The following is a 101,143-nucleotide window of genomic DNA, read 5'->3' as shown; positions in this document are numbered from 1 at the left end:
TCTCATTATTAAAAAGATTACAAAAGATACAAAACCCAAGAAAAGCAGCTGTTCCCCAAACAGCTGTAATTAAAACTGTGATCCTGACAAGTTATTGTCACAGGTCCACGACCATTTACAGGACTGAATTAAGACTTTCTCAAAGAATGCATGTCAAGGTGTTGTTATGAACTCGGCACACCTGTGAACACAGCAAGCCAATCAAAAATTACGAGCCTGTGTTGTGGCATAGTTCGTTAAGCCGCCACCCGTGATCTTTGCACTCTTATGTGTGCACCAGTTCCAGTTCCAGGTGCTGCCTGCTGACATACCTGGGAAAGCAGCAGAAGATACCCCAAGTGCCTGGGCCCCTGTCACCTGCACAGGAGACTCAGATGAAGCTCCAGGCTCCTGGCTTCAGCCTAGCACAGCTCCAGCCATTGTATCCATGTAGGGAGTCTCATCAGTGAATGGAAGATCTGTGTGTGTCTTCCTCTTTCTCTGCTACTCTGTCTTTCATTGAAATAAAATAAACCTTCCTTCAAAAAAATAATAAGGGCATTTAGCAACTTTCTGGGGTCCCCTCTTGCACTCCTACTCACCCTGGCTTATTGCAGCTGTATTACCTTTGATATAGATAATTCACGCCCAGAGATCATGATGCAAAAGACACAGACAAGGATAATGCACTGATGATAAACCTCCTTCCTTCCGGCCATTCGGTCCCAGTTCTCAGAGGTGATTACTGCAACGCAGGGCTGTGTGAATGCCTGCAGAGACCACCTGCCCATCCCAGCAAGTGGCGGACATGCTTTCCCACCACAGGGTAATAGTTTACAGATCCTGCTTTGTAAACGCAGGCAGGACTGCACGGGACTCATTTTTCCTAACTACTCCTTGGCAACCTTGTGTGTCCCAAGGGTTGTTTGGTGCTTTTATACAACTGTGTAGTTCTCCATCATGCACGTAGTGCCACTTGCCAGCTTCCTGAATGGTGAGCAGTGTCCGTGAGGGCTTTGTGAGCGGCATGGCCTGCCCAACACACAAGGCTCCAAAGAAGCAGAGATAAGCAGCAACACCTCTGTGGCCACTGCCTTCCCCATCGCCCCAGCCCTGGACACACTTTCCACCCCAAGAGGGACAAGCCCAGCCGAGCCAGGCTCTTCCAAGGGGGTGGGAGCGGAAGACAGCAGGAGAGAAACAATGGTCCAAGATGTGCCATGGCCAAGCTCAGCCAAGTCACTGTGGTTCCAAAGGGCCAAGCTGCAGCCAAACCAGAAGTATAGACCCAAGGGTAACAGCTCATCTCTTCCCAGGGAGGAAGCTGAGACAACAGAGGCAGCCACCTGCTGGAGGTCCCGCAGCAAGTCTCTGTCCCTGCCAGACCACCAGGACCCCGCGTCTCCCCTCTCGTCATGCAGAACATACTTCTCTAACTGCACATTTGCAAGCATGAAGGCCTTGATGGTCACCCGGGGCAAGGGGGAACCTGAGCCCAGACAGGGACAGTGATGACCCACAATGGCACCAAGTTTTGGAACTGAGCAGGACTGGAAGCTAAAGACCCTTTCCTCTAGCCCAGGGCTCCCTCACCAGCCTGGGTCCCGCTTATGGGCCCAGTCTATTGCCATTCTTACCAGGTAGTGTTAAAAAGCAATACCACCCATGAGTTCTGAAAACTATGGCATACTTAGCAGGTGAACACTTACGCATCTATGCACAGTCTCAACATGGTGTGTTATGAGGAGAAAATTCTAGAACTGGAAGACTGACAGAAGCATCCACTCACAGGATGTTTGCATGAATCTGATTTTTCCTGTGTCCGCTTCTGCACCTCTTGCCACTGGATGCTTTCTTTACTCCACAGTTGCAGTATCAGAAGCGCAGTATCAGAAGGGCAGGCTTTTGACTTAAAAGTCACTGGAGTCCCAGCTCTGCTCCTAATTGCAGCTTCCTGCCCATGTACACTCTGGGAGACAACGGCTCGGGTGCTCCCATCTCTGCCACCCATCTGAGAGATCTGAGTGGAACTCTGGGCTTCACACGTCCAGTCCCAGCCATCACAGTCACAGGGGGACCAGACTAACTATGGAAGACATCCCTCACTGTCTCTCTTTCACTCTCTCCTTCTCTACTTCTTACATAAATTTGTTAAAGATTTATTTATTTTGATTGGAAAGGCAACTCTACAGAGAGCTGGCTCTTCCATCCACTGGCTCACTACCCAAATGGCCACAATGGCTTGAGCCAGAAGCCTCTTCCTGGTCTCCCACATGGAATAGGGTCCCAAGGCTTTGGGCCGTCTTTCTCTGCTTTCCCAGGCCACAAGCAGGGAGCTGGAATGTAATCAGAGTAGCTGGGAAACAAACCAGCACCCACATGGGATCCCAGCGCTTGGAGGGGGAGAATTAACCAATTAAGCCATTGCATGAGGTACAAAATTTCTTGAAACACCTGGACCTGGACATCTCAATGCAAACATATAGGATGTTGGACTGGATCCTTTTTTGCTGGGGGACAGAAGGAGGATGGGAGAAATGCCACAGAAGACCAAGTAGGGACAGCTGACAAAACTGGGACACAAACCATAGATTTAAACACTGTATCAAAGGTAAACTGTCTAAATTAGCTGTCAGTATGACAGTGATGCAAACGGATAGCTTTGTGCTTCAAAAATGTAGCCTGTGGGCTGGCCTTGTGGTGCGATGGGTTAAACCATTGCTTGTGATGCCAGCATCTCAGAAGGAGTGTTGGTTCAAGTCCCAGCTATTCCATTTCTGCTCTGATCTAGCCCCTTGTTAATCTACCTGGGAAGGCAGAAGTGATGGCCTGACTACTTGGGTCCCTGCCATACCCATGGGAGACCCACACGGATTTCCATGCTCCTGGCCCAGCCCTAGCTGTTGCAGCCCTTGAATGAGTGCACCAGCAGATGGAAGAGCTCTCTCTCCCTGTCACTCTCTATGCGTAACTCTTCCTTTCAAATCAATAAATAAAAATAGAGTTTAAAAATGTTTATTTAGGTATTTGAAAGAGTTTCAGAGGCACCTGTACGGGATGCCGGCATCACAAGTGGTGGCTTAACCCAATATGCCACTAGGCTGCTGCAAGGCGGAAAGCTAGGAAGCCGTTGGACTCCAGGCACACTCTGACATGAAGTTGGCCAGAGGCTCTCCAAGCTCCGTCCTTGCCCCACTCGCTTCAGCGGGCCCAGCCGAGGACAGAATCTACCCCTGCAAGCCCCAGCGTCCCTGCCCATGACTCCCAGGCCCCTGTGTCCCTTGAGAAGCTAAGGTGGTCCTGGCTCCCCCAGCCCCCCGCTGCTGTGATTTATGTCCCTGTGAGTCACAGCAGCTGTGAGCACACGTCCCACTGGGCAGCCAGCTGGGGGCAGGAGCGGCGGGGGTGGGGGGGTAGGTTGGCGGTGTTTTCTTCTCAGCGTGTCTAATCCAGACCAGACGTGCAGACCCCACAGGCCTGGTTTTGGGCTCCCAGGGGGCCAGGGTCACAGGCCAGGCCAGCAGGGCCTGGAAACTATGGAGGCAAGAGACCTAGCCTGACCTAGGCTGACCACAGCTCCTGTGTGACCCAGGGTAGGTGTCTGCTCCTCTCTGGGCCTTCTTTGCCTCATCTCTGCACCTGCCATTCAGAGTGGTCCCAGGTGGTTAACTGGGACACACTGATCTTGTGGGAGGAAAAGCTATTGATTTTTTTTTTTCCCTGAGCACCTTAAGGTTTTTGGGAAAGTGTCCAAGAGCTTTGAGATACCCCTGTGCTAGGCCTCTGTCTAAACTCTTTATGTAAAACAAGTACTGCACACTGCCTGGCAAGCTTGCTAGATCCATGTTATTATCCCATTTTACAGATAGGAAAATCGAGGCACAGGGATGTTAAAGAACTTGCCCAAGGTCACATGCTGGCTGCTGTGAGATCTGAGCAGGTGTTCTGGCTATGGAGCCCCACTGGATCTCCCCAGTCAGCTGTACTGGGCCTGTGCCAACAGAGCCAGTTCTTGAATCCGGGGGTCTGGATCCGTATCCCATGCCTCAGGTCATGGCAGGGAGACAAGACTGAGGGGAGGCACGGGACAGAGTTTAGCATCGTGGATTCACCATGGATGAGCTCAGGCAACCAACCAGTCAACAGACACACATTGGACATCTCCGTGGCCTGGGTTCTGTGGAGGGGGTGGGATCCGTCAGAGAACAGGAAGATGTATGTGCCTTGGCCCTCATGGTGTCACCACCTAGGGAACAAGCAAGCTTTCAGCCAAAAACAAACTGTGGAAACAGGTAAGATTCCACAGCTTAGGTCAGAGGATCTGGGTTTGATTCCCATCTCCAGCTTCCTGAAAGTGCAGACTCTGGGAGACGGTGGTGAAGGCTCGAGCCCCTGGCACTCTGCCACCCACGTGGGAGACTGCAATTGAGTTCCTAGCTCCTGTGGGTCTGTGGGGAGTGAACCCCACAGAGCCCTTGCTCTGTCACAGCATCCCAGGGCCTTCTACAAGCGTGAGAAACATTCGCATAGGGACCCAAGCCACAGCACTATCCCTCAGCCTGCACAGCCACCTGCAGGGCCGCTCTACTCTCCCCAGTTCCCTGGTGGGCAGTGCTCAGCGAGGAGCAGTGACTGGCTGGAAATCCCACAGCCAGCCAGGAGTGCAGCCTTGACCTCAATGCCAGCCCCAGGCCATCTGCAGAAGAGCCAGTTAGGAAGATTCTGTCCCCATGGAGAAGAGAGAGATGCACCCAGGACTCAGCGAGGAAGTAAAGTAGTGCAAGACGGGGTTGGAGGAGCCAGACCCACAGAGAGATCCATTCCCCCCCCCAACCCACAGCCCCTCTGTGGGGGTGGTTGAGGAGCCTGCAGCTGTGCCTGCCCTCACTTCCCATGTAACTCCGCCTCCCCCATTGCACCCTGACCCTACCCTTGCAGCCCGAGCCCCCTCTGCTCCCTGCCACAGCCCCTCGCCCCAGCTCTCAGAAAGCCCTGGAAAGGCTGCTTTCTTTGAGACAGGAAGGTGTCCTCAAGTCTCAGGAAGGAAAAACAGCCGCTGAACCCTGGAGCGTCTCCAGGGGGCTGGGTTGGCTCCAGGCCAGCACTGACATCACCTGGGAACTCCAGGGCCGCAGCTGCAGCACGCCTCCTGGGGGGACGCACTGGGGCTATTTAAAAAAATAATCATAATAAAAGCCGCTTCCAGTCTGGTGCTTTTTCGTGTGCTTTTTATAGTGAGTTCTGGAGGGGGGATGTGTTCCCACCTCCTCACCAGCCTCATGGCTCACCATGCCCCTTTGCACCAATGTCACCTCAGTTTTGAGAATTCTGGGGTCAGGGTCTTGAGGCTCTGACCCCACCAGATTGCTTTTTTTGTTTCTAGGTAGATATATGTAATTGCAACTTTGAGAAGATATGGAAGATACTCTTCACTTAGATACCCGAGGACAACAGGTGAGCAAAGTCTCCCTTTCTCTTTAGTCACCTGCTTGTGTCCCCAAGGGGAATCCCACTTCCCTTAATTGGCAGTCTTCTGTGGTGCTCCCTGGGCGCAGGGCGCTCTGCTAAGCGCGCCTCTGAGACAGACTTCTCAGCTCTTTCACAAACTCTAGCAGGGAGCCTCCAAGAGCATTGATTGCTCTGTTTCATTTTGGTTTGTTTTTTAAATAGATGCAAGAGAGCATTTGATACACACTGCTTCTGTTCCTGCTCCTTGTTAACGCACCTGGGAAGGTAATGGAAGATGGCCCAGTACTGGGGACACCATATGGGAGACCCAGATGGACTTGCTGGGTCCTGGCTTTAGCCTGACTCACACTGAGCTGCTGGGGAGTGAACAAGCAGATAGAAGATCTCTCTGTCTCTCTCTAACTCTAACTTTCAAACAAATGAACACGAAGACACACACATACACACACATGCACTCATTCTTTCCTGATGGGTGAGCCCCTGTCAGCCCTGCAGGCTCATCTCCACCTTCCTCCAGGGTGAGCTGCAGCCATGTGGGCCAGCTCACTATTCTCAGCATCCACCTGTCACACTCTGAACCCATCAGCTTCTCCCTGACAGTTCTCTCTACCCAGAACTTCCATTGCCCCAACAGTCTCAGGGCTTGATAAGCCCCTTCATTCAGATTCAAATACCACCACCAGGCCCGGCAGCGTGGCCTAGTGGCTGAAGTCCTCACCTTGAACGCCCCGGGATCTCATCTGGGCGCCGGTTCTAATCCCGGCAGCTCCACTTCCCATCCAGCTCCCTGCTTGTGGCCTGGGAAAGCAGTCGAGGACGGCCCAAAGCTTTGGGACCCTGCACCCGCGTGGGAGACCCAGAAGAGGTTCCAGGTTCCCAGCTTTGGATCAGCGAGCACCGGCCATTGTGGCTCACTTGGAGAGTGAATCATCGGATGGAAGATCTTCCTCTCTGTCTCTCCTCCTCTCTGTATATATACGGCTTTCCAATAATAATAAAATCTTTAAAAAAAAAAAAAAAAACCACCACCCCTGAGAGGCATTCCCTAATCCCTCTGGTTCAAACAGCACTCCTTTGGGGTGTCAGCACACAGCCACTAAGAGGTAGCAGTGGACACCTGTACCCCATATCCCAGGCCCAGCATTCGGTCCCAGCTCCACTGCTCCCACCAAGTTATCTGTTCATGTGCACCAGGCAGGCAGCAGCCCACAGCTGAGGGAGTTGGGTTCCTGCCGTCTGCATGGGAGACTCAGGTTGAGTCCCTGGTGGCTTCCCAGCTTCAGCCTAGCTGAGCCCTTGCTATTGGGGTGACTAGGAGTGAAGTAGTAGGTGGAAGATCTCTCTCCATCTGTCTTTCCACCTGTTTCTTTGTCCCTACCTTTCTTTCTTTTTTAAGATTTATTTATTTTTATCGAAAAGTCAGATATACAGAGAGGAGAAGAGTCATAGAGGAAGATCTTCCATCCGATGATTCACTCCCAAGCTTCTGGCAGACTCCGTGGCCCCTGCTGCCACTTGGGGCCTGGGAGACCCCTGGCCATCAACTCGACCCATCATGTATATGTCTTTATCATTTTTTTCATGTCTGGATACCACCTGTGCTACTGCCAGTGACTTAATTTTTTCTGTCTTTAAAAGGGACCCTGCTTTTTCCTTTTTTTAAAACAAAATATAAATCTATTATTTCAGAGGGAAACTTGAGCTCCCTGCATAAATGGAAAGGCAGTATTCCTGCCATAAATAGAAGATAACCATAAAAATAAGTACAATGAAAACAAAACAATGTCGTTAAATTCTAGCCAGTTCCGGTTGCCCTCCCCTCCGGAGACCCGTTCACTGTTACAAGGGGAAGTAAGTGTTAAGAGAGGTGTTCAAGACGGACGTTGTCTCCCTTTCCTGCTTTCTCCAGCGTTAGGAAGCTGGAGAGAAGGGTGGGCTGTCTCTTCGCTAGTTAATGTCGCTCCGCTGGGTGGCAGCTCAGGGAACCGTGTGGTACCCTGCCCCCATTCCCATGGAAGGGCTGCACCTCCCGCTCCAGCCAGGCCAGGCGATCCAGGCTTCAGCAGGATGGGCCAGATACATAATTGTGTGTCCACTCAGCTGTGAGTGTCGGGAAGGTAGGCCACATGAAACAGACCAGGTCCTTGCTGGCCCAGGCCCAACCAGGCCCCAAGGAGTAGCCTATGAGAATTATTTAATTCCCATAAATTTGCATGAAGAATCTCCTGAAGGCTCAAGAAATCATACAAGTAGTGGAACCACTAGAAGGGAAACGGCATGGGAATGAGATCCTTCCCTGTGCGCCTTTACATAGTTTTGAATCCTATGATTATACAGTGTTGAGCAATTTCTTAAAGAACCCAAGGTATTTCTTTTATTTTTGTTTATTTGCATTTTATTTGAGATGCAGACATAGACAGAGAGAAAGAGATCCAGTGGTTCACCCCTGCAATGCCTACAGCATCTGCAGCTGGGGGAGGCCAAAGCCAGGAGCCCAGAACTCAGTCTAGGTCTTCCACACAGAAGCAAGGGACCTAAGTACTTGAGCCAGCTGTTGCTGCCTTCCACGGTGCACGCCGGCAGGAGGGCAGGATGAGAAACAGAGCTGGGACTCAGACCCAGGCAGTGATATGGGATACAGACATCCCAAGGGATGCCTTGACCACGATGCCATGTGTCAATCAGATTTTCAATAGCAAAAGTTAGCCTCCACTGGAACCTGCTGTGTGAGCAGACTTGGTGCTGTGACTTCAATCATTTATGCTCTTACATTGTCATCAATTCCATGAGCGTTATTAGCACAAATCATGTCTCAATCCAGAACCCCAGATTAGCACAAACCATGGCTCAATCCAGTCAGTTAACACCTGCCGGAACCCTGTGACGTGGCACACATGTGTGGGGTGCCTCAGAGGTGACTCCTGCCCTCCAAGGGTTCACACTCTAGAAGGAGTGGCAGGTGCACTCAAAGGCAAGTGAGAGATGTCGTGCCTGCTATAGACCTCGCATGTTCTCTCTCTCTTTTTTTTTTTTAAGATTTTATTCATTTTCATTGGAAAGCCAGATATACAGAGAGGAGGAGAGACAGAGAGGAAGATCTTCCGTCCGATGATTCACTCCCCAAGTGAGCCGCAACGGCTGGTGCTGCGCTGATCCGAAGCCAGGAACCTGGAACCTCTTCTGGGTCTCCCACACTGGTGCAGGGTCCCAAGGTCGTCCTCGACTGCTTTCCCAGGCCACAAGCAGGGAGTTGGATGCTAAGTGGAGCTGCCGGGATTAGAACCGGCGCCCATATGGGATTCCGGGGCGTTCAAGGTGAGGACTTTAGCCACTAGGCCACGCCGCCGGGCCCGCATGTTCTCTTGATTGGTTATTACTTAAGAAACAGAAAACACAAGAGTTGCTGAGGATGTGGACAAATCGAAACCCTTAAAAGCTGTCAGTGGGAACGTAACATGGGTACAGCTGGGAGGAAGAGGTGTGGCTGCTTCTCAGTCTCTGTGCTTCGGCCACTGGCCCCTGAAATGTTCTCAGATAACGCCAAAATCTCTTCTCTACCCCAGGGCCTTTGTCCATCTGTCGTTTCTGCCTGGAATGCCATCTTTTCATTCTTCAGGTATCATCTTAAACATCTTCTCTGGAAAATCTGCATCCCATATGGACACGCTGCTTCTGGGCCTGGCTGCTTCACTTCTTATCCAGTTCCCTGTTTACGGCCTAGAAAAGTAGTGAAAGATGACCCAAAGCCTTGGACCCCTGCAGACAAAGCTTCTGGCTCTTGGTTTCAGTCTGGCCCAACTCCAGGCCATTGCAGTCACCTGTAGAGTAAGCAAGTAGATGGAAGATTGTTTTTCCTCCCTCTCTTCCTTCCTGTCTCTGTAGCTCTGCCTTTCAGATAATAAAAAATAAATCTTTTTTTCAAAAAGAAATTCTGATATGAACAATGAGTATGACCTCATAGCATCTCATAGTTCTTCATAGCACTTACGATTGGTCACATTTAATAATCACTTAATAATCACATAGTTCTCTGTGCATTTGTTTGGCTAATATCTGTTCCTTGACCACAAGCTTTAGGACAGAAAGGACGTTGTGTGGCTTGCTTACCACTGTGTTCCTCAGAGTTGTGGGGTGCATGTGTTTGTGTATGTGTACTGAGAGGGGAGGATGGCGAGCACTAATTATTCTTTCCCACTTTAGAATAACCCTGGATGCCTCTTTGAAGTTCCCAGTTCAAGATGGAGTCTTTGGGCCTACGTGGTGGCTCAATAGGCTAATCATCCACCTGCAGCTTCCAGGCATCCCACAGAGACATCAGTTCCTGTCCTGGCTGCTCTACTTTCTGTCCAGCTCCATGCTTGAGGCCTAGGAAAGCAGCAGAGAATGACTCAAAGCCTTGGAACCCTGCACCCATGTGGAGACTAGGAAGTAACTTGTGGCTCCTGGCTTCAGTTTAGCTCAGCTTTAACTGTTGCAGCCATCTAGGGAGTGAATCACCAGGTGGAAGATATTTCTGTGTGTGTATCTCTCCTTTCTGTAAATCTACCTTTTCAATAAAAATTAATATTTTAAAAAATTTAGTTATTTTATTGAGAAGTCATATATACAGAGAGGAGGAGAGACAGAGAGGAAGATCTTCTGTCTGCTGAATCACTCCGCAAACAGCCGCAACGGCTGGAGCCGAGCTGATACGAAGCCAGGAACCTGGAGCTCTTCCGGGTCACCCACATGGGTGCAGGGTCCCAAGGTATTGGGCCATCCTCGACTACTTTCCCAGGCCACCAGCAGGGAGCTGGATGGGAAGTGGGGCAGCCAGGATTAGAACCGGCACCCACGTGGGATCCTGGCGTGAGCAAGCTGAGAACTTAGCCACTAGGCTACTGTGCCTGGCCCATCAATAAAAATCAATGTTTTCTAATTAAAAAAATTTAAAAATGGAATCTTATGTGGTATAAAATGGAGCAAACCAAGTAAACACAAGAATGAAGAACTGAAGAGAAAGACAGGAGAGAGTGGAGGAAGGAAGGAGGAGGAAAAGAAGGAAGGAGTGAGGGAAGGAGGGAGGGAGGGAAAGAAAGTGGACCAGCCATGTGGCACGTGGGGCCTGGGTTCAATCCCCACTCTAGCCTCCTGCTCCTGCAGACTGGCAGACAGTAGCGATTTCACTAGGAACTGGGTTTCTACTACTCACATGTGAGAATTCCTGGCTCCTGGCTTTGGCCCTCACCTGGCTCTGTGCAGTCAAGGAGTGAACTTGCGAATGGGAGTGTCTCCCCACCCCAGCCCCACCTCTTCCCTTTTCTTTCTTTCAAATATATAAACATATGTATATTAAAATATCTTTATTTTTTTACATATATTTTTATTGCATTTCCTTTTTTTTTTAAAGTAATTACATTGCATTATGTGATACATTTTTTTATGCACTGGGATTCCCCCCACCCCTACCAAAACCCTCCCCCCATGGTGGATTGCTCCACCTTGTTGCATTTCCATAGTTCAAATTCAGTTGACATTCTTTCATTGGAGGTATTTACCAAGCATAAAGTCCAGCATCTTATTGTCCTGGTAAGTTCAATGGTTTCTTGGTGAGACCATCTCTGGTCTGAAGGTAGAGCCAGCAGAGTATCATTCCAATCAATTAAAAGTCTCAACATAATATTTCCAACCATTTACAACATTATGACACTAATTGACATGGAAAATACCTTTATTTTTAAAGACGTATTTATTTTTATTGGAAAGGCAGATTTTACAAAGAGGAGAGGCACAGATCTTCTAGCCACCTTCCTGCCCTGAGTCACCCCGTCCTCCATGTCCTCTGTACCCCTTCACCCACTGCAGCCCTCACTCCAGGCCCCTCCCCGTGCCTCTGCGTGTGCCTGGCTGCCTCCCAACCACTCAGCCTGACCTTTGGTTCTCTCTTTAGCTTTGGCCATCATCAGGCGAGATGCCTCTAACCCACTGACCCTGGCCCATTGAAGTGTTAAACCTCTATGCAGGGTTAGAGAAGTGTCTTTTCTCAGGTCGGAGCAGCAGGGTGACTGGGGTACCCACTCCCATTATGGGCTCCCCTGGAGTAGTTCCCACAGCTCATTTGGACCAAAAATCCCCCCACCCAGTGTCTCCTCACATCCTCTCTGCCCTTCTTCTGAAAGTCTGCCTGTGGCTTTTAGCCACACAGAATAAAGCCCCTCTTTGGCCCCTGTTTGCCAGCCTCCCCTGCAGCTACTTGGAGTCACATGATGACGTCCCACCCACTGTGAACCTCTAAGGAGGCCTGGGTAACCTCTGCTCCTCCCCCTGCCCACCCAGAAGCCATCCAAATCCATGGGACCAGGACCACACTTTACAGCTGGCCAAGCCCTGGGAGACAAGGAGCTCGAGACCCTCGCCCCTACAAGCCAGTCCTGAATTGCTTACACCAGTGAAACTAGATTCTATCTTCCTTAGGCTTCTCTGGCTATGGATTTGTTTCCAGACAGCCTTGGGTAATTCCTATTCTATCAATAGAAGTTTCTTTGTGATAGAATTCAAGCAAGAGCAGGTGTTTGTTTCCCAGTCTGGGCCAGGCATCCTTCCCATGTCTGGGGAGTACGACCTTAGCCTCCAGGATGGCAGGGCGTACATTTGGGTGAACACAGAGGGGGGCCTGCAGCACCCGTGTATCCCATGTAGCTGCTGCCCACCCCTTCCTCACTTGCATGCTGCACACAGCAACAAACCTAAGTGTGCACGCCCAAAGCACGAGACAGGCGGGGAAGGCAGAGCCAGATGATATGGAATCCATGGTCACAAGGACTACATGTGAACCCTGGCTGAGCCTCTCATCAGTAAAGTGATGACTGGAGTACCAGCTCCTTCTGAACCAAGCTGTGGATGCCAGGAGAGTGCAGAGGAGCCCAGCCCAGTGTGCCGTGTCACCCACAGTCTGTGCAGGATGCTAGGTAGCCACATTGGCTTATGTCTGACCCTGATTCCCTTCACCCCCCATCCCACCTCACCCCTACCACAAGTGAAAGCGACTAGGAGTAGTCCTTTGCTGACCCGACTTCCCTTAAGAGGTCAACACCTAGAAGCTTCTCAGCTCATTGTCCCCAGTCCCCTTGCTCCTTCCTGGGGCGTCTTCTCCGGCTTTGTTGTGTTTCTGTGGTTCTTAACGCAGCTGCTGTCCTCTCTCCCTGAATGGGCAAGATGAGGATTAAGAAAATCCATCCTGGCCACCCACCCCAGCGACAGCAGCCTCTCCCACCACTTTCAGATGATCTGTCCAGGCTCAGCTCCCTCAGTAACTTACTGTTTGCCATCAGCCTGAGGAAACAGAACTAAGGAAAGAAGCCAGAGACCAGGGGACAAGTTTCCGTTCACTGTGGGTACCACTCAGCGCGGCCAGGCACAGCCTGTTCCCCACTTGAGGACCCATTTCTTTCCCCCTTTTTTTCCTCCCTCTCTCTGTGTGCCACTCTACCTTTCAAATAAATAAACAAATAATTTAAAAATTAAATAGTCACTATTTACTACCTGCAATGTGACTGGCATTGACTTTGGTCATTGATATATTATCTCAATTTATTTCCAAGAGAGCCCTGAACACTGACTCAGCAATTCTCCCTTTAAACCTAAGGAAGTAACACCCAGAGAAATAAAGTGGCTCGTCCAAGAAGCTCAGCTAAGTTAATGATGAAGGGGTTGTTACTCCGGGCTGTTGGCTCAAAGCCCAAGTCCTAACCCTAACTGCTGTGTTTTCTTTCGACTCCTATGACGTTGGCCGAACCCATGTTAGTTTGCCCCATGTGCGTGAGTGTGTATGTTTATCGGAAAGTCAGAATTACAGACAGAAAGGGAGAGACAGAGAGAAAGATCTTCCATCTGCTAGTTCACTCTCTAAATGGCCACAACAGCCAGAGCTGAGCTGATCCAAAACAGGAGCCAGGAGCTTCTTCCAGGTCTCCGATGTGGATCTAGGGTCCCAAGGCTTTGGGCCGTCCTCTACTGTTTTCTCAGGCCACAAGCAGGGAGCTGGATGGGAGGGAGCTAGATGGGAGGGAGCTAGATGGGATGAAGCTGCACCAACATTGAATGCCAGCACTTGCTGGTAAAGGACTAGCTAATTGAGCCATCGCACCAGCTCCAGAGTTAGATTTCTTGTAGATAGGTATATTTTAATGCCAATGATGTCATTCTGGAACCACAGAGGGGTTAATTTCATGAGAATACAACAATTCCAGGGACTTCAACCCATCAGAAAATCACACAAGGATCCAATAACCAACTGTATTCAGAAAGAGCATTAGAGACTGTCTAGTCTTGAGGGACCCTGAAAGCAGACCCTGGGACAAAGGTTTGGGTGCCCGTTGCTGCCCGGGAAGCCAGAGGGCTCTATGAGGGTGAAAAAGCAGGACAGGTAGTATGCTGAACTGCTGAGCCCATTTCCAGCTAGCGCAGCCAGTGCTCAGCCCTCCTGCTGGCCCTCTGCGTGGCCAAGGAGGAGGTACAGCCAGGGGGAAGAGGCAGGGACCTCACTCACCAGACACCCACCCCTAGAGGTGAGGGGTTGCCCAAGGGTTGGGTAGGGGCAGGAAGGGGTGGGGTGGAGGGGGCTGAGCTCCTCCCAGGTCCGGGGTAAGGCTGATGAGTGTGGACAACAGATGCTGAAGTCGGGGTAGTCAGAGGGCAGGTGGCACTTGGGATCCCTTTGTAAAGGTCTACACTGGGGGTTATCCACAGGCCACACCCGGCCGGGAGGATTCCTTTTGTTTCATTAGCCTCCTCAGGAAGGCCCCTGTGTCTTCAGTTCGTGCTCAATCACTCCCCGCTGCTCCTAAGCCTTCAGGCTCTGCTCCCTGCCTTGACTTGACTCAGAGGCTCAGGCTCCGGCACAGCACCCATCCTGGGCCATCAGGTCCTGAGGGACAGGATGCTGGTTTTGCCTCTCCCTAACACACAGCCTGGCTCCTGGGCAGGGACATCTGCCAGGGCACAGCCGTAGCAGCCTGCGTGTGCACACACTCCCCTGCCTGGGATCTGCTGCCTGCTGCATTGTCTGTGCTGCCCCCACCCCTGCTGCCCTGCGCCCAGGCATTCCCAGTGGGGCCGGGGGTGAAACTCCCCACTCGGGGTGAGCAGCAGGTTAATTTCCTCCTGGAGCTTCCCTCAGCAAACAATGAGACAATGGCGAGCCGGAGGTGGCCTGCGTAAGACAGCCGTGCAGGGGAAGTTGTAATTTGTGCGTGAGGCCAGCCGGCAAGCATAGGGGGCGAGGAACAGGGGGTGGGCCAGACCAGGCCCTCCACCCAACTGGCCCCTGGGGCCCACCAGGCCATCGTGAAGGTCACCTGAGTTGCCCTTGAGGAAAATAGCCACAAACTCCTGTCTGCCGGGAGAAAACAAGGATGGGTGGGGTCTCCCCTGTGCCCCAGACGGTCCTAGCTCTCTATGCAGCCCCATATGCCCATTTTTGGGGCCTCCTGGTAGAAAGACACACCAGACAGACATAAGCTGATTTGGGCCATGTAATCTTGGAGTTTGTTGCTTAACCTCTCCGTGGTTCATCTGTAGCAATTTCTCATGCCGCCTCTTTTCGTATTGTCAAGAGGATGTCATTGCTGCATTCATCTAATAAGCGTTCACTGAATATCGGCTACGTGCTGGCAACATGGCTGTGATCTGTCCCCAGGGAACACAGAGCCTCACGTGGAGAGCCTCAGCACCCGCGTAACGGCAGCAAGGCATGCTACGATGGACTGGCATGATCAGGACACGGGTGGCACCATCAGATGGTGCAACCCGAGCCCCCCAACCTAGCCTGCAGGTCAGCGTGGGCTTCCTCTAGCACAAGGGAGAGAAACGGTGCCCAGCAAGTGGTGACAGTTTCCTAGACCAAAGAACAAGGGTAGAGCGAGTCATGCAGTGGCTCAAAGGTGGGAACACAGTAGGTGCTGAAGGGGCAGCCCCAGGACACTGTGCACCTGTCCGCAGAGAACAGGAAGGGCGTGGGAGTACTCAGAGCCAGACCCCACTCTCCCACCCTACAGAACCTCCCCATGAGTCTCTGTTTATCCGGAGAGTAAAGGGAGATCCCTCAGGGGTCCGGCACTGTTGCACGATTTCATTGCTCATAGTTAATGCAGGGACAGTTAGCATAGCACCTGGGCAGGTGGGCACTCTCTTCTTCCTCCTCCTCTCTTTCTGTTCCTCCAGGGTAGGGTCTTGGCCAAGCACATCACACACTGCAGGCCTCCCCATCACTGGCCAGGTTGGGACCTGCTGTGCCCACTCCACAGATGAAGGCATTAAGGCTTGGGGCTGGGCCAATGGGGAGAGAAGGCAATGCTGGGAGTCTAGCGAATGGGCCCACCCTGGGGAAAGAGGAAGGATGTTAGGGCACCTGAGCCCTCAGAGAAGCTCGAGAACCTCCAGCCCTGCTTCCTCCCAGCCCACACGACTCAAAGGGGCCCCTGCCTTTACCCCAGAAGCTGCCCTAGATGTAGCTGTGCACTTGAAGGAGAGACAAGCCACTCTGGCATCACCTCATCTCAAGTTGTGAATACCCAGGCTCCGAAAGAGAAACCACCGCCTCCACCAGGATTTGGACCAGCCTGGCGTCCACCCCAGAGCTGGTGGTCTCAGCTCCCACCTGCAGAGGGCTGGGCTGCCCATTCTGTGTGTCCTTCCAAGGGGTGCAGGGGGAGAAGCATCATGCCCGCAGCCACCAAAACAGGGAGAAGCTGCATCCAGGTCCCTGGCCACCACTCGAACAGTCTAGGTCCCTATAGGTTCCGAGCCCCTTGACAGGGCTTCCTATGGATCTAGCCCATCTCTACCTTCCCACAAGGCCCCCAGCTTTTCTGCTCCTCTTCCCACTGCACACATATCTGCCCTTCGACTCCTTACAGGTCCCATCCCAGCACTGCCTCTGTCCTGCTCACAGGTACCTCAGCACCTATGTTCCCACCTCACCTAAGTTTTCCTTACAGAACTCATCAGCCATGTTGGGGGCAGGCATTCATGAATCCCTGGAGGTGGCCATTCTTCAAGCATCTGCCACGAGAATGAATGAATGAAAAGTGAATGAATGAAGGCCTACCCTCTGGCCCCAGATGCAACCCCCCAAAACCTGCTGCCCCAGCTGCCCCGTTTGGAAGGGCCCTGGCATGGTCACTGCCACAGCCTTGGTTGATGCTGTTTGCCCAGCTCCACTAAAGCAAACCCCTAGGGGCAGTGCATGGTCTGGGTCACAGGCATGAGACTGTCCCCAGAAGTAGCCATCCCTCATGGAAGCAGCAGGCACCCCTCCATATGAGGAGGACCCCAGCTCACCCCACTTTGTCCAGGGAGGCCAGACCAAGTTGGGGGAGGTGCGCCCCTGGTATCCCCCTCCTCCCCACGCTGGAACTCCAGCTCCGAATGTTCCAGGAAATCCAGACCACATTTCCCTCCTGGAGCCGCCGCCCAGAGACTCCCCCGGGAAAGACGCAGCATTTTTTAGGAAAAGGGGGTGGGAAGGGTGTGGGAGAAAAAGTTACCAAAAAAAAAAAAAAAAGAAAAAGAAAGAAAGAAAAACACAACACAACAGTGGCCAGGCCAGGAATGTGCCGGGAGGGAGTCGGAGCCAAGCTTCTGTCCCATCCACAGCTGTGCTGGCCAGCGCAGGGCGCAGGCGGGGCTGGGTCACTCGTGGGACAGGACACCAGCTGCCAACCTGCTTCTGGTGGGCGGGCAGAGGACTCCCTGCCACCAGCCTGGCAGGACAGGAGATGGGGAATAACCAGGGCCAGGAGTTAGGACCCTGGACCCTGCCGCCTCCAGGGCAGGACAAGCTAAACCCATCTGCCTGCAGTCTGGGCCTCTGTGTACCCAACTGGGCAATGGCAAGATTTAGAGAAATGCTGAGCCAGTCTGGCTTTGTCATAAAAGATGGATTGGGGAAAAAAAAAAAGTGAGGGATAATCTCACTTTTTAGCAGAAGTTTATTTTGCTCTGTTTTTTTTTTTGTTTGTTTGTTGTTGTCATTGTTGTTTGAAAGGCAAAGAAACAGTAACAGAGAGGATGAGAAAAGAGATCTTCTCCCTGCTAATTCACTCCTTAAATACCTGCAACAGAGTTGGGCCAGGCCAAAGTCAAGAGCCTGGAACTCAACCTAGGCCTGCCATGTGGTTTGCAGGGACTCAAGCACTTGGACCATCATCTGCAGTCTGCTGGAGCACATCCCGGCAAGAAGCCAAATAGCTCTGAGACTTAAACCCCAGCAGGTGTTCTGGAGGTACCCTATCCACTGTGTCAAGTGTCCAGTCCTATAAACAGGAGTCCTTCAGCTGGATTCAGAACTCAGATACTCCCTTAACTCGGGTAAAATAAATAAATACAGAAAACGACTTCATCTTGATGAACCTCTAGCTGAAGTGCAGTAAGCATTGCCTTCAAGTACAAGTGGGGACTGTGAACCACGGCAGAGTTAGCAATGACCTTGGTGTGACAGAGGTTCAAGGCAGCCTTGCTTGATGCCACCACAGAGCAGGCACCTGCACACTCAGAGGAGCCGCTGCTCCTTGTTGGCGGTTGCATCACCAGCTCTCCTTCTCGGATGGCACTAACACTTTGGTGTAATGGGTTTCCTTTGCTGTCCCTCACACTTGACAGGCCCAGTGATGATGACTTGAGGGATGCTGCCTGTGCACAAAATACTATAACAAAAAAGGGAGCTATCCCTTTCCCACATGCCAAAGAAGTCCATAATATCAAAAAACAAAAGAATTCCACCTTGGAGGCAGCAGTTTTTGTTTGCAAATGGGAAAACAATGTGTTCACTGACTTACAACAGGTGGAAGAAGACCGGGGCAACACAGTGGCTCAACTGGCTAATCCTCCGCCTTGCAAGTGCAGGCATCCCATATGAGTGCCGGTTCATGTCCCAGCTGCTCCACTTTCCATCCAGTTCCCTATTTATGGCCTAGGAAAGCAATGGAAGATGGTCCAAAGCTTTGAAACACTGCACCCACATGGGAAACCCAGAAGATCCTGGCTCCTGGCTTCAGATAGGCTCAGCTCTGGCCTTTGAAGCCATTTGAAGAATGAACCAGCAGATGCAAGAGCTTTCTCTCTGTGTCTCTTTCTCTTTGTAAATCTGCATTTTTTTAAATCAAAATAAATAAATCTTTAAAAATAAATTAAAACATGGTACAAGAAGCAAGATGCAGAGCCATGCCCACAGCACTCAGTTCCTTGTGCAAGAGCTGGGTAGGGCATCTGTCTTGCTCAGTACACACAAAAGATGAGCAAGGAGCCCCAGGCTCGCACCAGCTTGGGGGTCCTCTCCTGGGCCTAAGGCAGACCTGCCACTGAATATCTCACGTAAGTCCCTCGCTTCCCTCCCTTATTATTTTTTTCACATACAAATATACTCCAAAAGGGTCAAGGTTTTATAAGAGAGAGTTAAGGGCCCGGTGCAGTGGCCTGGCGGCTAAAGTCCTCGCCTTGGATGCACCAGAATCCCATATGGGTGCCGGTTCTAATCCCAGTGGCCCCACTTCCCTTCCAGCTCCCTGCTTGTGGCCTGGGAAAGCAGTCAAGTTCAGCCCAAAGCCTTGGGACCCTGCAACCCATGTGAGAAACCCAGAAGAAGTTCCTACTCCTGGCTTCAGATTGCAGCTTCAGCCATTGCGGTCACTTGGGGAGTGAATCAGCAGACGAAAGATCTTTTTTCACTGTCTCTCCTCCCCTCTGTATATCTGACTTTTCAATAAAAATAAATAAATCTTTTAAAAAGAGAGAGTTTTAGCTGCAGGGAAACCCACAGGTCTTGAACTTCCCAGCACCCACCTAGAATTGGCAGAGTAGCAAAGTGGCAAACACCCCATGACTGAGATGAACAGCAAAACCAGATGCCCAGCTGTCCCAGCCAAGGGGCAATCCCACCTGCATGCTCCCAGGGCACAGGAAGTGAGTGCTGGTTTGCAGGAACACACAGACTGATCAAGGAGTCTCCGTCCCTGGCCCGGGGCCCATGGTGAGTGAGGAGACATCACTCCAACACCAGGAAGATGACAACTGTGACAACAGTCATTGTAAGAGTTTGAGATTCTGACAGTATAGGGGGGAAATCTACCTTCGAAATAGTTCATGCTTTTTTGATAAAGATTTTTTTAATTGAAAAGGCAGATTTACAGAGAGAGGGAAAGATCTTTTCATCTACTGGTACACTCCCCAAATAATTGCAATGGCCAGAGCTGAACTGATTCTGAAACCAGGAGCCCGGAGCTTCTTCTGGCTTGGGCCATTCTCCACTGCTTTCCCAGGCCATTAAGCAGGGAACTGGATGCGAATTGGAGCAACTGGGACATGAACCAGCACCCATATGAGATGCTGGTATTGCAAGGTGGAGGATTGAGTCATTGCACCAGTACCCGAAATATTTCATGCGGTACAGCTTGTAAAGTTACCACCTGCATCATCGGTATCCCATATGGGCGCCAGTTCAAGTTCCGGATGCTGCACTTTCAACCCAGCTCCCTGCTAATGTACATGGCAAAGTAGCAGAGGATGGCCCAAGTGCTTGGGCCCCTGGACACATGTGGGAGGAAGATACAGGGAGGTATGTTTCTCCTGGCTTTGGACTGGCTCAAGTCCAACTGTTGCAGCAGTTTGGGGAGTGAACCAGTAGATGGGAGGTCTCTTTATCTCTCTCTGTAACTCTGCCTTTTAAATAAATAAATAAATAAATAAATAAATAAATAAATAAATGTAAACCCCCTCCCACCCCCCAAAAAAATAAAGGAAGAAAGAGGAGGGGAGACAGAAAGATCTTCCGTCCAATGATTCATTCTCCAAGTAGCCACAATGGCCAGAGCCGACTTGTGTCTATATGGGATCCCAGCACATGCAAGGCAAGGACTTCAGCCACTAGGCTACTGTGCCGGGGCCCCATATACACCCTTTTTGTAACTCTCTTCAACTAGGACAGTGTCCAATCCACTTAGGTTCAAAGGAGCTGCCCTATGCCCCTCGGGCCTCCCACGCCCACGGCTTGATGCCTCCTTCTCCATGAATCATATGTTTGTGCAGCACAGGGCAGGATTGTCCCAGCCAGGAAGTCCTTGGAGTCATCCATGTGGGGACAGCCCCTTAAAGCGGAAAAAACACAACCTAGGCTGCGAACAGGGGTTCAAGCCCAAGCCTGATCACATAATTCATCATGAGGTTGTAGACCCTGGAGGCCAGCGAGTAAGCACCCACCTGGATCACAGGGCAGATGCTTCTGGAGTCCCTGGTGGACCCTCCCAGCCACTGTTTGGGGTAGCTTGGAGTCCTCAAGGAACCTAAAGACAGGAACAAGGTACCCTGTGCTCTGGCTACCCGAGAGACTTGGAGCACGAGGACACAGAGAGGTCAGAGCAGCCTACATCTTGCAGCCAGCGGCTGTCACAACCCCTGCAATCCCAGCATCCTTATACCCATTTCATGGAAGAGGAGACTGAGGCTCAGAGGGGAGCTCCACATGACCTAAGGTCACACAGCCCTAACATGCCTTGACCCTGGTCACGGGGTGGGTGTTGCGCCTCAGTTCCCAGGACTGCTGTGTCCTGGCAACCCCAATCCCAGACCAGCTCAGGGGTGGAGCTGGCTCCTTGTGAACGGACCTATTTTTAGTGTCAGCTGCAGGGGCTAAGGGTTGAAGCCAGCAGTGACAATGGGGGGAAGGGGGTGGGGCTGCTGGCTGCCACCCCCGCACCAGCAGCCGCCCCGTTTCCTCCAGGAACCAGACTGTGCACAATACAAGGAAAGCCGAATGGGGAGCGGCTGGGGGCTGCTGGCGGGTGGGGTGGGTGGAGCGGGGGGGACAGGCTGACCTGGCCTATCAGGGCAGCTGGGCCCCACAGGAGGCCTCTGGGCCAGGGGGAAGCGGACAGTTGGTCCAGCTGTCTGGTCTGTACACAAGAACTCTCCACACTCACCTTTGTCTCTCACTCTCTCATACACACGTACACACACATGTCCTTCATTTTTTTTACAAGATTATTTTTATTTATTTGAAAAGCCAAGTTGTGAGAAAAAGGCAGAGATCTGCCATGCATTGGTTCATTCCCCAAATGGCAGCAGGAGTCAGGAGCTTCTTCCAGGTTTCCCACGTGGGTCTGGGGCTCCAAGCATCTGGGTCATCCTCTGCTGCTTTCCTAAGCACGGTAATAGGGAGCTGGGTTGGAAGCAAAGCAACCAGGACTTGAACCAGTGCCCGCACGGGATGCCAGGGTTACAGGTTGCAGCTTTTTCTACTATGGCACAGGGTAAGTCCTTCACTAACCCCTAAGCCAAGCATGGCCTTGCCTCCAACCACACAGGCAGAGAGAACTGGAACCTGTGGGAGGGGAGATCCTGAGGCCATGGCAGGGATGGATTTCGGGGGCCCAGCACTGTGTTGTAAATGCCCCGCCCCACACTCAGCTCCTTGGAGAGCGCATCCTACTGTGGAAGGTCCTAGCCTGGGCTACCATCTGGAGAGTGAACCAGCAGATGAAAGATCTCTCTCTCTGTAATTCTGTCTTTCAAATAAATAAATAGATATTTTAAAAACTCATGGAAAACTACAGTTCAATGAATAAAGACATGCTCCAGTTTTAGGCTCGTTATAAACTCAACAGTTGAGTTGTGAAAGTGCACTCTGCCCTCCGGACCTTGAGAGGCGTGGCCCCATAGGGGTGTCTTGTCCCAGCCCTGCAGCTGCTCCCCTCCCTTCTTGCAGCGGGAAGGGAAGGCAGGCTGCAGGGTTGAGGGGTAGCCCTTAGCTCTGCTCCCCAGAAACGCCAGGAGACCAGGAGCAGTCAATGTTTCCCCTTCTCAAAACGGGGAAAAGATGCAGCAGGTGCATCCAGTTCCCCAGGGTGTGCCATCCCGGGAGAGGGTGCCAGCTCTCAGTCCAGCCCCTCACTGCTTTCTCTTTTCCCCCAGCCCCTGCACGAGGTCCAGCAGGGGTTCAGACATGCCCTCCCTAGCAGGCAGGAGTGCTGTCACCTGGAGCCCCTTTTGGGGTAGCTTGTCAGCAGGGCCTCCCAACACCTGTGGCCAGCCTGTTCCATTTCCTGGCTTGTGCCCTGGGGCACGAAACCATGTGTGTCTCGGCCTGTGCCTGTGCCATTCGTCTCTATCACGCAGATGACAATCCCATCAACCGTTAGCAGGTGGTGGTTCCTTAGGACAGGATGGAATGTTTGGGAGTTAGAAAGGGTTTGGTTGTACAGCATTATGAGCGTGTGAAATCCCACTGAAACGGGCACATAGAAATGGCTGATGTAGGGCTTGGCGGTGTGGCCTAGTGGCTAAGGTCCTCGCCTTGATCCCATGTGGCTGCTGGTTCTAATCCCGGCAGCTCCGCTTCCTCTCTATCTCTCCTCCTCTCAGTATATCTGACTTTGTAATAAAAATAAAATAAATCTTTAAAAAAAAAAAAGAAATGGCTGATGTACACTATTTAAATTTCACTTCAGTTAAAACAAAAAGAGGGATGAGTATTTGGACATAGCAGTTAAGCAGCCTTCATCATGCTCAGGTCCGATTTCTGGCTCTGATCCCCGATTGCAGCTGAAGGCTCAAGGGTGTGGGTCCCTGTCATCCTCTGGGGAGACCTTGGCTGAGTTCCCAACTCCTGGCTTTTGGTCCAGCACCAGGTATTGCAGGCATCTGAGACGTGGAACTAGTGGATGAAAGAGTCTCTCTCTCTCTCCCCCCTCCTTGGTTCTCAAATGAACAAATCCTCCCCCCAAAATATTGAAAAACAATCTATTTAGATGCAAATAGATTTTTAAAAAGTCTACCTGAAAGCTATATTAAGGATTAAAAAAGCACTAAATATCAGACACTTAAAATAGTGTCTGACCCATGGACAGCAGACAATAAATATTTTTGCTTCTGTTGGTATTTAATAGCCCAGATTGCTGGCCAAGCTGCCGTCCCTGCTGCCCAGCTGGCACTACCAGCCTTCTCCCAGGGCTCCCGCTCCAGCCCTGGCTGAGCCTGCCCCCAGGCACCTCCTTTGGCAGTACAGACTTCTGTGTCCCACGTCACACACGAAAGAGCAAAAGGCTCTACAGTGGCCGTCAGAGCCACCCCGCTCTCCTTCCCCTCCCCCCAATGCCACCAATTCCTCCATCCTTCCTCCCTCACTCTTCCCTCTGGCCTCCTCACAACCCCCCTTCCATGCCAGGCATTCTCAGGGCCTGGGCACCAGCCATTCCCTCTGCCCTTGTCCCCCAGGTTCACACAGCTGCCATTTCACCCCCATCACCTCCTCACAGAGGCCCTCCCTGATCACCCTCCCTAGGCATCTGGCTCATTCCAGCCCACAGGGACACTGGTCACTGCAATGTGTCCTGCCTTCTGCCTGCCCCATGCAGAATGAGCAAGCCCACCATGGATCCTCACTGCATGAATAAATATAGACCTGCCAGAGGCCTCCTGCCCTAGCTCACCCCTCTGCCCCAGCCTCATGTGTCACAGGAGTGACAGGCATCTGCTGGGCTACCCCTTGGTACCTGCCACTTGCAGAGGCTGGCCAGGAGTGCGGGCCTACAGCCACGCAGGGACAGGAGGGGCTACTCCTACCTGTCCCCTCCCTCCATGCCTTCCTGTGCTGAACCCCCTCCCCCACACTCCCCAGCACCCATCCCAGTCTCTCTGCCTCCAGTCACCTTTTTTTTTTTTTTTAATTGGAAAGTCTATAGCTATACAGAGGAGGAGAAACAGAAAGGAAGATCTCCTGTCCGTTAATTCATTCCTCAGGTGGCTGCAACAGCTGCAGCTGCGCTGATCTGAAGCCAGGAGCCCAGAGCCTGTTCCAGTGCAGGGTCCCAAAGCTTTGGGCTGTCCTCAACTGCTTTCCCAGGCCACAAGCAGGGAGCTGGACGGGAAGTGGGGCTGCCGGGATTAGAGCCAGCACCCATATGGGATCCCGGCGTGTGCAAGGCAAGAACTTTAGCCACTAGGCTACCATGCCGGGCTCCAGACACCTTTTGAGGGGTCAGGCAGGAGCAGCCAGAGGAGCCCCAGGTTCGTCTAGAAGCATCCCAGCCTTGGTGTTGCTCTGCAAGACCCATCACTCACCTGCTCAGAGGCCAGCTTGGGGCCAGCCTCTCTGTGCCCCAGTCCCAGCTCTGCTACTCACTAGCTGTGTGGTCCCAGACAAGTCACTTGCCTTCTCTGCACCTCCTTTCTCAATGCTATACTCCTTCAAAGACTTCTGCTCAGGTGTCCCCCATCACCGTGACCTGAAGGATGTGGTTCCGAGCCAACAGCATGGCCTGAACTTGTTAGAGATGTAGATTCTCAGAAAACAAAAAGAAATGCAGATTTTCGGATTTCACCCCGTCCTGGAGTCGACCTGCAGCCTTGGAGACACTCAAGGTAGAAATGCGACCCAGGCTCGCCATCTAGTGGTGCTTAATGGGTAGTACACCACGGCCAGGCCTCCACTATGGTCTTTGTGCTCCGCGCAACACAGGAGCCATGTTTGCCCCAACAGTCCCAGGCCACGGCGGCAGGAAGCCCCCAGGACGTGCCGACCCTCTCCTCTCACCTGCAAGGACACACAGCAGGAAGGTTTCCACAGGGAGAAGCTCTTCTCCAGGCCGTCTCCCATTGCACTCAGAGTAAAACCCAAGCTCTGGATCCCAGCCTCCTTCCTCCTGCCTTCCTTGGTATCTTTCAAACACCCAGTTGCATCCTTTTGGTATTTCCTGTCATCTGTGCCTGAAAGTGCTTCCCTCCAGTTCTTAGATGACTTACTTACCTCATCACGTCAGAAATCCCTGTTCAAATGCCACCCAGAAGCCTTTCATGACTACACCCACCCAGGAGCCTGACCCCTACCCCTTTCCTGTCCGTGACCGTGCCTTCCCATACTTCATGGCTGAGATGATCAGACGTGTGTTTGTTTGTTGTTTCTTACCTTCATCCTAAGACCGTAGGTCCAAGGACAGCAGAGATGGTTGTTCCTCTTGCTGTTGGGCTCCCCATGCAGACAGTAGGTGCTCATGAATATTTATGGTGAGCATGCAGGCTTTTGAAGCATGTACCAACACCCTTCTCCCCACCTGCAGGAAAGATGGGCCCAGACAGTGTCCTGGGGTCCAAACCGGAATGAAATTCTGGTGGCCGAGATGGGAGCTCTGCCCAGGGTGGTTGCTTGGGGGTACTGAGGCTGGGGGGTGGGGACCAGGAACCAGGCTGCCTGGCCTCCATTGCCCCAGAGCAGCATGTGGGATCTAAAAGATGCTTCCCTGGGCAAGGGGGGTGTCGAGGGAGCAAGGACCCAGGGAAGAGCGTCTCAGGGTGGCACAGCCCCTCAAGTAACCAAGACGTGAGACAGGGGACAACAGTGGGGAGACATCCTGCAGTGGGTCTTGGGGTCTGAATCCCTGGTGTTTGAGTCTCTGGGAGTTAGTCAAGGTGCAGACTCCACATCTGAGGAGCTCCTGTACCTGGGACCAAATTCCACTTTACATGTAAACATCATGAGTGAGACGTTGTGTTTCCTTTTAGATGTGTATAAACTTTATTTTTAAAAGGGGGGATTGTGATAGCCTAGTGGCTAAAGTCCTCTCCTTGTACATGCTGGGATCCCATATGGGTGCTGGTTTTTGTCCCAGCGGTCCTGCTTCCCATCCAGCTCCCTGCTTGTGGCCTGGGAAGGAGAATGGCCCAAGTGCTTGGGACCTTGCACCCACGTTGGATGGGACCTTGCACCCACGTTGGAAACCCGGAAGAGGCCCCTGGCTTCGGATTGGCTCAGCTCTGACCTTGCAACCACTTGAGGAGTGAATCAGCAAACAGAAGATCTTGCTTTCTGTCGCTCTTCCTCTCTGTATATCTGACTTTCCAGTAAAAATAAATAAATCTTAAAAAGAGAAAAAGAAGTTATAGGTTTACAGAAAACTTGTATGGAAAATTCAGAGTTCCACACACCCGATGGAGGTTCGTTCTTTGATGACCTCATGTGTCCATGGTGCACAGTTGTCACCACTGAGGGACCCGCTGCATTGCAAATCTCCGGATCACATTAGTGGTCCCAGTGCTGGAGGTCACCTGAGAGGGTTCCACGTGCGCTAGAGCGTAATCGCTCCTGACTTGCCCCAGCTCCACCTACTCGCCCTGCCCCTCCCTCAGCAACCTCGGAGCTGCGGGTTCTCCCCGGCCCACGCAGCGTTACCTTGACCAGCGCAGGTGCGTTTTCTTGATTTTAACGAATAGCAAAGCCACCTCGACGGAAGCTGCTGTTCTCATCTGTCCACGCTGCCGCAGCAACGCATAACCCACCCGGAGTTGTGAGCTGCAGAATGTTACTTCCACAGCCCTGGATGGCCCGGAAGGACGCGCCGGCTGGGATCGGTGTCGGTCTCAGACCGTCTCCCGGTTGCGGGACAGCGTCCTGGCGCGTCCTTGCCCGCTGCGAAGCACAGCGCAAGAGGGCTCTTTGGGGCCGCCCTCGGAAGCGCCCACTGTCCGTCCCGCTCTTTGTGACCTCCCCCTCCCAAACGCCCATGGACGCGCGGACTTCAGGGGGAAGGGACACAGGTACTCAGTGTCCCGCGCCGGGGAACAGCTGGACTCCACTTGGCTCCGGCTTCACCTGCTCCTGCAGGTGAGCGAGCCGGGAGCGGGAGCGAGCGGGAGCACTCAACCGCCTGTTCACTCCAAGGTACTTTGGCTGTATTTCCGGCTGAAAACTGCCTTGCTTTCCAGCAGTTAGACTGGCGTGCCAGCTTACGGTCGGTGTCACTGCCGGAAGTTTTCGCCACAGGAAGGGGCGCAGCCTTTAGCCTGCAGAGGCACTACACAGCTCCGACCCGCACGGCGGTCCCCACTTGGTAGCTCCTGCGCTGGGCGTTGTTAACCCCGTTGTGCAGAGGGACAAACTGAGCTCCAGACGGAGCAAGGCTCCTCCGTGGGACTGCAGAGAAACCCAGCAGTCCCATGCGCCTCACCACCCAGCCATCCAGTCCTGAATGTCCTGGGTTCAGAGAGACTGGATGGAGCATCCCCTGGGGCAGATGGGAGCTGCACCTGACGGACCAGGGACCTGCTCTGGGCTCCGGTCCTCACCCTGTCACTTATTCAGGTGTAACCCTGGGACTGTGGCTTCTCCTCTCTGAAGTTCAGTTATTCCATCTGTAAGACGGGGTGATTTCACCCAATGTCATGGAATACATGGGGAATGATGGCAGTAATCCCCTAACAACACTCTCCACCTACCCAGTTAGGAGCCCCAGCGTCCCTCAAAACTCAAGCTGAGACTCAGAGGTCACCAGGCAAAAGTCAGAGGTCGCCTGGCTCAGCCACACACTCCCTAATGCCATCCCCACTGCCTGGTTCTCTGAGAGCAGGTCACCCAGGGAGCTGGTCACCCACAAGCCTGCAGCATCCAGGGCCACCCTGAAGCCGGTAGCTCAAAAACTCCGTGTAAGTCTCCCATCACCTGCCGTCACCTGCTCCGCCCAGCGTGCACATCCACAGGAAAGTGGATTGGAACAGTAGCAGGACTCAAGCCCAGGCACTCCAGTTACAGAATGCAGGCATCCCAAGTGGAGGTCTAACCACAGTGCCTACACCTCAACACTTTTTTAAAAAAAGATTTATTTTTTTATTGGAAGGACAGATAAACAGAGAGAAGAAGATAGATAAAAAGAATCCTCTGGTTCACTATTCAAATGGCCACAACGGCCAGAACTGAGCCTATCCGAAGCCAGGAGCTTCCCCCAAGTCTCTCGCATGGGCTCCTGGCTCCAAGGCTCTAGTGCTTTCAAAGGCCACAGGCAGGGAGCTGGATGGGAAGTGGAGCAGCCAGGACATGAACCAACACCCATATGGGAACCCCGGGCATGCAAGATGAGGATGCGGCCACTAGGCTACCACGTGGGGCCCTCAGGTTGTTCTTAAGCCAAGCTCCCCTACAAGGTGTGTGAGCATCTGCTCCTCCCTCCTTGCTTCCCAGCAGTCCCTGTCCTCCCCCAGCCTCCCCCAGACGCTCGGGTTGGCCTCCTGGCTGCACCAGCAGGTGCTTCTGTCTTGGTACCTTTTCCCACGCTGCTCCTCCTGGGTCTCACCTTCCCCAGCAAACTCCCCCTCTCCGCCCTCCCTACCCCGCTGGGTCAGCCTTCCTTCTGCGCTCTCATGTCCGGCCATCTCTCCTAGCAGCCTCCCCAGGCTACAGAGACAGTTTTGTCTGATCATCTCCTCGCCAACTGACTGAGCTGCAGGGGGTCAGCCAGGCTGACTTATTTCCCCTGTGGCCTGAGAACCTGGAAGCGGGTATGTCCCAGGGCAGGAAAGACATGCTGCAGTCTGGAAGGAGCAAACAGCAGGCTGGTCCAGTTCCTTAGCGCGCAAGGTCTGGGACATCCGAGCGGCACTGGGGGCACTGGGGAAGCAGAAGGCAGAGGGGGAATTGCAGGCATAGTTCCACCCACTCGTCAGCAGGGGGCAGCCGCATGCTGGCGACAGCCGCTGCTGGAGCGAGAAGGCGCTCTGAGGCTCACACTGTGCGTGCTCACAGGCTGTGCAAGCCTGGGTAAGTCACTAGAGCTACCTGGGCCTCAGAATCCCCTGCTTGCAGGCTAAAGCCCACGCACGTCTTTATCCCCACTGTACCATACACGCCGGAGATCTCCCTGCCTCCCCCAGCTAAAACACCCACTGATGGATGCCAACCGTGAACCCTCTCTGCTTGTCGCCCTGAAGCAGAACACGGCTGGAGAGTAGCACAACACCGTACGGACTGGCTCGCTTTACTCACCTGATGACTGGCCTCCAGGAGGGCCTTCATCCTGCCTTGGTCCGTTCATTCTTCCCACCAGATTCCCCCCCTGGCTCCTTCCCCAAACTGCAGCGCCTGCTCCCTGATCCCTCTTGCTTTTTGATGGTAGCAATTCCGCCATGGGGCTACCTGTCGACCGCATGCAGGGACCGTGTGATGTGCCCTGCCTTCTGTGGCCACCGATGCACTGCCTATGCTTCAGGTCAAAGCCGCCACTTGAGCATTGGAGCTCATACTCCTCCCTCTCCTTAGGGACTTCCTTCGGGCCGTTGCCTTCTCTCTCTCTCTCTCTCTTTTTCTAATCTGCTCAGTCTTACCAGCACGAACGCACAGGCCAGTGTTTCTGCATTCAGCGATCACTGGTCGGCCCCCTGTGATCCCCATTTCCACCTCACACTCAATCCTGAAATAAAATATCTCCAAAACTTGTCTCCACGAGCTAGAGTTATGGTGTAGCAAGTAACACTGCTGCCTTGCACTGTCAGCATCCCATATGGACTGTGGTTTGAATCCTGGCTGCTCCTGACTTCCAATCCAGCTCCCTGCCTGGGAAAGCAGCAGAAGATGAGCTGGGGGCTTGGGACCCTGCACCCACGTGGGAGCCTGGAAGAAGCTCCTGGCTCCTGGCTCCTGGCTTCCATCTGGCCCAGCCTTGCCCCTGTGGCCATCTGGAAAATAAACCAGTGAATGGAAGATTCTCTGTCTTTCTCTGAAACTCAGCCTTTCCAATAAGCAAAAACAAACCTTGCAAGTTGTGTCTACCCACTGTCTTGCATTTTTTTTCTCTCTCCTTCCATTCTCTTTGAGCTTCATTTTTGATAAATGCCACAGAAAAGTTACAGCATAGTACAACAAACATGCAGATTTCCATTACCTGGATTTTAATGCTTTGTTTTATCGCTTCTTTCTCCTAATTTTGAACTCCCTTTATAAATGACTGAAGACATGATTCACTTTTACCCCTAAAAACAAACACACTTTTCCTAAAACAGCCCAAATCAGCCTGTATTACACAGGTTCAAGCATTACGATCCACCCTGAAGATCTGACTCAGACACTACCAAGTGTCCTGCTAGTATTCTTCCAGGTCGGTGAGGACAGCTCTTCTGTATTTCAGGATCTCCCGTTGCGTCTTCTCTCTGGCCACTGTGGATGGAGCCGTTGCTTGGTCATTGTCTGCATGAGCTCAGCTTGTCCCCCACGCTGCATTGGTCTAATGTGTGCTCATCATTCTGCCTCAGTTCTGCAATTTTGGCAAATGTGTCATCAGCAGAGTCATCACTGATTTCCAGAAGGTTTAGGATGGTCATTTGCCGCTTTACTAGTGATATTCACTTTAAAAACATTCTTTTTTAAAGATTTATTTATTTGAAAGGGAGAGTTACAAAGAGAAAGGGAGAAACAGAGAGAGAACTTCCATCCACCGATTCACTCCCCAAATGGCCACAACAGCCAGGGCTGGGGCTGGACCAAGCCAAAGTCTGGAACACTGCTCAGATGTCCAAAGTGGGTGGCAGGGGTCCAAGGACCTGGGCCGTCCTCTGCTGCTTTCCCAGGCACGTTAGTGGGGAGCTGGATGGCAAGTGGAGCAGCTGGCACTTCCATCCATCATGTGCTGGTAATGCAGCCAGTGGTTTAACTCGTTATGCCACAATGTCAGTCTCTTAATTTTTTTTTTTTTAATTTACTAACTTGATAGAGAGACAGGCATACACATCTGCTGATTCACTCCCAAAACCTCACAAACAGCCAGAACTGGGCCACACTGAGCCAGGATCCAAGAGTGAATCTGGTTTGTTTTTTTCCGTGTGGGTGGCAGGAACTCAATTCCTTGAGCCATGGCCTGCTGCTGAGGTGAGGCACTGGGCCCAACACCTGGGCTGACTGACCGAAGCCCCAGGCCCTGCTGCTCACTGTAAGCCCAGCCTGCTCCACGCGGAAGTGGCAACTTTACCCTTCCTGACTGATAAGGATCTCTTGGTTTAATTCACTTGCCACCGCCTCCAGGAATGATTCTCTCCCGAAACAATGATTCCTGTGGCAGCTGCCAAGGGGTCATTTTCCGGCTTCTTGTACATTTGTTAGTTGCCCTTATGCTTCTAGAAAGAACTGGCATTTCCCTTCTGCCCCTTCTGGTTTGCTCTTCCCCTACTCTCTCTTAATCCCACTCCAGTCAGACTTTGGCTCCCGCTTCGATTCCTCCCTGCCAAGGCATCAACGGCTTCTCCATCGCAAAGTCAGTTTCCAGCGGCATCGGCCTGGGTGACTTCTGCTCTCTGCCTGGCGTGTTTACTTCATATGGTGGCCACAGGACATCGGTTTCCCTGGCCACTCCTCATGCTGCTGGTCAGCCCGAAAGCTCAGGTGTGTGTCTCTGCTCTCTCCCTTGGCAGCCTCCTCCAAGTCCCGTGACTTCAAAGACATTGCCTGGATGCAGGAGTTCTTATGCATCTACCCAGGTTGCCACAACAAACAGCACGGGTCGGAAAGCATCTTCAGGATCGAGTGCTTGTTTTCTCCATTATGATGGCTGGCTGGACGGCATGCACTCAGGCCCGCGCTGGGCTTGTGAAGGGCTGCCTTCTCTCTGTGCCTTCACACGCCTTTCCTCTGTGCACCTGCCTGGAGAGACAGCCCCAAGGGTTCTTCTTTGTGTAGGAACCAGGACTCACATGAATGAACTCATTTAACCTTCAGTACCTCCTCAAAGGTCTTATCACCACACAACAGGCCCCTGGCAGCCAGGGCCTCTGTAGATAACCGTCAAGTTCAAAACAGCTCTGCCAGCCTGGACCACTCTGCTGGGCTGCTAGTCATCCTCATTCTTGTTTGCAGAAGATCCATCCCAAGACCCCCCATAGATGCCATGGGTAATATGGAACCAGGTGTAGATGGTGCTTTCCCTGTACTTACCCACCTGCCACCTAATTTGATTTGGAAAATAAAGCACATTGGGCCCAGCGTGATAGCCTAATGGCTAAAATTCTAGCCTTGCACATGCCGGGCGCTGTTTCTAATCCTGACGGCCCTGCTTCTCATCCAGTTCTCTGCTTTGGCCTGGGAAAGCAGTCAAGAATGGCCCAAAGCTTTGGGACCATGTACCCACATGGGAGACCAAGAAGCTCCTGACTCCTGACTTCAAATTAGCTCAGTTACGGCCATTGCAACCACTTGACGAGTGAATCAACGAAAAACAAACAAACAAAAAGAGTGAATCAACGGAAGGAAGATCTTCTTCTCCGTCTCTTCTTCTTTCTGACTTTCTAATAAAAATAAATAAATAAATAAACTTGGGCCCGGCTCAGTAGCCTAGTGGGTAAAATCCTCACCTTGCAAGCACCAGGATCTCATATGGGCACCAGTTCATGTCCCAATGGCTCCACTTCCCTTCCAGCTTGTGGCCTGGGAAAGCAGCAGAGGACGGCCCAAGGCCTTGGGATCCTGCACCCACGTGGGAGACCCAGAAGAAGCTCCTGGATCCTGGCTTCGGATTGGCCTAGCTATAGCCATAGCGGCTGCTTGGGGGGAGTGAATCAGCTGACAGAAGATCTTCTCTGTCTCTCTTCCTCTCTGTATATCTGACTTTCCAATAAAAATAAATCCTAAAAAAATAAGCAAAGTACATTAAAGATTAACAATGGTAACTATTGGCAAGTTAGAATCATTATAAACTACTAAAGCAAGTTATTTCATGGGGTGTCTCTAAACACGAGCCCTTCGTGTGCTGCTGTGACATGATGTATTGTATGTGCGCCGAGAAGCAGTGAGGTGAACAATGGGTTCTTGATTCCCAACACTGTGACACAGCCACACTGATCCTGAGAAGCAAGGCAGGAATGGAGTGATTAACCTCCACGGGTTCACTGAAGTGTCCCCATCCTGGACAAGGGTGTGATTCACTCAGGGAGAGGAACAGGGAGAAGCCGGATGGCAGAAGGTTTCAACACACTCCTCAGAATGGTGCGGCCATCTGCAGCCTACATATGCCTTTGCTCTGGAACTTTCATATTTTCAGACCTCAGCTGACCACGGGTAAACTGGAACTGCAGGCAGTGAAATCTGTGCTAGGGAGGCCTGCGGTGTGGCTAACTCTGACTGGGCCTCCGACCTGAATGTTGGAGTTTCCTGCAAGCTACCCCTCATGTGCAGCTGTTAACTCCTCCTCCCTCCGCCAACAGAAATCACTTCCTGCAGCCTTCTGCTTGTTTAGTGTCCAGTTCCTGCCCCCGGTTGGAGTCATTGTCCACTCTTTCCTCGAACACCCTGGGTGAGGCAGCTTCGTCACTTTAACTGAAGTATCTGAGGGGCCCAGAGGGATTGGCTCAGTCGCTAAATCCTCACTTTGCAAGTGCAGGGCTCCCATGTGGGCACTGGTTCATGTCTTGGCTGCTCCACTTCTCATCCAGCTCCCTGTTTATGGCCTGGGAAAGCAGCAGAGGATGGCTCAAAGCCTTGGGACCTTGCACCCATGTGGGGAGACCCTGGCTGCTGGCTCCTGGCTCCAAATTGACTCAGCTCTACTCATTGTGCCCATTTGGGGAGTGAATCAGTGGATGGAAGATCTCTCCTCCTCTGTGCAAATCTGCCTTTCCAGTAAAAATAATAAATAGTAAGTAAATCTGAAGTATTTGAAGTGTCACTTAGGAGACAAGCTGGTTTCTTTAGGCTTCCAGGTTTGGAAGTTCACCTCCAAGGCCAAGCAGCCCCGTCAGAGATCCCATAAAGAGACAAAACAATTGTTTTCCTCCCTCTCATCAATCCCCACTTCACTCAGAGCAGAAGCCAGACTTACCACGGCCCAGAAGGCTGTGCACACGCCAGGCCCTTGTGAATCTCTGTAACTTCGCCTCCCCTCACTTGCTCTGCCCTGCTCACCCACTCCCTGCACCTGCTGTTTCTTGAACTCCTAAGGCTGGGCCCACATTAAGGTTTTTGCCCATTCCTGTGCCTCTGGCTAGAACAATGGTCCGGGTACACTCCCGTGCTCCCTGCCTTGCCTCTTGCAGCATTAGCTCAGTCTTCCTTCCCACTTAGGCTGTGCTCACAGCCCGTTTGAAATCACACCACAGTAACCTTCTCCCTTCCCCGTCTTATTCTCCTCCCTAATATTCATCCTCTCCGTATTTCACAAACAAGAAAAGGGACTTTGTTTTGTTCAGGGCTGCACCCTAATTGTTACTATCTCACACTGCTCGTCTCACGCTCTGCACCAGTACAGGGCTTCGCTGTATTTGTTCAGGTAATCCTGACATAAGCCCTATCTATACCTCAGGGAGGTTACAGCTCCTGCTCTAACAGTGCTCACCCAGCCAAGTCACCCCAAAACTCTGTGGCTGACAGAAGCAAACGCTGATTCCTTCCCCTCCTCAGCTGGGCTATATTGAGAGGAGGGTTCTAGCTCAAGTTCACTGCTTGTCTGTTACTCTTCGGGGACCAGCCTATTGGATACAGGCTGGAGTTCAGAGAGATGGCATTGTTTTTCATAAACTGAGACAGAGTGTTTTGTTTTGGAAACATTTCATTTATTTGTTTGAAAGGCAGAGTGACAGAGAGAAGGAGACCAAAACAGAGAGGGCACAAAAACATGTGGAATCCAATCACAAAATGGAGTCACTTTGGTTCAGGCCTGCAAAAGTTTGCTAACCTGCTCTTCATGCTTCTGTACAAAAGGCTTTGCCAGGGCTCGGCAGGGTGGCCTAGTGGCTAAGGTCCTTGCCTTGATCCCATATGGCTGCTGGTTCTAATCCCGGCAGCTCCACCTCCTCTCTGTCTCTCCTCCTCTCAGTATATCTGACTTTGTAATAAAAATAAAATAAATCTTAAAAAAAAAAAAAAAAAAGGCTTTGCCAGTTTCTTGCCTTTCGGGCCAAATCACAAGGTGTAATATGACCTGCCAGTCAGTTTCATGAATTAATACTGTGTGGGTTACTTCACCCATTGTTCTTATGGCTGTCTCCCCAGGGCTGCCTCTATGGCTGCCCAAACCCTCCCATTGTTCTCATGGCTCCCTCTCGTGACAGGCCAACTCACCCTTTCTATTAAAAACCCATGTAACCCTCACCCTGGGTCACTCTTGTTTTTTTTTTTTTTTTCTTTGTTTTTGTTGTTGTTTGGTTTTTTTTTTTTTTTGGAGGTTTTTGTTGTTGTTTTGCTTTTATTGTTTAGTTTTTTATTTCTGGGGTCACTCTGTGAAGGAAAGGAGAACTGACCCCAGTGGGTTGGTCTGTTTACCTGCCTCCTCAATAAAATTTGCTGCTTTGCAGAGTTGTCTGGGCTGCACCTCTTGGAGAGAGGCTCAGGTTGAAAGCAACAAACACAAAGAGAGATCTCCTATCTGCTGGTTCACTCCCCAAATGGCTGAAATGCCTGGGCCTAGGCTTAGTCAAACTAGGAGCCAGGGACTCCATCCGGGTCTCCATGTGGGTGGCAGAAAGCCCAAGCACCTGGGCCATCATCCTCCACCTTCTCAGGTGCATTAGTAGGAAGCTGGATCCAAAGCAGAGCAACTGGGAGTTCAACCAGTGCTGGGGACAGAGCGGTCTCCTATTTGTTCAGCTTCTTGTGGGTCAAAAGAGATGGAGCTCAGAGAAAGCCTTTGGCTCAGTGGTTAAGATACTGTTTAGGAGTACTCCAGCCCCTTATCAGAGGGCCAGGGTTTGAATCCTGGCTCTTCTTCCCACCCAGCTACCTACTAATGCGCATTAGATGATGATTCAAGTACTTGGGTCTCTACCACCCAACAGGGAGAACCAGATTGAATTACCAACTTCCAGCTTTAGCCTGAAACAATGCCAGCTATTGCAGGTATTTTGGAGTGAATCGGTAGATGGGAGGTAATTTGTGTCTTTGCCTTTCAAATAAATAAACTAAATGCAAAGTGATACCATTCATATAAAACTACAGTTTATAATACAAACTAAACCTGAAAATATGAAAGAAAAAACTATCCCTATCTCAGTTGCCTATGGTGACTTTGGAACTGTTTCGAGGAGGTAATACAAAAGGAAAGGTGTTTGGCACTGCAGCTAACGGTCAGTTTGGGACACCCTCATCCCACATCACGGTGTTCAGGTTCAGGTCCTGGCTCTGCTTCTGATTCCAGCTTCCTGCTGCTGCACACTCTAGGAGGCAACAGGTGACAGCCCAGGTGTTTAGGTCCCTGTCACACCTGAGGGAGATTAGGATTGAGTTCCTGGCCCCCAGCTTCAGGCTGTCCCAGTTCTGGCTATTTTAGGCATTTGGAGAGTAAGCTGGAAGGTGGAAAATCTTCGCCTTTCAAATAAATAAATGCAACTTTAAAAACAAAGAGGCCAAGGTCCGGTGTGATAGCCTAGCAGCTGAAGTCCTCACCTTCTGTGTGCCCAGGATACCACCTGGGCACCAGTTCTAATCCCAGAGGCCCTGTTTCCCATTCGGCTCCCTGCTAATGGCCTGGGAAAGCAGTAGGCAATGGCCCAAAGCCTTGGGATCCTGCACCCACGTGGGAGACTTGGAAGAAGTTCCTGGCTCCTGGCTTCAGATTGGCTCAGCTCCGGCTATTGGGAGGTGAACCATCAAACAGAAGATTTTTTTCTCTTTCTTTCCTTTTCTCTGTATATCTGCCTTTCCAATAAAAATAAATAAATCTTATAAAAAAAATAGGCCTGGGTCTGTTGTGGTGGCCTAGTGGCTAAAAAACAAACAGGAAATGAGCCAGTGACAGCCCTCACTCTTTGTAGCAGAAGTGAACATCTCATGGTGGGGGGAAGTGCAACTTACACCTGGAGAGACTTCTGGAAACCTCAGCTGCATATTTGCTTCCATCTAAATTCTACTGGTCAAAGCCAAACACATGACCAGGCCCGACCTCAAAGGGGCAGGGAAGTATCCACCGCACAAGCGTGGGCGAGAGTGAACAGCCATTGTACAGTGACCACAAGATTCGCCACAAGATCTGTAGTTATTTTTTTCTTTTGTCTCTCTTTTTTTTTTGAACAGGTGAGGAAACGACGGCGCAGAGAGTTCACAGTGCTTGCTGTGTCACCACCGCACCAGTCCTATCTCTGTTTTGTGTGTGTGTGTCATGCAATAGTCAAGGCCAGCTTTCCATTTCAGGACACAATATTGCTCTCAATCTTTTTCATAACTGCCTCTTGTTAAATGTGTGATCTTGGGCAGTTTAACTTTTCTGAGACTGGTGTGCTTAATGTCTGAAATGAAAATAATAATGTAGTGCTGTGTATATTATTAAATGTGTTAGTATGTATAAAGCATCTTGTACAGTGTTTGCTCAAAAATGTGGCTTCTCATTGCTGTGAATGGCCCTGTGTTTAGTGGAATTATATTTTATGTAACCATCTCCACATATGTGGTTACTTAATGTGATCCAATGCTGGCAAGGATGGCCAAATCAACTTCATCCTTCCCTTTGAGTGACTCTTGGCAATACGAGCTTGGTGTACTTCTTACCAAGAGAAGGCGGTCTATTTTTACACTTCTGGAATCTGAGCTGGTCACGTGACAGGCTTTGATTAATGCAGCGAAAGTGATGCTGAAGCCCGCTTGAGACCAGACTTCCAGAGGCCTTGCTGTTTTGTTTGCTGCCTTTTGGAGGCCATCAGGCGAGGAAGCCCTCGCCAGCTCACCGGAGAAATCCCAGGGAGGAGAACCCAGTCTCTCAGGCCAACAGACAGGTGTGTGGATGGGGCCACACAGCACCCAGCAGATCCTATGACCTGCTGACCTGGGGCCTGCAAATTTAACTAAGTACTGGCAAAACCATACAGAGAAAAGAGTCCCAGCTGAGACGTGTCCACATGGCCAATTCACAGAAAGCTAAGGAATTGCTTCTCTAGCCACTAGGTTGTTGGGGTGATTTATTAGCAGCAACAGAAAGCTGATACACTGAAGTATTTAGTGTTGTGATTCGACTGCCTAATGGCCCAGTTGGAGACGCAGGTTCTGTCTCTTGGCCATGGTCTGTGACCTCTATGAACCTTGGTTTCCTTGTCTGTATAATGGTACACTTTCGGTTCCTGCCTCGTCAGGTTGAAGAGAGGACTGAAGGAACTGATGAACATTCAGTGCGGCCCAGGCAGGATCCTGCTGCTGCTGCTGCCTGAAGTAGACTGGAAACGAGGCAGGGAACAACCGGTGGTGACCATGGCTTGGTGAACCCTGGGGCTTTCGCGCCCTGTGGCGTCAGGTTGACTCAGGTGATGACCTACTGTGTCACGCATGTGTATAAAGAGTTGCACCCGCAGGCCTAGTAAGACCTCTGAATGTGACCATGGATGGAGGCCAGAATGGAGGCTGTGGGGGCGGCAAAGGCTGAGCCCATCAGTAAGGTGTCAGGGTTAAGCCCCCACCCCACTCAAATGAAAGCCCAGCTTCTATACCTTGGCCTGAATGCTGTGACTGCTCCTCCCTTTCCCCTGTGCCCCAGCTTTCTCCCCTTTATTCATGGTGCTTTAGCCACCAGGGCCTCCTTCTTTAAACTTGGGACTTTGGTACTACCTGGTCCCTTCCTAAGGCGACTTGGCAAGTCCCTGGAACTAAGGTTCCCTCTCCCACAGCTACCTAGCTTTTCCTGCCTAGCACTTAGGAATACTCTGAAGCCTTTACTGCATTTTACAGGCACTTATTGCTAGCCTGCAATTACCTTGCAAGTGGGCCCCTCCAGGGAGCCCTGTTCACACCACATCCTCAGCCCTGAGCTGAATGTGTGGCTCATGGCCAGCAATCAATAGCTGTGAGTTGATCAAACATAAATATAGAGGGGGGTGCAGGGGCGGAGCAGGGGTGTTGAGAAGCCACCAAAGGCATGATCTGATAGGCAAGTGGAAAGCCTGTCACTTCATGAAGGCGCTTTGGGGATTTTCTTACCTGACTGCACGGGTGGGGAAACTGAGGCTCAGAGAGGCAGATATGACCCCCTTGAGGGTATCCAGGGAACGATTTCAAGGACCTGTCTGGTGCACCTGAGTGCCAGACAAAGTCACTGGCACTTGCCTGAGGCCATCTTGGGTGTCTGCAGCCAGCACACACACCCTCCCCGGATCCCACGGAAGAGAGAGAGGGGCAGCTGTCTCCCAGAAAGCAGAGGCGCCAGTCAGCTGACTAACCATGAAGAGAGTGGTGGCCCATCCTTGGGATAGGCAGCTATTCTGAGGCACCTGGGGCTAACGGCTGGGACAGAAATAACCCGCCCTCCTCACACCTCAGCCTCACCTCAACACTTACATGCATCTGCTGTTAGCAGGGCCGGCGGGGCCTCCTGGCCACTGCAAGCTCACAGTCTAGGGGAGGACAATGACCGGGGCCCGCAGGCAGCTGGGCGACCATCCCTCGTGAGGCAGGGACCTCCCAGAAGTAAGGACCCCTGAGTTAGTTTCTCTATAGACAGAGAAGTTATCCTAGTCTGTGAGGCGACGGCAGCCGGAGCCACGTGCCAGTACAATGGAAGAAGGCAATAGTTTCAATGGGTGGCAACAGCAGGAACTGGAGAGGAGAGTGGCAGAAGACAGGTTGGAAAGGAGGAAGCCTTGAATGTCCAGCAAAGAGACTGAGGAATGAGAAACCCAAGGGAGCTCTGGTCCAAGAGGTGCCCAGAGTCGGTTCTTGCACCATTCAGCATGCCCTGCAGCAGGGAGAGTGGGGTAGCGGGTCAGAGGGAAGAGAGAACGCACCAATGCTCTCTGGGTAGACAGCTTTGGGCACTCTTGCAAAAGAAAGAACGGGGCCTTGGTCTCTGCAGGCGAGCACCGTCACTTTCCGGAGTCCTGCGCCACGCCCCACGCGAGCTCCAACTTTGGTTCACCTGATCTGAACTCCCAAGTTTGATCAGGACAAAAAAAAAAAAAAAAAGAAAGAAAGTGCTGGTGGAACCCTAATGGTAGACCAGAAGTCCAAGCAAGCGAGACTTCAGCTCCCAAAATGCTTCGCTCCACAGCTCTGCAGGTGACGCATGCTTCTTCTGGAGAGAGGCGGAGCCGGCTGCGCGTTGCTGGGATCGCCCGCCCGGGTAGGGGACGTGCGGGATACCTAGGCTCCGCCATCTTGGCTTGGGCCAAGCCAGTCGTTTTCTGAGGGGGCTGTGCGTGTTGTTTCCCGAGCCAGTCAGTCCAGGCACTGGGATCAAATACGTTTAATGTCCCCAAATCTCGTTACCGTATTTGAAGGCGAGAATTCCTCCCCCGTTATGCCCTAGCCGGAACTGAACCCCCCCGGGGATACAATAGTACGTCCCAGCATGGCCGCTCTCAGCCAGGTTCCACTGAAGGCGGAGCTTAAGCTGGCTCTCCCCGCCCCCCGAGGGGAGGGGGTTTCCGCTTCCGGCAGCGGAGGCTGCAGCCTCGCTCTGGTCCCTGCGGCTGGCGGCCGAGCCGTGTGTCTCCTCCTCCTCCGCCGCCATATTGTCTGTGTGAGGCGAGGGGAGAGCGGCTGCCGCCGCTGCCGCTTCCACCACAGGTACTGTGGGAACCTCCGGGAGAGGTCGTTGGGGGTTGGGTGGGTCCAGGAGCGGGCAGCGGAGCGCGGCCGCCTCTCCCGCTTCCCGCAGACTCCCGAGCGGCCCGTTCCCTGCCCCCTTCCACACACACACACACACACACACACACACTCGTCGAGGCCCCTGCAGCCCATCAGGGAGGCCGGGGGCCACCCTTCAGGGTGGAGAGCGAGGTTTTTGTGTGTGTAGGGGTAGGGGAGGGAGCAGGCAGAGCCCGACGTGGGAGTGGGGACCGGCTGTTGAGTGGACTGCTTGTTGCAGTGGACAGGGCTGGACTGGGCGGGGACTGGGGGGCAGCTTAGAGGTTGGGGTCGCCCGAGGGGGAAGGGAGCTTGAGGGGTGGGACTCCAGGGGATGCTGGGGGAGGGTGCCGAGGGAGTGGTGCCTGCTGGGTAGTGAACCCTCTGGCGGAGCCCGGCCGCGGGTGTAGGGGCCTGGCCAGGGTCCTCCTCCTGGGCGGGGGTGAGCTTGGCACCTGCAGATGGGTGCGAGAGGAGTGAACTCCGGGCGGGGTGCTGGAGGAGAGAGGGTGCGTGTGTGGGGGCAAGCTACGAAGTGGGGGCCGAGCGGGTGGGATGGGGGTTAAAGGCTAACGGGGAACCTGGGTGGAAGAGAAGAAGTATGAAAGGCTGACTAAGTGTACATCTGTTGGTGACAGATGATGAGTTTTTAAATTTTGTGTTCTTGTTTTCTTGGCGTGTTGGGGCACTTCTAGGCTGGGCAGGTGAGGATGGGTAGGGCTTCTGTAGTTTGTTTTAGGGAAGCGACATCATGGTTAAGAGAAGTTGCTGTTGTGTTCAGTGGGAAGCAAGGAGTTCTGAAAAGGAGGTGACAGCTTGTTGGGAAAGACTTGATTTGCTTTCAACTGTCAGGTTGTTCCAGAAGGAAGTGTGGGGAGAAAAAAAAAACAGAAAGCTAGGAAGAGACGATTTTTACCCCCTAGAGTTGGCAACCTCATTCCATCGAAGGAGTGGCAGTGTAGACCAGTGGTTAAGAACTAGATCATCAGGATTCTAAGTATCAAGGCCATTACTGCTTAACAGTGTTACCTAGTATACTCTGCAAGCTGCAGTCTGACCTTTCTGTTACGTGAGGGATGGTATTTTCTAGCTCAAAAAGAGTAAATAAAGTAATTTGTGTCAAGTGCTTACTACAGCAACTGGGAGATAGTAAGGGCCTTCTAGATTTTGTAACTAATTATTAGAGGAAGGCCTCCTAGCTGGTATTTAGGGAATTGGGGAGGGAGAGGAAATCCTTGACTGTGGGTGAGTGCTCACCTTCAGGGATCTAGCTTCGAAAGAAGTTCCAAGTGTGGCAGTGTCACTTGGCTTGACTGGCTTGGAAGACCTGGGCTGCAAGCCTGGGCCTTGTACCAGTTCTTCCCCATGTCAACTTGAAAAGTTCACCTGCAGTCTTCCATGGCCGGCTTGTCCTTCTGTGACTTTGAAATACTTGGCTTTCCTTTTTCTGTTGGGGGAGGGTGTATGACTAGAAGAATGAAGAGATTGAAAGTCTCTTAGGTGGATTTATCAGCTGATTGTAAAGTCAGCAGTGGCAACTTTTCTCTAAAAATGCCAAGTTATGTCCTCTCCTGTGTAACCCAGAGGGAAGGTGCACATTCAGGCCCAGGGAGTGGATGCTTGAGCTTTGGAGTCCTGGGTACATTGTGCTAGTTGAATGTGAAGCAAGTAGCACCTTCTTTTCCTCAGTGTGACTTTAGTCTTCCTGTTGTCTGCCCACTCTGTTCCGGGATGAATCCTTGCTTTCATTATTATCTTTATCTGTGGATATATATCTTAATGACACACTTCCAAGAAAGGGGGGGTATTTTCTTTGGGAAGTGAGTTTAAAGCCTTCAGTAGGGTTTTGATTCACAGAATGCAGAGTGATGTACCATTCCAGCCACCAAGGGGGCCATACCTCAATCGCCAGAGTTTGTGCCTGTGTTATGTGGCCAAGGGGACTCTAAAGATGCAAAATGAAGAATCTTGATATAGGGAAATCACCCTGGGTTTTCTGGGTAGACCTGCAGTCTTTCTCCAGCTGGAGTCAGAATTGAAGCAGAAGTACCCCATTTGTTGGGGTAGGGAGGGTCCCAAGGAAAGTCAGAGGAGGATTGAGGCAGTCTCTAGGATCTAAAGACCAGGCCCCAGCTGGCCGCCAGCAAGGAAATTCTGGACCTCGATCCTACAACCCTAGAGAGTTGGCTTCGGCAACATCGTCCAAGAGCCCAGAGGTAGATTATTCTTTGTAGATATCTTCATTTCGTGCCATTGGGACTGTAAACAGAAGGCCTAACCAAGTTCGCCCAATTTAGAATTTATAGAAGCGGAGATAATATATTTGTGGCTTTTGAAGCCACTGTGTATGTAATCATTGCAGTACAACATTCTTATAGATGGTAGATGTTGGTGCCAGGAGTTGGGGCACCTAAAAATGGAAGTCAGTCGGTGGAGGTCAGAATTTTGAGGCGTATGATAGAAAAGGCCTAGAATAGGTTGTTAGTCTGAATAGATTGTTGGGGACCTTGCTCGTGCGCCCAAACTTAGGTATGTGCTCTTAGAGACTAGTGGAATGGTGATGGTGACTAATGTGGTTCTGTGAAATGCTCTGTTACACGAGAAACGTGGCTGTGTACCCAAGATTTCCAGGCGTAATGTTGAAAGTGCAGCCTGTGTTATTTGTGGTTGTCAGTCTAAGGGAGAGCCTGCTGGGTTCTCAGTAGTTCTGTGCTGAAACAATGCCAGCTGGAATTGAAAGAAAATAAAAGTTAATAAGTCTGACTGCAGAACCCTCCCAACTCCTACTGACTGGAGGTGGGCAGATAAAACTACTCACATGTGGATGTACCACTTTTCATTAAAAAAAAAAGACGTGACTCAGAGATGGAGGGGTGGAGCAAAAAGCCACCGTGTTTTCTCTGGCGGAGGAAGGGAATGGAGTTTGCCCAGGCTTTGCGATGGCTTTGGACCTTGGACTCCGTTCTGCTGAAGCTGGAACGCAAGCATCTGTTACCCTGTGCCTGCCTTGCCAAGGTGTGCACTTAACAGGTTTCTTCAGAATCATCCTTCAGGAGTTGTATTTAATCAGTTACACCCAGAACTTCATCCATATCTGAGCTAAGGGGTGAAACTTGGGCTTTTTGAGCTAATGGAGTTTAGATGAGGTTTCTGGACTTTGAGTGGATGTTGTGTGAGGCCTTTGGGGCTTTGGATGAATGTGGTTTCTTGTTTAGAAGAGGCCTGAGTCCTGGAGGCCAGGGAGTGAACTGTGATAGAGAATGCCACCCTCCCCCGTCCCTGGAATCTACAAGTATTGTGGGGCAGATGGGGCTTCATAGATGCAATTAAGAATCTTCAACTAGGAACCACGTTGATTTTCTGGGTAGGTCTAGCATAATCACATGAAGTTCTGTGCTAGAGGGCACAGAAGGGATTGAAGGGGCAGCAGAGCTTTAACCGTAACAAGGACAAAGTGGCCATGACTAGAAGGGGCTACACAGACACTAGGAGAGCGAGCAAAGGCAGTGGGATCTGTGAGAAGGCAAGCTGAGCCACAGCCTCTTGGGCCTTGCGAGCAGATTTTCCATTGAGGCCCTCTGGGTACTTTTGTTTTTAATCTTGTGAGACCCTAAACAGAGGAACAAGCCTGCTTGTGGCCTGTAGAAATGTGAAATGATAAATTTGTGTTTATTGGTGATAATTTGTTATAGCAACTGCAACAGTAGGTTTGCTGGTTTTATTTCATGATCCTGGGGGATTATTTTCTAGAGAACAAAAGCTCAGAGATTATTTTGTAGTGGTTTGGTCCTGGACAGCTTCAGAGAGTAAGGGTGAGATGGACCCATTGTCCTCTCCTTGTTTATGTATCCTCTGACTGGTACATGATTGGTACAAGATTGGCTTAGTAAAGGGAATTGTCAAGCTCCAGGTCATTTTGTAGGATTTTTATAGATTAGTGAATCTTTGCATGTCTCTAATAAGATAAATGATATAATTTCTTTACTAATTAATTGACTAAACCAAGCAGTGGATTTATGTAACAGCCTTTTAAAGGCATTTACTGTTTTTAGAGGAGATAGGTGATTTTTTTCTTTTTTTTTTTAAAGGAATAACCAGTTGTATAATTGTCTATTCTCATACTTGTTGTGAAGTTGTAAGATCTTTCCTCCCTGTTGTAATTTAAGGTTAAAAGTCAGATTTGGGAATCATCAAATTGGATTTTGTTAAGATTTATTTGTTTTTATTACAAAATCAGATATACAGAGAAGAGGAGAGACAGAGAGAAAGATCTTCCGTCCGATGATTCACTCCCCAAGTGACCGCAATGGCCGGTGCTGTGCTAATCCAAAGCAGGGAACCAGGAACCTCTTCCGGGTCTCCCACACGGGTTCAGGGTCCCAAAGGTTTGGGCCGTCCTCGACTGCTTTCCCAGGCCACAAGCAGGGAGCTGGATGGGAAGTGGAGCTGCCGGGATTAGAACCGGTGGCCATATGGGATCCTGGGGCATGTTCAAGGCGAGGACTTTTTAGCCCCTAGGCCACTACGCCGGGCCCCAGATTGGATTTTTTAAAAAATATTTATTTGTTTTTATTTGAAAAGGAGAAAGCAGATTGATAGAGAAGAGAGAGAAAACTGTTCCAGCCAAATGATCATATGGCCAGAGCTGAGCCAATCTGAGGCTAGGAGCATCTTCTGGGTCACCCATGTGGGTGCAAGGTCCCAAGGCCTTGGGCCATGTTCTGCTACTTTCGCAGGCCAAAAGCAGGGAGCTGAATTGAAACCAGCACCCAATATGGGATGCCAATGCTTGAAGGTAGAGCGTTAGCTAGTTCTAGCTATTCAGAAAGGTCTTTTGTTTTTTGCTCAATAACACTGTCCTCTAGTATGGGTCTTAGAGCACTGTGAGTAAAGCCATCATTGGGGACACCTATGGCTCAGACACTGCATGATTCCACTTCACGCTGTTGCGCATCTGGAGGCCACAGGTTTCCTTCCACCAAACTGGGAGATTTTGAGTTTTGCGTCCCTGGCTTTGACCTGGCCCAGCTCAACTGCCATGGCATTTCATGAGTGAATCAGTAGATGTCACTGTGCCTTTCAAATAAATAATAAGAAGAATATATGGACAAAGATTTAAAGGCCTAATTTCCTATTGGAATCATAAAATATAAACTAACTGTAGTCAGGTGGAAATGAAACTTTCAATTACTACATGAAAGATTGTGGTGTTTCAGGCTGTCAAGGGCTTTTGAAATGATCTGCTTGACTTCTTTGTAATGGGGGAAATTGGGTCACCTGAAGCTTGGGTTGGTGGTTAGGGAACACATCTCTACCCACAAGCTGGCCGGAAGTCCCAGAGCAGCCCTGTGGAGTCAGCAGCCTTGGGCGCCCCTCCTTGCCCCTTTCCTCCCTTTACCGAATACTGCCTGGGGCAGGTGACATTGCTGGCTCTTTTGCTTCGTAGAATATTTGTGAGATTCATTGAGAGACTGCATACAACATATTTAACAGTTCCATAGTAAGGACCCACAATATGTTAACTGTTTAGCATGTGAAAACTGTTTTGACAACTTTGGTGCAGATGTTGCAGTATAGTTTGCACAAGTTCAGAAACTAAAAACTGATGTTCCATTATGTAAGAAAGAGCTTAGCATTGCAAGATAATAGAATCCTGTGCTACTTGATTTAAAATGAGAAACTGGATTTGCTTGGTCGTGTATGATGATTCCCTGGGTAGCTTGCACAAGAGTAGTTGAACACCTAACAGGGATCATTTCAAAATAGTAGATTATTTAATTGATTATTTTAGAGAGGAATCTAGGCCAACCAGCTTTTCAGATGGAGACATCCTCGTCATAGCAAAAGATGTATTTGCATTGGGTTATAGATAATTTTTCTTAAACTTTTGTGTGGTCATTAATATAATTCAGCAGACCTAGTTGTTTAGCAGACATACTTTTATAGCATTATAGAAATCAAGAATTCAGTCTTTTAAAGTTTAAGATATAAAAGCTCATTGTTACAAGACATAACTAGAAATGGCATTTCCGTAAGTTTCTACCAATTCTGTGTCTTTTAGCCTTCAAGAAAAGTTATGTAGCAACAGTTGCTATGGTGGACAAGCTTGCTTTTTTTTTGTTTTTGTTTTATACTAGTAATGATTTTTTTTCCCTTAGAAACTAGTGTTTTCTGTAGTCAGTTTTAGGACTAAACATCAAGGTACAATTAGATTAATCTTTTATGCTTTTGTATGTGTCATATCTGAAATGCCCTTATTGGTTGTTCATCATTTGCACTTTCTAGTGTTGTGAGGTTTTCTGATTGGTTTTTATAAGCTGAAACATTTTAATTTGCTTGAGAAAATGAACATTTGAAGTTTTGACTAATGCTATAATGGGCATTTCTTATTTTAGCTACTTCATTAGTGTTATATAAATTTTAAGAAACTACCCTGAGAGACAATGGATGAAGTATTTTATTTAAAAACTGTATCTTGTCATTTCAGAAAATAGGAAATAGCCATATGTGGCTGTTGAATATTTGTAGCCAGTAAGCATGTTCATTGCACCAATGCTGAGTATTTGCTCCGTTTTGATAGGTGCTGTGTTAGGGCTCTCCAGTTTGTCCTTGCTCTCAGGCTCACAGTGGAGCCATATGTTGGAATCATAGATCTTTTAGCCACAACTTAGTAGCTTTCAGAGGTATTTTTCTATGAAAGCTCTTTGTATCTTGTGGAGTTTCTGAGAAAGCTACGGGAATTGGAACTGAGGAGTGGGATTGAGCTAAGAATCAGCACTGTAGCCTAGTGGCTAGATCCTGGCCTTACATGCTCTGGGATCCCATTTGGGCGTGTCCCAGCTGCTCCTGTTCCCTTCAGCTCCCTGCTTGTGGCCTGGGAAAGCAGTAGAGGATGGCCCAAAGCCTTGGGACCCTGCACCCATGTAAGAGACCCAGAAGAAGCTCCTGGCTCCTGGCTTCGGATTGACTCAGCTCTGCTGCTGTCACTTGGGGAGTGAACCAGTGGATGGAAGATCTTTCTATATTCTGGCTTTCCAATAAAAATAAATCTAAAAAGGTATTAAAAAAAGGGCCCAGTGGCATGGCCTAGCGGCTAAAGTCCTCGCCTTGAATGCTCCGGGATCCCATATGGACGCCGGTTCTAATCCCAGCAGTTTCACTTCCCATCCAGCTCCCTGCTTGTGGCCTGGGAAGGCAGTCGAGGACGGCCCAAAGCTTTGGGACCCTGAACCCGTGTGGGAGACCCGGAAGAGGTTCCTGGTTCCCTGCTTTGGATCGGTGCGCACCGGCCCGTTGCGGCTCACTTGGGGAGTGAATCATTGGACGGAAGATCTTCCTCTCTGTCTCTCCTCCTCTCTGTATATCTGACTGTAATAAAATAAATAAATCTTTAAAAAAAAAGGTATTAAAAAAAATCAGTTGAGTTTGCTGGCGGGAGTGGAAAAGCAGCTGGATATGGGATGGAACTTCTCTAGCTGTGGAGGGAAACTTCACACTTAACGTCTCTCCAGCCTGGGCTTTCTCCTCTCAGCTGGAATCACAACTGCCTCGGACACCTTGCTAACCTTGAGTTTCTTCATCTGCGAAGTGGATTCATGAGTAAAGCACCAGCTGATTTATCACCTCAGGATCACTGTGAACAGTGAGATTATTTAAAACTGCTTGGCCAGACTAGTAGTATTAGTTGTTTCTCTTTCTTGTCAGTCAAGGTGATTTTGTGAATTACTAATCTACCCTCTTTATTTTCAATTTCTGCTGCTAAGTGTTCTTAAGTTCTTAAAGAGACTTTCTTTTCTTTTACAGAAAGATCTATTTAGGTTTATTGGAAAGTCAGACATACAGAGAGGAGAGACAGAAGAAAAGATCTTCCACCCGTTGATTTACTCCCCAAGTGGCCACAACCGCCGAAGCTGAGTTGATCAAAACCAGGAGCCAGGAGCTTCTTCTGGGTCTCTTTTGTGGGTCTCTTGTGTGGGTGCAGGGTCCCAAGGCTTTGGGCCATCCTCTACTGCTTTCCCAGGCCACAAGCAGGGAGCTGGATGGGAAGTGGAGCAGCTGGCACACAAACTGGTGCCCATATGGGATCCTGGCAGTTGCGGGTGTAGGGTTAGCCATTGAGTTGACCTGTAATGAGACTGGATCTGTCCTTCCTGCTGTTAGTCTAGTGAGTGGGTGAAGTACTAAATTGTTGGTTGGGGAAGATCGATAGAACTCGTAGTGTAGAGTGCCTCAGTTAGTCATGTATTTTGCCAGAATGGTTATCTAATCGTGGTGAATCTACGATTCCCTTTGTTCTTACAAATGGAAAAGTTAATCTTTTCTCCTCAGATTCATGAAAGGTTCTAGGTGTACTCACCGATACACTTGGGAATATGGAGCAGAGCACTTTTTTTTTTTAAGATTTATTTATTTTTATTACAAAGTCAGATATACAGAGAGGAGGAGGAGACAGAGGAAGATCTTCTGTCCGATGATTCACTCCCCAAGTGACCGCAATGTCCGGTACTGCGCCGATCTGAAGCCGGGAACCAGGAACCTCTTCCGGGTCTCCCACACGGGTTCAGGGTCCCAAAGGTTTGGGCTGTCTTCGACTGCTTTCCCAGGCCACAAGCAGGGAGCTGGATGGGAAGTGGAGCTTCCGGGATAAGAACCGGCGCCCATATGGGATCCCGGCGCGCTAAAGTCAAGGACTTTAGCCACTAGGCCACGCCACCGGTCCCGCAGAGCATTTATTCTTACTCTTCCTGAGGTATGGTGTTTGAGGGGAGGTGTGTGGAGGAGACTTCTTGCATGAAGTCTCCTGCTGTATGGCCTGCTCTCTCGGGTAACTTTTTAACTTGACTTTCTATTGACTTTGTGTTTTTAAATCAAACTTTTTTGGCAGAGCAGGAGCCTTTTTTAAAAGTGTCCCTTGTATTTATGAGTGTATAGAGTAGCCATCCGCCTTGGAGTTATTCTATAGTTTAAAAATATATATCAAATCAGACTATTGCCTAGCAATTGAAATAGTAAAAATTCAAACATGTATTTGATACACAATTTATTGTGAAATTATTAATGTAAAAAATGTCACATTTGCTTCTGTTTGTCTGTCTTGACCAGTTCATTTTTTGTTCCAAAATGTTACATGCCATGCCTAATGCAGTGGAGACTTAGGAAGCAGGACAGCCAAGTTCTTCAATATTCTTCTGTGGCTACCTGTGTCTCCTGCTTTGTGTGCCTGGGATCTTTTTATAACCATCCCTGTGACATCTTGAAAACCCACAGACATTGTTGAACCCCTGGGGAGCCCCATGTGCCTACAGGTCCTGAGGGAGGGAAAGGTCACGGCTCATGTGTGTTCCTCCTTGTAGCTGTGCAGAAAAGCTTTTCTGCTTCAAAACCTGGTTTTCATGTAACTGTGGTCCCCCAACTAGCCCATTCAGATAAGAGAATAATGATGAGGAACTCATCCCACATCTTGCTTCCAAATTCAAAGCAAATCATTTTATTGTAGTATTTTTGGTAGGCTATTTATGAATCATTTTGCAGAATGAAGGAATTAGTGCTGAGTTTAGGTGTTGAATGTAGCGAAAAGAATGTATTTGGGCTTTAACTCCTAAACAGAGTGAGTTGAAATGTGTAGGTGAGCAGTGAATACTCCTGTGATTTCTAAGTAGGTTGTTTAGCCCCTTGCCCTGTTTACTTTGTATTCCGTGCAGTGCCTGGTTTATAAGAGGCATTCAGATGGTAGCAGTGGTTGTGACACAATTGTTACATTCTACGTTAGATTACTCTAGGTCTCAAATGAAGTTTTTTTATCTTTTGGTTCCAGGGAATTGTGGCTAGAGCAATGAAGTCACACATTATAACATTTTGTATGTGTTGGCAGGTGAAAAGCTATAATATAAGTAATATGTATAAACAATGACCTCTGAGCATCATGCATTCAATATATTGTTATGAGAAATTAAATTGAACTTCAAATTTCTGTTCATTTTTTGGGACAGAATTGTGGTAATCTAGATTCGACAACTTGGTTTTTCTTAAAATACCTTTCTTTGTTTTAAGATCTCCCACTGTTGGTTACATTATTTATGTAACATTGACACTTTGATCCATTTTGTAACTAAATTGGTAAAATGAAATCCTAATGCTTGTTCTGCCATACCTCCTGGTTTGTTTTATGGAGGAAATACTTGTGTGTGTTGTGTTTTGAAAAAAGATTGTATTGTAGGTAAGAAGACTAAAGGATCCAGTGGCATGTTAGGATTATATGTAAGCAATAACTTCAGGAATTATTGAGTTTATGAGATTCCAGCCCATAATAATACCAGAAAAAAAACTTTGTTGAGTTTGAACAGGTGTTTTTTTAACTCAGTTTGTACTTGGAATATTGGCATTTGAAGGTCAGAGAGGGAATTGCAATGAACTGATTAACCATTCTGAGCTGTTTGTTGCCCTTCATTTAAAAATGAAAGCACTACTAATAAGATATTTTGATTTTAAGATAGTTTGATCAGTGAGAGAGGGATTAGAAAGCCAATTTAAAATAGAAAGACAAAGACAGCCTGGTGCGATAGCCTGGTAGCTAGATCCTCACCTTGCATCTCCTTGGATCCTATCTGGGCACCGGTTCATATCTTGACTGTTCCACTTTCCATCTAGCTCCCTGCTTGTGGTCTGGAAAAGCAGTAGAGGATCACCCAAAGCCTTGGCACCCTGCACCCACGTGGGAGACCCAAAACAAGCTCTCCTGGCTTCAGGTCGGCTGAGCTCTGGCTGTTGCAGCCTCTTGGGGAATGAGCCAGCAGACGGAAGATTTTTCTTTCTGTATTTGCTTTTCTCTGTGAATCTGCCTCTCCAATTAAAAAATAAATAAAAAAGAAAAAGACAACTTTTTTAAAATATTTTTTTTTATTTGAAAGGCAGATTCATAGAGAGAAGGAGAAACAGAGACACAGAGAAAGACCTTCCATTTGCTGGTTTACTCCCCATGTGACTTCAGCAACCAGAGCTGTGTTGGTCCAGAGCCAGGAGCTTCTGGGTCTCCCACATGAGTGCAGGGTGCCAAGGCTTTGGGTCGTCCTCAGTTGCTTTCTCAGGCCACAAGCAGGGCGCTGGATGGAAGGAGCAGCCTGCATTCAAACCAACGCCGATCCGGGATGCTACCATTGCAGGAAGAGGATGAGCTTGCCACGCCACCATCCTGGCCCCTCTATTTTTACTGTTAGCTAATTTTCTTTTTGACTTATTCTAGATTGGGCCTAGGAGGCTAGTTTATATTCACTGTTTTTGTTTTTTGTGTCAGTGGCCTCCAAATGGATGATCTCCCAGAAGAAATGGTTGCTTATTAGTTGTGTATCTGGACTTCGTTTGAAAGCTGAAACAGGTGATTGGGCATCTCTTGAAAAAGGGGGAGGTTGTAAAATAGTTTCTTATCCTTCTGCAAAGATTTTGATTGTTCAGGCCATGATATAAAGTTATTTAAAACATTTTTTCTTAAATATTTATTTTTATTGGAAAGGCAGATTTACAGAAAGAGAGAAAAATCTTTCCTTTTTTTTTTTTTTACTTTTAGTTGAGAAAATCTGTCATCTGCTGGTTCACTCACCAGATGGTACAATGGATGGAGCTGAGCCTATTCATAACTAGGACCCTCTTCCAGGTCTCCCATGTGGGTGCAGGGACCCTAGGACTTGGGCCATTCTTTGCTGCTTTCCCAGGCCACAAGCAGGGACCTAGATCAAAAGTGGAGCAGCTGCGACATGAACTGGCATCCATATGGGATGCCAGTGCTTAGAGGTGGAAGATTAGCCAGTTGAGCCGATGTGCCTCCCCTAAACCAGATTTTCTTAACTGGTATCCTGTATTAGAGGGGCTTAGAGATGTTGGTCCTGTCAGCTATCTGGTAACCAGGTCTGCAAGTCTTGATCACATCCCACTGCCATGCAAATATTAATTTCTCTTTCTGTCTTCTCTTAAAAAAACAGCACTGCTTTGGAAAATTCAGTAATTAGGTGTCATGAAGTTTTAGATTCAAAAGATTATCTTTTAAAGTAAATTTTAAAAGAGCATTTTTAAAATTTTTATTTTTATTTTAAAGATAGTTATAGAGGAGAGACAAAAGAGGGAGAGATCTTGCATCCATTGATTTAATCCCCAGATGGTCGCTACAACTTCAGCTGAGCCAATCCAAAGCCAGGAACCAGGAGCTTCTTCTGGGTCTCCTACACAGATGCAGGGTCCCAAGGACTTGGGCCATCCACCCATTGTTATTTTCACAGGTTACAAGCCGGGAGCTGGATGGGAAGTGGAGCAGCCAGGAAGACAAACTGCTGCCGATGTGGGATGTCAGTCGAACCGATGCATCGGCCACAGTTATATTTTTTCAGTGTTAACAGTTGTCACGTCAAAAAATATTTACTGTGAAAAATTTAAATTTATAATTTAATTTAAGAACTGATCAACTTTTTGCAAACAGTGTGAAAAACTTACACGTAAATGTTCCAGGTGTTTGAAGCAACATCATTCATACTAGCCAAACTGTTGAAATAATTTCAACACACATCAACCAATGAGTGAATCAACAAGATGTGGTATATCCTTTCAATGGATTCCACCTTAAGAAGAAATGAACTATTGTTATATCCTACAACATGCATGGAACTTGAAAACATTGTGCTGGGCCCGGCACTGTGGCCTAGTGGCTAAAGCCCTCGCCTTGAACATGCCCCAGGATCCCATATGGCCGCCAGTTCTAATCCCGGCAGCTCCACTTCCCATCCAGCTCCCTGCTTGTGGCCTGGGAAAGCAGTTGAGGACAGCCCAAAGCCTTGGGATCCTGCACCTGCGTGGGAGACCTGGAAGAACTCCTGGCTTTGGATTGGCTCAGCTCCAGTCTTTGCGGCCACTTGGGGAGTGAATCATCGGACGGAAGATCTCTCACTGTCTCTCCTCCTCTCTGTATATTTGACCTTGTAATAAAATAAATCTTAAAAAAAATGTGCTTAGTAAAAGAAACCAAATATAAAATGCAATGTATTACATGATTCCATGTATGTATATTGTCCAGAACAGACAGATTGTTGCCAGGAGATTGTGAAAGGGGCTGATACTGGGAGTGGTTCCATGATTCTGGAATCAGAATAGTAGTGGTTGCACAGTATTATCAGAATACTAAAAACTGTATCCTATAGTGGTAAATTTATTAAATGGATCTTTTCTCATTTTTAAAAAATACAGTACAAGCCCAATAGGGCATACATGTCCACACATACACTCTGAGTATACGGGCCACCACATAGGCAGTAGAACAGTATGTGAATCTTGGCATCTGTTTTTTCCTTCCTTCCTTCTTTTTTTAATTGGAAACACAGATTTTCAAAGAGAAGGGGAGACAAAGATCTTCCTTTCCCTGGTTCATTCCGCAAGTGGTCGAAACAGCCAGAGCTAAGTTGATCTGAGGCCAAAGCCAGGAACTTCCTCTTGGTGTCTCCCACATAAGTGCATGGTCCCAAAGCTTTGGACCATCCTCTGCTGCTTTCCCAGGCCACAAGCAGGGAACTGGACGGGAAGTGAAGGAGTGGGACAAGAACCAGCACTGGCGTGGGATCCTGGTACATGCAAGACGGGGATTTAGCCACTGAGCCATTGTGCTGGGCCCACGCAGCTTCTCTAACTTTAGAGAAGTTGTGTAGTTTCACATTTCTGTGAAATGAGAAAAGGGTACCTGGGTCTAGGACTGTGTTAAAAGTGATCAGTGGAGGGCCTGGCGCCATGGCCTAGTGGCTAAAGTCCTTGCCTAGAGCGCCCTGGGATCCCATATGGGCACCGGTTCTAATCCCAGCAGCCCTGCTTGCCATCCAGCTCCCTGCTTGTGGCCTGGGAAAGCAATTGAGGATGGCCCAAAACCTTGGGACCCTGCACCCGCATGGGAAACCTGGAAGAGCTCCTGGCTCCTGGCTTTGGATCGGCGCAGCACCGGCTGTTGCCATCACTTGGGAGTGATTCATCAGATGCAAGATCTTCCTCTCTGTCTCCGCTCCTCTCTGTATACCTGACTTTGTAATATAAATAAATCTTCCCAAAAAAAAGTGATCAGTGGAAATTCAAGAGCACTCACATAGTCTTTTGAATTGAAAACCAATCAGAATGTTGCCCTTGGTTCCAGCCTGTGTTCTGTTTTTGGCGAGTGTATGACAGCGCACCATATTAGCTGCTGTTTATTCATGGTCTGCAGGGAAGGAAGCAGTCCTGTCTGCGGTGTTTTTCCCTGTGCAGTGACACACCCAAGGCCAGATCTGGGTTTTAGTGGTTTCAGTGCAGTTGGTCCTGCAATCTCGAGATGCCTTATAAATCCAAAGTCCACTCTGGTGGAGCAGTGAACTGTTTGTGCAGCTCTGTCAAGGCTTCCAGATCCTCTGTCCACCTCATGGGTTGCTTTCATAGCCTGAATTGTTGTAAAAACTTACTGCTCCAACAAACATCTGTCACACCAACCCACTGGTTTCATGTCTTGAGAAGTGATAATATGAAATGAAATCATTTTATTTCTGCTATTATTCATGCAGTAATATTTTCATGTAAGAGAAAGACATCTTTAAAATCAGCTGCACATCATTAAGAGAACTTCCTAAAGTTTATGGAAAATGGATATAAAAGGTGTTTATTTTGGTGCAATATTTTGATGACACTTTTTCCCTTTTTTGAAGATTTATTAATTTCGAAGGTAGAATTAGGGAGGCAAGGGACAAAGGGAAAAATTATTCCGTATGCTATTTCACTCTCCAAATGGCTGCATTAGTTGGAGTTGAGCTGGTCCAAAGCCAGGAGCGTCTTCTGGGTCTCCTGTGTGAGTGCAGGGATGAAACCTTGGATACTTTCTCAGGTATTTTAGCAGAATGCTGGATTGGAAATGGAGCAGACATGACTCAGATTGGTATCAGTATGGGATACCAGCACCGTAGGTGCTGGCCCCCACAATAAAGTTTGGAAAGTTCTTCATTTATTTACTTGCAAGACAGAGAATGAGAAATTTTGTTAAGTGGTTTACTTTGCATATGTCAGGAGCCAAAACTGAATGCAGTTTTGTGACAGGGAGTCCTCATTGTGACAGGGACCCAGTACTTGAGTCCTTGCTGCTGCTTCCCATGGTATGTATTTGGCAGAAGTTTGAGTTGGGAGCTGCAGACAAGCCTGGAATCCAGGCCCTGTGGTTTGGGATGTGGGCATCCTAATATAGGCCTGAATGCCCACCCCAATGTATGCTTCAACCCAGTTTTCTACAGATTTTTATTCTAAAGTACTTTCCTATTCTTGTTCAGGAGAAACAGAAAACTTGCTGGTTCCTAAAGGGAGGGTAGCATTTGCCCCCACAAGCAGTATTGAAGGACATAAACAAAATGTAAAGTGGTGGGGATAGAATGGACATATTTAGTACCCATTGCTTTAAAAAATATTTGTAGTGGCTTGCACCTTAGCATAGTAGGCTTAAATAGTAGGGTTAAAGTATGGGTTTTGGGATTCGGGGAGCCTACCATGGAATTGAAGTCCCTTCCTTGCCACATGTCAGGGCTCTGTGTCAGTGTGATCATTTCAGTAGGCTCTGCCCTGTTTGTCCTACGGAGTCAGCATTCTTCCTGTCCACTAGAATGGCATTCCTAAATCTAACCTATCTTCAAAAGGTATGAAAATTGCTTGTGGACATATGTTGTAACCACCATAGTAATTTTAAAATGCTTAATTCTGAAGGAATTAACTTGATGATTTGCAAACACTATATTTCTCCTAAGAGTTATACTAATTAATTTTAGTGTCTGAATCTTGCCTGCAGCAATTATCCTATTGAGGTTAGTATAATGTTGGTCTTCTTTCTTTTCACATGTATTGGCATTCTCTCGTGAGGGAGACTTATTGTTAATATAGTATGGGTACATGGGGGTCTTGTTTGAGGCTGGAATCCAACAGTGCCCTTTCTTTCTTTCTTTCTTTCTTTCTTTTTTTTTTTTTGTTCAGATTGTTCCGGCTTTGACCATTGGTGCTCTTTTTTTGTTGTTTGTTTTGACATTTATTTATTTGACTTTTGAAAGTCAGCTGTCTGGTGGATCACTTTGCAAATGGTCACAGTGTACAAAGTTGGGTCAGTTCAAAGCTGGGAGTCGGGCTTCTTCTGGCTCTCCCATGTGACTGCAGGGGCCCAAGGACTTGAACCATCCTCTGCTGCTTTCCCAGTCCATAAGAAAGGAAGCTGCATGGGAAATGGAGGAGCTAGGACAGGAACTGGCACCCACATGGAATGCTGGTGCTTGAAGGTGGAGGATTAGGCAGTTGAGCCATTGTGCCCACCCGAAGCATTTTGCTTTGTGATCTCTTCAGAAGTGATTTTTTTATGAAGAATGGAGAAGAGAAAGACAAAGAATTGAAATAGTTAGGAATTATTAACTTGTTTTAAGCATGATCAGTAACAGTTGAGTAGTCTTTAATTTTGGAGGAAAAAGTTCTAGACCTTTTACATTCTTAAATTGACACGTCATTACAGACTTATGTTTTAGTGTTTTCATCTGAATGATTCCTATGCCGCCTTCAAAATTAACTTTACTGCTTTTTCCCTGACACTTTCTTCCAAACACTTTAGATGCTCTTTAAATATTCATTAAAAGAATGGTGGGTTAGAGGTGGTTTGAATACCTGGCAGTGCCTGCAAAGCACCATTCTTGGAAATATGGGTGACTGCCTGTTACAGTGGTCTGCTTGCTTTGTCTGAGAGCAGAGGTACTTTTCCAGGGCCTAGCAAAAAGGCTTCTGCCTGCCCATCTAGCCCACATTTCCTGTTAAATAGTATTCAGTAAATGCTTACTGACAGATTTCTGCTTTTGGTTTGAAAGGAAGAGAGCACTGGAAATTTTGAGCAACTATGGACATTTGAAATAAGTGATTCAGATACTATAGCTGCTTATTTTTTCCTGTTGGTTTGACCTTTGAGTCAGTGCCACTTTTTTTTTCAGTGCCACTTTTGTAAAGGCAAAAAGGCATTGTTTTAATTTTCATTTTTTAAATTAAATTTATTCATTGATTACATTGTGTTAATTTTCATTTATTTTAAAAGATTTATGTATTTTTATTGGAGAGACAGATTTACAAAGAGGAGGAGACACAAAGATCTTTTTTTTTAAAAAAGATTTTTTTTTTAATTTTTATTGGAAAGTCAGATATACAGAGGGGAGGAGAGACAGAGAGGAAGATCTTTCATTCGATGATTCGCTCCCCAAGTGAGCACAACGGCCGGTGCTCGCTGATCCGAAGCTGGGAACCAGGAACCTCTTCTTCCGGGTCTCCCACACGGGTGCAGAGTCCCAAGGCTTTGGGCCGTCCTTGACTACTTTCCCAGGCCACAAGCAGGGAGCTGGATGGGAAGCGGGGCAGCTGGGATTAGAACCGGCGTCCATATGGGATCCCGGGGCATTCAAGGCGAGGACTTTAGCCGCTAGGTCACACTGCCGGGCCCACAAAGAAAGATCTTCCACCTGCTGCTTTACTCCTCAAGTGGCCCCAAAGCCAGTACTAAGCTGATCCTAAGTCGGGAGCTTCTGGGTGCAGGGTCCCAAGGCTTTGGGCCGTCCTCCACTGCTTTCCCAGGCTGGATGGGAAGTGGGGAAGCAGGGACACGAACCAGTGCCCGTAAGGGATCCCAGCAATTGCAAGGCCAGGATTTATTCACTGAGCCATCACACCAGGCCCAGACATGTTTATTTGACTATGTCTTTGATCCTTTCTTCCGCACTGCGAGAGAGAATAGTTAATGCTTCCCTCAGTTTGTTCCATGAATCTTTTTCTTTTGAAAGATTTATTTATTTGTTTGAAAGAGTTCTAACAGAGACAGATTCTCCATGTACAGATTGCCGCAACAGCTGAAGCTTATTTGGCGTCTCCTACATGGATGCAGGGTCCCAACCACTTGGGCTATGTTCTGTGAGTTTTGTATGCCTCTTGCCAGTCCATACTCTTGCTTGCTCAGAATCAGAATCCATTCTCTGCAGCTGTGCTTAAGAAGTGTTTTCCTGTAAACAAAAAAGTCCTCCCCCAAGCATATGATCATTGCAGTCTAAGCACAGTCCTCATTTTTAAAGGTTTTCTTTGTTTTGTTTTTACTTTGTCTCATAGTAGATCACTATTAGGCCTCGAATTTTCTTTTCCTATTTTTAATAAAAGGATTTTAGCATTTAATTAACTTTTTTTTTTTTTTTTTTAAGAAAGTCAGAGCTGGTTCAGTCCCCAAAAAACTGGGCCACGTGGGAGTTAGTAGTGGGAACTCCTTCTGGTCTCATGCATGGCAGGGGCCCAAGTACTTGAACCTCCTTCTGCTACTTACCAGGTGCTGGGAGCTGAACTGGAAATGGAACAGCAGGAACTTGAACCATCACCTAGTTTTCTTTTGATTGCCAGATTGAGAAATGGGAATCACAGAATTGAAGGGATTATAATGAGATGTTTGCTAAAAGTGTATTCCGTTGATAACAATAGATTTATGTTTTGACAATGTGTACTTTAGCCCTATGGATTAGTTTTCATTTACTTAACATTTCATTAGAGTATAAGTCATAACGAAGCCAAGTAATTAGCCTTGTTGTGGCCTGATTCTTGCAGGGAAAATTAGGTTGACAAAGTACTTTTTCATGTGTTTCTGTTAGACTAAACGCTGAGCAAAAATAAAATTTAACCATGTCTTCAAACCAATTTCAGGGCTTTTAAAAAGGTAGCCTTAGTGAGCTGGAATTGTTGGCCATTCAAATGGCATATACTGCTGAAGTGAGCACCATATACTCTTATGTTTGTGTATGAAGAGTAAGAACTGAGTGAGATCATTTAAAATGGAAATAGTAAAGGTAACACTTTGTAAGTCAAATTTTTTCTTAAGGTATATATATATTATAAACATCGGATAGGAAAATTGATATTGAGAAGTCTGGCAGTTTTCCCCACTTCCAAATAAGCTGCTGTAAAAATTGAAAAAATAAAGGGTTCCCAATGTTTGATTTGAATTATTAGAGGAAGAAAACTCTTAATTATAATTATATAATTTAACAGAAGAAGCTTTAGTGTTGGGAAGTGGAAGCATGGGAGCAGTTACTTGAGCCCCTTTTCCAGTTCTGGTTGCGTACCAGATGACTTGAAGCGTACTTTGAAGGCAGCTCAATCTCCAAAAAGTAAAACAGCATTAATTTCATAAACAAGTTATTTCCAAAATAGAAAGTTTTGTACTAGATACTGTAAAAGTTAAAAGGTCATTCAGACTTTGGGAAACCAAAACAGGTATGTGCATATGCTGTAAGAACTGCGTCTGTTTTGAACTCTATGTTGACCTTCTGCGTCTGTGTTGACCCTTTGTGCCCTAATCAACTATGTACAGATTATTAAAAGAAAAGAACTGTGTCTGTCAGTAATGGAAAGACTTGGTTGTTTTCATGTTTGTGGTTTAGGGGAATGTGTGTGTGTTTCAGGTGGCTTCCAGGGAAGAATGAAGCCTTATTTTATAGTTACATGCACCCATGAGTTAGCCCTTAGCCACTGGAACCACAGCTCCTGTATTGCATTTTAAAGAAAACTGGGAGTAAAGATATGTTCCTGCTTGTTAGGTTTCAGAGAATCTATGATGTAAAAAAAAAAAAAAAAAAAAAAAAAAATCTAGTAATCATTTAGCATTACTTCACATCTCTTTTGGTGTGTTTTTTTTTTTTTTTTTAAGATTTATTTTTATTACAAAGTCAGATATACAGAGAGGAGGAGAGACAGAGAGGAGGAGAGACAGAGAAGAAGATCTTCCGTCCGATGATTCACTCCCCAAGTGAGCCGCAACGGGCCGATGCTGCGCCGATCCGAAGCTGGGAACCTGGAACCTCCTCCAGGTCTCCCACGCGGGTGCAGGGTCCTAAAGCTTTGGGCCATCCTCAACTGCTTTCCCAGGCCACAAGCAGGGAGCTGGATGGGAAGTGGAGCTGCCGGGATATGAACCGGCGCCCATATGGGATCCCGGGGCTTTCAAGGCGAGGACTTTAGCCACTAGGCCACGCCGCCGGGCCCTGTTTGGGTGTTTCTAATCCCTTTCTGGAAGATCTGAAGCCTGACGATTCTAGAGTCAGGGATTTGAACCCAGGACTCCACTACTTGTTTTATCACCTTATGGAATTTAGTTTCAAATTAGTAAATCTGCATTGATTTTGTGAGCTTCCAAAGCTGATAGGGAAAGGGCTCTGAGAACCCTGGACAAAGCGCACTAGAGAGAGCTTAATCGGAAGCTGGGCAGTCAGGGATCCAATCAGATGCGAGTGTCGCTGTGACTTAACTTACTGTGCCACAATGACTCCTAGAAATAATTTTTTCTTTTCTTTTTTTTTTTTTGAGATTTGAAAGGCAGAGCAACAGAGAAAGGGAGAGAAACACAAATCATCCTTTCATGGGTTTGCTGCCAAAATGGCCACGATAGCCAGAGCTAGGCCATACTAAATCCAAGAGCCAGGAGCTTATCCAGGTCTCCCACAAGGTGTGGCAAGGGCTCTAGGAATTGGGTCATCATTTGCTGCTTTTCCAGGTGCATTGGCAGGGAGCTAGCTCAGAAGCGGAACATTCAGGATGCCAGCTGGCATTCATGCAGGATGCTGGCTTTCCAAAGTATGGATTTAACCTGCAGCACCCTGCCAGCCCCTTGAATAGCTTTGTTTTCTGGCAGTTTTTTAAAGACATGAGAGCTAACTTCCAGCTTAAATACAGCCTTGGAAAGGCAGTTTATCATAGACAGATGTTTTAGAGGCCTTAAAGAATTTACAAATCTGTGACATAAATACAATTATCTGTGTTTCAAAGTCTGGCACCAGGCTGATTGGGTTTGATTTAAACTTCAATTACATCTATAAAATGGGAAGGATAGTAACTACCTGACCATGACCTTGTAAAGTAGCACCTGGTAGGTATATTGATTTATGATGCTGTGACAAAAATATCATGGTCATAAGGATCAAATTATGTTTCTAATCTTTGATCTGATATTGAAGAGTGTTTCTGGGTAAATTTCCCTCTTTAGGGGCTTCAGTGTTTTGTAATATTTTAAATTATTTTGGAAAATAATTTCATATTTATTAAGGAACAAAATTAAAATGGCATTAATGGGACACCAAAAGCGTAGACAGCAGACAAAACAACCTAGTTTAAAAAGAGCAGAAGCTTTGAGTAGGTATTTCTCCAAAGAAGATAAACAGATAACCAGTGAACACCTGAAAAAACACTCTCCATTGTTACTCATTAATAAGGATTTGTCAGCAAAATTAGAGTGAGATATCACTTCGTACTCATTAGTAATGTCAGTTGTCAAAATAGGTGTCCATTAAGGATTCAGAGAAACTAACCGTTGTGGACTGTTGGCGGTCATGTAAAATGATTCAGCCACTGTGGACAGCAGTATGACGGCTGCTCCAATCCAGTGCCTTGCTCATGGCCTGGGAAAAGCTGGGGAGGATGGCTCAAATGTTTGAGTCCCCACTACCCACCTGAGACCTGGATGGAGCTCCTGACTCCTGGCTTTGGCCTGGCTCTTTGCTGGCTGTTAAAGCCTAATATGTGGATTCTCTCTCTTCCTCCCTTGCTATATTTTTTTTCAAAATAAGTTAATTTTAATAAGTAAAGATGGTGTAGGCATTGTGGTTAAGCCATGTGTAGTGTAGCGTTGGCATCCCATATCAGATGCTAGATCAAATCCCAGGTGCTTCATTTAAAATCCAGTTTCCTGCTAATGCGCCTGTGAATCCACCCAAGTGCGTTTGTCCCTGCTGGCCCTGTGAGACTAGGACGGGTTCCTAGCTTCTGTTGTCTACTTGTACCAGACCCTCAGCCATTTGAGGGAGTAAGCAGCAGGTTGAAGAACTCTGCCAGTCTGCCTCTCAAATACATAAAGAATAAAATTTTAAGCAATTGTAAATCACTCAGTTCTGATTCAGATTTTCTTTGAAAACAGATATGCCTTTCAAAGGTCTACTCAGTATTACATAAATTCCCTAAATGATTTGGGTCCAAATGCAGTGAGATTGAAATTTCATGTATAACAAATCATTACTCTCTGGTTTGTCAGACATTAAAGTAAAACTGAGGTTTGTGCTGTGGGCGTGACTACTGTTAGAACCCCTGTGTGACTGTGGTAAGCTACTGAAAAGAAGGTACTGGGCCCAACTTAGTAGCATAGTGGCTAGCTAAAGTCTTCACCTTGCGTGAGCCAGAATCCCAAAAGGGTGCTGGTTCATGTTCCATCTCCCCTACTTCCCAATCAACTCCTTGCTTGTGGCGTGTGAAAGCAATAGAGGATGGTCCAAAGCCTTGGAACCCTGCACCCACATGGGAGACCCGGAAGAAGCTCCTGGCTTCGGATTGACTTAGCTCCAACTGTTGGTGCCACTTGGGGAATGAAATTACTGGGCCTCGCTCTCTGTATCGCCTTCTCTTTGTTAATATGCCTTTCAAGTAAAAATGAATCATTTTTTTCAAAGTACTGTTCTTGCCAATGTCTTGTAAAATGCGTTAGTTGTGTTAATACTGTGATATTTGTCCTCAGTGCCATGTTTGCTCTCAGATTGTCTTAGGAAGAACATCTAAAATTGCAAAAGTGATAGGCTTACAGAGTTTGATAAGGACCATTATCAGTTGATAACATGTATTTATTCTTACCTTTCTCTCCCTCCATCCCCATCCCCATTCCCTCCCTCCCTCCCTCCCTCCCTTTCTTCCTTCCTTCCTTCCTTTTCTTCCATCCTTCCTTCCTTCCTTTTCTTATTTATTTATTTATTTATTTATTTATTTAATTTTTCTGCTGCTGGTTCACTTGCCGCATAGCCTCAAGGGCTTGGACTGAGTCACTCCAAAACCAGGAGCTAGCAACTTCTTCCAGATCTCCCATGTTTATGGAAAGGGCCTAAACATGTAGAAATAGATTAGCTAGGGCCCGGCGGCGTGGCCTAGCAGCTAAAGTCCTCGCCTTGAAAGCCCCGGGATCCCATATGGGCGCCGGTTCTAATCCCGGCAGCTCCACTTCCCATCCAGCTCCCTGCTTGTGGCCTGGGAAAGCAGTTGAGGACGGCCCAATGCTTTAGGACCCTGCACCCGCGTGAGAGACGTGGGAAGAGGTTCCAGGTTCCCAGCTTCGGATCGGCACGCATCGGCCTGTTGCGGCTCACTTGGGGAGTGAATCATCGGACGGAAGATCTTCCTCTCTGTCTCTCCTCCTCTGTGTATATCTGGCTGTGATAAAAATGAATAAATCTTTAAAAAAAAAAAAAGAAATAGATTAATTAAAACATGATCCAGCATCCATATGCGATGCTGGCATTGCAGGTTGTGGCTTTATCAGTTTTCTACAGTGCTTGCCCCCAGTATGTGCATTTCTTGTGTTTGGGTGTTTTGTTTTGTTTTTTTGTTTTTTTCCCTATGTTAGAGGAAGTAGTGCTTGAGCTGTGTCCATTGTATACAAATAGACTTGGGATACATGCATTTATTAAAATGTAGGAGGTGGACCCGGTGTGATAGCCTAATGGCTAAAATCCTCATCTTGCACACGCCAGGATCCCATTTGGAAGCAGGTTCATGTCCCGGCTGTCCTGCTTGCCATCCAGCTCCCTACTCGTGGCCTGGGAAAGCAGTTGAGGATGGCCCAAGACTTTGGGAACCTGCACCTGCGTGGGAGACCCAGAAGAAGCTCCTGGCTTCGGATCGGCCACTTAAACAGTGAATCAGCAGACAGAAGGTCTTCCTCTCTGTCTCTCCTCCTCTTTGTAAATATGACTTTCCAATAAAATTAATTAGAACCTTAAAAAAAGAAAAGGAGAGCCAGGGGTCTGTTGGAAGCCATTTGTATTTGCAAAATGTTTTTTTTTTTTTTCTTGCCATACAATCTTATAAGTAATCCTTGGGAGCTACTGCCATAGCATAATTCGTTAAACCTGCCTGAGATGTTGGCATGCCATATGCGCCCTGGTTAGAATCCCAGCTGATGATGTGCCTGGGAAAGCAATGAAAGATAACCCCTCTACCCACGTTAGAGCCCTGGGGGTAGGACCCAGGCTCCTAACTTCTGGCTTCAGACTGGCCCAGTTCTGGCCTTTGTGGCTTTTTGGGAAGTGAACCAGCAGATGAAGAGTCTCTTTCTGTCTTTCCTTGTCTCCATGAATCGGCCTTTCAAATAGCAATAAATTAAAACAAACAAACAAAAAGAAAGTAATCCTTGGTCTTTGTGCGTTTTGTTTCTACAGTTTGAAGAAGATCTGAAACAAGGTTCTACCCCCTCTACTGCCTCCAAAAACGGTGACCACCAGATCTTCAAATATCAAGTCCAGCTTTGCCTGCCAACCTGTCTGACATGTCGGGACCCGTGCCAAGCAGGGCCAGAGTTTACACAGATGTTAATACGCACAGACCCCGAGAGTATTGGGATTATGAGTCACATGTGGTGGAATGGGGGTAATTATTTCTGTTTTACTTGATTGAACTCACCTTTGGATTTGTTGAACAATCATGTCAGGAAAACCTTGACTACATGTGTAAACCTCAAGGTCTAGGCCTAGTTTGTTTTCTTCTTTTGAAACTTTTGGCTTGTGCAGTGAATAAACAGGTGTTGCTTTAGCAGAACTACAGGTTTCTCTGATTTATGTGTTCTAAGGACATTGCAGATAGATAAGAATTAATATTGGAGAGACTTTGAAAACAGCAAACATTCACATGAAGTAATTTTGATGTCAGAAGTGTCACCTCTTTCTGATGTGAGGGAAAATTAAATCCTTAAGTGTTTGTTGTCAAGAGATTAGGCGTATGTAATAAGGAATTCAGCCTGTATTCTGTCTTGAACAGTTGCAGTATTGAACAGCTGTGTTTGCCCATCTAATTTTCTATGCAGACTTATTTAGATATTTTCATTTCCTGTTTTAAAGTGATATACATTCAGTTAATTAGAATCATATTTTTGTAATAAAGGCATTTTTCTTATTCAGGCACAAAGCAACTTAAAAACTCATTAATGCTTATAGCTCCTGTATACTGTAAATCCGATCTGACTGTATTTGATTTCTATAGGCTATAAGTGGTTAGAAAGACTGGCTCCTGGAGTGAGTTGTTGAATCTCTGCCACCCACACGGGAGACCTGGATTGCATCCCCAGCTCCTGACTGGCTTGGACTAGCCCCAGCCATGTGGGCATTTAAGGAATGAACTAGCAGATCAGAGCTATTTGTCTTTCACACATCTGTCTCCTCAACCTTGCTCCCAAAATGAGTAAAATTGTTTAACATTTATTTATTTACTTGAAAGGCCAAACAACCAAGGAAAGAGGAAGGGAGATTAGGAAGGAAAGAGATCTTCCATGCTCTGGCTCACCCCTCAAATGACTGCAGCAGCCAGGATTTTCATCTTGATCTCCCATGTGCATGGCAGAAGCCGGAGGAGTTGGACCATCTTCTGCTGCTTTCCCAGGCCTGACATTAGGAGAGCGCTGGATAGGTAGCTGAACAGTCAGGACTTGAGCTGGTGTGCCAGTATGGTTGCTAGTGTCGCAAGTTTTTGTGTTACAATGCTGACCCCTAAATAATTTTTTTTTTTAAGAAATGACTATTTCCTGAAACTGGCATAGGGTGTATTTTTAATCAGTGAGTAAGCTGTCTCTGCCTGAAGGGGTAAAGATGCCATCAAACAGCAGTTGGACAGTGTTAATAAATATTGTCACTGCATGTGGTCTGACAGTACCTCAATGTCAGAAACTTTGTTTACTAAGAAATTTGAATCATTATCTTCAAATTCAGTGCTGTACACTTAGTCCTGCTTAAATAGCACTCAACAGCTCATGGATGGTTTTGGTATGGTAGGAATTGGTTGCTGGCGTTTGGTTTGAGGACCCGCCACAAGAAGAAAACGCAACTAGAAGTACAAGTGTCCTGTTCAAGGAATTGAGTGTTTGTCATTCTTCAGAGTAAAGTATTTTAAGTTGCAAGTAGGGCTAAGGGAAACTGTTGTTTTCCTTATTCCTTCCCTCAGTTTATTACCTCTAGTGTTGCTTATTGGTCTTGGGGTGTGGGCAGAAGTAGAGGATGTGAGTCCTAACAGTGATTCATGAGATAAGGTGTGATTGGTAGTTTTATTATGTGGGCTGTCCTCAAAGGCTGCCTTGCAGGGCAAGCAGGAGATGAAGCCTATGTATTTGAAAAGTACTTTTGTACAGAGAGATCCATTAGAAACCAGCTATTTCCAAAATGTGTCTGAACTGAAATAATCCTAAAATATTTAGAGTTCCTGCTGAGTGCCGTTGTTATGCCAGGCCCCATTCTTGAAGGGAATGATGTCTTGTTGAAGACAACCATAACCTTAATAGAAATTATTATTTTCCTTAACTGCAATTGATGAATAGAGTTTTATGTTGAAATGGTAGTTGATAATACAGATTTTTTTCAAATCATGTGTCTATGACCTTTTTGTCCGTAGAAATCAAGATGACTACCAACTGGTTCGAAAATTAGGCCGGGGTAAATATAGTGAAGTATTTGAAGCCATCAACATCACAAATAATGAAAAAGTTGTTGTTAAAATTCTCAAGGTGAGTACAAGAAGAGAAGGAGATTAATTTGAAAAGCATTTAGAATGTAGATCTTTAAAAATAATAATGCTGTCTTTTTAGAAATGAAGGATTTGTTGAGTACTCTTGGCCCTTTATTCTGTTAATGTCCTGTGAAATCAGTAGAATAGGTTTTACACATTTGACAGTTCAGGAAGTTAAGGCAAAAGAACTGATTTTCTCATGTCAAACAAGTCATATGTTAAATTGTGGCAGAATAACAGTAAAAGTTTAGTCTCCTCTCTTCTGTGTCTTGCCTGATACTCCGTTACCTGCCCTTCAAACTATCCCATGCTTTTGTGTTCAGTAGATAAATCATTGCCATACTTTATAAGAATAAGTTGCAAATGTAGGCCTCAAAGAGGTGAACAGATAACATTAGTGAAATTTTTGTGGTATATTTGACTGTGCTTAGTTGAAGTGAGTGGTAGGCAGTGTGACAAAGTTATTACTTCTTCAAAGGGAGGAAGCTGCTCTCAACTCGGGCTATACTAAACTCACTGTGGCTTGACTACAGAATAACTGAGAAAATGCAGTATTATATTGCAATTTTACAGAATCTGTTTTGATTTATATCAGTTCTGGTTTTCAGAGAAACCAGAAATTTATGTTTGCATCTGAATTCTGATTCTTTAAACATTAGCTCAAGATTCTGAAAAATCACTACAGTGACCAAATTTGGCTAATGAGTAGCTTGTAATTTAATTATGAATGTACTGCGTTGGCATGTATTGGGAAATTTACATATAGTTTCTTACTGTGGGAACTTTTCCATATTTGACAGAACAGGGGACATTGTGATGCTTTAGTTGGCTAATCCTCTACCTGCAAGCGTTGGCATCCCATATGATCACTGGTTTATATCCCAGCTGCTCCACTTCCCATCCAGCTCCCTGCTTGTGGCCTGGGAAAGCAGTTGAAGACGACCCAAAGTCTTGGTTCCCTACATCTGCGTGGGAGACCCAGAAGAAGCTCCTGGCTTAGCTCTGGTTATTAGAGTCATTTATGGAGTGAACTAACAGATGGAAGATCTTTTTCTTTGCCTCTCCTCCCTGTAAATCTGCCTTTCCAATTAAAAAAAAATATGACATCACTTGCCACTTGGTGACTTTACGGGGGGGGAAAGACGTAGATGTTCTCAGATTTTCCCAATCTGCATACTTCAACTGCCTCAGTAATGTGTATTTTAACTACTTGGTAGCCATTTCAAAAGCTATGTGCATAAATTAAAAGAAAAATATATATTCTTTTAAAAACATTTGTTTAAGAGGTATATAGTGACAGAGATCTTCGTCTGCTGGTTTGCACCACAGATGACTGAGGATCTGGCCTGGACCAGGCCACAGCTGGGAACCAGGAGCTTCATCTTGGTCTCATGCGTGCCACAAGGCCTAGGTGCATCTGCTGTTCCGCAGGCACATTACCAGGGAGGTGGATCCGAAGTGCAGCAACCTGCACTGTGGTACGGGATGTGATATCCCAAGTGATGGCTTAACTGGCTGTACCTTATTAATAGCCCCTGAAATTATTTCTTCTTTTTTTTTTTTTTAATTTATGTATTAATTACATTGTATTATGTGACACAGTTTTATAGGTACTGGGATTCCCCCCACCCCTCCCCTATCCCTCCCGAAATTATTTCTGTGTAATCATAAATAGTTAATACTGGGATGTGTAGACCTGATATAGTCACTGTATTACTTCTCGAGTATTAGGAGCAGTTTGGAAATTATCCTTGTTTACTCTTCCACCTAGTATTTATTTATTTATTTATTATCTAGTATTTGCTTTTTATCACACCAATCACTAAAAACAGCTTTGAAACACTATGCCCTGAAGGTGAATTTAGAGCATTCATGCTGGTTGTGTATTGGTGTATGGTGAATACTGATTTGTTTGTTATCTTCAAGAATGATTCTTTTGTGACCCTTTTTAATATCCTGGGGTCCTCTACACACCATTTACAAAGCAGAGTTTAAGTATTTGACTCTGGTTTGTCACATACACAGAGAGCTGGGGGGACTGTTAAGAGTGGGTAAAACCACTGCCTGACATGACATCCCATATGATCATTTTTTTTTTTTTTATACAATTTCTTTTTTTAAAGATTTATTTATTTTATTACAAAGTCAGATATACAGAGGAGGAGAGACAGAGAGGAACATCTTATGTCCGATGAGTCACTCCCCAAGTGAGCCGCAACGGCCGGTGCTGCGCCGATCCGAAGCCGGGAACCAGGAACCTTCTCTGGGTCTCCCACGCGGGTGCAGGGTCCCAAAGCATTGGGCCGTCCTCGACTGCTTTCCCAGGCCACAAGCAGGGAGCAGGATGGAAAGTGGAGCTGCCGGGATTAGAACCGGTGCCCATATGGGATCCCGGGGCGTTTAAGGTGAGGACTTTAGTCTCTAGGCCACGCCGCCGGGCCCGCCATATGATCATTTTTTAGTTCGAGCTACTCCAGCTCCATGCTAATGTGCCTGAGAAATCAACTAAAAATGGCCCAGGTGGTTGGTTCCCTGAAGCCACGTGAGAGATCTGGAAAAAAAAAAAAAAGCAACTTGGATTTCTGGCTTCTGTCTTGTTGCAGTCATCTGGTGATTGGACTGGTGGAGGGATTGGAAATCAGAACACTTAGATTTTGGTATAGAAGTAATTAGCCACGGTGGTTCTTTTAACTCGTCTTAAGATGCCTTTGTTCATCTGTGAAAAGAAGATCATCTTGGCATTACTTACCATTCTCAGGTTTTTTAGAAAGCCCAAACACAAAGTTATTTATGGAATCATCAGTGTGGCTATTCTTTGGAGAAGTTCTGTGGACACAGGCTTTTGGCAGGCTGGTTGCCACGTGGGACTTCGGCACCTCATACTCCAGCCTCTAGGTGTGAGCCTCAGCCCACTTGGCTCTAGTTTGTGTTGATGCGCATTCTGGGAGGCAGGAGATGATGTCTTGATTACTTTCCTTCAGCCTCCTACATAGGAGACTTGAATGAGTTCCAGACTGGCCTAGACCTGGCTGTCGCGGGCATTGTGGAGTGAACCGGCAGACGGGAGATTTTTCTCTGTCCCCTTCTACCTTTTAAGTAAATAAGTTAAAAACTTTTCAAAAATTAACAAAGAAAAAAAGTGTCTAATAGGATGATATGAGGACAGATGGATAATCGAGTAGGTGATAGCATTATTTATGTGAAAGATACAAATAGTGGATTTGTAGGCTAAAAGAAGTTAGTTAGGTAGGAAAAGGTTCCTGAAACTGGTTTCAGACTAAATGGGAAAAGGATTTGGAGTGAATGGGGAAGGCAAGCATACTCTAGAACGTACCGAGATATCAAAGAAAGCAAGCAAGGATATGCTGTAAGGAGGGGCAAACTGCCCTAAATTTCAAAGAATTATTGTAGAAGTTGATAAATTAGATTGTTGGTAATTTTTAATATTGTTTTACATATGGAATTGGTAAAATTTTGGATACATTCATTAAAATCGATGCTGATTTTACTTTTTGACATAACTACTTGAGCATTTAAAATACAATAATCCAAAACAGGTTCATACTTGTGAACCTGTTTTAGATTATTCAGAAGACAGTGTTGGTGAAAGCAGTACACTTGGACCAAGGGCATTCTCAGAAAAGTGAAGAGGAATTCTGAACTGGAACAGATGTGGAGAGGATAGGTGGAGAAGACAAAGAGATGTGATAGATGTACTCTAGAAGTTGATAAAAGTATCAGTGAGAATAGTGTTCTTCCAAGTTATCACAGTGTGTGTCCCATATCAGCGTATTCTGATGGCTTTTCAAATACCTCCTTTGACTCTTGGGCTGGGTATTTTTGTTACTTACTTTTTATTGTCATGGGAGACTTAGAGAAATTACAAATTGCACATTGCAAACCACACCCTAAGCAGTCTGACTTCAAGATCCATGTTTCCACACACAGGCTGTGCAACAATGGTTGGTCTAGCTTTGCTTGTGGCCCTGATTCCCTTACCTCTGTAGAGTGTTAGAGATTTAGAGGAAGGATTGGAAAGGGCCTGTGTACTACCGTACTTGATAAAAATTTTCAAAATACACTTTCAAATTGCCATTTTAAAGTATCAGTTGTAAGCTTTTAAAATATTAACATAGTGAAGCTGATGTTTGAAATTAATTGCCAATTCTGAGATACTCTGTCTTTGGAGTGGACATTTTTTCCCTTTTCTTTTTAAAGATTTACTTATTTTTATTGGAAAGGAAGATATACAGAGAGGAGAGACAGAGAGGAAGATCTTCCGTCCGATGAGTCACTCCCCAAGCAGCCGCAATGGCTGGAGCTGAGCCAATCCGAAGCCAAGAGTCAGGAACTCTTTCCAGGTCTCCCACATGGGTGCAGGGTTCCAAGGATCTGGGCCATCCTCGACTGCTTTCCCAGGCCACAAGCAGGGAGCTGGATGGGAAGCAGGGCTGCCGGGATTAAACTGGTGCCTTTTTTTGATCCCAGCGCATGCAAGGTGAGGATTTTAAACACTACGCTGTCACGCGGGCCCCATTTTTTCTCTTTGACTTTCTAAGTACCTATACAATGACTGGCACAGTGCTAGAAGGGCATTCACAGGTGAGACTGACACAGTTCCTTTTAGAAGCCCAAATGTAGACCATATATATGTATTACACTGCCTGTTGAGATATGCTAATTTTTGTCAACTCTTTTCAGCCAGTAAAAAAGAAGAAAATTAAGCGTGAAATAAAAATTTTGGAGAATTTGAGAGGAGGACCCAACATCATTACACTGGCAGACATTGTCAAAGACCCTGTGGTGAGTATAATAATTGTGTTAGCAGGGCCCACCAGGGCTGAGTTTGTGTTTAGCCTGGAGCACAACTGGCCTCCTGTTCCCCCCACCCTCACCATAAGTCCTGCTTTAAAAGTGCTTAATTAGATATACCATTTATCTAGCTTGGGTCTTTCTTTCAAAGAGACCTCCACCCACAGACTATTTCTTATTCTTCTAGGCTAAGAGACTGATAGCACTGGAAACAGAAATGTGTTAATCCATTTTGCAAACTCAGGTCCGGTGCCGATGGGCGATGGGCGCATTGTCGGGCTGCCTAGAGCCTGGTGAGACTTCAGCTCCATGTCTTCTGTTTGAAATCCACCCCAAAATGGCCTACGTGTGGTGATCAGAGCGGGGAGGGCTTGTAGCATTAGAGGGTTTCTTACAACTGAGACGAGGACTGCCAAATGCACTACACAGCATCCGCAAACATTTTGCCCATTAGACCTGCTAGGGCTATTGCTAATGTGTGTTTTCTTTTTCTTTCCCCTAGTCACGAACCCCTGCCTTGGTTTTTGAACACGTAAACAACACAGACTTCAAGGTATAATATATCACCAGCCGTTTCAAGCTGTTGGGTTTAAGGCTATATTGAAATCCTTTGAAGATGATAGTGTTAGTTTGGAAAAAAGAAATTATTACCAAAAAAAAAAAAAAGATTTTTTCTAAGATTTATTTATTCAAGAGGAAAAGAGAGGTCTTCCAGCTGCTGGTTCATAACAGGCAGATTTGGGGTGGGTCAAAAACTACAAACTTCATTTTGGGTATCCCTCATGGGTAGCAGGGCCCCAAGTATTTGAGCCAGCTGCTGCTTCCCTCAGTACATGGGAGAAGAGTTGCTGGGACTTGAAGTGGCACTGCAACAGGGGATGCCTCTGTCACAAGTGGTGGCTTAACCCACCGTGTCACAATGCAGGTCCAATGGTTTTAAACTTTAGGATAGAAAAGCTTCTGTACAACTAGTGCACACTTTCTGCATGTTAGTGTTTGGGATTTTGTTTAGTGCTAATTGTAACGGACGGTCTTGTTCACCTCTTGCCATGTTTACTACTTACTTGGGTTTCTATTGTCTGACCTAATGAAGGCACTAGCATATGTTCGCTTAGAAGCTGACCATACAATTCGCTGTAAAACAGCAGTGTCCAAGAAGGGATGCACTGTGTGTATGATAGTACAGACTATTTATTCCTTAGGGTGCCTCAGAAACACTGGGCCGTAGATCTTTTTTTTTTTTTTTTAGATTTATTTTATTTTTTATTACAAAGTCAGATGTACTGAGAGGAGGAGAGATAGAGAGGAAGTGGAGCTGCCAGGATTAGAACCAACGGCCATATGGGATCAAGGCGAGGACCTTAGCCACTAGGCCACGCTGCCGAGCCCTGGGCCATAGATCTTTAAAATGGGGGAATAAAGAAGGATGATGTTAAATTCTGCTATGACACAAACCTGTACAAACCTGAGTCTCCATCCATTCTTTGACCTCCTTAGTTCAAATAATTCACATTCCAGAATAGAAGATTGTAGGCACTAAGTCCTGGAATACAAGTTGTAAAGGTATTTGACTAACCTTTACACCAGTCCAGTATCTAGAATGTAGTATATCAATTAATGGGTAGATTATTTGGCTGAGATGGAAGAGGAACTATTTTTGGAATCAGAATGATAACTTTAAAATCCTTGTTAAGGGACACTACTAAAAATTTAAAGATACATACATATTTTAAAATGCTACTTTTTGGAACCTGGATAAACATACATAACTTTTCACAAAGTTTACTTCTAACATTGGTTATACAGGCCTGGCATAATACCATCTACATCCTGTGGTAATCTATAATGCTGACTCTGCAAACTGTAGATTGGTTGTGGGTTGGTTCCCTGCTGAGGAGGCTGTGTATTTGGCCAAGGTGCCTTTGAAAATGTCTAAAGAGAATATGAAGCAAAAGGAATTGTGTGGTATCAGTACATGTTACACATAACAAAATCTCTAGTTTTCTCCCAACAGTGTGTTTTTGCTTCAGTAATCTGTCAGTAGTCACTATTAACACAAAAGTAATTAAATATCCAAAGTGAAAGTTATGTTGGAGAAATGAGCACATTTTGGGGTAATGGCCAATGAACCAAGTCTTTACTTACATTACTACCAATAAGAATGGGAAATTTCCTTCCAGTCAGAATTGTTTGATGACTCAAATGTCACATTTGTCTTTAACAGCAATTGTACCAGACGTTAACAGACTATGATATTCGATTTTACATGTATGAGATTCTAAAGGTAAGAGAATCTTAGATACTAAATATCTTGAATTTCATTTTCTCTTTGTTAAAGTTCAAATGGTAGAAAAGCCAGTGAATTAACTTTATAAAGTATGTTGAGAGAAGTGAAACCAGTGGGAAAAAAAAGCGCCTGTGAAAGAAGGAACTGCTACGTAACAGCATTTGCAATTACAGTATCAGAACCCTTGTACTAGTGTAAGTGTCTAATAGGAGCATGGCTTAGAACTTTTTTCTTTTTTAAGACTTATTGATTTATTTGTAAGTCTGAGTTGAAGAGAGGGAGAAGCAGAGATCTTTCGGCTTCTGGATCACTCCCCAGATAGCTTCAGTGACCAGGGCTGAGCTAGGCTGCAACCAGGAGCCATCAACTTCATCTGGGTCTTTAGTCTGGCGGCAGGCGCTTTCGCTTTCCCAGGCCGTTAGCAGGGGACTGGATCAGAAGTGGCCCAGGACAAGAACCGGTGCCCATATAGGATCCTGGTGTTGAGCTAGTGACTTTGCTGGCCCTAGTTAGGATGTTTGAAAAATAGCTAAGACTGACCTCTTAACAAATGTTTGTAATCTCTGTTGTTTACTTTTGTAGATGAAAACTATGTTGTCAGAGCTTATAAAACAGCTTTGCATGTGCGATCTGACTCACTTAACAATTCAGAAGAAGAAATAACCCTAAAGAGATTGTGCTGGCAGAGATTCGGTCTTTGCTTTGCCTTACACAGTCTGTGGCCAGCAAAGTGCCCAGAAGTTATGAATATATATCTGCTTAGCTTTGGGGACCGTGGAAATCTAAATTGCCCTTCAGGGAAGGACAAGAACTTGGCTAATGATGTTAGTTGAGTGAAAGGCTGGGATTAACAAACCCCAAAGGTTATGCCACTCAGTTCACCTTAGTTTAAGATTGGAAACTGCTTTCAAATTGGATTTCATGACCTAAATTCAGGGTTTGCAAACTTCAAACTCTCTAAGGGCCAAATAGATATTAGGCTCTTTGGACTACAGCGCCTCTGTTTAGCTCTGCTCTTGAAGCATCAACGTATTAGGGAAAATAAGGAAACAATCAGATGTAGCTGCAATTCAGTAAAACCTTCTTGGAAACAGGCAGCGGGCCAGAGTGTGGTAGCACTCCATTGTAGATGCTTGCTGCTTAGGGGGAAAAAAAACACTACTATTTCTCAAAGAGGTTTATAGTATAGAAATTTTTTTTCTTTCTTTCTTTCTTTGAGGAACCATTGTTTGTGAAAATAAAACTGGAAGTGATACCATCCATGTGTACTTTCAGTCTTTGAACAAAAAGAATATTAACAGCTGTGTAATTAACAGAATTCAAAGTTTAAAGGCCTGAATTTCCTTGGCTGTGAAATCTTGAACAAGAATATAAAAAATAGCTGTGGGAGTGAACGACCTATTCCTTACCTCAGGAATATTGTGACACTAGAAGGGAAGCTTACATACACGGAAGAGGAAAATGAAAGAGATTGAATAACTGTAAAATAAACCAACTTTTACAGGCTCTCCTTTCTCCCCTGTTCCTCTCTCAGGCCCTGGATTATTGCCACAGCATGGGAATTATGCACAGAGATGTGAAGCCCCATAATGTCATGATTGATCATGAGCATAGAAAGGTAAAGTAATGGACTGGTAGGCTTAATTTATCTGCATGTTGGCAAGAATGTGAAGAAACTTGAGATCTCACTAATTACTGGTGGGAATATAAAATTGAATGTTTTGGAAAATACCAAACTGTTGTTTTATAGTTTGTCAGTTTCTTTAAAAGTTAGACATAAATTACTGGACAGTTCAGCAGTGTCATTTATGCCGGAAAAACAAAAACTTAGGTCCACACAAAAATCTGTGCATGCTTGGTGCTTTATTTGTGAAGGCCCAAAGTTTGAAGAAGAAAAATATCCTTTAATGGATGAATGGTTGAATTGTCTTTTATACACATCATGTGGTATTACGTGATTAGCATTACTCAGCATTAAAAAGAGCTACTGTTACATGCAGCAACTTAGATCAATCTTATTTTGAATACAAAATAATTACTCTAAAGCCATCATGCTTTTTGCTCAGTCAGTGCTGCTGGAAGAAAAGTGTTATATGCTAATGATTCCATTTATGTAACAATGTCACAGTTCAAAATCAGAGCAGCTGAGATCGAGAGAGGTTCCCAGGAATGGGATACCATGTGGGACATCTGCGTGTAGTGATGAAACAGTGCTGTATCTTGTAGTGTGGGTACCTGATTCTGCACAGTTGATAAAGCTGCAGTTGTTAAAGTACGCACAATACTGGTAAATCTGAATAACTTAATGTCTGTGAATTATGCCAATGTCAGTTTCTTGGTCTTGATACTGTACTGCAGTTATGTAAGGTATTGCTATTGGAGGAAACTGGGTGAAGGGTATATAGGACCCGTATACTCTTTTTGCAGCTTCTGTTAGCTTTTTAAGAAGAGCCGTCCTGATGGCTGTATAGGAAATACACGGCAAGAGTGAAAACAGGAAGACCAGTTAGGAAAAGGAGTTACTGAAGAATGTCAGGCAGAAATGGTAGTGGCAGTGGCACTAGAGGTGATGATAATCTTCAGATACGCTGGGCCAACAGGATCTATGAATGGGCAATCTTGTTTTAGTGGAGAGGGGAGGAGTTATTTATTTGAAAGGCAGAGTTACAGAGAGAATGCAGCAGATAGCAACATGTCTTCCATCCGCTGTTTACTGCCCAAGTGGCCACAGCTGAGCCAAGCTGAAACCAGGAGTTTCTTCCAGTTCTCCAACATGGGTATAGGAACTAAAAAGCTCGGGCCATTCTCCAGTGCTTTGCCAGGTGCATTAGCAGGCAGATGGATTAGAGGTGGAGCAACTGGGACACAAAGTGACACCTGTATAGGATGTAGGCATTACAGATGGCAGTTTTATCCACTATACCACAGTGTGGCCCCTCAGATCAGCTGAAAAGGAGGAGACTGTAGAGCTGGTTTTGTAGGAAAATGAGTGACCACAGGTTTCGTTTTGAATGTGGACAAGTGAACTTAGAGCCAGAGTAGGCAGGCAACAGTCCTCAAGGCTTGCAGGTCCATCATGCTTTGTAAAAGATTTATTTATTTATTTATTTGAAAGATGGAATTAGAGGTTCCATCTACTGATTCACTCCCCCATTTGAGGAGAAACATACAGTGGAGAGTTGTAGATTCTGTTAAACAGGTATCTCTGAGTTTCAGAGGACTTAGGCACTGGTTGTACTTAAATGATACAAAGTGGGAGTGGAGGATTGTTTAACCCAGTAGTTAAGAAGCTCCAATCCTGAGGCCATCATGGGATAACGGGCTAAGCCTATGTACCAGTATCCCATATGGGTGCCAGTTGAAATCCAACTGTTCCACTTCTGATCCAGCTCCCTGCTGATGACCTGGGAAGGCGATGGAGATGGGAGACCTGGAAGATCTTTGCTCCTGGTTTGGATTAACCTAACCTGGCCATTTGGGGAATGAAAGAGCTAGTAGAAAATCTCTGTCTCTTCTCTTTCCAGCTCTGCCTTTTAAATAAAAATAGATTTTTTAATTGCTACATGAGAGTAGCTGGATTTGATTTCCAGCTCAGAATCCTGTTCCCAGCTTCCTGCTAATGTGGAACTTGTGAGGCAGCAGTGATGGCTCTGGTGGTTAAGCTCTGGCTCCCAGCCTTAGCCCAAACCAGCCCCACCCAACGTAGGCATGTAGGGAGAGAACCAGCAGAGGGAAGTGCTTTTTCCATTTCAAATCAATAAATTTAGTACCTGCATTTGGTACAGCAGCTAAGTTGTTGTGTGGGATACCAACATCCCATATTGGAGTGTCGAAGGTCAAATCTAGGCCTTGCTTCCATTTCATTTTCTTTTTCTTTTTTTTTTTTTTTTTTTTTTTTTTTAAGATTTATATATTTTTATTGGAAAGGCAGATCAGAGTTATGGAGAATAGAAATAGAAAGCTCTTTCCCTGGTTCATTTCCCAAATAGTCATAGCGGTTAGAGCTGAGTTGATCTAAAACTCAGAGCTTCTTCAGGGTCTCCAATTTAAATACCGGGACCCAAGGCTTTGGGCCATCCTCTGCTGCTTTCCCAGGCCACAAGCAGGGAGCCAGATGGAAAGTGAAGCTACTGGGACATGAGTCAGCATCCGAATAGAGTCCTGGCACTTGCAAGATGAGGATTTAGTCATTGACCCATCACTCCACGCCCTCCGACTCCACTTGTAACTTTTGGCCGCTCATATTGGTGCCTTTCAAATAAATAATAATTAAAGAAAACTTATTTATCAAAAAAGTTCATGGAAGAACTACTTTAAAAACAAAGGTTTGTTTATTTATTTATTTGAGAGGGGAGTGAGTGGGAGAACAAAAACCTTCTACTTACTCACTCCTTTTTGAATGTTAAAGTAGCTGAGCCTCCAGGACTCCCATTTGTGTGGCAGGGGTTCATGTGCTTGGGCCACCTTCTGCTGCTTTCTGAGGCACATTAACAGGGAGCTGAATCAGAAGGGGAATTTCCAGAATTTAAAGCATTGCTCTGATTGGGGTGCTGGTGTCACAGATGGTACCTTTATCCACTGCATCACAAACACGGCCCCTAGAAGCTGTCCTCTCTGAAAATGTAGTTAGAAGAAAAATTACAAGGGAGGAGTTGTCCATCACTTTCTAAGTGATTGCAAACAGCTAAGCCAGAGCCGGGAGCCTAGAACTGCATCTGAATCTTTGACCGTGGGTGCAAGAGCCCAGACTTTGGGTCATCTGCTGCTTCCTAGGTACATTAATTGGCAGCTAAATCTGAAGTGGAGTACTTGGGATTCCATTCATAGGGGTGCCAGCGTCAACCAGCCAAGTAAGTCGATGAACCGCAGTCTGCCCCCTTAGGCATGAAGAGATGTTTACCAATAAGAATGTACATAAATTTTTTTTTTGTTTTAAAATTTATTTGTTTTTATTTATACAGAGGGGAAAGATCTTCCATTCACTGATCCACTCCCCAAGCAGCTGCAACTGCCAGAACTGCTCCAATCTGAAGCCAGGACCTTGGAGCCTCTTCGGGGTCTCCCACATGGGTGCAGGGTCCCAAAGCTTTGGGCCATCCTCTACTGTTTTCCCAGGCCACAAGTAGGAAGATGGTTGGGAAGCAGGACTACCGGGATTAGAACTGGTACCCGTTTGGGATCCCGGCACATGCAATGCAAGGATTTTAGCCACTAGGCTACTGCGCCAGGCCCACATAAATAGCTGTTTTAATCAGAAGATTTGAGACAAACAAGAAAGCATAAAACCAGATCCCAGAGAAAGCTGTGGAGTTATATTTTCATCCTAAAGTCTTTATATAATCTGGAGTTTTTGGGTTTCTTTGTTTTGTTTTGTTTTTAGGATTTATTTTTATCGGAAAGGCGGATTTTGACAGAGAGGAGAGAGAAGCAACACCCATATGGCATTCTGGCATTTGGAGATAGAGGATTAGCCAAATGAGCCATTGCACTGGCCCCAGTGCAGGTGTTTTTAATGTATAAATGATATAGCCGCTATTTTAAAGAAATTACTCTAGGGCCTGGTGGCGTGGCCTAGCGGCTAAAATCCTCACCTTGAACGTGCCAGGATCCCATATGGGTGCCAGTTCTAATCCCGGTGGCTTCACTTCCCATCCAGCTCTCTCCTTGTGGCCTGGGAAAGCAGTTGAGGACAGCCCAAATCCTTGCGACCCTGCACCCATGTGGGAGACGCGGAAAGAAGTTCCTGGTTCCTGGCTTCATATTGGCTCAGCTCCAGCCGTTGTGGTCGCTTGGGGAATGAACCATTGGATGGAAGATCTTCTGTCTCTCCTCCTCTCTGTGTATCTGACTTTGCAATAAAAATAAATAAATCTTTAAAAACAAAACAAAGTACTCTGGTAGAGTGAACGTAACTTAGAAGAAAATAAAATTACTTCTTAAAGTTCTTTTTTGTTTGATTTTTCCTTTCAGCTACGACTAATAGACTGGGGTTTGGCTGAATTTTACCATCCTGGCCAAGAATATAATGTCCGAGTTGCTTCTCGATACTTCAAAGGTCCTGAACTGCTAGTAGACTATCAGGTGAGAGGAGAAACGCGGCTGCAGTGTGCATCCCTTTCTCCTGGGGCGGGAGAGGACATCGCTTCTGCTTCTGAGAATATCATCTATTCAGATTCATGGTCGTCCTGTTTATATGAAATGTTATAAAATCTCCTTAATTCGTATTTCCTAATTTGTATTGCAGTCAAGATAACTTTTCTCATCTGAAATTCCAGGGCTAATTTGAGAATTGTAAGTGATGTTTAACCAGTGGTAGACTCAAGAATATAATCTTGTGGGTCGGCACAATGATTCAACTGGCTGATCCTCCAGTTCCGAGTACTGAGATACCACATGGGCGCCACTTCGTGCGCTATCTGGCTGCTCCCCTTTCCTTCCTGCCTGTGGCCTGGGAAAGCAGCAGAGGATGGCCTAAGGCCTGGGAACCTAGTACCCAAGTGGGAGACCTCAAAGAGGCTTCTGGCTTCTGACTTCAAATCAGCTCAACTCTGGCTCATTACAGCCACGAGGACTGAACCAGTGGACAGAAGATCTTTCTGTCTTTACTTTTCTCTTTAATCTGCCTTTCCAATAATAATAAATAAATCTCTAAAAATAAATAAATAAATGAAGATCTTCCCCAAACCTCCAGCCTCTACTAAGAACATTTTTTTCTCTGTACAAAAAGAAATAATGTATTATCAAGTATGTCAGAAATCTAAAAATATTTGGGAATATTTTTCATGACCACATTTCCAAAGTTATTATCAAATGTCTTAAAACATTTAAGACCCTTGCTTCATTTTTCTTTAACTTATTTATTTTTATTGGAAAGTCAGATTTACAGAGCAGAAGAGACAGAGGAAGATCTTCTGTCCGCTTATTCACTTCCCAAGCATCTGCAATGGCTTGAGCCAAGCTGGTCCAAAGCCAGGAACCAGGAGCTTCAGTTCTCCCACACCGGGAGGGTCCCAATCCTTTAGGCCGACCTCAACTGCTTTCTCAGGCCACAAGCAGGAAACTGGATGGAAAGTTAGGCAACTGGGACGTGAACTGAATCCCATATGGGATGTTGGTGCATGGAAGGCAAGGACTTCAGCCACTAAGCTGCCAAACCGGGCCCAAACTCTTGGTTTTAGAAATTGGTTTTGTAGACTTAGGCTGTAGCGTTGCATTGATTGACTGGCATGGTTGCCAAGCGGATTAAGCTGCTGTTAGGCCAGCATCCCATATGTCGCTGTATTGGAAGTGAAACAGCCAGGACTCACGGCATGCTGACATAGTAGCTGGTGGGATTACTCACTATGCCACAATGCTGGCTCCTGCCTTATATTATCTTATTGTAAAAGGCAATTCAAAATGCTATGTAAAAATTAATTTTCTTTTTTTTTTTTTAAAGATTTATTCATTTTATTACAGCCAGATATACACAGAGGAGGAGAGACAGAGAGGAAGATCTTCCGTCTGATGATTCACTCCCCAAGTGAGCCGCAACGGGCCAATGCTGCGCCGATCCGAAGCCGGGAACCTGGAACCTCTTCCGGGTCTCCCACGCGGGTGCAGGGTCCCAAAGCATTGGGCCGTCCTCGACTGCTTTCCCAGGCCACAAGCAGGGAGCTGGATGGGAAGTGGAGCTGCCGGGATTAGAACCGGCGCCCATATGGGATCCCGGGGCTTTCAAGGCGAGGACTTTAGCCACTAGGCCACGCCGCCGGGCCCGTAAAAATTAATTTTCAAGCTAAGAGTACACAGTTGGGCTGGAGTTAGGACTCAGTGTTCAGAGTCTCTGCCTGCAATGCCAGCATCCTGTATGGGCATTTAGGCCCTTGTAGTCACTCACGAGATTGAGATGAAGCTACTGGTTCCTGGATTCATCCTGGCCCAGCCCTGGTAGTTGCAGCCATTTAGCGAGTAAACCATTGAATGAAAAATGTCCTCCCATAATTCTGCTTTTCAAATTAATGAATCTTTAGAAATATGTATTAGAAGATAATGCACAGAGCCAGTAAACCATCAATTATAATATAGACTAAAATTGTTGCATCAAAACTGACCAATCATAAAATTTAGAGCAAGACATAGAAGGCTGAAAATAAGTGCCTAAAGATGATTATGTTTTGACTTTCAGTGCTTTTTAAAAAATGTGATCTATTATGCAAATCTTGATTCGTGTATTTATGTGATTTTTTTTTATCACAGATGTATGATTATAGTTTGGATATGTGGAGCTTGGGTTGTATGCTGGCGAGTATGATCTTCCGGAAGGAGCCATTTTTCCACGGACATGATAATTACGATCAGGTGATACATGTTGTTTCTGTCAAGGAACTCACTGATCTAATATGCCATGGTAGTCCAACTTTTTTTTTTTTTTTTTAAAGATTTTTTATTATTATTGGAAAGCCGGATATACAGAGAGGAGGAGAGACAGAGAGGAAGATCTTCCATCCGATGTTTCACTCCTCAAGTGAGCCTCAACGGGCCGGTGCGCGCCGATCCTACGTCGGGAACCTGGAACCTCTCCTGGGTCTCCCACGCGGGTGCAGGGTCCCAAAGGTTTGGGCCGTCCTAGACTGCTTTCCCAGGCCACAAGGAGAGAGCTGGATGGGAAGTGGAGCTGCCGGGATTAGAACCGGCGCCCATATGGGTCCCGGGGCATTCAAAGGCGAAGACTTTAGCCGCTAGGCCACGCCACCGGGCCCGGTAGTCCAACTTATTACATGCCCCAGTGGGTAGTGCCAAATACAGTTGCCTTGATCCTGACTTGAGCCTTGTTAATTCCAAACCCCTGGGGGAGTTTGGAAGTATCTTTCAATTTACTGAGTATTTAGCCAACTGACATTGATCCTCAGATTGGTATTTTGAAAACTATCATTTGAGTCTTTTGAAATTAGTCTCCTCCTTACCATAAGTAGTATCTTTTGCATTGGTGGTTTTATGGTGAAGTGAATATATATTTTATACGACATCTGTAAACCCTTGCAACTATGATCCAAATTGAAAAATAGGATATTACCTAGAGTTTCCTCGCATGAACCTTCATTACAGTTGAGAATGTTTTTTCCCGTTTGTTGGCTTATGTGTGGTATCTCTGTGATCCTTTTGTGGCATCACATGGATTGAATTTCTCTACACCAATAGAAATATAGATGATGTTTTTAGACTAGCTGTAAGTTGCCCTGGAAGATCAAGAGGCCGTTTCATTCAGCAAAACCTAGAATGATTTTAGGACCTTGTGGAAAGTACTGTTGAGTACAATGGTCATTTCTAATTAAGTCAAAGAACATAAACCTAAATTGAGTTGAAATTAGCAGCTCTGTGATATGTCAGGCAAGACTGAGAAATACCAGGGGGGTGGGATGGAGAGAAATGGCCCTTCTGTCAGGTGGGTCATTATCTCATAAGAGAAGCAAACAGAAGAAAATAAATGAAGCCTTGACTGTCAGAATAGACGTGGGCCCTGTGTAGGAGGCGCTAAGGGATGACAGACATGGGCACCGCACAGCAGGCAGTGAGGGCTGACTGTCAGAATAGACAAGGGTACCACAGAGCAGGCAGTGAGGGCTGACTGTCAGAATAGATGTGGGCACCGCACAGCAGGCAGTGAGGGCTGACAGAATAGACGTGGGCCCTGTGCAGGAGGCACTAAGGGATGACAGACGTGGGCACCGCACAGCAGGCAGTGAGAATGCATCATTGGGTGTGCATGTGGAGCTCCCCAGAAGTGCTATGTTCAGCTGGATTTGTGAGAAAGCAGGACTGCTAGGGAGGTATTTCAAGAGGAACAAATCAGGTTATGGCCAATTTGTTATTTTCTAAATAACTTTGATCACTCCTTGGTCTTTTGGCTAAGATCAAGTGTAAAAAGTCACATTGAGTTAAGAAATTTTACTTTGGAAATGTGCTCTTGCCACATTTAGATATAAACTGTTGCAAGGAGTATTGATCCTTCTGGGCATGATGATTCTATCCATTTAGTCAAAGTTGATTGTTGCTTTCATCTTGTAATGTGCTTGTGGTGTGTTTTTGTTGTCTTTCTTCGTTACTAGTTGGTGAGGATAGCCAAGGTTTTGGGGACAGAAGATTTGTATGATTATATTGACAAATACAACATTGAATTAGATCCACGTTTCAATGATATCCTGGGAAGGTAAGTCATAAAATGTGTGCACTTGTGACTTTGCACTTTGAGTATGTTTTAGACCCTCAAAATAGAACTGTTCTCTTAACCAGCATTGCCAAGGTGCCAATGGACCAGTGTTGTAGTGTGGTGTTTTATCAAGCCTGGATTAAAAATAGTGAATAGTCATTTTTCCCAGTTCACTTATTAATGTGAGAAGTACAAGGAAAGGGTTGCTTGTGAAGTCAGTGCGCTGTAAACTGTAGTAGAATGGTTACAATTGAGGCAAAAATCATCCTTGAATTAGCCTGTTTCTGTAAATGACAAAACCCTTCAAGAAAAAGAACTAGAAAATGAGTGCTTTATGACTGACAACCAGCTCTTGCAGTAGTGACCAGATAACACCGCTCACCACCTCACGGGAGGGGCTAAGCTCCCTAATGGAAGGCTTGTGCTGGGTCAGGAAGGTATACGGGATGAGAAAGAGATCCGTTTGGATCAGCCACTGGACTGTCCTTTCTCCATAGGCATTCGTGTCAAGTGAACAGAATTATGTACTCAAAATTCGGACCCACGTTTTTCTTCTGCAACACTACTGTTTTCATCTCTCCAATTTCCTTTGGTGTCCCTCCAGTGACAGTGTAGTACAATGCTGCTATCTTTGATTTTTGATCTCTGCTGTTGGCTGGTCTCATAGCCACTGAGGAAAACGTAAGAATGAAATGTTGGTCTCTTGCCCTCCATGGCCCATTTCTCATTCCCCTTTTTGACTCCACAGACACTCTCGTAAGCGATGGGAACGCTTTGTACACAGTGAAAACCAGCACCTTGTCAGTCCTGAGGCCTTGGATTTCCTGGACAAGCTGCTGCGATACGACCACCAGTCACGACTTACCGCAAGAGAGGCTATGGAGCACCCGTATTTCTGTGAGTCCGGTCTTCCCACCATCGGCCAGCAGGCTGTCAGTGCTGGTGAAGAAGCCGTGCTCTCCTGCAGAGCAGAGCTGCTCTCCCTTCCCAGTAGCTCACTTCAGAGTTATTTCAACTAGGGGTGATGTAGCATCACAATAGATTGAACAGTGCTTGTGTCACTGACATCCTACTGATTCTTCTAGGAAAGCAACAGAAAATGGCCCGAGGACTTGGGCATTTCCCATCTGTAAGGAACGTCAGGATCGTATGCCTGGCTCTTCAGTCTGGCCTGTCCCTGGCTTTTTCAGCCACTTGGAGAGTAAGCCAACAGATGAACAGAAATTTCTCTCTGCTTTTCAAATAAATAATTTTTTTAACACTTGTTTACTTTTATTGCGAAGTCACATATACAGAGAGGAGGACAGATGGACAAAAATATCTTCCATCCACTGATTCACTCCCCATGTGGCCACAACAGGCAGAGCTGAGCTGATCTGAAGCCAAGAGTTTCCTCTGAGTCTCCCACGCAGGTGCAGGGTCCCAAGGCTTTGGGGCTGTCCTCTTCTGTTTTCCTAAGCCACAGGCAGGGAGCTGGATGGAAAATGGGGCAGCTGGGACATGAACTGGCACCCATGTGGGATCCTGGCACGTTCAAAGCAAGGACTATCTGCTAGGCTACCGCACCAGGCCCCCAAATAATTTTTAAAAATTTCCTTAAATGAGTACAATGATAGCAAATGTCTCACAAAATTGTTGGAAGAATTCTTGTCTAACACAGTGTGACATGAATACTCCTAAATAAGCTTTCCTAGTGCAGGTGTCACTTCTCCATGGTTGGTCTTGAGTTGTTGAATTGGAACAGAGTCGGTTAGTTCTTGGACAGTGTCCTGTGCCCGAATTAGACAGACTGGCCAAGTAGGATAGAGTCAGGTGAAACTACACAGACTTTGGCCTACTTCGTACCATGCCATGACCAGCTGAGCTACGGGCCACCAAAGCCAGTTTCCTGTGATAGTGTTGTTATTGACTTGACTGGGTTCAAGGGTATTGTTTCCATTAAGCTCCACGAGCTCCAAATTTGAAGGGTTGGTGTTTACCACAGTTTGACAGGAAAGATATTTTTGTTTACACTATCTGTCTAGTTGATTGTGAAGGCAAATGCTGCCTAAAATTCTAGGAATAATGAGAGAATGGTGTATAAATAGAATGTGTAGAGTGAATGAAAGTTGCTACTTTAAGCCCCTTAGCCCATTTATTTAATCCATCAAATAAAACAGAACCTAGCCTCTTTGTTTCTTTTCTAGATACCGTTGTGAAGGATCAGGCTCGAATGGGTTCCTCTAGCATGCCCGGGGGCAGCACACCTGTCAGCAGCGCCAATATGATGTCAGGTCAGTTCACTGGTGAAATTTCCTTGCAAAAATAAAAAGTAAATTATGTGTTCAGCTGTTTTTCCCTTTTGTGGCCTGATTCGTGTGTGCCTTCGCATTTTATAATGATTACCTTTGTAACATACTAGCCTCTGTGGCCTTTCCCACAGCTGTCAGAGCACTGTGTGTCCCTGGCATACTGCAGTGACACAGTCTCAAAGAGTATTAGCATTCTCTTCTAGATCAGAAACCTGGGGCCCCTCACTGAATATTCCTTGCAGAGGGGCTTGAAAATCTCAGCAAGCTGTGAAGAATAAAGAAATCTTTTCATCTCCTCATAGTTACATAATGTTCAGAAGCAAGATTATAAAATTGGGGTATATATTGGTACAAGCATGTACAAGGACAATTCTCTGATCTTTGCCAAACAGCTGCAACATACGTAGTAATTTATAAAAATGTAAATGAAGTTTTTCATACTATTGTATCATGACAATACTAAGTCTTTCTGTGTCATGCGTAGTTATTAAGCAGAAACCAGATGTCTAGGACCCTAAGTATTGTACAAGTATTTGGTCATCAGCGGTTTTTCTCCTCTGCTGTTGGGTTAACTCTAGGTAGTCTCCCGAGTGCATAAAATCAGTGAGTACCCACAGGCTTCCCATGGACCTCTTGCTGCTGCAGCAGGAGGTTTCTTGACACAGTAAATCTTTTCTCACTCTCCCACACCTCAAAAAAGGAAAAGTGGTTTTAAAGTAGGCAACATACATCTTAAGTGGGTAACTGTAGTAGTGGGGCATCTACTCAAACACCCTCAAATAAATGCGGTTTTTCCAGTGTTTTTACTTTTAAAAATCCATCCTCTGAGTATCTTGCCTGTGTGTCAAGTGATACATATATCCAGAGCTACTCAGAGCTTTGCTTGTAGTAGCAAGAAGTCGAAGACATTTTACATCATCAAAATGATTGAATCAGTAATGGCACAGTTTATTCCATAGAATATGATGAAGCCAGGAAAAAGGATAATGTATAATGTTCTGTTAGAGCTAAAATCCCAAGTTAATGTGAAATAAAGAGGGGGGAGAAAGCAAAATGCAGAGCTATATGGACGAGTGGAAATGAACAAGGGTATGTATAATAATTTTCTTATATGATTCTTATGCATGTTCTTTTTGATAAAATTATATTTGTGTATGTGTGTAAAATATTTCAAGCAGAATAGACCGCCAAAATAGGGTGCTGCAAGTTGGCCTAGTGATAGGGCAGGGTGTTTTTCCCATATATGCCTTTGAGCTTTTATGTTTAAGATGTATGAATATACATACATGTAGTAGTCTCTGATTACCTGTTGCTTCCCTTTTAAAGTTTCTGGTACTGCAGTTCACTGTGGTAGAAAGCAATGAGAGATTCTTAATGCTTATTACAGTATTTGACTACTGTGCCTAATTTATATATTTTATCATAAATATTTACAAAAGGGAAAGTTAATCTAGGGTCAGTTTATACCTTTGGTTTCAGGTATTCAATAAGGGGGTTTTGGAACTTGTCCCTGTGGGTAAAGGAGGTGTTAGTTATTTAAAAAGATTGGAGAGTTCTAGTTCATAGGCTGTTACGATATTATTACGCGTAGCTAATTCCCACAACCTGGTTCTTTACCGTGAGCTGAAACACACCAGACGCAACGAGGTATCTTAGCAGTTTTATTCCAACAGAGCAGGAACAAGGTAGGGGTGGTGAAGATCAGGAAAGAAGGGGAGAGAAGAGAGAGACCAGAGAGAGAGCAGAGAGAGAGAGACCAGAGAAGGAGGGATAAGAGAGAGAGCCGCACCTGGGGGGGCCTTTTTGTCTGCCAGATGTAGGGAGTGGGGATTGGGAGGGATTGAGGCCAGGCCCCCAGGGGATTGGTGCCTGCAGGTGAATGCCTAGGGATGATTGGCGAGTCGGCGGAGTTGGGAAGGGGGCTGGAAGATTGGGGTGGGATTCAGGTGGAATGCCAGGTTACATCTGATTGGTGGATGGCTGGACCGGCGCGAACTTCATGAGCTGTGAGGAAGAAGGAATGGCGCTGGGTCCAGGGAAGGATATTGGAATAACTCCTTACAGGAGGACCACTGTGTTGCTTGTGCAATGTAATTAATGAATTAAAAATAATAAATAATTAAGAAAAAACTGCAGCTCAGGGGAGCAGGCACCGGACACAGCTGTGACGTCACTGCTTGGGACACCCATCCCACCGCGGAGTGCTGAGTACCTGACCTGCTGCTTCAGATGCACCCTTGGAGGTGGCAGATCCTGCGTCACGTGCCTGGGGCCCTGCCACCCACATGTGACAAACACTGGATCTGGGCTGCCGACTTCTGCCTGGCCCCAACCAAGCTGCATCTGGGCAGTGAACTAGCGTACGGACAGTCTCTCTTATGTCCATGTCTTTGGCTCAGCCTCTTTCTTTAAACTACCATGAAAATAAATGAGTTAAAATTTAAAAAAAAAAATCTTTATCTGAATGGACTGATTAAGTGCAAGCAGACAGATAATTCTGCTTGTTAGGTAGATGCTGGAGTCCAGCTCCAGCCGAGGTTCAGAACTCGCGAAGTGTGCGTGGAAGAGGCGCAGATCATAATGGACCATGCGGAAAAGTTGTCGCTTTATTTATACAGAAACAGTCAAACTCTGGCTCAGATTTTTACGTCATGGTCAAGTGGGTGTTTCTAAGGACAACCCTGCCACCTGCTTTACCCAAAAACAATAGAAGTTCCTGCTACAATTCTTATTCTACAACCTGATCTTGTATCACAAAGAAAAGGAGAACCTAAAGATTAAGGAAAGAATGAAACCCTAAATACAGGTCCCTTGATTAGCATAAGGTCAATGGGGACAGCCAAGACAGTAGGAGTAATAAAAGGCCCTTTTGTAAGAAGTTATTATTGACATTAACCTCCAAGCTCACATTGTGTAAAAAGCCAGTCTCACAGTAGCAAAAATGCCTGGACGGATTAGAATTCCATGCAAAGCAAGGTGAAGCTGCATCCAGGTAGCTGTAGATGTCCGCTGGGCCCTGCCTCAGCAGGAAGTTCCCTGTGGCCCTGCCTACAATGGAACAGTGTCTTCACACCCTCGTGTCCCCCACATCCACTGCACGGACCCCAACAGGTAGAAGAAACAAAATGGAAATAAATTCGAAAACATAATTTTAGCATAAAGGTAGGAGGCAGTCCTTCTCCCTAGCTAATAGTTTAGAAAGCTGCCAGCTCTCCAGAGGCAGTGCACTCTGACAGGGGTGAGCTTTGACTGCAGTGCTGTGGCATCCAGTGTGCTGGCTGACTGAAGGTTCAGTTCCTCAGCTGAGCTCACCACGCTTCAAATGCTCAGTAGCCATGTCAAAGCGGGTTGCATACCAGGACATTGTGTTGGACGGTGTGCTGCTTGGACAGGTCTTGGTTGGAACCCAAGAATAGCGACAGCTGAGTCATGCCTTGGATGGGTGCTTAATTTTCTAAGCTTAGATTTCTTTACCTGGTTCCTACATTATTTAGGATTTGCTGTTTTAACTCAAATTGGTGAGGATTATTAGACTTTGAAATACATGTGAAAGTGTACATGTAAAAGCATGGATGAGAGAAAGCCTTCACGAGAGAACTGTCGTTGTGTTACTTTTAAGATAAGCATTCTGAAAAACTGACAGCTAAATTTGTCATGACTTGGTGGCTCTGGCTTACTGTCCGCTGTTTTCTTCCAGGGATTTCTTCAGTGCCAACCCCTTCACCTCTCGGACCTCTGGCAGGCTCACCAGTGATTGCTGCTGCCAACCCACTTGGGATGCCAGTTCCAGCTGCTGCTGGCGCTCAGCAGTAATGACCGCATCTGTCTTCTGATGCCTGAGCAGAGGTGGGGAAGCCCACCCTCTCCGTGATGCAGCTTGCGCCTGGTGGGGAGGGGTGAAACACTTTCAGAAGCACCGTGTCTGAACTGTTGCTTGTGGATTTATAGTAGTTCAGTCATAAAAAAATTATAATAGGCTGATTTTCCTTTTTTTTTCTGTTTTTTTTTTTAACTCGAACTTTTCATAACTCAGGGGATTCCCTGAAAAATTATCTGCAGGAGGAACATTTGATGGACAGATTTTTTTTTTCCCCCTTCCAAATTCAGTTCCTCATCACTAAAGAACAAAGGTAAACCAGCCTCAGTCCCAGCCGCTGCGGTGGGTGGAGATTTCTTCCTGTTCTCACCATTGCTCCCCCACCAACCCACACTTTGGGGGGTTTGTATCCTTCCCTTCTCCAGAGATTACAAAAATGTAGCTTCTTGAGGGAGGCGGGAAGGAAGGAGCCGGGGAGGACCTCTCTTAGAGAGCAGGGTACTGCTGGTCACTTAAGTTACTTCACTCCATAAGTGCTTCTGTAGGGTGATCCTGCCGACTCGGGTGGAGGCTGTACTGGTTACGGTAGGAGATTGGAAAGTAGCCAAAGTGCAGACACGTCCCACAGCTTCTGTTCAATAGGAATCATGTCTTACTGACCTAACCCTAAATCCATGTCAGTTATCATTTTAGTTTTAGTTTAGTTCAAAATTGTGATTCTTCCCTCCCAGGCTTCTTCCCTTGGTCTTTTCTCCTTTCATCGCCAATATGCTGTGCTCCAGTAGCTAGTAGGAAGGGGAACGCAAATAGATTTGTTGGTTTTCTTTGACTTGGCCATTTTGAATTGAGTTAGTTTTTCCTGGACATAACTTATTGCTTTTTACAAGAGACATGCTAGCAATTCTTAAGAGCTCATGGGAGATGTGGCCACATGAATTTCTTTTTAGTTCTCTACCTTCTTTCCCTCCTACCTTTCCCTTCCCTTATGCCATCTAGTGCGAAGACCTGCTCCTCAGTCTTGTAAATGTGTCTGAGAGGTAGGAGCAGAGCCACTCTCGCCAGTGAAACAGAAATGGTAGACCTGTAATTGTGGGAAAACGATAAACTCTTGTTACAGCCCTGCCACCCCTTGCTGTGTGTATATATATAATACTTTGTCCTTCATATGTGAAAGATCCAGTGTTGGAATTCTTTGGTGTAAATAAACGTTTGGTTTTATTTATCAAGGTTAGATTTAAGTTCCCTGTGTAAAGGTCTCGCTGGGTGGGTGTCTCGATGTTCACATCCGAGGGGCCTGCAGCCCTGGATCGTGGAGGCTTCCCAAGGCCCCCATTTTTATACACCCCTCATTTGACCCGTGGTACTGGGCAGGGCAGAGAGGCCTTAAAAAAAGCACCACAAGCCAAAGCGTCTCTGGGGATTAAGGATCCTTTGCCATAAAAATTCATTTTGTGTCTCAGCAGTGCAGGGATTGGGGATGGAAAAAGTCGCCAGTGTGTATGTGTGTGTGTACGTGTGTGCGTGTGAGAGAGAAAAGTGGATTTTCCACTGTAATCCAGCCACCTAAGTTTATCAGGTGCTTCACTGAGGAAGCCTAGTTTTTTAAGCACAATATCAAAACCATCAGCTCTGTATGTTCTGTTTTCATTACAGTAGCTGCTTGCAGGGACTAGGAAAAACTCTTCCAACATGTTTTAAGACCTGCAGTCTTAGTTCCCTATTCTCCGACCTTTATAGATTCACAAGCCTTTCTCACCTGGGCATCATAAGTAAATATGTTTGGGAGCTGAATTTAATGAACTTACCTAAGTTTGTAGCCCATGTTGGTTTTAGTAACTTTGTCAAGGTGGTGGCTTTACTGATCATAATGGTGAACCTAGAGGAAGGTAGTGTCTCCTTTCCTTAGCCCTCAACCATAGGGAGAGCTGAAGAGAAAACATCCTGGATGGCAGGGTGAGTCTTCCTTGTGGCCACTAAGCGGTGGGTATTTATTGTACTTGATCCTGTCTAGCCCTAGAATGCTGTGAGGGTTACCATATTGAACTTGTGCAGAAGCTAAAAGCACCAGATGTGCCAGAGATGCAGTTGGTGATTATGTTTGCACTGGATTGTGGTTTGAGCAGAATTCTTAGGACTGATGAATTGTGTTGTTTGAAAAGGGGAGGAGTATTGTAAATCAGACTTCATGCCCTACTCTTCTAGCTCAGAAATGTAGGTGTAGCTGAAGCTGATGTGGAGAGCTGCGGACAGCTGGACCTCCTTAAACCTGAAAGTACATGCACAGGACTCTTTAGTGCTACCGTGAGCATTTAAAATCTATAGGATTTTTGGTTCAATGCTACTGGAGGAGTCTGCAGAAGCATGGGAAGTGAAAAAGACCCAAAAAGGGGTATGTGGGGGTGGGGGACAAGGAACAGAGAAGCAGTGTGGGTGTTGCTGTACATTACCTCGTCTGTACACCTTGAATTGGGACCCTCACTACACGTCTGCATCGTGTAGTTGGCAGGAAATGGAGCACGAGTACTAAACAGTTGTGCTAGCAACCACTCTGAAAGCATTTCTGTTTGAAGTGCCCCCCTCATTGTTTGAGTTTGAAGTCAGAAATCCCCTCCTCCCCTTGATTTATTGGTTGTAATTGTATTGTAATGGGTTGAACTAAAAAAAAATAACTGTGCTGGGAAGAAGTTGTGTCATGAAGGTCTTTAATTTTTTTTTTTAATAAAAACGTTACAATAAATTAAATATCCCTGCAGCCTGAGCAATATGCTTCTCCAGCCGACACCACGGGTGCTAGATGGCTTAGTTCTCATGTGCTGACTTTCTTATTGGGTTGATGCAGTTGCTAAGTGGGGTGAATTAAGATTGATTGAGGAGTGTTGGTGTCTGGGAATTCTGACATGAAAGTACAGTGGGGAACAGGATATTGCTGAACCGAATGGCTTCATTCTCACGCTTCTTGGCATCCACTTGCTGACTAGCAGATCAGTTACCTTTTGAACAAGTTTCTTTAAAATATAAAGTGGGACTGCTTCCTTGGGTTTGAGTTAGAGTGTATGTCAAGTGTCTGACACCTGTTGTGCCCTCAGTAAGCCTGCTGGCTGGTTCTTTGGTGTGGAGGGGGGAGTCCTTGGTCCTGTTAAAGCACAGTACAGATTATGCTCAATAGAGTGGTGCTGCATTGAGAGGGCTGCCTTGAGCAGGGAACATCTCTGAGAGGTTCCTGGCACATGGCGGTCTGCACTAGGAAGAGTCAGTGCTGCCTTGGAGCGGGACCGGTTTTCAGTGGATGCAAGTTTCTAATTGGTGTGAAAGCCAGTGTTGCCTTGCTCCTCTGCCATTCTTCCCCTCTGAGATTCTGGAGCTCTGTCTTTGGGTTATTCATTCTCATATTCTCTCTCTCTCTTTCTCTCTCTTACTGTTTTAATAATTGTTAAGTCTGAGTTATTTGAGTGACAGTGCCCATCTGCTAATTTACTTCCTAAATGCCTCCATGGCCAGGCTGGGGTTGAAACCAATGGGAACACTCCATCTAGGTCTCCCAGGTGGGTAGCAGGGATGCAGTTACTTAGGCATCACCACAGCCTCCCAGGAAACTGGAGTTCAGAGCTGGCACTTCCAGCCCAGGTCCTCTGGTATAGAGGGCAGGCAGGTATTCTTAACCACTAGACTGATTTTCTTTCCTGAGAGCCCAGTGGTTTTTTGTTTGCTTTCTGCATTGTACCAAGTTACAAACTGGGTTAATTTAGCCTCCAGTAATTAGAGACTTAGTGACCTGCAGTGTAAGAAGCTCCTCACCAGGTGCCTGCAAGGGGGGTACTTACAGGATGGCAGAATCCATCTAAGAGATACTGCTAAGGGGATGCAGTCCATGTGAGTGAGCTTCTCCAGCACCCCTGCTGCTGCAGCACGGTCATTGTGACTCGCTCACTACATTACAGGGTGGGGCAGTGAGGGGCAGCAGCAGCTGCTTGGAATGGCTGGCTAATCCTGGCTGTGAGTCTATCTCAGCTGTGGAGACATTGTAGCCAGCCCTTGGTGACTGCCCACCTTCCCCCACATATACGCCTCAGCATGTCACACCCTGATGTGCCCACCCTCTGGGGGCTCATCCCTGCTGCCTCATCCAAGCCCATTTAACTGATCCATGTAGCTTTCACTTGATATGTAAGGTTCCTGTCAGTGAACACTGTCAGTGACCAGAAGCCTGGCACACAGGAATGCAGATCCATAGGGTCATTTCAGCTGTGTTTAAGAAAAAAAAAAAAAAAAACTAGGAAAATTGCAGGTTTTGTCAACCTAATAGACTGAGCTGACTTAGGTAGATCAGCACCTCTTGCTCCAGATACATACGGTGCTGACCAAAGAAGCATAAATTGTGAAAAAAAAACCAATTTCAAATACGAATGGAAATGCCCAAGAGGTAGAAAGGAAAGCAGAGCTTATCTTGAAGGTGGGTGTGGAAATCACTTCAAGACGCCTAGTAGGGCTGAGCCTGCAAGGCTAGGAGGATTTCAGTGGCCCCAGAGAGGAAAGAGGCAGCCTCAGGAGGGTAGCCAAGAGCAAACTGAAGCTGTCCTGGACGGCTTGAAAAGGCCGCCTGCAAGAGGAAATTGGAAGGAAATAAAATATTAACTGTAACTGCCTTTGTCGGGGGAGGAAGACACATCACAAGGGGAATGTGTCTGCTCAGCGGAGAGAATTGCTGGGAGCAGCAACCTGTGCTGACTCCTGGGAGGCCTGGCTATTGCATGTTGGAGCTCTCTGTGCCCGCCTGGAGTTGGAACACTGTCTTGTGCCCAGTTCTGCTGTCTGGCTGCTTTTGCCTAGATATCTAGGTCTGCTTTAGTTCAGTTCATCTAGGCCAGCTGCAGCCACTCAGCTACGGTTCGGGGTGAGGGTCAGCAGCGCTGGGCTCCTCTGTATGAACTGGGCCAGATTTGCTCTAACAGTCCTTTTGGCTTCCATGCTGCAGCTGCAGCTGCTTCCACCATCCTCGAAGCCGCCATCCTTCATGTGATCTCTCCATGGTCAGTTTCCCAAGCATGAGAAAGAGGTCAAATGACATCACAGGAGCACATTGTAAGCTTCTGTGTTAAATTTGCTATCATCTCACCAGCCAAAACCAATCATATAACAACCCCAATATACATGGGCAAGCATGCCACATCAGGAGAACTATGGCAAAAGACATGCATTGTGGAGTGGAAATGACACCAGTGATGCAGTCAGCTGCACTGTTGGTGGCACCAGAAGGCCCTGGGTATAATATCTGTGAATGTATGTATGGTGGGGATACACACATGAATTCCAGTAGATGTGTTTATAAGAATTGCTGCTTTCAAACAACAGAAATCACAATCGGGCTTTGTGACTCCATGTCCAGAAACTAGACAGAATCCCATTGCTCACAGAAAGCTGCCAGGCACTGGCACATTCTGTTTATTGGGATAATGATTACATGCATTTGCTCGATTGTCAAACAGTGTATTTATGTTTGGTGCACTTGTCAGTATGTTAGAAAGTATGTGTAAAAAGCTTAAAGGAAAACCAAACAAAAAGCAATGCTAAAGACACTGGTGACTCAACTGTGACTAGAACTTACATAGCCATAGTGGAGCCACTATTGATTTAACCAAGTTCACAGCATAATTAAGATGAGTTCTGGGGAGTACATATATATATGGGAATTTTGGTCCATCACAGAATGAGCTGTGTAAGAGCACTGATTCCTCATGTTCTATCATGGGAAGTAAAGTGATGCTTACAGTTGAAAACCCTACAAGTAGTACTGTATGCATGTTTTGAGACTTTTAAAAGTTATTGTTAACACTATTTACTTTTAAAACTGTTTATGTATTACTCTGATAAACTAAATTTTAATAAATGAATATTTATCTTGAATGCATTCACTTCCCACCATTCCAGCTGCCACAGTCCCTCATTCCAGCCACCATCCTCTGGTCAGGATTTTCATAGTAGCTAAGCGTTCTTAATGCCTTCCTGTCTCTCTTGCCTCTTCACTCATCTTACACTGTGCCCCAAAAGAAACCGTTCAGAAAGCTCCGTTTTCCGTCTCAGTCACATGAGAGCTTTTGCAAGACTCCCCAGTTGCACTTAGTGTTGGTTCTCATGCATCATTCTTCTCCATTGGTCGCTGATGACAACTCCGGGGGAGTTGGGATGTTTCTTGTGTTACCATGTGATTGAGGAAGTAAATTACTGGCTTACATATAGGCATGTTGAAAGAGGCTAAAAGGCAATCAACTGGCTTTGGATTATTTTTCCCTAAGATTCATTTTGTTTGAAAGGCTGGGTTACACAGAGGTCGGAGGAAGAGAGTGAGAGTGACTTCTGGCTGGTTCACTCCCCAAGTAGCTGAAAGGGCTGGGGCTGTGCCAGGCCAAAGCCTGAAGCCCAGAGCATCCGGGTCTCATGTGAGTGCAGGGATCCAAGCACTGGCCCATCTTCTGCTGTTTTCTTAGGCATATTAGCAGGGAGCTGGATGAGAAGTGGAGCAGCCAGGACACAAATCAGCACCCATGTGTGACACTGTTACCAAAGGTGGTGGCTTAACCTGATATACCACAACACCAGCGCCTACTGGCTATGGCTCTAAGGAGAGGGTGGCTCAAGGGGAAGAAGATTGTGAGAAAATGTGCTGCTTGGTGAACCTACAAGTATAGACAATGATGAGAGCATGGACCCCAGAATTGCAGGAGTGTGCACCTTCTTCACAGTGCTTCTGTTGCTGTGGAGGCTTAGAATGGTTACTGCTGCGAAAGCACCACGTTCTTTCACCCAGACCCTGGCTCCCATCTCCTGAACAAAGGCCAAACAGTGGCACTGCTGATCCCTTGTGTCTACAGAGATGGAACAGAAGAAAAAGCCAGAGCTACCCCTGGGCTGAGGTTCCAACCAGTGGAAGGAAGGGAGGTGGAGAACCAGGAGCACTAGGGAGGACATACCTAGGATCAGGACTGAGAGTCAGAACAAAGGGACCTGCTGCCCCCTGTGAACAACAACACACCGGCAAGCATGGAGCCGAGGTTACACTATGACCGGGAGAAGGACAAGAGCATGGAAGGGTGGTCCTAACTGAATCAGCACAGACGTCCAGCCTGGATCTGGGGCTGTAACACAGCCTTGCACCCTAACTCCAGCATATCTGAAGTAGATGGACGTGAAACTTGTAGTACGTTGCAGGTTCCCAGTAAGTCCAGCCAGGTTCTTAATAAGGTTAATCGAAACATCCACACTAAAGGTCTAGCAGAAAAATGTGAACCTGCCTACGTGTTCCGAAGCTCTTTCCTTGGAGATGATGCTGTGATGTAGCAGATAAAGCTGCTACCTGTCTAGTATTCCATATGGTTTCCAGGTTGGGTCCCAGCTGTTCCACTTTGAATCCAGCTCCTTGTAGAAGGTAGCCCAGGCTGCCGTGGTTCCTGGCTTTGCGGCAGCCATTTGTGGAGTGAACCAGCAAATGGGAGATTTCAGTTTCTTCACTCCCTGATCACTTTGCATTCCAACTATTTTTTAAAAACAATTTTTTTTTTAAATCTGTTGGTGGCAGGAATAGGAGGGAGGAAATGAGAATCTGCGCTGATAAGATTTTTATATAAAGCAGGATGACCTATTTGGAGGTGAATTCTAGGTAAAGAAGTGTCATGTAAGCCCTGGGCAGTTACTCGGGTCAGTCTTCTCCATGCTCAGTGGTGAAGCATGGACTGTGGGCTCCGCCACTGAGCACGTAGTGTCCTTCCTGGCCACAAGAACTGGCTCAGTCCTGCTCAGGTGATCAGGCCACAACCAATGAGACCTTACCAATCTATTTGGCAGTGCTGAGATGAGAGTGATTTCAAGGCCTCTTTTAGAGGGCTAGCGTTACCAGAGTCAGGCCGTGATGTTAAGGCCTACAGGAGGACTCTTTGAGGTATGCGGGGCAGATCCTGAGAGCAAGCCAGCAGACCTTGAATGTGCAAGAGTTTGCAAGCTCAGCTTGAAATGATAGAAATTTATTAAATCTGTTCCCGTGAGTCCAGAGTCCACATGTGTATTAGTAGGGTCCTTTGCTCAGTCTCTTCGCCGAAAGAAGGGTCAGCAAGATTGTGATCTCAGTTATGTCTTGGCAGCGCCCTTCCCAGGCTCCCGCAGCTGTGGGACTGGAGGCCGCCCCCATCCTGCCATCTGCTTTCCAATGCAGGGTATACCAGGCCATCTTGGGGTTCTCACTAGAATTCTACTACTACACTGGCCTGACTGATCTCCCTCAATCTTTTCGGTCTTTAGAATTTTTCCATGTTCTCCCAGACTTGTGTGGTAGCTGCTCCCTTGGCTTTCCGTTGTCTGCCCTCTAAACTGCTCAACCTCCAGTGTCCATGCCCCAACTCTGCCTGCTGGCTCCATTGAGCAAGGGTGGTTTTTCGAGGAACCCTTACTGACCTGCCTGCATACAGCACACTTCTCTGCCCTTGCCTGACACCAAAGTCTACAAGTTACCACTGCTGCAAGAACGTGAAAATGCTCTCAGCTTCTGGTTTATAATTTACTAGAATTTCTCGCTCCATGCACAGTGCCTGTGCTGTTTTCTCAGCCCAGAATATTTTCCCTACCTTGTTGGTTGACTGACCGACTGCACCCATTACTCTTCAAGAGGCCACCTTCCCAGGAAACTTTTCTTGTCCTCCTTGGGCTTCTGTAACCTTCTAAGCCTCTTCCCCCTTTCCTAGAACTTGTCACCTATCGTAAATTAAAGGGCCCTTCTCCCTTACCAGCCTGGCTGTCCCGGAGAACAGAAAATGAAATTTCCTCAAGTCCCAGCACAGGCAGGGACTAGGGTAAGGACCAAAAGTGTGTTGAGCAAACCAACAGGTTTGGTAGGTACGGGCCTTCGACCTGCAGATTCATAGGCCAGTTATTCCGACAGCCAATCGTGGAGTTCTTGAGTTCAGTTCCTGGCTCCAGCTCTTGCTCTCAATTCCAGCTTCCTGCTAATACACACCCCGGAGGCAGTGGTGATGCCTCAGGTATTTGGGTTTGTGCCACCCACATGGGAGATGTAGATTGAGTTTCTGGCTCCCAACTTCAATTGGGTTCAAACCTGGCCATTGTGGGCATTTGATCTCTCTGTATTTTTCTTTCTGCCTCAAATAAATACAAGTTTAGGGAAAAAAATTCTTGCCAAGTGGTTTCAGTAACCTCCATTCAGTAATGTTTGTGATTCCTGGTCTTCCAAGATATTGGCATGCTGGGTCCTGTACAGGCCAGTCCAGCAGGCTGTGGCTCACCAGTGTGTCAGCTGCTCCACTTGGGACCGTTTCTTGCCAATGTGCTTGGAAAAGCAATAGGGGGCAGCTCAAGTCCTAGAGTCCCTGCACCCATTTGGCAGACCTGGAAGAGGAACCTGCATCCTGGCTTCACTCAGCCCGTCCCTGGCCTTGGCAGCTATTTGCGGTGTGAACCAGCAGATGGGGGAATCTCTTTTTTTTAACTTTCCTCATCTTTGCCTTTCAAATAAAATAGATCCTTTTAAAAAAAAAAGTACTCAAGATTAATAAATAACTACTAAAGAATTGCCCAACAACTTGAAAGCTGTTGTTACATCATTGATACATAGTTTCACCTAGTTATTTCATACACATGACAGCATACCTTCTTTCCCCACATTATCCGAAGTCTTTCATTTCATATTAACGTCTGTTGTAAAGGATGAAAAAAAGTATGTGCATGTATAGACCATCTACATAAGACGTGAAGATCGCAAAGTGTTAAAAATTGTTCAATCAGGCCAGTACATTGACCAAGCTGGCAAATCCACTTCCAAGCACAGTATCCCAGGTGGGCACAGGTTAATGTCCCGGCTGCTTCACTTCTTATCCAGCTTCCTGCTTGTGGCCTGGGAAAGCAGCAGCAGATGACCCAAAGCCTTGGGCCTCTGCACCCTCATGGGAGACCCGGAAGAAGCTGCTGGCTCCTGGCTTCAGATCAGCTCAGTTCCAGCCTTTGCAGCCGCTTGGGGAGTGAACCAGCGGAGGGAGGGTCCTTCTGTCTCTCCTGTCTGTATATCTGCCTTTTCAATGAAAATAACCAAATCTCTAAAGTAAAGATAATTGTTAAATCTTAAAACCAAATAAATAAATAAATTATTGCATTGGGAGAGTGTTACTTTTTCACACAGGACATAATTCAGATGCAAGACTGAGTAGCACCACATTTAATGAGGAGAAGGAAGAGACCACACCTAACCTTAGGCTTCTCCATGAAGAACTGGGAGCCCAGTCTGCATGACCTTCAGACAGCTGGAGGACTTCCTGGGTGTGGAATCCCTCCCAGATCTGAGAGGGAGGGTCCCACCCAAGCAGGTTCCTAAGAGGCAAGACCTCCAGGGATTGCTTGTTCCTTCCAT

At 46.8% G+C, this 101,143-nt stretch overlaps 1 protein-coding gene across 1 annotated transcript; it reads left to right on the top strand.

Moving 5' to 3' along the window:
* The first annotated feature begins 40,582 nt into the window (after positions 1-40,582).
* CSNK2A1 (casein kinase 2 alpha 1) lies at positions 40,583-91,967 on the top strand. Its single transcript, XM_058679930.1, has 13 exons — positions 40,583-40,693; positions 65,017-65,224; positions 67,232-67,343; positions 72,047-72,148; positions 72,660-72,710; positions 74,382-74,441; positions 75,979-76,062; positions 80,415-80,525; positions 82,683-82,784; positions 84,533-84,633; positions 85,382-85,530; positions 86,820-86,906; positions 90,622-91,967. The coding sequence occupies exons 2-13, from the start codon at positions 65,124-65,126 to the stop codon at positions 90,735-90,737; spliced, it is 1,176 nt and encodes a 391-aa protein (XP_058535913.1). The 5' UTR covers positions 40,583-40,693; positions 65,017-65,123; the 3' UTR covers positions 90,738-91,967.
* Positions 91,968-101,143: the final 9,176 nt, after the last annotated feature.

The sequence above is a fragment of the Ochotona princeps genome, chromosome 22 (assembly GCF_030435755.1).
Source record: "Ochotona princeps isolate mOchPri1 chromosome 22, mOchPri1.hap1, whole genome shotgun sequence".
In the NCBI taxonomy this organism is placed as follows: domain Eukaryota; kingdom Metazoa; phylum Chordata; class Mammalia; order Lagomorpha; family Ochotonidae; genus Ochotona; species Ochotona princeps.
The sequence above is the reverse complement of the archived record's forward strand: the minus strand, read 5'-3'. Positions and strand labels throughout refer to the sequence as shown.

Bases quoted from the DNA above. Each gene is read 5' to 3' on its own strand.
- CSNK2A1 (XM_058679930.1), top strand. From the start codon at position 65,124: ATGTCGGGACCCGTGCCAAGCAGGGCCAGAGTTTACACAGATGTTAAT. The intron at 76,063-80,414 runs GTAAAGTAATGG...TTTTCCTTTCAG, and splicing joins TTGATCATGAGCATAGAAAG to CTACGACTAATAGACTGGGG. The intron at 86,907-90,621 runs GTCAGTTCACTG...GTTTTCTTCCAG, and splicing joins CAGCGCCAATATGATGTCAG to GGATTTCTTCAGTGCCAACC.